Source organism: Rhinopithecus roxellana, chromosome 10 (assembly GCF_007565055.1).
Source record: "Rhinopithecus roxellana isolate Shanxi Qingling chromosome 10, ASM756505v1, whole genome shotgun sequence".
Classification (NCBI taxonomy): domain Eukaryota; kingdom Metazoa; phylum Chordata; class Mammalia; order Primates; family Cercopithecidae; genus Rhinopithecus; species Rhinopithecus roxellana.
This window is the reverse complement of record NC_044558.1, coordinates 138,107,546-138,211,905: the sequence shown is the minus strand read 5'-3', so window position 1 is coordinate 138,211,905 and position 104,360 is coordinate 138,107,546. Positions and strand designations below refer to the sequence as shown.

Here is a 104,360-nt window from a genome sequence, read left to right as displayed (position 1 = left end):
GAGGTCAGGAGTTCAAGACCAGCCTGGCCAACATGGTGAAACCCTGTCTCTACTAGAAATACAAAAATTAGCCAGGCGTGATGGCGGGCTCCTGTAATCCCAGCTACTCGGGAGGTTGAGGCAGGAGAATGTCTTGAGCCTGGGAGGGGGAGGTTGCAGTGAGCCGAGATTATGCCACTGCCCTCCAGCCTGGGTGACTGAGCAAGACTCTGTCTCAAAAAAATATATGTGTCTATTTTTTTAAAGTGAGCATTTTGGTTGCATTTTCAGGACTATATTAAGGGTTGGAGAAGGGCGTTATTACACATCAACTAAAGCAAGTAATCTGCTGAGGCAGAAAATAATTTGCCGGGTCTGACCCACAAACCCTGGCTGAACAACGGATGAAAAAATGTATGCTGACACAGGTATTTTGCCTGACAGCACGAATAGAGGACTTCACTGCTCGGCACCACTGACAAGAGAGTCCAGCGAGAGTGAAGCCCCGATAAGCTGGTGTTGCTTGTATTTATTTAGTACAGATTTAATGACAAAGGCTTTGAGTCAACACACTTTTGGGTAATTAGCATGCCCGCTCCCCTCTCCTGCCCACCAAGAGAGCAGTCCTGTGCGCAAATGATTAAAGGCCAGGTTCCGAGGCCTAAGTAATCTAGACCAATTCCTTTACATGCCCTTGTTATCTAACCTAATTTTTAAGGAGAATTCAGCTGCCTTCAGCCAAATTTTCTTTTGAAGCTTTTGCAAAACCTGGCCTTCCAACAAGGTTTGCTTCTTTCTCTAATTTCCTCTTATAATTTCTCCCACCACCCTGTCTGAACTCCTACAATAATTGTTCTGGTCCTCCTCTCTGAGGTGTTGAGTAATCTCAGGAAAATGGTATAAGAGCATTACGTTTATTACAGTTAATATTTTTGAGCTGGGTGTGGGTTCAGCAGTTACACCCTGAAGCCATGTTTATCCCTCCATGGTGTTAAATACTAGTATAGTGTTCTCAATATACAAGATGTGATTTGATTCAGTACCTCACAGAACTTTTTCAGCTTATGGTAGGAACTTTGTAGGGTAGGGATAATAGTATTCCAGTTAAAAAAAATTAGCTCATGGCTTTTATGTCCACAACACAACTAAAAAGCATATAGAAAAGTGGTAATATGATTGAATGATGGAGGGGGAAACGTGATGTTTAAGAACAGCCGGTGATAAGTTCAGTAGGGCCTTTCTGTAGTGATGATTTTCCTACTGCATTAAGGCCTTCAGCGTAGTCTTTTTCTTATACACACAATGTTTATTTAAAATATTTTGGGCAACTCTTTATATTATTTTTAAGGTAAGTGTCCAACATCAAGAGATTCATCACTTAGGGTATCCCCCTATGATAAGAGTCATATTATAGGAGAGTATTTGAAATGTTACTTGGCTAGGTATAAAGATAATGAACTAGACATATTTTGACTTAATGAATGGACCAGATATTTCACTCTGAAGCAGTATAACTTTTTGAAGCTAGTTCTGGAAGCTATTACTAAAAGACGTCTTTACAGAAAGATGTGCACATACACAGAATTTACATACATTTGTAAGAGAGTAGGAATCCAGAGATACCTAAAGTCCATTTGTGGACCTGGTGGAAAGAACTTCTATTTTGCTGGGAAGATCCTATTGTAAATATGGCTGACATGGAGAGATATTCCATATAATTATTCCATATAAGTATCTGAATATACAAATACTTAGTTGTTTTACTAAAAGCAGAGATGAGGGAGGTAAAATAAGTTTCCTGTTTACTCGATTCTCCTCAGAGTTTTTTCTTTAAAGTTTTTTAGTCTTTTATTAAGTGATGTCTCCTCCCTACATCCAAAGTTGTAAGCCGCTGACTCTTAACCTCCTCGAAAATGATTTGAGTAAATGCAGGCATTTAAAGCAGGATGTTTTTTGAGAGGTTTGCTTACTTGTTTCCTGTACTAGTTATCTGTCAACCATCCCATTTTTCTGTTTACCTTTCTCAATTCCATAATAGCTTTATTTTTACAATCTTATGACATCACATACTGTGTTTTTATACTCTTAATCTTTCCTGTTTGCACAGTTAAATTCTTTAGCTTTAATGATCAGTGTTCCATTGTGAGCCTTATAACTATGATGTTATTTTATGTATTTTAAAGGTGAAACAATTGTTAGCATATACACAGGTATGGTGGCTTATCCCTGTAATCATAGCACTTTGGGAGGCCGAGGTGGGTGGATCACTTGAGTGCAGGAGTTAGACCAACCTGGGCAACATGGTGAAGCCTGGTCTCTACAAAAAGATACAAGAAATAAGCTGGGTGTGGTGTCATGCCCCTGTAGTCCCAGCTACTCAGGAGGCTGAGGTGGGAGAATCACCTGAGCCTGGGCATTGAGGCTGCAGTGAGCTGTAATTGTGCCACTGCACGCCAGCCTGGGCGGCAGAGTGAGACCCTGTCTCAAAGAAAATAAAATGTTTATCTGTATCACTTCTCTGCCAAATACAAATAATTTTGATGAAAAATTTAGCTCTCTAGTTGCTCTATTTGCTACTCTATATCAGGGGTGTTCTTACTGACCACGTTTTGATTAGGCCACAGTAGCTTGTTTCTCATTTTTCAGCTTTTGGGCAAGTGGTGACAGCTTCCAGGTACAGCTCACTTGCTACCAGTGCAAGATACTGAAGGCTAGATTATAAAATATTTGTATTCAATATTAATACTAAGAGGACTTAGCCTAATTGTTTCTCAAGCATTATTCCTTTATTCATTTTATTTCAAAGACCCCAAACTTTGGTAATGATTAGTCTTTCAAATATTTGGGTTATCTGATTTGTATCTGACTCTGGGACTACAAAGATGAATGACATTCAAATATTCAGACACCTCAGGTATGTCCATTTCATCGACAGCAAGTCTCTTCTTTAATTATTCATTTAATTTTCATCACACTTTTCCTGCTGTCTGTCTGAAAGTGTTACTATTCAAAAACTAGATTTTTGGATCACTTCTTTAACTTTCTTTTCTCTTGTTTCTGATTTTTATTGGGAGATTTCCTTGACTTTATCTTCCTACCTTTTTATGAAGTTTTAAATTTTCATTAACATTCAAAATCTCTAGACCTGTTACCCGAATGTTCATTACATAGAGTTGTCCCTCAGCATCTATGGGGGATTGTGTCCAGGACCCCTACAGATACTAAAATCTGCAAATGCTTAAGTCCCTGATACAAAAGGGAGTAGTGTTTGCCAAAAACCTCCACACATCCTCCTGTATACTTTAGATCATCTCTAGATTATTTATAATATCTAATGCTGTGTAAATGCTATGTAAATAGTTGTTATACTGGATTGTTCAGGGAATCATGACAAGAAAAAATGGTTTGTACATGTTCTGTATAGAAGCAAGCATCTTGTTTCTCTGAATATTTTCTATCTGTGGATGTGGGACCTGTGGCTATGGAGGGCTAACTGTGTATGTATTCTGTTCTTGTTTCACGATTGCGTTATTTTCTCATTACTCTAAGGATAGTTTTTTAAAAGATTTTTTTTTGCCCTAAGTAGTCCATTTACTACACTTTTTCTATTCCATTCACTTATCTGCATTGTTCTATTTGCTCAGAATCTTGTAATAATTGGCTGACTGTTTAGGAATGGAGTACCAACCCCACACCTATTGGGGGTCATCCTGGAAGGGTGTCCAAGAAAGTTGGAGACCCCAACTCTGGTGTGGGGTGAAAAGCAGGTCAAATTCAGGTTTCAAGACAGGCCAAGCTCAGTACATTTTCCTGTCCACTGCCTCAGTTTACCTACATTCAGAAGATCGTCCAGGAAGAGTTGAGCAGAGTTGGCTCCAAAACATTAGGGTGCTAAGAGCGAAACAGTTCCAAGCCTTCATCTTGCTGTATGCCAAAATCATTTATGTGTATCTTGAGAGATGGGGATGAGTGGATAGTGGGTGCGTGGTGGAGCTCTGAGGGGCCCTGTCCAGAACCCCATCTTAGCTAACAATTGTTTTACCTTTAAAATACATAAAATAACATCATAGTTATCATCAGGCTCACAATGGAACACTGATCATTAAAGCTAAATAGGAGGACTTCCTGCCTGCCCATGGCCCCCTCTGGCCCTCACTTGGCAAGCACAGGTCACCATCCGTAGCAGTGATGCTTCATTGGTCCCAAGGTCTAGGTGAAGGGGAGAACTGACCATCCTTTCCTAACCTCCTGGGGCCTTCATGCTTATGTTCTTGTTGAAGAAACAACAAAGTTCTTGAGATTCATGTAACTGTATGATGGAGAGAAAAAAGTACCTAATGTTTCCCCCAAAAGACAGTATATTTTGTACTTTTTAAAGTGTTTATTAAAATGAAGGGGAAAAAACAGGAAAAAAAAAAAAAAAAAAAGGGTCACCAAAAAGATGACTGGAAGCTTGAATGTAAAAGGTAAGGCTTACTCATTTGGGGCTTCATGATAGCATTATTTTTTGTCAGGGTAGGGAACACCAATGTAGGGGTATGGAAGAGCATTATAAGTGGGACACACAACGCAGAGGCCATAAGGATAAATTAAACACACAGAATTTATTCCCACAAGACTTTTGATTGGAGGAAAAGATCAACGTCAAAAGACAAAATGGCCACCTGCAGTGGGAGGAAATCAATAAATAAAAAAGGGCAATGGATGTGAAGAGGCAGTTAATACATGAAAACATTTTCAGTAAACATATGTAAGGTTTTAAGGCACATACTTTGGCAAGCATGTGAGGAAATGGGCATTCATGCTGTAGTTTGGAATAAGTATATTTTTGGAGAGTAAATTGGTGATGACTGTTAAGGTAAAACACACACACACACACTTTTGACCCAGAAAACACACACACACACACACACACACACACTTGACCCAGAAATTCCACTGCTAGGAATTTGCCCTACAAAATAGTAGAACAGAATTGATAACATCTCATTTGTCTGAAAAATCTTAAAAGCATATATCTGATTGCTTGAACTTTTTTCTCTTCTGGTAGGAGGTACAAGAAATTTGAAGGTGTTGGCTTTAAGGAAAGGGTTTGGGACTTGTTGCGGGAGGAAGACTTGCTTTTCATTCTGAACTTTACTGTAGAACTTAAAAGGTATATATCACTTTTTTGTTAAAAATTTTAAACTAAGAGATAAAATGATAGATTGCTATGATACCTACTCTTCCTGTCTTTCTTTGGATAGAGTTTGAGGGTTTTTTAAATTATCAAGTCTGGGATAATACTTTAAAAAAAAAAGCCTAAGTATTTAAAAGCCTAAGTATTATCCAGATTACACTAATTTTTGCATTTCACTTAATACTTTACAAAGTACTGCCATATATGTAACTTTTTTGTTGTTTGTTTTTTGAGATAGGGTCTCACTCTGTCCCCCCAGGCTGGAGTGCAGTGGTGTGATCATGGCTCACTGCAGCCTTGACCTCCTGGGCTCAAGTGTAGCTAGGATTACAGGTGACCTCCTGCCCCAGCCTCCCGTGTAGCTAGGATTACAGGTGCACACTACCACACCCAGTTAATTTATGGGAAATTGTTTTTGTTTTCATTTTTTTTGAGACAGAGTCTTGCTCTGTCACCCAGGCTGGAGTGCAGTGGTGTGATCTTGCCTCACTGCAACCTCTGCCTCCTGGGTTTGTGCAATTCTGTCACAGCTTCTCAAGTAGCTGGGATTACAGGCATGCACCACCATGCTCGGCTAAGTTTTTGTATTTTTAGTAGTGACGGGGTTTCGCCATGTTGGCCAGGCTGGTCTTGAACTCCTGACCTCAACTGATCCATCTACCTCAGCCTCCCAAAGAGCTAAGGTTACAGATATGAGCTACCACACCCGGCTGTCTGGGGGGTTTTTTAGAGATGAGGTTTCACTATGTTGCCCAGGCGGGTCTTGAATTCCTGGGCTCAAGCGATCCACCAGCTTCAGCCTTCCAAATTGCTGGGATTATAAGCATGAGCCACCAGGCCTGGCCCATATGTGTAAACTTATTTTTTCCTGACAGTGGCCCTGGTGAGGTGGATATTGTTTTAGGGGATAAGAAAATGGAAACTCTTGGAGATTGACTTTCTAAGGCCATTATCAGAAGTGCTGAGTTAGAGTTAGCTCTCTCAAGTCCAAATACAGTGCAACATTCTCTGCAGTATCTCCTTTAGCTCTCCAGTGCTGCCGCTGTTAACATATTTTCCACTGCTGTCTCACTCATATGCTTTTGGTGCACTATGGCAAAGTAGACACTTTGTGAACTATACGAACCATTCAGTTGAGGTTGTCTTAAGTCATAGTTTCTCAAGAGGTCCTGAAGCTGAGGAAGAGGATGGCCTCTTTTTCAATGTGAAAAGTGGAAAGCCCGAGGAGATGAGGAAACAACATCTTGAAGACAAATTTACTTGAAAGTAATATTTTTTCTTCTGTCCTAGTTAATACTACTATTTGTACCTTGCATCCTTTCCCAACACTGCTATCATTGTAGCCTCTGGAGAAGAAAGTTGCTAGCTTCTGTTTAGAAACTTTGTAACACTGCTGTAACTCCTATTACTTTAGCTTATATATCACTGATTTTTTGTTTTTTAAAAATTCCTCTTAACAATTTCTCTGTATTTTATATTCTCTCTATATTATATATATAAATTCCTCTCTATAAATCAATATATATATATGTGTATGTATACTCTCTCACATTTACAGTTGACTCTCGAACAACATGGATTTGAACTGCGCAGGTCGACTTACATGTAATTTCAACCAAATGCCAATAGAAAATACAATTTTCGCAGGATATGGAATCCAAATATAAAGGAGGCCTGACTTCTTGTATCCTGGGGTTCTGCAGGGCTGACTAGAGGACTTGAGTATACACGGATTTGGGTATACATGGATGTCTTGGAACCAATCCCTTGGGCATACGAGCAGCTGTATTTCACGTGCTTATGATATAGACCTCTGCCAGTATAGACTTCTTTTTTTTTTTTTTTGAGACAGCATCTCACTCTGTCACTCAGGCTGGAGCACAGTGGCATGATCTCAGCTAACTGCAATCTCTGCTTTCTGGGTTCAAGTGGTTCTCCTGCCTCAGCCTCCCAAGTAGTTGGGATTATAGGCATGTGTCCCCCACACCTGGCTAAGTTTTTGAATTTTTAGTAGAGACGGGGTTTCATCATGTTGACTAGGCTGGTCTTGAACCCATGACCTCAAGTGATCCACCTGCCTTGGTCTCCCAAAGTCCTAGAATTCCAGGTGTAAGCCACTCACTCGGCTGCTCAGTATAGACACTTGGAGCAGAGGTTTTTAATGATAAACTTTATAGTATTTAAGAGATGCATTATTAAACTTACAGATAGGATTTTTAAGTGTTGGTTTTTAACTCTCATTTTCTCTTTATGGATTAGATTCAAGCTTGTTAACACACACCAACAGATGAACGGCTGCCAACAGATGGGGAGGACAGCTGTGTGATATTCCATTTAGATGACTAAAATGTTAAATCTCAAAAAAGTCCACAGTATCAGCGCTTGGAGTAAAATTTACTTGCTGTAATTTGAGCTGTAATCATGCCAGTTATTCTGTATGCTTTATTTCTAGAGTAATGCCATCCACTTCTATGATGTCAACTGCCCTATGTGCACATAAGACTTACAGCTCTCTTAACTCCATCCCTTTATTTCTTCCTCTTCCACTGGCCACAGCTTCCTGCCTCCTCACTGAGCTCATTGATGAGTTGTTCACTGGAAATCTCTAGCCATGTAAACTATAAGCACTTCTAGTTCAACACATCCAAAGGCTAACTCATCTTTCCTCCAAAATCTAGTTGTTTTCCCTCGTTAATGACTTCCATAGGTCATAAAAGCTTGAAACTTTAAAATTGTTCTCGACTTACCTTAGTTACTTTGTATACCTAACCCACCACAAATTACTGTTGATTCTTCCTGTGAAATGGCTTATTATCTTTTGGCCTTCATGCCTACTGTGGATATCCTGTTTTGGACCCCTTCTCTCTCACAGGTATTCATGTACTCATTCAGCCAGTACTGATGGATTGTTTATTATGTGTGAGATGATGTCTGATATGGCAATTTTCGATAGGGCCTCTCTTCTATTTAAGATGTATTTAAGATGTATAAATGATGTATTTATTGCACATGTCCCATGGGTTTATCTCATCTAGTCCCCACAACAGTTCTTGGAAGCAGATGAGGAAACAGGCACAGAGAGGAGAGGCATATTTCAAACCATCATAATACAAGACAATATCACTGGTTCAAATTCTACCTGAAACGAGCTGAGGGCATCAATAAGTATAGAAATCCTCTCATTATGCAAAGTGAAAAAAACGATTTAAATTATGAGTCATATGTAAGTTGAACATAAATTATAGTTTAGGGAAAGCCATTTTCAGACAATTGCCAAGAAATCTGAGAGCAAAATCTGAGAGCTCATGGCTTTTTCTGATCTTTCCTATTTTCTTGGCCACCCCTAATTTGATGGCATTGTATTTGAGTAACTTGTCTTCAGTGAGTCTGTCCAAAACATTCAAAGTTTTCATGGGAACATCAGCTCTTTTTAATTACGTACTTTGGGTAAAATTTTTATTTTGATATAATTGTAGATTCACATGAAGTTGTAAGAAATGATACAGATAGATCCTATGTACCATTTTTCCAGTTTCCTTCAACAGTAACATCTTGTAAAACTATAGTACAACATCACAACTGGGATATGGACATTGATACAGTCAAGCTACAGAACATTTCCATCACCAGAATTCCTCATATTGCCCTTTTATAGTCACACCCACTTCCCCCTTGCCACTACCTCCACTTTAACCCTTAGCAACTATAGATCGTTCTATATTTTTTTAGTTTTAAGAAAGTTATATAAATGGTGTTCGACAAGATGCAGCCTTTGGGATTGGCTTCTTTCCCTCAGCATAATTCTCAGAAGATTTGTCAAGGTTGTTGCATGCATCATTCCTTTTTGTTGCTCAGTAGTATCCCATGGTATAGATGTACCATGTTTATATAATCATTCACCCACCGAAGGATATCTGGATTGTTTCCAGATTTGGGTTATGATGAGTAAAGCTGCATATACACTCACAAGGTTTTTTTTTTTTTTTTTTTTTTTTTTGTGAGCACAAGTCTTCATTTGTCTAGGACAAGTGCTCTGGAGTGCAATTGCTCGGTCATATGGTAGTTGCATATTCAGTTTTTTAAAGAAACGGCCCAATTGTTTTCAGAATGGCTGTACCACTGTACATGTTACCACCAACATATAAGTGATCCAGTTTCTGTACATCCTCACCAGCATTCGCTGGTGTCACTGTTTTTGATCTCTCCTTTTATGTTATTGGAATAACTGCTTTAAGTCTCTCCCTTCTCCAAACTATCATCTTTAGTGCTATCTGAGTTCAGTTTTAGACATGTGCCTTAAGTGATTTGGGGGATAGATATTGGTAGAAATGTAATAGGCATTTGGATATATTTAGTTTAAGGGAAGAGATAGATCTGATAACCAGTTTTGTGAGCTGTCTTTGTTTAGTTGATGGTTAAAGTTATATAAGTGGATGAAATGACTGAAGAATGGGTAGACAAGAAAGAGAAGATGGCTGAGGACAGAGTCCTGAGAAGCATCAAAGAGTTGGGCCATTGAGTCAACAAAGGATTAGGAATGTATTCTGTAAGAGAAAACAAGAAAAGAGGTAATTTAAAAATAGTACGAAATATGATACCAGATATTAGAGGCTGCGTGTGGTGGCTCACACCTGTAATCCCAACACTTTGGGAGGCTGAGGCTGCCAGATTGCTTGCGCCTAGCAGTTCAAGACCAGTCTGAGCAATGTGGTAAAACCCTGTCTCTACTAAAAATAAAGCTGGGCGTGGTGGCATGCGCCTGTAGTACCAACTATTCTGGAGGCTGAAGTGGGAGAATTACCTGATCCCAGGAGGTCGAGGCTGCAGTGAGCAGTGATGATGCCCCTGCACTACAGCCTAGGCAATGGAAGTGAGACACCCTCCCCTAATCTCTCAATCTCTCTCAGTCTCTCTCTCTCTCTCTCTCTCTCCACACACACACACACACGCACACACACACACGAGAGAGAGAGAGAGAGAGAGAGAGAGAGAGAGAGAGAGAGAGAATTTAAGATGAGAACTAAAAATGTCTCTTGCATTTGGTATGCCCCTAAAGGGGTCAGTGTTCATCTTTGCTTGGCAGTTTTAGTGGGAAATGATGGGGAGAAAACTGGGGATAGGTGGTTGAAGCATAAATAGGAAGTAAGCTGACACAGTGAATGAAGACCATTCTTTGGAATGAAGAGGAAAAGAATGAGCAATAATCAGCATTACTGAAGATTTTTTTTTTTTTTTTTTTTGCTGGGGGAAATGTTTTTAGGCCAAGGTTGAATCAGTGGAGGGAAAGAGGCTGAAAAGGTAGGAAAAAAATTTACACATTGTCAACAGTGAGCACATTATAATGACTAAAATTTATTTTAGTGAAAAAATGCATTTAAGAGAGGAGAGATTTATGGAACAGGGTCCTGGAGGAGATGGGAGTGAATTGGGTTCAGACTGGAGAGGAGATGAGAGGGGTAAGCAGAGATGAATTTGTTGTTGAGTTGAGCCTGAGGGCTTTGCTCATCTTTGCAGGGTTCGGTGAGATAAAAAAATTTTTAGACAACCATGATGTCCAAGAGAGTGGTTTAGTGAAACGGGGTTTGTTCATAAGACTGTAGTGCTAAGGAGTTTCTATTTTATCTTGAAATTGATGAGAAATCAAGGAAGAGACATAGCAATATTAACCTTTCAGAAACTTTCTTTTGATGACAGTGTGAATAATGGATTAAAGAGGGGCAATACTGGAAGCAATTAGACATGTTAAATTCACTGCGAAGCACTTTTGCATCCAACTGAGGGGGAAGCTTTTCAAGCCACCAAGTTTTCAGCCACATGTTTTCTACTCTGTCGATTGAACTCAGTTAATTGACCCAATCTATCTTAATTACCTGCTCCAGAAAAGATCATGTCCCCTCAGCTGTGTTTCGCCCACATCATCATCTTTACTAAATATAATTAGAACCCTCGCTTCTGGCTTAACCTCAGGAAAAACTAGCTCCTTAATATTTTCATGCCATTGAAATTGTGGCGCCAGATATGGCCACAGTGGATAGAAACAGTATAACTTTTCTCCTTACCTTTCACTACATTTTTGAGAAGGTCTGAAATTTTTTCATAAAACTCTCAGGCATGTAATTTTCAGTTTCCGTGACTTTTATCTTTCTGAAATGGGAGAGGTTCCCTTGTCCCCCTCACAGGGCGTGCATGGGGGGTGTGGCTCGCTTCCTCAGTGCCCCGCTGCTCAGACCTCTAAAGGCACATACAGACGGGAAGGCTGTGGAGCTCCGACCCCTTGGCAGTGTCTAGGGGTGAATGTTTACAGCTCCTGAAGCCCCAGTGGGTGTGTGTTACAGGCCGCTCTTTTAGTTTGTCTAGAGGGAGCTTGTGTTAATCAGCTCTATTAGACCCTCTATCTTGTCGCAAGGACAGCAAGCTTTATGTATCCTGGGTTCTTGCCTTGGTATACCAGAAGAATTGGATCACACGTGGGCCTGGAGAATGAGTGCGAAGTTTTATTGAGTGGAAGTAGCTCTCAGCAGATGAGGGACCCAGAAAGGAAATGGTTTTCCCCGGGCTCTTTTCCGACTGCCGGGGCCAAACTCTGCATCGTTCTGCCGGTGGATGGTCTGCGGATGTGCCAGCGAGCTCCTCTTCTACCCTTATGCTCCTCTGGACGTCTGACTGCCCGTGTGCCTGCCTGCTAGGGTCTGGGGTTTTCATAGGCACAGGATGGGGGAGTGGCAGGCCAGGGTGGTCTTGGGAAATGCAACATTTGGGCAGGAAGGCAGGAGTGCCAGTCCTCACCTAGGTCGGTGGGGGTGGAAACCTAGCCAGGGACCACACTCTCCTCTACCCAGCACTTCACATCCCCATCCCTATTATTTAAAGGGACCACGCTCTTCTCTTCCCAGCACTCCCCTATCATTTCTACACTGTAAATATTTTTTTGTTTATATTTGTCTCATCTATCAGGTTTGTGAGTTCCTTCACATTAACTTGCATGGAATTCATCTTGTTACAATGTGGTACCTAAAAATCCTAGTACTCTGGTTCAAAAATAAATGTTTAACAAATGTTCAGTGAAAGCGAATGAATGAATGATGACTCCCACACACGGAGGAACCCTGCTCACCTGTAAGGTACATGATTTGAAGGTTCCAACAAGTCTGTCTTGAAACAGGCCCAGTTGCGATGCCCATACAGTTTTCGGACTAACAAAAAGTGTCACACCATCCAGATATGCTTAATTTGGAAGCAGCTGTAAGGAGACTCCCGGCCAGCTCAAGTTTCCTCACCTGGGAAGAGGCGGGAGGCTGCTTACCGTACGGAAGGATGGCGGCCGCCTGCCTGAGTTCGGGAGCTTAGGTTCCTCTTCGGGAAAGAAGCCGAGGCCGCTTTCCGTACAGCAGCATGGCGGCCGCCAACGGGAGGCGGTCATAGCATCACGCCAGGGGAAGAGGCCGCCGTAAAGGAAGCTCTGCTTCCTCTTCTTCCTTCTCCCGCCTCCCACCGGCTGTCGTAAAAGGGTGAATGGAGAGCGAGTTGTGGGGGGGAAAAAGGGAGGACAGGGGGCGCGGAGTCAGAGTGGCGCAGCAAGTGGCCGCAGGTGGCGACGGTGGCGGGGGTTGGGGTGTGAGGTAATCCAGGGGTCGCGGAAGAGGAGGCTGAGAGGGTCAAAAGAAAACTAAAGCTGCAGTCCGGCCTACTGGTCCGGGGGCCGCGGAGCCCCCACCCGGGGAGATGGACCTCAACCGGATCATCCAGGCGCTGAAGGGCACCATCGACCCGAAGTTGCGGATTGCAGCCGAGAACGAACTCAACCAGGTGAGGAGAGGGCCTTCGGCGCCCCTCTTCCGCCGAAGCGGCGCCCCTGCCGGCTGGCCGGGCTCCCCCTCCCCGGCGCCCCTCGTCCTCACCCCCACCAGGCTGGGGCTGACGCCTCACGGCGGGTCCCGCCCTCCTCCCCCACTGCCCCCCGGTCCAGTAGAGCAGGGCTCCTAGGATCTTTGCCGAGCAGCTCGCGCACCTGTTGGCCACCTTTGCACCTTTTCGTGTCGTCTTCCTTCTCCAGTGCAGTTTGTTCAGCCCACTTGGTCCGCAAGAAGCAGTTTTTGCAACCTGTGCTAGTGTTTTCAGGATGTGATTTCTTTTCCTTAAGTGCGCTGACTTGGGGAGCAGGTGGGAATTTTACTTAAAATTCAAATCTGAGTTCATCTTTTCTCCAAACCCAGCCCTTTTTAGGTGTTGCTGTGGAGCACTCTGCCCACCGCCGCCTCCTGTCGGGTTGGCAGGACTGTTTTGACACTGATTGGCCGAGTTTTGCGGAGCGCTGGGCAGTGCTGTTGGGAGAGTGCTCTGGGGAGAATAGGCAGTTTTCATGGTGGTACTGCTTTATCTAGGACACATTAAACCAAGATGTGTTTGGAGAAATTTCTTATAAATGCTAAAATGTGTAAGACTTCTTTTTTCCTCCGTCTTCTGTTCTTCCTGATTAGCCTTGACGTTTTTCCAGCGTTACCCCCACACTTCAAAATTTTAATGACCCCAAACTCTAGCTTATCTCTTCTTCCCTACCGGTACTTGAGAATCATAGACCCCTTACTAAAAAGTAGGAATTAAGAGCTACCTCTGGGATGGAGCAACAGCTGTGTTAGGCTGTGATAACTTGTAAAATGTAAATATTTGAAAATCTGCGCTTCTCAAAGAGTTGCCCAGGACCTGGAGCTTCAGCATCACCTGAGAACTCACAAATTATGCAAATTATGGGGCTTCAGTCCAGACTTAAAGAATCAGAAACTGTGGGGGTGGGGCCAGTTGTATTTTAACTAGCTCCCCCAGGTGATTCTGTGCCTCCGGAAGTGTGACTAAAGTGTGACTGTCCTAAGTAAATGTTTCTGTTGGAATTGACTTTAAAAGGCAGCTGCGTGTTGGGAATCTTTGAAAGGGATTATTTTAATAGGTAATCTAGGTGGAGTTTTGAGTAGGTGTGAATGCAGGATTCCCCAGAGATAAAAAGGAGAATGAAAACACTGCCAATGCAGAGGAGGTTGGGTTGAACTAATGCTCAAAAATGATGTATTGGTGCCTCAAAAAGAAATGGACTGTCACTTAGAATAGCGGGAAGTTGAAGTCAGTACCTGTCCCAGACTTTGCAGAGTAAAAGTACTGTATGTTGGCTGGCTGGAAGAATAGTAATCCAGGGGTTAGTTAGGAAGAACAAAACGAGCTGAATTTGCAGTCTACTAGTATGAACAGGGGAGTTGGCCTGTTTATGACCCCCTTCTCACAATGAGGCCAGGTGTTCCTTTGATATCAGGTTACACTTCCCTGTCCTTCACCTAACCTTCATTTCTTTCTGATTCATCAGTATATAAGTACAGTTGATGTTATAGAAGTGGAAAAAGTACATGAGAAAGCCGGCAGAACTAGGAAACATTTAAGACCCAGTCCTGTTTTTTTTCCATGGTATTTCAGACAAAAGCAGGCACATTCAGGGTGGTATGCCCATAGACTCTTGATGGTAGTTCAGTCCAAATCCATTCCATCATCACTCTGCCCTGCCCCATAGTGTCCCCACCTCATCACAGACTGTGATTTCCCCAGCAATTTCTAAAGGTAGCTTATTGCTATACCACTCATTCAGCATTTATATTTTACATAAAGCATAGTGAAATGCTTTAAGGGTTTTTGAATCGGCTGTAAGTAGAACAAAATATAATGTCACCTAACCATGTAGTAAAACATGCGTATAATGATGGGTTTTGCATGCTTGTCCTTTGCCACCACTGTAACATCAGACCTTGTTGGATAAATGGGTGGGTAAATCACCATAAGTGTTTACGGTCCACCTCTTTGACTAGTCTAGATCTCCCCTTAGCAGTATGCTCTGCGTAGGGAATGGGAGCAGCTTCTGCGGTGTACTGATGGATCTGTCAATTGCCGTTTAGAAAAGTAAGCAGCTTCTGCACAACAGCCTATGTTCCAATGGATAAATTCTCATTTGGAGCTGTATATTTTTTTCAGGCCAGCATTTTTCTGTTACTAGTGACTAGTTTTCTGACTGCTATTTGTGATATTGTTTCTATGGGAAAATGTATTTTTAGTTTTATCTCAGGATATTAAGCGTGAACCCTATACGTCTTCCTCATTTTCTATAGACCAGAAGTCCTATTAGTGGCAGCATAGAGGAATAGGAATGGGTAGGTACCTTGCTGAAGTAATTCATCCAGAAAGGTGTCGTCTTTTAATAAATTATCCTTCACGTGGCCTCGGTAGGGAAATAAGTTTTCACTTTCATCGCCAAGCTTTGGAATATCTGCTTTCCATGCATGTGTACATGCCATTTGCATTACCTTTTATTAAGATAATTTGTTTATATAATAGCACAGATATATTTATTGAGTTAATATATTGCAGATATTGGTATAAGAATTTGTTCCCATGGAGCTGGGGATACAGACAAGTAACATATAATTTCAGGTCATAAGTGCTGTAAAGCCCGAGCAAGAGTGTTGGGATGTATAGCCATTCTCTGAAGAATGGCATTGAGTAGAGCATTGGATGTTGTGAAGGAATGGGCCAGGCAAAGAATTGAGAGGAACAACTGTTCAGAAAAGGCCCTCAACTTGATGTGCTGGAGGACTGAGAGGGAATAATGGTTCAGAAAAGGCCCTCAACTTGGCGTGCTGGAGGACTAGAAAGGTTAATACAGCAGAGCAGTGAGTCAGAGGATGGGAGGAGACATCAGTTTTTTGCTTTGAGCTCTCATAAATGCAGCATTTAGTTAAGCAAACTGCTTATTTGCAGAAAACTTCACAGATACAAAATATCCTCAGGAAATCATTGAGAAATTAGTCTTATTTATTTTTTAGAAACTCGAAGCCTGAAGAGGCACAAAGAAATTGGGTAACTATTTCTGAGTAAAGTAGTATGAACATATATCTGATTTTATCCCTGAATGTTTTAGCTGGCCAAGCTAACATAGAATGAATCAATGCTGAAAGAAGACAAGGTTTCTGACATTTTTAAAAATAGCAGACAGTTGCAAAAAGGGGAGTTTCAAAATATGTACAATGGCAACAGTGTTGAAATAAAAGTAGTCTCTGCAATAGGTATATTACTTTCAAATAAGTAGCATTTATTTAGGTGTAAAGGTTAGTTTGTATGTGTGGAATAAGATTTTGAAACAAATAACGGAAGTCAGTTTTTTTTATGCTTAGAATAAACTATATAGGTGTTTTAATCTTCAATTCATGACAAGATCTTTCAGTATTTAGAAAGTTATAAACATGAGTTATAATGCATATGTAGAAGGTGAAGGCTGGGTGAATCTGTATTAATTTTGCCTCCTATCAACTGTTGTTGGAACAAATCTGTTTTCTTAAAGACTGCTTTAAAATTCTGATGGTTTCAATTATGGATAAAAAAGAATTTACATGCCACAGATTTGAGATCTGAAGACTACACAGGATGAAAGGAAGAACAATTATCATTCAAATGTTTTTTGAAGGATATAGAAAGATTTGGAAAGCACAATGTTCTTGGATGAAAAGGATTAATACTTTAAAAATGCCACTTGTCTCCAAATTAATTTTGTAATCAAACATTTACCTTCATAGATGCTATTTTAATTTAAAAAATGAGTAATATGCCCAAACCTAGCTGTGTGTTGAAAGGGATGCCCACATAGATCCAGGCTCTGAGGAGAGGGGTGGGCTAAACAGACTCTCTGGGTCATTGTCTGGTTTGGCCTCACTGGAATTTGAGTCTTTTCAAATGAATGTCAGTGGACAAAGGCATATGTGGACTCTGGAATGTGACAGGACTGTGCTATAGTCCAGGTACTGTAAATCTGGATATAATGTGATCAGAAGGAGTGGATGCTTTGCATTTTTTTTGCTTTGAAGGTCCCAAACTCAGAAGCAGATCAAAGTAGAGCACACCTGTGGGTTGAAGTGACTCAGGCCACAGGGCAGAGCAGGAACTTCATCCCCACAGATTCACTTAAGCATTAAGTTTAAAAGATAGTACAGGAGTAGAGGGCAGTTGGTGATGACGGAGCGCTCAACACCGTCTCGTGAGTCACACTGTTCCAATCTGGACTGGCTTCTCTCCATTGCTCATGCTCAACTATGTAACGTTATCTACTCTGTTTTGCTCTATTAGGTCTCCTATTTCCTGTAGCCTTTGTTTTTTTTTGTTTTCTGTTTGTCAAAAATACCATAAACAAAATTGAAGCACAAATGATCTAGGAAGAAATACTTGCCATGTATAGGTCAAATAAAAGATTGAGATTTTAAATTCATAAATAGCTCTTAGCATTTCTTAAGAATAAAGCAAATACTCCATTTACAAAAGGATAAAGGGTGTAAGGAATTTGTAGAAAAAACAGCCAACAAAGAGGGAAACATCTAACCTCCTTAGTAATAGAGAAAATGCAATTGAGAACATTAATAAAACATTAAAGTTTCAAAAGAATGATGATACCTGTGTTAGATAGATGGACACTATCATCGTAAATTGGTATACTCCTTCTGGAGACCATTCTGACAATATGTTAAAAAAAATCATAAAAATGTTCGTATTCTTTTATTCGTCAGTTTCTACTCAGGAAAATTTTTTGACTTGAAGTATTTTAATAATCTTCATTTTGCCTTGAAGGGTTTGTCTCAGTTTAAAAGTTTTTCTTCTATTTGGACAGTAATGTATTCAGTAACCGGTGCTAACTTATAAGCTACTCACTTATATTGCCCTATTTTATAAAACATTTCTTTGTAATTTCAGTCCTACAAGATTATCAATTTTGCCCCCAGTTTACTTCGGATTATAGTCTCTGACCATGTGGAATTCCCAGTACGACAGGCAGGTGAGTTGGTTTTTTATCCTTTATAAATTTATTTATAGGTGACAGTAGAATGAGAGTTTTATTTTAATTTTAAATATCTGTAATTTATTAAAATATTCGGAAGCACTCATGAAGTATTTCTAGTGACTTAAAAACTTACTTTCTTTTCCCTCAGAAATTTAGAGGTAGATACTGAGCTCTCAAATATCCTCTAGCTCTTTTTTTTCCTCCTCTCCCTTCCACCCACCAATTCCTTGCCCTTATTTTTGTTAGCTTTCTCAATTTTAATAGCTAATCTTCCTAATGTTTTATGATTTCTGGTAGCCTAGCCTCTGGGCCCATAGATTAAGACCATGAATTTATATATGTGAATTCAAGCTCTGTTATGTGGCAAATCATGGAGGTAATGTGTTGCCCAGATGTTCCTAACCCAGGTGACTGCGGAGCAGGACTGTTTTAAACATGAAACTTACTTTTAAGTCTGTGGGATCTTACGGTGTTTCATGATGCTGTATATTGTTCTTTTGTCTTGTTTTTTTATGGACTGGTCATTAGTGCCCGGAAGGTTAAAAATTAGAGCCTTAGAGTGTCATGAATTTTCAGAAGATAATAATCAAAAGCTAAACAAGGTAAACGACAATAGCTAATTAAAAATATTTAAAAAGACTTGTTATGTAAGTGACATATACGCATAAGTAATTTGGACAATTTAGAAGAATACAAAGAAGGAAGTAAAATTACCCAGCATTCGTCACTCAGAAATGGCCATCCCTACTCAAAAATGACCACCATCATTACTCAGAAATGACCATCATTAACGTTAGGTGAACATTAGCCTTTTTCCATGTGTTCAGGTAGAAGGATCAATGAACAGTTCTATAGAAATGGGGTCATAATCTACATGCTGATGAAAGTATTTAATTTTATTTGAACGTAGAATAAAAAGATAAATATTAAGCTTTGGGAAGATCTGTAACACTATATATGATTTCCTAAAAGATCCGTTTGTGGTTAAGATAAAAAAGAAAATCCTATGGAAAAACACTGATGTTGGAATTATTTTTTGCTTTTATAAGGTTTACAAGACTTCTGTGTAAATTTTTGAAACGATAATTTGCACTTGTTTCATCTTTGTTTTATAAAATAGGGCTGTTCTGAAACAACATTTTGTTGAATGGAACCTATTTTAAAAACCTAAGTGTTTATAGGGCCATTGTAAAATTCCTATGAAGCATTTAAGAAATAACATTTTAAAAGATCTTAAAACAAGTTATTACATTAATGCCTTCCTTTAATGACATGGAAACATTAGAAAAACATAGTTTATACCTTACATTGTTCTTCATACACCCAAAGATGACTGCCATCAGCTTTGATGCATGGTTCTCCAATTCTTTTGTTTATATTACACATGCTGTTTTACAGTTTCCTTTTTTTCATTTAACCATGTACCCTTGAAGATTGCTCCAAGTCAGTGCATATACATACTTCATTCTTTATAACAGCTGTGCAGTTTTTCTTTATATAAGAATTACCATGGTTTACTTAAACAATTTGATATTGATGGACATTTTGCTTATTGTCGTTTTTTTTTCATTGTTGATAGAAGCAATGCTAAATGAGTGTCATTGGATGTGTATTTAGGTACTTGTGGGGGTATTTTTATAGAATAAATTATAAAAAGGGGGAAATGCTAGGCTAATGGATATTTATGACATTTAGAATTTAGAATCTTCTCACTAAGTTGCTTTTGCTTACATTTTCTACCAGCAGTGCATTAGAATGCTAGGTTCCCCAAATCCTTACCAACTCTGTACAACTTAATGAAGTTTTGATGTAAAATGTAAACAGCATTGAAAGGCATTTTTTCTTCATAATTTGTTTTTTCGTAATTTAGATTTCAAATCTGTTAACTACCTTATAAAGTTTATCTTGGTGATTATTTCCTAACTTATTAGGGCAACCTTCTTAGGGCAGCCATTTTTGTCATAGAATCTGAAATACATTTAAAAATTCTACATTATAACCTAAATTTAAGTAGTATTTATAAATTTTCTGCTCTGTTTAATCTATGATTAAAATATAAGGATGCTTCAAGACCCCCAGACACATAATTTATCATCTTTAGCATGACACTTAAAAAAGAATGCTATGATTTTTGCTTTAAAGAAAGCCTGTATAAAGCTGTAAAAAAAAATTATGCTAATGTTAAGTGGAAATACATCTGCAAAATACTTTTTCTCTTTTGTTTGTGGCAATGTAAAGTGTTCTTGCTACCATCAAGCGTGCTTACTGGTGAATGTCCTTTCTTGTCTTACTGTGAGTTTTCAAGAAACAGGAAAAAATTCAGTATTTTGATGTTGCCAAGCAAAACCAAAAAATTTGAACGTTTGGTCTGCTGCTTTTCTTTTGAGGTGTTGATAAGAAAATAGCATTATTAATATTATGTTCAGTGAAGGAAGCCTATCTTAAATTTAGGATAGTTATGATCTGGAATGTCAAGTCACTTTTGTTTCTAATTTTTTACTCCTTACCTCTGAAGAGAAGAGACTCTTTAGTAAAATTTCTCTAATATATGTAAATTTAGGCTCAGAAATGTACTTTCTTCAGCGCATTTTGGACTTGCTATGAGAAGCAGAGAGTAGTTTGGATTTAAAAGTGGTGGTTGAGAGGTATTAGACCTGAAGAGGTCATCAGTGGTGACAGATGTGGGACTGTCATTTAAAAAAATAGCATGGTTTTTGATGTCTATGTTTGCCTGCGTCTTGTTCTTTCTGTTTGTGTTTCCAAAGGATGGACAGGGAGAAGATACAGCAATTCATTCTGTGGTTATTTGTTCAGAGGTTATTTGTTAAGATTGACCTCAGCATTATAGAGTGCAGAACGTAGAAATAAACAGAAAGATGCCTCTGATCAGTCCAGAAGCACTTTAAGAAACTTTTATTAACATTCATGCATTTTATTTGTAGAAAGCTTTGTAGTTTGTACTCAGAATCTATTTAATATTATTTTGATATAATTGACACATTTGTTATCTAATCTAGCCTTTCACAGAGTAATAAGGGAGAGAAGGGCTACAAAATTACAAGGAAAAACAGCAAGACTTAGAAACATCAACTTAAAAGCATGGCATTCTGCCCACTGAGATAACAGTACTTTCTTCACTTTGAGGTTATGAGACCCAGTTGACCTCTGTTGTTGTGTTTCTGGGTCCAGAGCTTAAGTGATGATTCACTGTGCTGAAGGAGAAAAGTGTGTTTGTGTTTTAGAAAGTTAATTTCAATTTATGATGCTTAAAATGGTGAGTGGATTTTGTAGGAAAACTATCTTGGAGCAGCCATTTTTTATCATAGAATCTGAAATACATTTGTAAAATTCTATATTACAACTATCCTAAATTTAAGTGCCATTTGTAAATTTTCTTCTCTATTTAATCTATTATTAAAATACAAGGATGCTCCTTGTATTTTAAGTAAGTTTAATACTTCCTTTATGAATTGGATTAAGATGATATTAGTCCTTTGTTTCTTAGTTCTGGCAAATGGTTTGTTGTTACGTACTTGAATTAAATGATTAAAGGGAGGTTTTTAGATTATTGATTGATATGGTAACAGTTATCTTTGATATTTTTCCTTTATCTTTAGTAATCCATAATTATCCATAATAGTAATTTAAATTTTCTTTTTAATATATTTTCAATTTTATTTTACCTAATTGTACATTTATTTAGGCATATACAAATTAGTCAGTGTGCTTTTTTAAAAGCCTGTCTTGTTTGATGCACCATAATTTTTAAATTAAAACTTTTCAGCTATAAAATTAATATTAATAGTATTTAATGACTAAATCATAAATAAGCCCATGATTTTACCATGTCTGTATCTTTACTGTCTAAAGATTGCTTTTTGTTTTCAAGACTAGTTCTGTAGGGATCAAAATGATTTTGTGAATAATATAGTTGATTTTTCTTTTTGCAAAGATTAATCCTGTGAAATCAGGCTGGGTGTTCATGCCTGTAATCCCAGCACTTGGGGAGGCTAAAGTGGGTGGATCACTTGAGCCCAGGAGTTCAAGACCAGCCTGGGCAGTATGACAAAACCCTCTCTCTACAAAAATACAAAAAATTAACTGGCATGGTGGTGCATGCCTGTATTCCCAACTACTTGGGAGACTGAGGTGGGAGGATCACCTAAGCCCTGGAAGTGGAGGCTACAGTGAGCTGTGATTGTGTCTGTGTACTTCAGCCTGGGCGATAGAGTGAGACCCTGTCTCAAAAAAACCCCCAAATCCTGTGAAATCAGTTTGAACTGCTGACAACGTTGGTTCATATCCTTAGATCATTCATTCATTATTTTTTGAATAGTCTATACATTTTTATTGAATAGGTATTATTTGCCAGTCACTATTACATAATATAATGACTGTACCCGATAAAACATGGTACTTAGTCTAGAGCCTGTGTGGTCTGAATTAGAAACAAGTAAGGGAAGAGAGAAAACCCTAACGCACATCCCGCTTTATATAATTTTTGTTTTTACCCAAATAAATTGAAATCATAGATGGAACAGTTTTTCAGAACTTTAGCTACTCAAAACTAACGAAAGAAGAGCTTACAGGATGTCAAGTTCATAATTTCACTAAATTTCTTTTATGTTTTAGTTAATGTAGAACGTATTGGTGTATTCTTCATGGTATATAGTGCTTTTACTACCCAATTTAGCTTTTTTTTTTTTTTCTGATGGAGTCTTGCTCTGTTGCCCTGGCTGCAGTGCTGTGGCATGATCTCGGCTCACTGCAACCTCCGCCTCCTGGGTTCAAGCAGTTTGCCAGAATTACAGGTACCTGCCACCATGCTTGGCTAATTTTTGTATTTTTAGTAGAGACAGGGTTTCACCATGTTGGCCAGAGTGGTCTTGAACTCCTGACCTCAGGTGATCCACCCGCCTCGGCCTCCCAAAGGGCTGGGATTACAGATGTGAGCCACTAAACCGGGTCACCAATATAGTTTTATGTTAAAAGTTGGGTGAGGAAAGAGTTGGGTGGGGAAAGAAGATAAGCTTAAGGGAAGAAAGTTATGCTGCTTTCCAAATCACGTATCTTTATTCTTATACACACACACACACACACACACACACACACACACACACGACATTATAAGTATTTACTTACATTCACTGTTCAACTGGGATGGTTAGAAAGCTTCACATTCTGGCCAGGTGCACTGGCTTCTGAGGTCAGGCTCCTGAGGTCAGGAGTTCGAGACCAGCCTGGCCAATATGGTAAAACCTTGTCTAACTAAAAATACAAAAATTAGCTGGGTGTGGTGGCACACGCCTGTAATCCCAGGTACTTGGGAGGCTGAGGCAGGATAATCATTTGAACCCGGGAGGCAGAGGTTGCAGTGAGCCAAGATCTTGCCACTGCACTACAGCCTAGATCACACAGCAAGACTCCATTTCAAAAAAAAAAAAAAAAAAAGAAAAGAAAGCTTCACATTCCTTCTTAAAATGCTGTAGCAATATGTCAGCCTGTTTCTTTCAGAAGGCTTTTGTTATAAGTTGAAAACAAAAAGAATAGAACAAAATCAGATTATGTATTTTGATACATGAGAACATATAAAAATTTCTTGAGTTTTCCAAAAATTTTTGAAGGCTGATGTTCATTTCCCTATTATATTTACAAGTAGTAAATATTTCAAAAAGGTTGGAGGAAAATTACCAATACTATAAAAAGCAGAGATACTCCAAAATGCTAGTGTTTGATAGTAGCCAGTGGGAAAACAAAAAACCAAAAAAGCCACCTTCATGAAGGAAAGTAGAACTTTACCTGTTGTCACCTCAGAATTAGGCATTGCAAAAAGTATGATTTTATGATCTCAAAGTATGTTTACTATGCATGATTTCTAGATAATTTTCCTGTCCTGTAAGCTCTGGATCTTGACTTAATGAAATATTTTCTGCTTAGACTAGCTGAAGTGAAACCTTTAAATTCTTATCCACTTGCCCTTCCTGATTTCACCAAAAATGGAAGAGTATCCATTTTTGCTGGGTTTCATGTTTAACATTGAAGGGTTTGGACTTTCATGCTCTATAAGGCTGAATTAAAGCCATCCTTTTTGGTACCGCTACATTAGCATTTTTTCTCAAACTCAGCTGCCATTTACCTGAAGAACATGGTGACACAATACTGGCCAGATCGAGAACCTCCACCAGGAGAAGCAATATTTCCATTCAACATTCACGAAAACGATCGCCAGCAAATACGTGATAACATTGTGGAAGGAATAATTCGGTCTCCAGATTTAGTGAGGTATGTGGTGCTATATCTTTAGGATTACTAGAAAGCATGAAATGCTTAGATCTGAGGGTAGGTGCTGTTGGATCTAATCCTCAGACTCATGTTTCTTTTTCTAAAGAGGTAAAGTAATAAAGTGGGACACTCAAAGAATATTATTTTACTTAGTGGTCTTTGCATTTGTAATTCTTTGCCTCAAGATATTTTGGAAAAGATTTTGTTGCCATATGTTGCCACAAAAAGAGGTAAGATTAAAAAAAAAATTATACTTAACCAAAACAATTGTGTAAATCTTGCTACTTAAATGACCTTTATTCTTAGTAATGATCTCTTGACTTTTTTTACTACCTGCTTTTCTTTGATACAGAGAGATTGATTCTGGGAATTTTTACCTACCACCTATCTTAATCTTTCCCTGTATTTTTATTCACATTTATGAACTGAGCATGTTTTCCTTCAGAGAAGACAGGATAGAGTAGGTATTAACTAGAAGAATTGTCTCCAGTTTTTGAAAAATCATAGATAAGATGCCGTAGAGCAATAGTGTCCCTCAGAGCTTTCTGCAGTGACAGTGTTCTGTGTCAGTGCTGTCTAATATTAGCCACATGGCATCAATGACTGTTGAGCACTTGAAATGTTGCTAGTGTAACTGAGGAATGGAATTTTTAATTCCATTTACTTTTGATTCATTTAAAGTGTGCATATGTAACTAGCAGCTGCTCTATTGGACAGAGCAGCTGTATAGTTAAAAATTTTGCGGTCTTAAAATAGGAGAAACAAATTCTTTTCAACATACGAGATAGTAATTAGGTATCTTTTGAAAATGCAGGGACAAGTAGGTGAAAACAGTGGTAGAGGAATGAAACTTTTTAATGTCAAGAGGTTGAATATAACGTTAGCTCTGAGTATCTAACAGCCATCATGACATAAGCAGTGGAAAAGGAAGAAAGTATGACGGGTAACAGGAAGGAGAACAAGCATTGAACCCTTAGAGCAATTAATTTGTTAAGAGGAGAAAATAGGTGTACTGGTTAAAAATAAATCACTATTATTCCCATTGGTTGCCCAAATGCCAGTCATGGGACTGATACCCCTGTAGTACCATCATGTATCCGTTTATTTTCAAAATCTTACATTTTCAGAAGTCCCTTAATCTTCGAGTGGCTCTACACAGTAATGCATGAAGGATGGCCTTTCATAACCATCCTTTGCTTGGAATGAGAAAGGACTGGGAGGATCAACCTGAAAATGAGATTTAAAAAAATGAAAAGCTTCAGTTTTATTGTATACAAATATGACATTTATTGTTTAAAGGAGCAGCTACTACTGGCACTAGAGGAGATTTTTATCTTTATTATGGGACAGTTCTCTGTGACTTTGCCCCTTTTATGTCCTTAAGGCTTAACTATAATCATTGTTGAAAGTTCTTCCGCCTATTCTCAAAGTTTAGGAGTATTACAAAGGGATTTTTCAAATAGATTTGATAATGTGAAGAAAAGGCATCATTTTGTTTAATTTTACCAGTTTAAGTGAATCTGAGTTACTGGTTGTTCAGCTGAAAATGCTTTCTTTTTTTTAGTTGCATTGTGGAATCCTAATTTTGCCAGATTTGTTTCTTAACTATTTGAAAATGTCATGTAAGGCCATATTTGGTGATAACATTGAATTGATAGTTTGTAGAAAAGAAATTTTTGCCCCTGTTTTCTTTTCAGTTTCAGTTAAAGTGGAAATCTCATTGAGGAAATGATTACTGATCTATGTTATCAGATAACCTATTTTAGCATTTAACTTTGTGGTTTTATTAAAGGAATATTTTCTTCCTCTGTTTTATGTATCTTCTGTTGGCTTTTTCATTTATTTCTTTGGAAGTAGTTCTTAGGTCTCCTCTTCAGGAATTGCCTCGCTAATACATGTTTCTTTCTTATACTCGGGATACACAAATTAGTATCTCAGACTGTTTTGGATAGATTCAACATACGGTGTTGGGTTTTAACTGATAAAGGATGAGTTCAAGGTTTTGGCCCATAGAGAAGCTTCCACAATTATGTAGGCCTTCTTTGTACTTACTTGTACCTTCTTTAGACTAAGTTTGTCTGTTTGAAGTGTTATTTTCTTCCCCATTTAGGATATGGTAACCAAAATATGAGATATAATAAGCTGGGAAATTTTACAGAGCGGAGGTAGATTCTTTGGAGTTTTTTGAAAATTTTAAACTATTTAAAATTTTTTTTGAACTGTATTTAGGATAAGATAGTTTGAAAGGTTTCATTCATTTTAGGAACTCACCCATTCTGTTTATTTTCAGCAAGTTGAGCCACTGAAGATTTTTTTTAGATATGTCTTTTCCCCATCCCACGTATATAATTATATAATACAGGTAAATAGGAGATAACAAACTTTTATGTAAAATATTAGAAGGCTTTGAAACATAGTATTTTCTATGTATAATCTAAGTTATAGTATTTTCTTAGTATAATCTAAGTTATAACTACTTGGATTTTGGACTTTTCTTCCCTACCTTGTAGAGTCCAGTTAACAATGTGTCTCCGTGCCATCATAAAACATGATTTTCCTGGTCACTGGCCAGCAGTGGTTGACAAGATAGACTATTACTTGCAATCACAGAGCAGTGGAAGCTGGCTTGGCAGTTTATTATGTCTGTATCAACTGGTGAAGACATATGAGTAAGTTGGTTTCCATTGGCTGAAGAAAGCAGCCTTGTGTAACTTAGAAATAATTAAGTTGCCTAGAGTGGTCTGTTGTGGATGTTCTGCACAGGTTATCAGATTAGTCTGGGAAATGTTGGGTTAAACATGCTTAAATGTGTTTATTTGCTGCAGTTATTGAAAGAAACTTTAATGTGCTGATAGATATTGCTAACCTCTGAGACAGTGATATAATATGAAGCACTTCAAAAACTTGTTAGTTGCACAGGACCATTTATTAACAGCTTCCTTGGAAACTCTGATACAGGGATACCTTAATATTTGTCTTCTAGGGAGTATATTAAGTAAACCAAAACGTGTACTTTTTTGGATGCAAGGTAGAAAATGTTAACGTTTCTTTGCTAAAGACATTCTTTTCCATAAAAGCAGTTTGGGTAGGTGGAGGACTAATATCACACTTAATAGTATTGCTTTCTGGTTTCTAGGAAGATTGCTACATGTGCATATAAAGTCCTGTAGTTCTCCTTTTAAACTGGTTAGTTCCTACTCTACTTACGGAATTTTTAGAAAATATTTCAGATTTCTAGCAATTAAAGTGATCTAAGAGCAACTAAATTTTAAACTCTTTTAACTGCTCAATTTAGGGTAATATAAGAAAAAAAATTTTCCCCCATATTTGTTACGTAGTTTGTCTATTTAAAATAGCATAGCAACTTGTATTTTATAGTATGGATTTTGGCTTGATGAAAATTAATTTAAATACTAGAAACATTCATGTAGGAAAAATGCAAAATAGTCTCGAATTGCTTTAAACTAGTATAAACTGTGCCTAAAACAGGATGTGTTATTTTAAATTTCTTTTCAACTTAATTCTAGCAATTCAAACAGAAACAATGTTAATGATTTTGTTTTGTTAGTTTTATGTATTTAAAAATATTTTCTAATTTATTATTGATAGTTCTTTGGGTGGGAAAAATTACTTTTCTGTTTTTGTCTTTGCTCATGTAGATATAAGAAAGCAGAAGAGAGAGAACCTCTTATAATAGCAATGCAGATATTCCTGCCTCGTATTCAGCAACAAATCATGCAGCTCCTTCCTGATTCCTCCTATTATTCTGTATTACTGCAGAAACAAATTCTGAAAATCTTTTATGCACTTGTTCAGGTAGGTTTCTATTGCAGAAAACAAATATGGAGTCCTGTATTTCTGCCTGACACATGGAAAATGCTCAGTAAGTATCACTTATTATTAAAAATTATTATATATTCTCCCATATATTTCTTTAAAAAATGCTTTTGAGGAACAGGTTCACAGAAATTAATTGCCCAAGATCATCTCAATGGCAGATCTACCCCTGTGTGCATTTCACTCTAGTGTCTGAAATCATGGGTAAAGCACAACCAGGGTAGGTAAACCTACCTGCTCTAAAACCTGATTACTCGACTTATCTGTTCTATAGCATTTCTGCCTGTAGATTAGTTATGAGAGAGGAAGAAGGTAAAGAAGAAGAGAGTCCCTCTTCTATTGGGAAATCATATTGATGGTAGTTTCTTTGCATTTGACTCAAAGCTAACAGAAGATTTAAGGCTCATTTTCCTTGGTTTAAAATACTGCCTAAAAAAATATCTGAATGCTATAAGGGATACCAACATGGGAATCTAGAAAGATGGAATATGTTTGAAATATAAAAATATTTAACATCAAATCCTTGAAAGGCTTGGGTAAATTATTTAGTTCTGATTGGAGGAAGAATAATTGTTTTCAGTCTTAACTGTTTGACGAATGAATTAAACTCTGTTACATGCTTTCTAGTTGAATTTGTCATGAGAAGAGGATGGTTTTGTTGAGCTCAAAAACCAAGATAGTTTGGATCCGTCTTTGGCTTTTTATTGACTTAGATACTTAAACTGTTTCAGAATATTTTACTTTTTATTCATTCATTCATTCATTCATTCATTCATTCATTCATTCATTTGAGACGGAGTCTGGCTCTGTCGCCCAAGCTGGAGTGCAGTGGCGTGATCTCGGCTCACTGCAAGCTCCGCCCCCCGGGTTCACGCCATTCTCCTGCCTCAGCCTCCCGTGTAGCTGGGACTACAGGTGCCTGCCAGCACGCCCGGCTCTTTTTTTGTATTTTTAGTAGACACCGGGTTTCACCATGTTAGCCAGGATGGTCGCCATCTCCTGACCTCGTGATCTGCCCGCCTCGGCCTTCCAAAGTGCTGGGATTACAGGCGTGATCCACTGCGCCCGCCCCAGAATATTTTATTTTAATAAAGATTTATATTTTTATTAAAGCCTCATCTTTTAAACTTTTAATAGGGGTAGTCTGGGGCAGATTTTTTTTTCCCCCAGAGCAGACTTTTTGCAGGGAAAGAGAAGGGGGAAGGAGTCAAATGTGAGAGGAGAAGAAACTAGAATACTGGGAAAATATGTTCTCACTTGTTTTGAAATAATATTCAGAGGCCAGACTTCCCTTTTTTATTGGGAGAAAGAGCTAGAAATTGGGAAGTAAGACAAAGGCTGATGAAGTAATTTTTCTAAAGCCTCTACCTCTGATTGGTTTGCTAAGAGGACAGAATCTACATATTTTTCTCAGTCTATACTTGTTAAAAACCTGAAAAACCTCAATATTTTTAACCATTTTGGTAATCTATTATGTACTAATACATTAATATTCTCTGGGAAATAGAAATTTAGAAGGCATTAGAAGCCACTATTATAATGCTGACATAAGTAAAAAGCGATAATACGAGAAGGGGCAGACAATTTGGTTTTTTTTTTTTTTTTTTTTTTTTTTTTTTTTTTTTTTTTTGAGACGGAGTCTCACTCTGTCACCCAAGCTGGAGTGCTGTGGCCGGATCTCAGCTCACTGCAAGCTCCACCTCCCGGGTTTACGTCAACTCCTGCCTCAGCCTCCCGAGTAGCTGGGACTACAGGTGCCGCCACCTCGCCCGGCTAGTTTTTTGTTTTTTTTTTTGTAGTTTTTAGTAGAGACGAGGTTTCACCATGTTCGCCAGGATGGTCTCGATCTCCTGACCTCGTGATCCGCCCGTCTTGGCCTCCCAAAGTGCTGGGATTACAGGCTTGAGCCACCGCGCCCGGCCGACAATTTTGTTTTTAAAAGTATGAGCAGCCGGGTGTGGTGGCTCAGGTCTGTAATCCCAGCACTTTGGGAGGCTGAGATGGGCGGATCACCTGAGGTCTGGAGTTCAAGACCAGCCTGGCCAACATGGTGAAACCACATCTCTAGAAAAATACAAAAATTGGCCGGGAATGATGGTGGGTGCCTCTAATTCCAGCTATTCCAGAGGCTGAGGTGGGAGAATCGCTCCAACCCAGGAGGCGGAGGTTGCTGTGATCCGAGATTGCACCATTGCACTCCAGCGTGGGTGACAGAGCGAGACTCCGCCTCAAATAAAATTAAATTGTAATACAACAGATGTTGTCTAAGTAGCATTTATAATATTTGTACAGGGCACGTGGATATTCTATACAGAAGCTCATGCTAACCTTCAGCCTACTTCTCCTCTGTTCCCTATATCAAATCCAAATGGCTCCCAAATACACTTAGAATTAAGTGTGAACTTCTTAATATAGCCCATAAAGCCCTTCATCTCCCCCACCTTCTTCTCTTATTCCTACCTTTGTACATGTACAGTCATGTGTTACTTAACTCTGGGGATACATTCTGAGAAATGCCTTGTTAGGTAATTTTTGTCCTTGTGTGAACACTGTAGAGTATACTTACACAAACGTAGATGCTATAGCCTACTACATACCTAGGCTATGTGTTGCTCCTAGGCTGCAAACCTGTACATGTTACTGTACCAAATACTGAAAGCAACTGTAACTCAATGGTAAGTAATAGAAAAGATATGCTAAAAATACAGCATAAGATATTTTTTAAAAGGCACACTTGTATAGGGTACTTACCATGAATGGAACTTGCAGGACTGGAAGTTGCTGTGGGTGAGGTAGTGGTGAGTGAATGTGAAGGCCTAGGATGTTAGTCTGTGCTTACAAATGTTGAACATTTAGGCAACACTAAATTTATAAAATTTATCTGCAATAATAAGTTAACCCTAGCTTACTGTAACTTTTTTACTTCATAAACTTTAGTTTTTTTTTTTTTTTTTTTTTGAGACAGTCTCACACTGTCATCTGGGCTGGAGTACAATGGCATAATCTTGGCTCACTGCCACCTCTGCCTCCTGGGTTCAAGCAATTCTCCTGCCTCAGCCTCCTCAGTAGGTGGGATTACAGGCGCTTGCCACCACACCTGGCTAATTTTTTGTATTTTTAGTAGAGATGGGGTCTGACTATATTGGCCAGGCTGGTCTCAAACTCCTGACCTCGTGTTCCGCCTGCCTCGGCCTCCCAAAGTGCTGGGATTACAGGCATGAGCCACCACGCCCAGTGAAACTTTAAAATTTTCAACTTTTTGACACTGTTGTACTAACAGTTTAAAATATTAACATGTTGTACAACTGTACAAAAATATTTTCTTTATATCCATATTTTAAAAGGTTTTATATTTTAGAATTTTTTTTTTCCCCAAAGTTTTTCATTAAAAACTAAGACACGCACATGTTAGCCTAGGCCTGTGCAGGGTCGGGATCGTCAGTATCACTGTGTTCCACTCCTATATTCGTCCCACTGGAGTGTCTTCATTTCAGGGGCAATATGGAGCTGTCATCTATGATAATAATGCCTTCTGGAATACCTCCTGAAGGACCTACTGGAGGCTGTTTTAGAGAACTTAAAAAGAATAAAAGTAGAAGGAGTACACTCTAAACTAATGATAAAAAGTATTGTATAGTAAATATATAAACTAGTAGCATAGTTGTCATTACCAGTTAGGTACTGTATAAAATTGCTATACTTCATACATTTGGCAAAGCAGTTGGTTTGTTTACACCAGCATCACCACAGATATTTGAGTAATGCATTGTGCTATGACTTTAAGATGGTTACTATGTCACTAGGTGATAGAAATCTTTCAGCTGTGTTCTAATCTTATGGGACCATTGTTGTATATGCAGCCTGTCATTGACCAAAATATTGTTATGTGGTGCATGACTATATATATTTTTTTCCAGTTTGAGTGTAAGCTTTGTGGGGGCAAAGATTGTATATTTTATTGTCTGTAGTATGTTTTGTACTGAATGGATGTGGAGACAATATCCCTCTTCTTCTGCACCTCGGGGTACAGCGGAAGTGAGCCACATATCTGTGTAGTACAAAGTGGACTGTAATTATTATGCTACAGTGTAGAGGAAAGTAATTTAAAAAAGTTTCATATAATGAGATAAAGATTTTCATCAAGGTAGTTAAAATGGAAAGTTTGACCCTCAAAGGGGTAAGTCATAAAAATCACTCACCTAGAGTCTCATGCTGAATAAATGAGACCTCGGTGTATTCATTATTTTTTTCCTTTTAAAAAGTAGACCCAAGAAACAACTCATGGCAGGTAGTCTTCTAAATTTAAAAATTTAAGTTCTATATATACATATGAATCTATTTTAAGTTAGGTTGAACCATATAAGATTGCTGTTTTCATTCTCAAATGTTAGCCCTTTCATATATTTTAGCCTTACGATATACATAAAATTGCTGTTCTTTTTGGATGGGAGGAATTATTGTTCATGTTGTTGTTCTTCTGTTTTCCAGTATGCATTGCCTCTTCAGCTAGTGAATAACCAAACCATGACAACGTGGATGGAGATCTTCCGAACTATTATCGACAGGACCGTTCCTCCTGTAAGAAAAAGCTTTTCCCAAGAAAAATAGGGGTGACGGGTTTGGAATATTTGTGGTAGACTGATTCATTATCCCTGCCTGCTCTTTGAAAAAATTTACTACTATAATAAAATAAATTCTTAAAATAATTCATAATACCATTTTTAGAAAGCTTAGATAAGCAATTTAAATCCTACCAAAAATGAAAACCGTTTTTAAAACTTGATTCCTCTAGTCTTTTTTTTCCCTCTGCATCTATACACAACATATTTAATTTATAAAAGTAGTATATATTGGCTGGGCATGGTGTCTCACACATGTAATCCTAGCACTTTGGGAGGCCAAGCTGGGAGGATCACTTGAGGCCAGGAGTTCAAGACCAGTCTGTGCAACATAGTGGAACCTCGACTCTACAAAATGAAAAAAAAAAAAAAAAAAAAAAAAACTAGGTGTGGTAGCATGTGCCTGTAGTCCTAGCTACTTGGGAAGTTGAGGTGGGAGGATCACTGGTAGTTTGAGGCTGCAGTAAACTGTGCTTTGGGAACAGAGCAAGACCCTATCTCAAAAAGGAAAAAAAAAAAAGTATTTATTGATACTATTTTGAAATTCAGTTTTCACTTAAAACTTATAAATATTTTTATGATTTATCAATGCTTTTATACTTTTCTTTTTTGAGACAGGGTCTTGCCCAGGCTGGAGTGCACTGGGGCAATCTCGGCTCACAGCAAGCTCCGCCTCCCGGGTTCATGCCATCCTCCTGCCTCAGCCTCCCGAGTAGCTGGGACTACAGGTGCCCGCCACCACGCCCAGCTAATTTTTGTTTTTGTGTTTTTTTTTTAGTGGAGATGGGGTTTCATCGTGTTGGCCAGGATGGTCTCGATCTCCTGACCTCATAATCTGCCTGCCTTGGCCTCCCAAAGTGCTGGGATTACAGGCTTGAGCCACCGCGCCCAGCCTATACTGTCATTTTTGTTGAATGTTTTACTTGCTGAATGTTTAGGCATTAATTTTTTAGTGTTTTAAGAATGTACTTAAATTTTTGTGCACATATATGATTATTTTCTTTGGGTAAACTAGAAGCATGTAAGGCTTTTCACTAATCTTGCAGAGTGCTCTTCAAGAAAGTGTGCCCTCAGTTATACTTTAATAAGCGGTGATTGAGAATGCCTGTTATGGGTACACACTTAATTCTATGTTTGTCCATTTGATAGGGAAAAGATGGTGTTTCATTTTGATCTGCAATACTACTATTTTTAATTTATCACATTAGTTCTTGTATCTATTAAAATTTTAGTTTGTCTTAAAATGTGCAGTATTGTTTCTGTTGTCCATATTGTGAGACAAAGTATTTTGATGTTTAACTTACATACATAAATGCACAGAACTTAATGACTAGTTCAGTGAATTTTGACATACACTTGTGTTATTACCCAGATAAAAATGTAGAACCTCTTCATCATCTCAGAGTTTCCTGAAGGAACCATGGTGTTTTGTATTTTGTCCTCTGCTTATTTAGGCCTTTCGAAGATAGGAGGTAAATGTGAACAGTGGCATTGGTTAGTTGAAATTTACTTTGCTTATTTAATTCCTACCTAGCAATCTATAAAGTAAGAATTTTCATTTATATAGCAATCTAACTTCATGTTTAATATGACTTAACCTATATCAAGATTTATCCTGCCTTTTTTATTCACATAAATCCTTTTATTATGCAGAACTTTAATCTGGGTAATTTTGTCCTGTTAGGAGACTCTGCACATTGATGAGGATGATAGACCAGAACTGGTATGGTGGAAGTGTAAGAAGTGGGCACTGCATATCGTAGCTCGGCTCTTTGAGCGGTAATTATCTGTTTATTACATTGATGATCATATAGCCAGTATCTCAGTATCAGATATGATTATTTGTCTTTAGAGCCACCGAGAACCAAGAGTCACTCTGTTTAAAGCAGCTTAATTTGAATCATTGGCTTTGAGATCATAATGAAGTGGGTGGTGTTTTCTGGATCTTTTCTATTCGTCTGTGAAAAACTTGGAAAAATAACATTGTTCAGCCCATTGGTAGTATCTAAGAATTATGCAAGAAGCTGCATGGTCACTCCGTAATAATGTCAAATTTAATTTTAAAAGCATTTATTGAAAAAATGTATGTCAGTTGTAACATTTTAATTTCGAATATTCACCCTTTAGGAGCTCTTGGTTTAGCAAGTGAAAGCTTCTGTCTAAAACTTTACAGTATGGCCCATAGTCTAAGTACAGGTTATCTTGATTTCATTTTGTGGCTTGTGGGAAAAAAAGGCAGTGTTAGTTTTCTGTCCCAGTAGAATCCATCTTTGAATAAGGGCCTATATTTAAACTAGCAAGCATGCTGTTTGTAAAATTCACGGTATTTGTACATTGTCTCTTTGTATTTTAAGATATGGAAGCCCAGGAAATGTCACAAAAGAATACTTCGAATTTTCTGAATTCTTTTTGAAAACCTATGCGGTGGGCATTCAGCAGGTAATAAACTTATGCTTTTAAAATAGAAGAATGGTTACTACTGAGAGTAAAGTCATTTCTATCGGAAGTAGGTTACAAACATACTGATTCATTACATATTTATAGAGGATGAAAGGATGGTTCTGGGAATCTATTATAGTGCAATTAGTTTTAAAACCGAGTTTCCAGTGCAATTAGTTTTAGAACCAAATGTCCCAAGACAGCCACCACCAGAACTGAATCCTAGATTCTGGACTCAAACCTTTTAAGTTGATAGCGGTGTAGCAGTCACCAGTATTAGATTGGGCTCTTCTATTAATTCTCTGACCTCTTTGGAGTTTTTTGATCTTTATTTCTTCACCTCTTTGTTCTAAGTTTTTATTTTAGAAGACATATAATATGAATTGGTATAGGAAGAGTAGTTGAGCTTATTGGATGTCAAGACTCTTAGCTGAAAACTTAAACATTTCTATGGAAGTTTGGGAACCATCCTGTATAGTGAAAATTAGTTCCTGAAACAATCCAAGTTGATACAATGTTTAAAAATTTTAAAAGCTACAAACGACAAGTGGTGGAGGAAGACTGGTTGATCAGTGTTACCATTTAAATCATTTTTGTTTATGTTTCAATAAAATTTATTAATTATTGACCACTGGCTGTGTCAGGACCATATTGAGGAAGCAAAGACTAATTAGACATAGGAAAAAGCTTTAATGACATAGAGGGTGTTTCTAGATTTTTTTTTTTTTTTGAGATGGAGTCTCGCTCTGTCACCCAGGCTGGAGTGCAGTGGCACAATCTCAGCTCAGTGCAACTTCTGCCTCCTGGGTTCAAGCGATTCTCCTGCCTCAGCCTCCCAAGTAGCTGGGATTAAAGGCACACACCACCACACCTGGCTAATTTTTTATATTTTTGGGTAGAGGTGGAGTTTTACCATGTTGGCCAGGCTGATGTTGAACTCCTGATTTCAAGTGATCCACCCAACTTGGATTCCCACAGTGCTGGTATTACATGCGTGAATCACCATGCCCAGCTCTAGAGGCTTTTTTAAAAAAAATAGTTCTTTATTGTCAGCATTATAGTGTTAAGTACTTAGAACCTGTTGTCTTGAGATGGAGTACTCCCTTTTATGGATTATCATTTTGCCTAGTAGAATGCTTTCTAAAAAGTACAGTGCAACAATTCAGGAAGGCTGTAGTTATATAGTTGAATTTCTCACAAGTTATTTTGTTGGCTGGTGAGACAATCTATAGGGAAAAGTAGTGAATAAAACCAGCACAATCAGGAAACTGGTCAGCTGTCTTCTGCCCCTTCCACTGCTGTCCACTACTGTTAAACTCCTTAAAGTATCTTAAAGTTAATTTCCATTTGAAGAGTGGTGAGTCGATTTTTTTTTCAGTGTCATAAACATGTATGTGTGTGTATACATGTATACACACATATAAAAATGCCATTATATCCGTGTTATAAACTCTTGGTACCATGGTTATTTAAGGTCTATATTCCTGATACCTAAAAATAGTTTACTTATCAGGGACTCTTCTCTCCCCCACTGTTGTGTGGGGAGATAATCTCCCATTTCCCATCTCCCATCACCCCTACTTTGTATGAGCCACATCTGTATTGGAAAGAATCATGTTCAGTATCATCCATTTCTAGCTTGCATCACAGAAGGGGTTTCTACATGATGATAGGACTTCTGACAAATTTGGTAAACCTGAGTTTTAGGAAACTTGAATAAAATCCATATTCTGAATTTATAAATTCTGTACCTATTTTGAAAGAATGCTTTTTATTTATTCAGCAGCTCACTTATAAGCTTGATATGGTGAAGAGCTCTGGAGATCAGGAGTTGGAAGGCAACTTTCTGTAGTGAAGAAAGTTGACTAAAGGTCCTTGAGCCAGTCAGAGCTGCTTTGGTGTGGTTCTTTCCTTCTAAATAATTTTTTAAATCAGTTTTTAAAAAATAACTTCTCAGTTGTGTTGTGTTTACAAAGACCTTCTGTGATCTGAGATTATAAAAGAAAATTCTCCCACATTTTCTTTAAGGAATCCTGTGCTATCGTTTTTTGTCATTGTTAAAATATTTCCCCATCTGAGGTTTATTTCGGTATGAAGTTTAGGGAGTTAATTTAAATTTTTTCAGAGGGCTAATCAGTTGTGCCAAAACTATTTTTTGAACAACTTTTCTCTTCCAATTTGAAGGAGTCGTTATCAGATAATGAAACATCTTTGTGCTGTGTCTTGTTATATGGAAGTTTTTAATGTTTATTTAGTCAGATCTGTTATTGTAATTTTTTAAACAGGAGTTTTAACTTATTTTGAAGAGCTAGCAGTGCAATAGAAATTTAGACTTTGCCTGGAACTTACAATGAGACACTGTTTAGTTCAATATAACATAGACCTGTCTAATAATTAAAACTGTTTATCTGAGCTTTCTTACAAAACATTGATTTTTCTCCCAAATCTGTTAATTTTTCTCTCTATGAATTTTGAATTTTAGGCCATGCCAAAAATGCCACATCCCCCTTTTAACCTTAAAATTGTTTATGTTCTTCTATATTTTCTATATTCTTATAGGTGCTACTAAAAATTTTAGATCAATATAGACAGAAAGAATATGTAGCTCCCCGTGTTCTCCAGCAAGCATTCAACTATCTCAACCAAGGGGTGGTTCATTCTATAACCTGGAAGCAGATGAAGCCACACATACAGGTTAGTGTCAGAGAGCAGCTCTCCAAAATTATTCTCTGGTTAAATTAGGTTTTCTAGACAAAGTTAGTATTACTACTCCTATATTTTACATTTTATATATGCATTTTACCATTAATAATTTCTAATGAGTGAAGTCCTATGTCAGATATAACGGGCTTAGAAATTTAAGCATTTGAGAAAAGCGAAGCCTTCAAGTTTTATGAGTTGGGAGACCTGGATTCACTTGATCTTGCTTAATCTCATTAAGCCTCATTTTCTCCTCTGTTAAGGCAGATAGTGTTTTTCTGTCCTTATCTAAAAGTTGCTAGGATCAAATGAGGTATTTTGTGTGAAAGCATTTTGAAAACTTACCAGGGCTCTACTAAGGTAGTGTTATTTTGCAGGAATTGAAGACTGATATGTGACCGTTTTTATTTTGTAGGTATGAGCAAGGTTTTTATTTCTTTTCTTGGATTGTTAAGTTTCAATAGCATCATTGTTTCTATATCAATTGTTTGCCTAAAGGTAGAATTCAGCATTGTTATTTAGCTAAAGAACAAATGAGAATGGAAAATTATAGGCCACTAATAAATAAATACTTATTTCTATACAAATAATTGGATAATTCAAGAATGTTAGGAACTGAATACCTACCTTCTCCCAAACTGTAAATTCTTACATTTTATAAATGATATGTGAAAAGAAAAATCTTTCACTTTGCTGTTTGCTGTCCAGGATAGAATTTTAGTGTTATTACCCATTTTACCAACAGATTATCTTTTCTTTGTTTTATGTAGACATCTTAATAACTATTTGCCTAATCACTTTGATCAAATAGTGATAATTTCTTTGCAATTAATAAAGATACTGATTTCATTTGCTGTGTTCCTGTAAAGTAAGGGTGAGTTGTGATAGCATTTCTTCTCTACTTCATACCTTTGGCTTTATTTTTATGTAGCTGTAAAGTAGGAATAAGAAAATGCTGATCCTTAGGCTGAATTTTTTCTCTTAGAATTGTTTAATTTGGATTAAGTGATAAGAGATGATCCTGTTTTTATATAAATTGTTAGCATAAAAGGGCTTAATAGAGCATTAGTAGCAGTGCACAGAGAGGCTAATAAATGCGACTTTTCTCTAACTAAAACCTACATTTGTAGAGTAGGAAATTAGTTTTTTTGTTGAAATAGAAGTAAAGAAAATTTAATTTTTTTTTTTTTTGAGCTAGAGTCTCACTCTGTTGCACAGGCTGGACTGCAGTGGCATGATCATGGCTCACTGCAGCCTGGAGCTCCTGGGCTCAAGAGACCCTCCAAGATGCACGCCACCATGCTTGGCTACATTTTTATATATATAGTTTTGGAGATGGGGTCTCGCTACAGTACCCAGGCTGTTCTTGAACTCCTGGCCTCAAGCGATCCTTCTGCCCTTGGGCTTCCAAAGAGGTAGGATTACAGACATGAGCCACCATGCCTGGCCCTTTAATTTTGTTAATACATGGACATTTAGGACCAAAATGGAAATGTTAAAAAAAATTTCAAAATAAGAACCATAATAGTAAATAGAACCTTGACTTGACATTTTACACACACAGAGTTTGGAAAACTAACATCATAAAGGCTGTCAACAAATACGTTATTAGTATTCCTCAAACTCAAATAGCCTATACACATTTGTTACTTTTTTTTTTTTTTCTCATTTTAGAATATCTCTGAAGATGTGATTTTTTCTGTGATGTGTTATAAAGATGAGGATGAAGAGCTGTGGCAAGAAGATCCATATGAGTATATAAGGATGAAATTTGGTAATTGAGATGGTTTTATTTCTCATCAGTTCCTGGATATGTAAAGTATTATAACTAAATTTATATTTTTAAGCAAATTTTATTACTTTGTTAAGTCTCCCACGTTCTGCTTTCATGATAAATCTGAAACTTTGAGAGTTTGATGTTATTTTGTTGAACTAGAGAACTTGAGATTGTCAGATGTGGGGGATGAAAAGCCACCTCATTCATCTCTCTTACGGGTGCTGAAGTTCCCATGGAGCCATCTGTTACTCACGCTGTTGTGATGCTGATCTGCAGGGATTATCCCTTTTTGTGCCTTTTGGGAGACTCATTTATAGATTGGGTTGTACTCATGTGGGAAATACTTTGGATTTCTGCATATTTTAGGGGTACCCCAATTTGGTTTGCTTGCTTATCTGAGAGACTAAGTGTTTCACAAGGGAAATAAATTTCGTATGGGGGCCCCACTGTGTATGGCCCAGTTCTTTGGGTGTCCTTTTAACTTGGATCTTCCTGGGAACTGTTGAATTGTGTAGGTGGCCTGATTTATTCCCTTTTATTCCCAGTTTGTATTAATTGCTTCATGGAACACTCAAGCACTTAACATAGCAAAATATTAATTTGCATACCTATCTCCCACAACTTAGAAGCTGAGGACAGGAATTTTATTTTATTTATTTGCTTTATTTTGCATTTTCTATCTCTTCTACACCTCTGCATTCCTCCACTAGTGCTTGGCCTCCAGTATGCCTTCAATAAATTTTGAAACAAATGATTGCTAAATCTAGCACTGCATGCTGAAAGTGCTGTAACAAAGCAGGGCTTTCCCCTTAGTTGAGCCAGGTGTGTCTAGCTACATAAGCTAAACCTACTGGTACAGATGCCAGTTTTTGGGCTGTGTTTTTGCAGAACTTTGTGTTTATATTATTTGATTCAGTAAGTGAGGACCCCGTTTTCTCTTGGAGACAAAGTATAAGAAAAGCAAATGAATGAGAAACATTTATCATCTACTTGATTTCTTTGTTCTTTTTCTTTTGAAAATCATTATTCATATGTGTAACTTATTATTTCCCTATTCTTATGCCTTTGTTTTTCTAGTTAGTTTTGAGTGATTAGCCAACCATTCTTCTCTCTCCCTTTTTTTTTTTGAGACAGGGTCTTGCTCTGTTGATTAGGCTGTAGTGCAGTGGTACAATCGGAGCTCGCTGCAGCCTTGACCTCCCAGGCTCTAGTGATCCTCCCACTTCAGCCTCCAAGTAGTTGGGGCCACAGGTGTGGTGCCACCACACCTGGCTAATTATTTTTTGCAGAGACAGGGTCTCCTTGTATTTCCCAGGCTGGTTTCAAACTCCTGGCTCAAGTGATCCTCCTGCCTTGCAAGGCATTCTTTTAGTGTTTACTTCTTTTATAATACCTATGTGTTTTTGTGATGTACAGAGTATTTGTTTACCTTTCAGAAAGTTACCATGATTTTATGTATTCTTCATATCTGATAAGATAGGTATTAATATCTCAGTTTTTAGAAAATAAGAACTCTATGTCTGTTGATTAACAGTGGGAATTTACATTTTATTGTTTAAAAGCGGATATGGGTAACTCAAGACTGACTAGCTGAAGTGAGTTTTCTTTAATTGTTTCTTTCTGTAGACTGGAATGCAGTGGCTTTTATTTGATATGTGTATTTTACTTTTGGGTAACCATAGGGAAGAACAATTACTGTATTTTCTTTTTATATGTTTGTCACTTGGAATTATTTATGTGAAACAAAGCATTCCTATCTAAATGTATTGACTGGTTAATAATAATGTTTTAGTTTCTTTTTATCTACTCTTTAACCAACATCTCCCCATTTCCCCCAATAATGTTTTTTGATTTGGTAAAAACTAACAAGAGCTCAGGCTTTGATGTTAAGATAGCGTGGGTATAAATGCTGGTTTGGTCACTTACCTGTTGTGTGACTGTGGACAGGTTACTTAACCTCTCTAAAATTCAGTGATTTCAGCTGTCAAACGGGTGATGATAATAGTTCTGGGAGGATTAAATGGGATAATACACATGAACTGACTGCTTAGCATAGAATACTAGATGCTTCTAAAACTGTAGCATATGGCCTGGCACAGAGTAAGGACAGTACTCCAAAAATGTTCTTATTATGTTTGTATTTTATATTTTGAGGTAGACTTAGATTTGATTTTAGCTTTTATATTTAAACAAGGACATATCAGATACCTTTCAAGATTTCAGTTTATTATGTAAAACTGCCTATTCTGAAATTTGTGAAAATGTTCATGGTATTAAGTGATATGTTAAGTTGTAGATAGGTATATATTCAACAAATATCCATTGATGACCCGGTGAACCTACGTATCGACAGAGCCAGGCATGATCCTAGCAGTACCTCAAGGCTTTTATACTTGCTGTTTCCCCTGCTTGGAGTGCTTTATCCATGGATTGCTTTCTCCCTCATTTCATTCAATTTCTGCTTAAACATTACTTTAACAGAGTTGGAGAGGCTTTCCGTAATACCTTATTTAAACTAGCACCCTATACTCTGTCACTCTGTCTTTTTACCCTATTTTACATTTGTTCTTAACCTGACTTATTATGTGTGTATATATGTACACTCTGTTTCTTTGTCTCACAACGTAAGCTCCATGAGAACCTTTTTGTTTGATCTTTGTATCCCAGGGTCTAGAATAGTGCCTGGCACATAGTAAGAACTGAGTATATTTTTGTTGTTTTTTGATAGAGATAAAGCACTTTTTCTGTTCTCAGTGAAACATATGTGCAAATGCATTGTTTTCTTCAATATAATAGTTTGAAAGGACAACCTGTAGAGTTTGAAGAACATTGTTTTGTGCAGGAGACAGCAATGTTGTGGTGCCACTGTATATCCTTAGCTTTTTAGTGCTGTCAACCAGTGTCATATGTGGATGATTTTATATTTTTGGTTTGGAATAGCAGTCAGTCAGGTTTAAAATCTAGAATAAGTAATTATATTTTTGCTAACATAGTTTTAAACTTTTAAAATCTTAGATATTTTTGAAGACTATGCTTCTCCCACCACAGCAGCCCAGACTCTCTTATATACTGCTGCAAAGAAAAGAAAAGAGGTATATCATTTTTCTTTTTAAATCCAAAACAAAAGTGGCCTGTGTTGATTTGATACTCTAGTATATCCCTGGTGTTTGAGAAATTATGTTGTTATTCATTATAACTTGTCGCCTTAAGAATTTTTTTTTTTTTTTTCTGTCCTGGTGAGGGGAAAGGGTATCATGGTTATTTTGTTTTCTTAATAAATTGTACTTTCCTTATTGAGCTTGTGGTTGCTCGATAGAACATAATAAAATGGCTTTATTTTTAAAAGTTTGTGCATCACAGTTAATACTATAGTAAGACAATGAAAGTTCATGTAGACTAAAATGGATTCTTCTATTTCTTTAGGTGTTGCCAAAAATGATGGCATTCTGTTACCAAATCCTAACAGACCCGAACTTTGACCCTAGGAAGAAAGATGGAGCCCTGCATGTGATTGGTTCCCTAGCTGAGATTTTACTGAAGGTTAAGATAATCAAAATTTAATTTACTTAATAACATTGTAAAGCACAGGCAAATGAGAGAATATGAAAGTTATGGTTAATTTAAAGCTGGTGACTACTTCTGGATAATTGAGTTGACAAATACCCTCCTTTCTATCGCCTATTTCTTTAATTAAAAAGAAAATTTGACTGTTTAACATTTTCAGTATGAAACCATTGCTATGTGAAGGGGATACAAAATATCTTATTTCTACAAAATCAATATCAAACTGATCTAAGGTAGTATTTGTCTTTTTTTAAAACATGCAACATATAGGTCAAATAATTTCACAAAATTATAAGTAGAAGTATATTAAATGCAAGTCGTAGTAAACATACTTGATTAGGAAGTGATTCTTACATATGAAAAAGAAACTGATAAGTTGAAATTTGTTTCCTAATAGAAGAGTTTATTCAAGGACCAAATGGAGTTGTTTCTACAAAATCATGTATTTCCATTATTATTGTCTAACCTGGGATATCTTCGAGCTAGAGTAAGTGTTTCATATTTCTGTTAAATAAGTTTCTCATATTTCTGTTATGTATCTTAAATCTTCATAAGATAATTATTCAAATAAATGTTTTTGGATAAATTGACCTTTTACCACATACTGAGATGAAATAGAGTCAATTAGAATGTCTGCCTTTGGTCACATCAGCTGAATAAAGGACGGACAGACTATTAAAGAAAAAGATTTATGGGCCAGACGCAGTGGCTCATGCCTGTAATCCCAGCACTTTGGGAGGCTGAGGTGGGCGGATCACTTGAGATGGGGAGTTTGAGACCAGTCTGGCCAACATGGTGAAACCCCATCTCTACAAAAATACACAAAATTAGCTGGGCTTCGTGGCGGGTACCTGTAATCCCAGCTACTAGGGAGGCTGAGCCAGGAGAATTGCTTGAACCCGGGAGGCGGACGTTATGGTGAGCCGAGATTGTGCCACTGTGCTCTGGCCTGGGCGACAGTGAGATCCTGTCTCAAAAAAAAAAAAAAAAAAAAAAAGGAAAAGATTTATGGATTTTATTTCCTGCTGGTTTTATTTCATTTGTCACCCTAGCCTCACTTGCTGCATATGTAAAACATGCAATGAGAAAGGTGATTTTCTAGCAGTGATACAATTTAAATTCACAAATGGATTTATTTTTTGTATAAAATGACGTGAAATTCTGGATTAGCTAAGAACTCGAATTTGATTTTCAGTATATTAGGTAGATTTGCCTTAGTAAAATGGAGAGATTAATAATGCATGTGAAATTGTGCTCTATGTGTATATTCTTTTAGAATCAATGTATTTTATGGAGAAATAGAAACAGGACTTTTACTCAAGAGCCTAGTATTTCTCTTTATAAATATATCAGCACAAAAAATGTCTTGCTTAAAACAACATATATTAACAATGCCTTGTACGCTAGTAAGCATTTTATAAAATAATAGTTACTAGCGAAATATCTGGACGAATGTGGAGTAGGGACGCTGAGGGCCCATGAGCATTTTTACAGTTGGGCTCCTACCTTTGAGAAGTTGTATGAATTGTGATTCTCTTGCTAAAAGTCTTTAGTAACTAAAATTAATTTCTGTTGTTTGTGTTTGATTTACACAGAGAGTAAAATATAATAATGATTCTGTGGTCTAATAGTTAAAATGTGATACCAGGTTTAAAATTTTTGGTACCTATGTGAGTGAAAAAAAGGAAGTTTGCTAAACCAGTTAGTGTAAGGGAGAATAATGTTTTACCTAAGTGTGACAAATGAATTTCAGATACTGGTTTAGAGTTGCTTTTACATATAACAAATTAATTATGAGTTATATTATTTATTAAAAGCATAAATATATTTTTTTCAAAGACATATTTGGCTTCTTTTTCTCTTTCCCATGAAAAACATTATTGCATATGGGTGATTTAGAAGTAATGAAAATGCCTTACTTGTAAAAAGGGAGATGTAGAATTTAGAAACTAAGGCTACTATATTACCCCAAAAGCAAACATTTCTTCATAGAATTGCTGATATGTTACTAAGAAGTTCTTATATCTGTGACATTATTACAGAATGCTATAATCCTAATAGCTCCCTACTTACCTTTTTTAATAATACAGTCTTGCTGGGTACTTCATGCATTTAGTTCTTTGAAGTTCCATAATGAGCTCAATCTAAGAAATGCAGTTGAATTAGCGAAGAAGAGCCTGATTGAAGATAAAGAGATGCCTGTCAAAGTTGAAGCTGCCCTTGCTCTTCAGTCCTTAATTTCTAACCAGATACAAGGTAAAGCCAAAATACCTTTCAGACGTTTTCTCAAATAATTTCATTTACTTTCTTCCCTAATGAGGATGCATCTCCATGTCTGAGGATTCAGGGTTTGAAATTCTGAGGTTTTGCCCTCTCAGAATTTTGTAGTTTATTCTTGTCCTTTTTAGGTGTTGCTATTGACTGTAGTTTTCAAAATTTTAGATTAGGAAACATGTTAATCATTGTGGGGCCCTAGGATAGGCAGGGTGTAAAGAGACCTGGGCCCAGTTTTGATTTTGCTACTAACTTGCCATGGAAACCTGGGCAAAGTGCGTGATCTGTCAAGGCTCAGGTTTCCACATAGTTAAGTTTGGGGAGTTGGACTGGATGACTTCATGATTCCTTTCACCTCTAGGATTCTGATTCCCCTAGTTTTGAAAGTAGCAAGTAGTATTTCTCATGAGTGATAACAGAGTCTCATTTGTTCAGAGTGTTCTGATGAAAGTTCAAATAAACCTTTGAAAGTAAGTTCAGCTTTACAAAGAACATGAACCTAGTTTGCCTCTATTCAACAGTGTTTCAGTGGGAGGATTGGATATTGTATACATGGCAAGGGAGGGTGGTAGAGATGGCCTGGGGCAGGGAAGGGGCCCCATCAGTGTTCTGAATAGTCTTCAAGTACATGATTTTTTTTATAACTTGTCCTGAGAACTGATTCATGTTTTCCAAGTCATTCTGATGACCAAGTGTATGTATAATTAGAATTTCTCAGTGGGGGCTATTAGTATTTTGGGATAGTTTCTGCACAGGACAGTTCTCTCCTGTGCAGAACTTCTTATCCTTATATTACTCTTGGGGAATTGATAATATTGGTGAACATTATTTTGGTACAGCTTTGTAACTTACCACAGAGCAAGTGTGTATCTAGAACCTAATTTAGGTATTACCCTGGATCACTTGACCTTGTGACCAAATTAATTCCTTTTATCATCTGGGCATGGTAATTTTTATTACTTTTGTTTGTTTTATTGAATTAGCTAAGGAATATATGAAGCCACATGTGAGGCCTATTATGCAGGAACTGTTGCACATTGTTAGAGAGACAGAAAATGATGATGTTACTAATGTCATCCAGAAGATGATATGTGAATACAGTCAAGAGGTAGCCTCAATTGCTGTTGATATGACCCAACACTTGGTAAGACTGGGCAGTTTTATGTTAATTTGGTTTAGAAACCTTGAGTAATCTAAATAAACTCCAAAATATGGAGTTCAGTTCTATTTGTACAGTCATGTGCTGCATAACATTTCAGTCAATGACAGATTGCGTATACGATGGTACACTCATAAGATTATAATACCGTAGTTTTACTGTACCTTTTCTATGTTTAGATACAAATATTCCATTGTGTCATGATTGCCTGAGTATTCACTACAATAACAAACTGTACAGGTTTGTGGCTGTGGAGCAGTAGGCTATGCCATCTAGATTTGCCTAAGTACACTCAATGATGTTCATGCAAGGATGAAATTGCCTAACGACATATTTCTCAAAATATATCCATGTTAAGCGATGCATGACTGTAACTGAAATATTGATAAAAAATTATTCTGATATTTCTAAAGTTAATTAGACTTTAATAATATTTAGGATAATTTCTTTCATTTAGAATATTCTGAAATTTTATGATGTGCCTTCTAAATTTTTAATTTCTGGGCTTTGAATCAGGAAGTTCATTTCCTTCAGTTTGGGGCAATTTGTTGTTATACTTTTTTGATAAATTTCTCCTTACTATTTTTTTTTCTGTTCTGTATTTCCTGATGTGGAGAATTACATCTGGACTGTGTCTCTAATTCTTTTTAAAACTTTTCCTCCTGTTTTCCATGTCTGTTTTTTTTGTTTCATTTTCTAAGTGATTCCTTGACTTCTCAATCTTCTGTTGCATTTTTCTTTTTAGTATTACTTGATTTCACTTGTCCTTGATTGTGATTTTACTTGCTTAGTGACAACCAGAAGTTAAATATTAGCTCTCTGGGTATAATAGCTAATGTAAATAGCTATACTTAAAACATGACAGATTCTGTTATTTTAAGAAGACAGATGATTCAGTCAGCAAAGTGCAGACTTCAAAGTTTGAGCAATGTAGACTTTAGATGTGTGACACTGCCATTTTGCTAACTTTTATAAAGGGGGAACATAACAGTACTAACGGAATACTTTAATGTTATTTTCATAGGCTGAGATATTTGGCAAAGTTCTTCAAAGTGATGAATATGAAGAAGTTGAAGACAAAACAGGTAATGGCTATGGGAATTTTACATACCATTGATACTATCTTAACAGTTGTAGAAGATCATAAAGAGGTGAGATTTATTTGTGGTTTATGATACAATAGTAGCATTTAACTGAAATTTATGTGATCAGTGAGCATGAAATTTGAAGTCTCCACTTTTAAACTTTACTTAGTTATCTTGCTAGGCTTTAAAAATTGCCCTCAGGTTTTAAAGAAACATATTTAAATGACTAACATTATAATATTATATTGTAATATTTGTAATATTATAATGTAAATATTATGAAGTATATAGTGTATCCCTTTTTATTAATTTGAGTTCAGTTAAGCATATCTGCTATGTACCAGGCTAGGTTCTTGGGGAATACCAAATTGAATAAGAAATGAGCCCAGCTTTCTGGGAACCAACAATCTAGAATTCTTGGTAGAGAGTGACAGACAGCAGGCCAATCACAGTGGCAAGGGTTAGGTGATGGAACAGAATTCTGATATAACAAGTACTGTAAAAATGGAAAGGAATAAGTGAAAGAGCTGAAAAGCATACTCAACTGAATTCCAGAATGTTATTGGGATAAGGCTTTATACAGCTATTTATCTAGTACTTTCACATCCATCAGCTAGTATGATCTTAGTAATGCCACCATGACATAGATAGCACAGGTAATGGTAGTCTGTTTTGCAGAAGCAGAAACAAAGTTCAGGTGGATTTAAGAAACTTGCTCATGGTCCCAGAGCTAGTAAGTTGTACATTTGGGTTTGTAGTCAGATCATTTTGATAATGTATCAGTTTATCCCCATTTAAAACCTACAGCTTCTTCCCAAGTATCCCATGGCCTCTCCTTAACTCAAATTAGATTTTTGTTCATTGCTTCTGTGAGTGCAAGTTGACTTGTTTGGCACTGATGGCAATTATTGTTTTACAAGGTGAACACTTAGGAAGCAAGTGCTAGTACTACTTTATTTATTTATTTATTTATTTATTTGAGACAGTCTCACTCTGTCACCCAGGCTGGCGTGCAGTGACATGATCTTGGCTCACTGCAACTTCCACCTTCCAGGTTCAAGCAATTCTCCTGCCTCAGCCTCCCGAATAGCTGGGACTACAGGTGTGCACCATCACACCCAGGTACTTTTTATATTTTCAGTAGAGATGTGGTTTCACCATGTTGGCCAGGCTGGTCTTGAACTCCTGACCTCAGGTGATCCACCTGCTTCAGCCTCCCAAAGTGCTGGGATTATAGACGTGAGCTGCCATGCCTGACTGCTACCACTACTTTAAATAGCATTGTTAAACCATGTAGCTGTTGGTTTATCCTGTGTTTATCACATGCCAATGGAAGATGATTTGGTTTTTATTTGTTTATTTGTTTGAGACAAGTCTTGCTCTGTTGCCCAGGCCGGAGTGCAGTGGCATGATCTCAGCTCACTTCAGCCTCGGCCTCCCGGTTCAAGTGATTCTCCTGCCTCAGCCTCCCGAGTAGCTGCCTGCCACCACCCCAGGCTAATTTTTGTATTGTTAGTAGAGAAGGGGTTTCACCATGTTGGCCTGGCAGGCCTGGAACTGCTGACCTCAAGTGATATGCCCGCCTTGGCTTCTCAAGGTGCTGGGATTATAGGCATGAGCCACTGTGCCTGGCTGACTTGGTTCTTAAAAATGGCTTGATGCTCTTCTAGACTAGTCTTCATATGCCTAAAGGGCTTAATTTTTATTTTCATTTTCATTATTTTATTTTTGCGTCCTTCTGTATTGAAACTAGGTGGTCCTCTTGGTAACAGTGAGATGTTCCAAATTAAATTACAAAATTACAAGTACATTTAAGGGATCGTTCTTTTGTCTTATACTTAGAACTTGTATTTTAAATTTGAAGAAACCTTAGAAATAACCTCGTCCAGTTTTCACAAGTGTGTGTGGGGCATGGAAGAATGAGCTGCAGGGATAGTTTTAAAACAAAACAGCATCATTTTGTTTTTATTTTTTCTCTTGATATTAAATTTATTTTGAATTCCAAATAATATTAAAGGGACATGTGAACTTACTGTAATTATCAAGAGAGGCACGGGTGAAAATTGAGACACACTAATACAGCATCCTTACCTAAAGACAAAAAAAAAAAAAAACCTAAAGCCTTCAGCTAAATGGCTTTACCAAGGCCATGAATAATTACAGGCAAAACCAACTGGAATCTTGGTCTCTTGACCAAGATTTTGAGCTTTAACTTATTAAAAGCAAACTTTGAAAAAGATATATCCTTAAAAGGAAAAAGCACATTTATGAAACACTGACAAATAGTGTATGAAACACAAAATTGTGAATCTAAAATAGGTGCTTAAGCATATGCATTTTTGTTTAATGGTTTTAACCTTACTGACAGTTTTTTAAACTGGGAAGTTTTGGATCATTTGAACCTTAAGACAGTGGTTTAAGTTGAATATTAGAATATACTTGACAGTTGAAATAGGACGTTTACATGAAAAACGTAACCCATCATGGATTTTAACTTATTTTAAAATATTTGATACAAACATATGTTGAAAAATTAAAAAGATGTGAAAAGAAAATTCATTGAAATTTTACCTTCTCACTCAACTCCCCAGCTATCTAATTCTCCTCTCTGAAGTAGCTATGTTTTTCCTTTTTTTTTAAACCAGGTTTTTGTGCCCTTCTAGAGATTTTTCTGTTAACATATAAGCAAAAAGTGAATGTGTATATTTTTATTTTATGAAAACGATAGCATGCTATACACAGTTTTTATCTGCCATTTTTTACTTAATATATCTTGGTGATCCTTCCATGTCAATAAAGTTATATATTTTTAATGGTTGCTTAATATTCCCTTGTATGATGTGTCAAATTTATTTCACCAGTCCTTGTTTAGTGGATATAATTTAACTGTCTCTTGTTTAAATGGACATTTGATTGCTAGTAATCACAAACATTGCTGAAATGAATGAATGGCATTTTACGTGTTGTTTTGCACACATAATATGTGTAAAGGGTAAATCCCTTGAAATGGAATTACTGGGTTGCATCGTGATTTGTATGGATAAGTTTGAAGGATGTTGCCAACTTGTCCTTCATTGTATGTACCATTTACACTCCACAAATCAATACACAAACAGGGTCTTTCTTCCCAGCCCCATAATTGTGATCATTGCCAGTTTTAAAAGGTCAAAATTGTTAATGTTGCACTTGGAATTTGTACTCTTACCATGTATTATAATGAACATCTTTTTATAAACACAGGCAAAGATTATTTAAAAAAATACACATTTGTTTTCTATTGTATTTCAATTTTAAAAATTAATTTTATATAAGGGGAATTTGATCTTTGTGATACCATTTGAAAATATTTCACTCATTTTTTGACTTCCCAATGCCCCATGCAAAATTTTTTAATTTTTTAGTTAGATGATTTCTTTTTTTTTTTTTTTTTTTATTATTTCTGGGCTTTGAGTCACTTTCCCTTTTCAGGGTTATACAAGAATTGTTATTATTATTTTTTTATGGTTTATTTCTTCACACTGAAATATTTTATCCATTAGGAATTTACTTTGGTATCAAATACATGGTAAGGAGCTAAATCGTTAAGTTTATTATGGATTTAACCCCCATTTCTGTCATTAGTCTGTTTTTCAAAATTTTCTGAGTATTCTTGCATGTTTACTTTTTCACATGAAGTTTAGAATTAACTTGTCAGGTTACCGTCTGAAAAATGTCCTGTTGATATTTTTATTGGCACAATATTAAATTTATATATTGTGATAATTTTAAGCTTAATATTTAAAATTTATCTTTAGATTACACATCAGTTAGAGAATATCTGTCTACGGATCATTGATCTTGTTCTGCAGAAACATGTAATTGGTAAGTTCAAAGGTTAAATAAAAAGATAAATTGAAAAAATTTTAAAAATTTGAACTCAAAGTATAATTTTAGCCCTTCAGATTTAACAGGATTGACAATTTGAGAAAGAGAAGCATAATCACTTTAATTTTTGGATGTCCTTTCTGGTGTTAAATATCTGTATTTTCATTTAGAGATAAAAAAATTATGCATCCAACGAAGAATTTTTGGTTTTGGAACTTTAAAGGACAGTAATTTTAAATTGTACATTGCTAGAAATGAACTGTGTTGAGGTTTAGGTGAGGTTACTTTAATCTGGGATCAAAAAATGTTTGATAGGCATTTTTAAAAATCAGAAATGTGAAATGGCTGGGCACTGTGGCTCACACCTGTAATCTTAGTAGTTTGGGAGGCTGAGGTGGGTGAACTGCTTGAGCCTAGAAGTTCAAGACCAGCCAGTGCAACATGGTGAAACACTGTCTCTACAAAAAATACAAAAAATTAGCTGAGTGTGGTGGCATGTGTTTGTGGTGCCAGCTACTCAGTAGGCTGAGGTGGGAGGATCACATGAGCCTGGCAGGTAGAGGCTGCCATGAATTGTGATTGTGCCCCTGCACTCCCCTTAGACAACAGAGTGGGATCCTGTCTCAAATAAAGTATGAGTTAATTGTCCTGTTGTCTGTTATGGTATCTGACTTCTGAGTAGAATCAGTAACCAATGTTAGATGTTACAAGCTGATGGGAATTTTGTAGAGGAGGTGAGTCTTCCATCGTATTCAAGCATTTTGAAGATGCTAGCCCCACGTCATGTGGGTGTGAGAGAGATGCAAGCTGTGTAGTACTCAGATAGAAGGATGCAGGAAAACCATGTCTCTGATTAAGGCCTTTTATTGTTCACTCTGTTAGTGAAAAGTTGAGCGTGCACTGTTAATATATGTGAATAATATTTTAAGAGTACCTGAATACAACATGGTAGATATAAACAGTGGAATACTATTCAGCCTTAAAAAGGAAATCCTGTCATTTGTGACAATGTGGGTGAACCTAGAGGACGTTATGCTAAGTGAAATAAGCCAGGCACAGAAAGATACCACAAGATCCCAAACTCATAGAAAGAACAGAATTTAGTTAGCAGGAAGTGGAGGGAGGGGAGATGTTGGTCAAAATGGTGACCATAGTTAATAACAATGTATTATATACTTGAAAATTGCTAAGAGTAGATTTTAAGTGGTGTCACCACGAAAAGCTATGTGAAGTAATGGATGCCAGATTTAGTCATTCCACAAAATATACGTATTTCAAAACGGTGTATACTTCATATATACAATTTTTATTTGTCAATTCAAGATATTTTTAAAAAGTACATCTTTCAATAAAAAGACCAGTGGTTGCCAGGGCTTGGGGGTGGGAGACAGGGCAGGATGAATAGGTAGAGCACAGAAGTTTTAGGCAGTGAAACTACTCTGTATGATACAATAATGATGAACAAATGTCTCTATACATTTGTCAAAACCCTTAGAATGAACAATGCAAAGAGTGAACCTTAATGTAAACTATGGCCTTTAATTAATAATAAAAGAATTTCTGAAAGTTCTGTTTTGGCTTATTTCGCTTAGCATAGTGTATCCATCTCTGTTGTTGCAAATAACAGGATTTTCTTTTTTTAAGGTGAACTAGTACTCTATCATGTATAAATACCACATTTTCTTTATCTGTTCATCTGTCAGTGGACACTTAAGTATTTTCATATCTTAGTTATTGTGAAACATGCTTCAGTGAACATAGGAGGGCACATTATCTCTTCAAGATCCTGATTTTAATTCCTTTGGATATATACCCAGTACTAGGATGACTTGATCATATGGTAGTTCTATTTTTAATTTTTTGAGGAACCTCCATACTGCTGTCCGCAGTGGCTGTTTTTACTCTCTCACCAAGAGTATACAACAGTTTCCTTTTTCTCTACATCCCCTTCAGCATTTAACATTCGTCTTTTTGATAATAGACATCCTCGTAGATATGAGGTGGTATCTCGTTGTGGTTTTAATTTGCATTTCCCCGATGATTAGTGATTTAAAATATTTTTTTATATACGTTGGCTGTTTTTATATAATCTTTTGAGAAATATCCATTCAGTTCCTTTACCCATTTTAAGCTGGGTTATTTTCTTTCTACTGAATGATTTGAGTTCCTTATATGTTTTGGATACTAAATCTTCGTTTGATATAGGTTTTAAATATTTTCTCTCATTTTGGAGGTTGTCTCTTCATTCTGTGAATTGTTTTCTTTGCTATACAAAAGTCTTTTAGTTTGATGTAATCCTATTTGTCTGTTTTTGCTTTTGTTGTGTGTGCTTTGGAATCATATCCTCGTATCAAAAAAAAAAAAAAAAAAATCATTCCCCACACCAGTGTTCCAAGTTTCCATGAAGCTTTTCCCCTATGTTTTTATCTAGTAGTTTTATCATGTCAGGTCTTAAAGCTTAAGTATTTAATTAATTTCAAGTAGATTTTTGTATATGGTATAAGATGAGGGTCTAATTTGATTTTTTGCAAATGGATATTTAATTTTCCCAGCGCCATTTATTGAAGAGACTGTTCTGTCGCCATTGTGTGTTTTTGGCATCTTTGTTGAAAATTAATTGACCCTAAATGGGTAGATTTACTTTTGGGCTTTGTAATCGGTTCCATTGGTCTGTGTGTATGTTTTTATACCAGTGCCATGCTAGAACTTTTAGAAATTCTATATTTAGATAATTTATTTTTCAAATGATTTCCTTACGTAAATTATTTCTCGATATTTGTAATTTCCATTTTATTTTGCTAGCTTTTGAAAATATCAAGTTTTAAGTAATATTAGAGAAACTTTAATCAAGTTTCCAGGGTGAATGCTGGTTTTTATAAGAGAAAAACCTTTCAAGTTAGACTTCATTGCTCAGTGATGTGGTAGGAACTATTTGAAATTTTTGTTGAGGTTTGTGTTTCCTGGTTGTACGTGTAGATATAATTTACTTTTGACTGAAAATAATGATATTTGTGAGTATAAGAACATTTCCTTTGAAATCTTCTACTTTATAGTGGGTCTTATTTTCTTGATTAACTTGAAGAATACTGTATGTTTTACAAGTTTTGTAAATTGACAGAATACTGCCTGGTATATAGTTGTTAGTAAAAGTATAAATTTGAGATAGGTAGATACTTTAGTCTGATATAATTAAGCTCTCCAAAGAATATTATTAATCAGTTGTACATTTTAAATCCTTGACATGAAAGAGGAATGATAATCTATTCCTTCTTGTATCTTATTTCTAATACAATTTTGTAAATATATATAATAAAACAGAAACAACTTTATTTTTTCAATAGTATAAGAAAGTTTAGTGAAAACAAATTTTTGCCTTGCCTTATTGAACAGAGGGGCAGATCTTGGTAAGAAATGGAAGGTGGCAGATACATAGCCGAAGATACAAATACTGAGAAAGGGAAGTTTATGAGTACATTGGATAGAGGAGGACTATGTGTGCGTAGGTAGTCTAAACCCTCCTCTGTGTGGTCTTTGTTTTAACTTTTGCTATTTCCTAGCATTCTAACTAGAGATTTTCTTCCAGAATTCTATGAAGAAATTCTTTCCCTGGCATACAGTTTAACCTGCCACAATATTTCCCCTCAAATGTGGCAGCTTCTAGGTATACTATATGAAGTGTTTCAGCAGGATTGCTTTGAATACTTTACAGGTATGACTTTGACCATATAAAATTTTTGCTTTTCTGTGTCTAGATATTACTTCCTGTCGACACCTGAAATAAAAACACATATGATTCCAATATTGATCAGAAAATGTGTTTATTTCCCGGTCACATGAAAGCTGGGGCTATTGTAGCAGTGTTTTTCAGCCCTAGGTATATAGGCAGAGGAGGTAGGCTGTATTTCTTATGGAGTCTTAAGTTAGTTTATGACCAGAACATATATCCATATGTTAATTTAATAAGTATCTTATGGACACCAACTATATTCCAAGCCCTATTTTAAGCTCAGCAATCCAGCAGTGAGCAAAATAAACAGCCTTTTCCCTTTTGAAGCTTACATTCATCGCTTCTCGGCCTTTTGGCTAAGATCAAGTGATGCTTACATTCTAATGGGGATGTTGGGAGGGTAGGGAATCACTCAGACAAATGAGCAAGAAAATATAAAATATGTCAGATAGGGATGAGTGTGCAGTGGAGAAAGGAAAAAAATTCAGCACAATTGCTTCATAATGATGAGCATCTTAGTCTTTCTGCTTCACATTTTCCCCATCTATAAATATACAGCAGACTTATTACTTTCATTTCTAGCCTTTTGTGGTTGCATGGGAAGATACTAATGTGTGGGTGCTACAGAAATATGGTTTCAGTGGGAATAATTTATTTCTATTCCTGTCACTCAAGTCTCATTTGAATTTTTGATTTTTTTTCAGACATGATGCCTCTCCTCCATAATTATGTGACAATAGATACAGATACCTTATTATCAAATCCAAAACATTTAGAAATTCTTTTTACAATGTGTAGGAAGGTAAGGATGTCCTTGTCTATTGTTGCAGTGGGTCTTACTAATGTCTGCCTGTTTTGCTTCAGGATACTTTTTCAGTTTGTTTCTTATGCATTTAGTTCTGCCTTATCTTCATCAACATATATTCTTTCATTTGTATTTTCAAAAGGATCTTTGGGATTTAAAAGTTTGATATTGTGTGTCGTGCTTATGAATGTTTGCCACTTTTATATCTGTACTTTTTACTTTGTGTTTTTTTTCTTTTGGAAATGAATTTTCTACTTGATTAAAGAAAAGTACTAGGAAAATTAACCACACATTTTGTTAATCAGTGACAAATGGAATGGTCTTTTTTATTTTTTAATTTAATGTATATATTGGAAGCCACTAGATGTAGGTAACTTGAGCATAAACAACGTAAGATAAAAATTATAATAGTTGGAAAAGCATCATTTAACAAGATAATCTATACTGTACAATCTACATAATGGCTACTGTTATCCTTATACGCAAACATGATTGTCTACCATGTTGTCTTTGCCACAAGATAGATTTGGCCCACTATTGGTTATATTTTGGGATCTTTGGCTAAATAGTGTTTTTCTTCTTCTTTAGGTAAATAAATAAATAAATAAATAAATGTCTATATACACACACACACATAAATATGAAACTGAAATTATATTGCATAAAGCTGGCAGGCAGATTTTATAAAGCTCAGATAACCAGACACCAAGAAGTTTGGCCATAGAGTTGGGAGTAAAATAGCTAGTGTACAACACCCACAACACACTTTTTTTTCTCACTAGAAGGGGTGTACCCAAAATCTGGTAAGAGCTCTGCACTGATAATCAGTAGATCTGGTTTAGGTCTAGGTCTTAGTTTAGTTCTAAAGAGTCAGGGAAATTTTGGGAAGTCAGTAAGCTTCTTCAGGTATAAAGTGAAGGGGCTGAACTGTGAGTTGTAATGATTCATTTACCTCTGCGAATAACCCATGTTGTTAAATCATAATCACGTGGCAATCTTCAGTTTTCCCTGTTAGAGAGGTAGCTGATAGAGAAAGTGGGAAAGAAAACAAGTATAACAGTTCGGTGTATTCCATTAGTAATTCACAGCTTCCCTGTATGTTTGCAGATATAGTAAAATTGATACAATGATTTCCTTATACTTATCAAGTAGTTAAAATATATTTAATATTTTATGAATATGAAATACTAGTTTTAATACTGCCGAATATTTGAATTCTTATTATATATACCAGACATTTTCTAAGTACTTTCTACAATATTAACTTAACCTTTTGACAGCATGAGGAAGGTATCACATTTGTATCAAAAGGAAACTATGACATAATTTCTTGCACTGTGCCTGAGGTTAGGAAATAGTTGTAATCACATAGCTACTACTATGTATTGGAGGCAGATTTGAACCTAGTCTGACTCCAGAGCCCATTTTAAAAATTACAAGATACATTTTTGTTTTCTTTCCTTTTGGCAAACCAAAACAAAAGGCCCCCAAGTAAATGCAATTTTGGGAAAAGGGAGTAATTATTTTTCTTTCTGTATCATACAACCCCGTGAAGTAGGTTCTTTTATTCCCATTTTATAGATGGGACAGTCAAACAAAGAGGTTAAGTAACTTCTAAAAACACAGCTAATAAGTGGAAGAGCTGCGGTTTGAACCTAAGCAGCCTGGTTCCAGAGTCCATGCACATTTGGAAGCTAGACTGTGATATACTGTCGTAGAGATAGCATTTTAAATTTATGTAAATATAGTTGATTCTTGGCTTTGCCTGATATCTGCTTATGATTCAGCTATTTTCCAGCTTCCAAAATGTTTATTGCTGTAATCTCTACTTTTTTTCTGTCTTTGCATATGTACATCTTTAAAATCTCTTTACTGTCATTTTGATAGCATTTTGGGAGAGAGCGAAATTAAATGGGAATGTTAAATCTGTCAGAATTATCTGGAATTTCTTAATTCATTTTTCTTAAATTTTATTTTTCTAGAAAAGTATCGAATCTAAGCTTTTAAATGTAAAGAATACAGTGTTCTTTATAGTATTATTTCTAATCCTTCTTTTGTGTGTATTTGTGTCTCCTAATATTTTTAATATTTTGCTTTTTTTCCTTAAAAATAACGTACACAAAAGTTGCATACTTCAGTAAGTCTTTTTTCAATGAATATGCGTTTGGTTTCTCTGTTACCTCTTTTTGTCTATATTTTAAATTTCTGACCCACCCGTATTTCTTTAAGTCTATTCTTTTTCATCTTAAACAATTTTTAATATAAGCATGCTGTACTCTAGGAACTTTTTTGAGAATCTTATTATAAGGCAGTCATATTCCACATTTTATGTATGAACATGCACATTGTGGAATTGCTTATAGTAGTGAAAATACAGAATTAATAATAGGGAAACTGTCTGGTAACCTTGTTATATTAGCCTACTGTCATATTGGATAATTATAAATGGTTATAATGTCCATGAAAAATATTCCTAATTATGAAGTTCATGTTGGAGAATTGAAAGGTATGTAATATGAAATTATGGTGGTTATGAAAAAAATGGGTTCATATGGACCAGGATTCAAAAGGAACAGAAAAATAGTTTCATTGTTTAATAAGATTATTTTGTTTTTGTTTTGATTTCATTTTATAATTTTGATGTCTTTAAAGGGAAGCTTCATTTATCTGGAAAATTAGCTTATGTAGTCTACTTTATTAATCTAAGGTCAAATAGTGAATTATTGCTCCTTATAAGAAATGAGATGATAGATGGAATTTATTTTGGCCATTCTTCTTTGGGTTGGTGAGGTAAACTTGCACAGCAAGCAAAGCTATGGTTCATATGGCTGAATTTATGTGGGACATTTGTGCATGTGGACTTGATTAACTTCTACGCAGTGCCATTTACTGCTGAGCTAAATTGTAATTACTGCAGGTACTGTGTGGAGATGCAGGAGAAGATGCAGAGTGTCATGCAGCTAAACTTCTGGAAGTCATCATTCTTCAGTGCAAAGGAAGGGGAATTGATCAGGTAATGTATGTCTGGAAAGCGTCTTACTTGATGGTTACATTTGAAGTTTACATGCCTGCTTGACTTTTCGTTTATGATGAAAAATGGAAAGGACAGCCTATAGATTGTGCTTTCTGGTACAAATCCTGTTTAAATGACAGAAAGAGCCAGGTAGTTTGGAAACTGTACCTTGCCTTGTAGCTGAGAAAGGCATGCACAGAAAAATATGTAATAATGTAAGGGGCTATCAAAAAAAATGAAGAAAGTGTGTAAATGCTACTCAGTTGGAGTCTCAGAGATTTTCATGTTCCCTTTGTTTTTGTGTATTCTATTTAAATACTCCTAGGTACCTTTTCTAACCAGAAATTAAGGTACTATAGAAAAAAGTATTTTTTGACCATTTTAAAAGGCTAAATTTTGTACTTTATATTTTTCATAAGGTATAAATTTTTAATCTTGTTTTCAACAAGATTAATTCAATTTTTGATACTATTGTGATAAGTTGTTCAATAACTAAGAAAAATGTTGAAATACTCAAGTAAAATTGTGAATTTTTCTTTTCTGTAAGTTTTGCTTTATGTATTTCTTATAATAGTTTTGATATATAATTCACATTCCATACAGTTCACCCATTTAAAGTGTATACATATGTGGTTTTTAGTGTATTCACAGAATTGTGCAACTGTTATCACAATTTTAGAATACTTCATCACCCCTCTCCCAAAAAACTCATTAACAGTCACTTGCCCCAAGCTCTGGGCGACCACTATGGCTTTGTCTCCATAGATTTGCTTATTCTGGGCATTTGATGTAAATGGAATCATCTTATATGTGGCCCTTTGTGACTGGCTTCTTTCATTTGGCATAGGTACTCAAGGTTCATCTGTGTGGTAGTGTGGATTGGTACTTTATTTCTTTTAATGCCAAATAATATTTCATTGTTTGGTTAAATCGCATTTTATCCATTCATCAGTTGTTGGCCATTTGGGTTATTTTTACTTTTTGGCTATTATGAATAATGCTGTTAGGAACTTTTGTGTACAAGTTTTTGTGTGAATATGTTTTCATTTCCTAGGAGTGGAATATGGTCATTCTGTGTTTAAAATCATTTGAGGGACTGTCAAACTGTTTTTAAAGCAGCTGCACCATTTTCCATTCCTACAGCAATGATAGAGGGTTCCAATTTCTTTGTGTTTTTGCCAGCACTTATTTCATTTGTGAAGTAGTGTCTCATTGTGGTTTTTATTTGCATTTTTATGATGGCTAATGATCTTGAGCATGTTTCATGTACTGACTGGCCTTTTGTATATCTTTTTTTGGAGAAATGTCTAATCAGATCATTTTCTCATTTGTAATTACTTGTCTATTTAGTTGTTGGACTTCATTATATATTCTACATTGAAGCCTGTTATCTGGTATCATTTGCAAAATTTTCTCCCAATTTGTCTTGATGGTGTCCTTTGAAGCACAAATGTTTTTAATTTTGATGATGTCCTTTTTTTTTTTTTTTTTTTTATTGCTTGTGGTTGGTGTCTTTTTTTTTTTTTTTTTTTGGAGACAGGGTCTCATTCTATCACCTGGGCTGGAGTGAAGTGGCACAATCTTGGCTCACTGCAGCCTTGACATCCAAATCCACCCACCTCAGCCTCCTGAGTAGCTGGGACTGCAGGCACGTGCTACTACACCTGGCTAATTTTTGTAGAAAAATGCTGGGTCTACAGGCATGAGCCACTGTGCCCGGCTGTTGTCGTATTTAAGAAACATTGCTAGCTCCAGTGTCATGAAGATTTATCCTGTTTTGTTCTAAGAGTTTTATCGTTTTTTTCTTACATTTAGGTCTTGATCTATTTTGAGTTAGTTTTGTACATAGTGTGAAGAGGGGTCTGCATTTTAATTCTTTTGCATGTAGTTATGAAGTTGTTTCAGCACCATTTGTGGAAAAGACTATTTTTCCCCCATTGAATTGTCTTGGCATTCTTGTCAAATCAGTTGACCATAATGTGAGGGTTTTTTCTGTACTCAGTCTATTTGATTTATGTACTTATCTGTTCTTATTTCAGTACAGCATTGTCTTTATTACTTTAGTTTTGTAGTAAGTTTTGAAGTCAGGAGGTTTGAGTCCTGTAACTGCATTCTTTTGTGAGATTATTTCGGCTAAGTCAGGGTTCGTTAAATTTTCATACGAGTTTTAGGATCTGTTTGTCAGTTTCAGTAAATTAGCCAGCTGGGATTGTGACAGGCATTGTGCTGAATCTATAGATTAGTTTGAGAAGTATTTCTGTTTTAAAAATAGTCTTTCAATCCCTGAGCATGGGGTGACTTTCTTTTATTTAGGTTTTCTTTAATTTCTTTCAACAATGTTTGGTTGTTATCAGAGTATAAGTTTTTCAGTTCTATTCCTAAACTATTTTTATATATTTTCTTTTTGATGCTATTGTAAATAGAGTTGTTTTATTTTCAGGTTTGTTGCGAGTGTATGGAAATATAATTGTTTTTGCATGTTTATCTTGTATCCTGAAACCTTGCTGAACTATTTTAATAGTGTTTTAGTGGATTCTTTAGGATTTTCTATAAACAGGATCATATTATCTACAAATAGAGTTTTACCTTTCTAGTTTGGGTGCCTCTTATTTTCCTTGACTAATTGCCCTGGCTAGAATCTGGAGTGCAATGTTGAATAGCTATGATGAAAAGAGACATCTCATCTTGTTCCTGGTCTTAGGAGGGAACACATTTAGTCTTTCACCATTAAGTCTGATGTTACCTATGGGCTTTTCATATATGCACTTTGTCAGGTTCAGTTCTTGACTGTTGCTAACTTGTTGCTTTTATCATGAAAGGGTGTTGAATTTTGCAGAATGCTTTTTTCTGCATCTACTGAGATGATCATGTGGTTTTTGTCCTTTTAGAATAGAGATGTATTGCGTTGATTTTCAGATTTTAAATCAAACTTGCATTCCTGGTATAAAGCATACTTATCAAATATGATCTCTGTATATATTTCTAGATTAAATTTCCTGGTAGTTTTTACAAAGTATTTATGTGCATAAATACTATTGATACATAAGATATTGATCTCTAACTTTCTTTTCTTATGATGTTAGTTGTCTAGCTTTGGTATCAGAGTATTGTTGGACTCATTGAGTTGGGAAGTGTTCATCCTTTCTCTTTGTTCAAAGAGTTGTGAAGGATTGCTCTTCTGTTTTAAATGTTTGGTAGAATTTAGCAGCGAAATTATCTGGGCCTGTTTTTGTCTGTGTTTTGTTTTGTTTTGTTTTGTTTTTGGTTGGTAGTTTTAAATGGCCAGTTCAGTCTCTTTATTTGTTATAGATCTATTTGTAGTTTACATTTCTTTTTAAATTCATTTCAATAGTTTGCATCTTGGAATTTTTCAACGTAATTTATCTAATTTGTTGCATGTGGTTCATAGTATTTCCTTACGTCTTTTTGTTTCTGTAGGGTCCATAGTAATGACCCTGTTTTGTTCCTGGGTTTAGTTATTATTAGAGTCTTCTCTCTTTTTTTCTTAGTTGAGTTAAAAGTTTATCAATTTCGATTTTTTCAAAGAGCTAACTTTTGGTTTTAACTTTCTCTATTTTTCTGTTTTCCATTTCATTAGTTTCCACTTTAATCCTTATTTTTTCCTATCTGCTTGCTTTTCATTTAGTTGTTCTTTTTCCAGTGTTTTAAAGTAACAGGTTAGATTATTGATTTGAGATGTTTGCATACTTCTTAAGTCCAGAATTTCTATTTGGTTCTCTCTCTCTCTCTCTTTTTTTTTTTTGAGATGAAGTCTTGCTCTGTCACCCAGGCTAGGGTGCAGTGGCACATCTTGGCTCACTGCAACCTCCGCCTCCCGGGTTTAAGTGATTCTTGAGCTTCAACTTCCCAAGTAGCTGGGATTACAGGCGTGCACCACCACACTCAGCTAATTTTTGTTTTTTCTTAGTAGAGACGGTGTTTCGCCGTGTTGGCCAGGCTGATCTTGAACTCCTGACCTCAGGTAATCCACCCCCCTAGGTCTCCCAAAGTGCTGGGATTACAGGAGTGAGCCACTGCACCTGACCTGGTTCTCTTTTACAATGCCTGTATCTTTATTGAAATTTTATCTTTGAGATATTGTTTCATAGCTTTCTTTAACAGTAGTTTCTTTTATTCTTTAAGCATTATGATGGCTGATTTGCTGTTTTCAAAGTTCATCTTTGTGGCGGGGTGCTGTGGCTCATGCCTTTATTCCCAGCACTTTGGGAGGCTGAGGTTGGTGGATCGCCAGAGGTTAGGAGTTTGAAACCAGCCTGGCCAACATAGTGAAACCCTGTCTCCACTAAAAATACAAAAATTACCTGGGCGTGGTGGCATGCGCCTGTAATGCCAGCTATTTGGGAGGCTGAGGCAGGAGAATCACTTGAACCCAGAGGCGGAGTTTGCAGTGAGCCGAGATCGTGCCATTGTACTCCAGCCTGGGTGACAAGAGCAAAATTTCTCCATCTCCAAAAAAAAAAAAAACCACCAAAAAGCAAAGTTCATCTTTGAGGTTTGTTTGGACCCAAGGGGGCTTGCTTTGACTGTCTCTTTTCTTGGCCATCTCTGGTGAACTGCTGGCCCATCTTTTTGCTCTCAATAGAGCTTCCTCTTATTTACTTACCACCAAAATCTTCGTTATTTTTGAGGATGACTTCTCCCTACCTCCAAGCTTTATTGGGGTATTAGTGACAAAAAAATGACCTTTCTAAAAAATCATAAAGTGTTACTGATATTTATTTAAAATTTTTTTTTATGGAGATTGGATCTCACTCTGTTGCCTAGGCTGGAGTGCAATGGTGCAATCATATCTCACTGTAACCTCAAATTCCTGGGCCCAAGCTACTCCCATCTTACCTCCTGAGTAACTAGGACTGACTGCAGGCATATGCCACCAAGCCCAGCTCATTTTCAAATTTTTTGTAGAGATAGGGTCTCACTGTGTGGTTTAGGCCGCTCTCTAACTCCTGGCTTCAAGTGATCCTGCCTCAGCTTCCCAACGTTCTGGGATTACAGGTGTGAACTATCACCTGTCCCTGACAGGTGAAGGCTCTTTTCCCCCTTTGTTATTATGTACTTTTTAGGTGTTATAGTGGAGGTGAAAAGAAATTATGATGTTAACAAAATAAGAAGGTAGTAAAGCACAAGACATGAGCGGGGCTAAAGAAGGATTTAGTTCTGTTTACTGGATTTTGGAGGGTTCTGAGCAATAGGATTTAATAATGGAAATATAGGTTGGGGAGAGGTTCAGAAGGCTATAGAATAAATCCACCCCAAAGACTTTAGAATCCTTTAGAATCCATTCTGTATGCCAGAAGCTGGCAAGATATGGCCTGTGCTGTATCACAATGTGGTGGAAGGTCAAAGGGGAAGTGGATACATGCGAAGGGGCAAAACCCAGGGGTGACCTTGCTTTATAACAACCTACTGTCATGGGAACTAGTTCTTTCCCACAAAAAGTAATTCAGTTGTGCCAGAATGATAGTGAGAACTCGCTCATTACATCAGAACAGGAGAATGGCCCCAAGGCATTCATGAGGGGTCCGACCACTACCATGACTCAAACACTTCCCACTAGACCCCACTTCCCAAAACCTGCCACATTGGGGATCAAATTTCAACATGAGTTTCGGGAGGACAAACTATATTGAGACCATAGCAGTATTCAAGAATTTGTGTATCCGAAAGTTAAGGTGATTGCTACGTTAGTGAGGTTACCATTACAGTGCACTCAAGTACAGCTGAAGGACTGTGTTGATTGGCATTCCATTCCTCTAAATTTCCTGTAAATTGGTGATTACATTTAGTGTTAATGGCGCAGTCTCAGCTCATGTGCTTCATGGGTGATGGTGTGTAATTTTACTCGGAGGCACAGTATGTCTGGTGGTCTGTCTCTCATGAAGTTAGTTTTGCTGATGGTGATCTTCTAATTCTGTCATTTCTTCTTTATTAGCTGAAATATTCCTATAAAGAGAAATGTTTTCTCATAAATTATCAGGTTACTCTGAGAAACAGCTTGAGTATTTCCCTTTATTTACCATTATTCAAGATAAGTTTCTTACCTAGCATTCTCCAAAGATGATCAGTAAAATGTTCTATTATGTTGTTTGGTTTTTAAAAATATTTAGTATCCTTATGAATGTATAGATCCAAATTTACTCTTTATGTTTCAGTGTATTTTAAGTATACATAGTTTCATTTTTGTCCAGTGGGAGCCTCTTAAATTTGTCTTAAGAGCCCTTTTAACCTGATTTTAATAGTCTTTGGTAGTTTCCTTGCTGTCTTGGTATGACTAGATATTCCAGGCTTATCTTATAGATGTCTTGTCCTAGCCTGGGAAATGGTATTCAAGACTACAAGCTGGGCACAGGGATATTCATTGCTATACATACATATCTAAAATATACATATGTATAATATATGTGTGTGTATATATAATATGCATATAATAGATACTATTTATGTCATATTAATAAGTTGATAATTAGCTACATATATACTAATGCATATTAATGTATATAACTAATATATCACTATATATATATATATATATATTCATTGATATTGGATTGGTCCGTGTTTCTACAAAATAGAGCCAAGAAGTATGTTGTTTGGCTTTTTTAGTGAATAAAGTATTAATGTACACAGATAAATCTTTCTTTTTTTTAAATTTTAGATGTGGGGGGTACATGTGCAGGTTTGTTATCTGGATATATTGTGTGATGCTGAAGTTTGGATTTCTGTTGAACCTGTTGCCCAGATAGTGAACACAGTACCCAACAGGTCATTTTTTAACCCTCTCCCACTCTCTCCTTTACCTCTTTGGAGTCCCCGTGTCTATTGTTTCCATCTTTATGTCTCTAATACTCTAATACACACAGGTTTTTTTGTTTTTTTTTTTTTGAGATGAAGTCTCGCTCTTGTACTCCAGGCTGGAGTGGAGTGCAAATGGTGTGATCTCGGCGCGCTGCAACCTCTGCCTCCTGGGTTCAAGTGATTCTCCTGCCTCAGCCTCCCGAGTAGCTGGGATTACAGGCACCTGCCACCACACCCGGCTAAGTTTTATATTTTTAGTAGAGATGGGGTTTCACCATGTTGGCCAGGCAGGTCTCAAACTCCTGACCTTGGGTGATCCTCCCGCCTCAGCCTCCCAAAACGCTGGGATTACAGTCGTGAACCACCGTGCCCGGCCACACACAAATGTTTCTAATTCAAATTCATGACTACATTCTTTATCCTTAACCTACTTGATACTGTTCTATATCTCCCACACCAAAAATTCTGGTTCTCGTCTTAATTAATTGCTTGCTTTATCCCACGAATGGATACATTTACTCTCAGACTAATTATACCTTACCAAGAAAGGGTTACTATTGTTTGTTTTTTTGGTAGTTCTTTTTATCTCTAAGCTATGTTCATACACTAGCAACATACAGTGAAAATACAGTCAAATAATTAAAATTTAAAGTTATTAAAATAATCCTCATTTGGTTGATTCACTTATTTCATTTTAGTTTAATTTTTAGAAATAGCTTAATTTGCACTCTAGCCTTGCACTCTAGCAAGACTTTGTCTCCAAAACAAACAGAAAAAGAAATAGCTTAATTTTTTGGTAACAGATATGTAAAGCATAGACACAGTTCTAAGGTCTAATTTATAAGACAAGGTATATTCAGAGAAATCCAGCTTCCACCCTGTTCCTCTACCCTTCTTCTCCTCTGTTTCTTCCCCTAGTTTTAGTTCATCCTTTCATTAAAAAACAAAACAAAAACGAAAAATAGATATTCTCACCTTGCCTTCTTAGGTAAACGGTAGCATACTATACATTTTCTGTGTTGCCTTCTACACTAAGTAACATATCCTGCAGATCACTTCATAGTAGCATATAGAGATATTCTGCATTCCTTCTGCAGCTGCACAGTGCTCTAATTGTGCATTTACGTAGTTGTCCAACCAGCCTCCATAATCGATTTTGTTTTAATATAATGGAATTCTTTTACTAGTTCTAAAACTTCACAATTCCTTTATGTTCTTATGGCTTTGTGTATAATAGTAAATATTTGTTAAAATGAAACTTTATTTTCTATTTATTTAAACTGATACAATTGTATGTTTATAGAATACATAGTGATGTTTTGATACAATGTGCAGTGATCTGATCAGGGTAATTAGCATATCCATTGTCTCAAACATTTATCATTTCTTTGTGTTGGGAACATTCAATGTCCTCCTCCTAGCTATTTGAAACTATGCATTACTGTTAACTATAGTCATCTCATAGTGCTATAGAACACCAGAACTTATTTTTCCCATCCAGCTGTAATTTTGAAGCTTTAGTTTTAAAACATCTTGAAAAGAGCTTTTCAAACTTAATTTATATTTTCTTGTGGCTGCATTTATCCACAACTAATTATTTGACCATGGTAATAATTTTTAATATAGCTTGTATGTGTTATCTCAAATTAGAACACAGAATATGTTGTATCAGCATAAGTAGACATAGAGTTAAACTAGTTATCTCATCTTTGTAAAGAGCTTTATAGTCTTAAAAGTATGTGTAGTCATGTATTTTGATTCAATATGTTATCCTAAACCAGACTAATAGTCTGCTGACCCAGATATATATGCAGTTTGGCCTACTAAAAAGAAAATAATATAACTCTTAAATTTCTACACAAAACCTTGATTTTTTTTAAAGTTTATTTTAAAAAGGGGCTTATAGTAAGACCTCAGATTTTATTTTATACAAATCATTTCAGCTCATCCCCTTTAACTGAAAGTAACTATTGGGAAATAGTTCTAGTAAAATTAGTTCATCAATATTGCACCTTAGAATTGGAGTCAGGTATTATTTTAATGTTCAGGCTCCACCATTTTTTCTTCAGCCTTTTTCATCTTATACCAACAGGAATTTTCTTTCTCAAAAACAATCTGATTACATCATAATTATTTTCAGCCCCATTTATTTCTTTCCAATTTAATTTGTCAAAGAAAATGGCATGCAGTGATTTCACCTTAGATGTGCAAGTGGCTGTGTCCACATAGGGATTATTGACACCATTTGAGCGTGGACTCTTACAGGACAATCTTCAGCTGACTTTAATTTACTTAAGAAGGAAGGAGATTTTCTGGCACTGCTATAGGACGGGTTTTTGTCTAGTTAGTCTCTCTAGGTTTTTATAAATATTTTAAATAACTCTAAAATGATTTAGTCAAAAGTCTCATTGCCATTAAGACTGTCTTATTTATTGAGAACACTCTGCCAATATACAGCTTTCTATAAAAGTTACTTGGGCTATCTGTGTGGTTGACTCTCTTTTTCTTTTTGTCTTCTAGTGCATTCCACTCTTCGTTCAACTTGTTTTGGAGAGATTAACTCGAGGGGTCAAAACTAGTGAGCTTCGTACCATGTGTCTTCAGGTTGCAATTGCTGCCTTGTACTACAACCCTGATTTGCTGCTACATACTTTAGAACGAATTCAGTTGCCTCACAACCCTGGACCTATCACTGTACAGTTTATAAATCAGTGGATGAATGATACAGATTGTTTTCTTGGGTATGTGTCTTTTGGGTTTTACACTTCTTTTCTGTTTCTGGAAAGTTTGCTTTTTAATATTTGCATATAGTAGCATGTACAAAGATAATTTTCATGTCTTAGGAATTATTTTTAGTGTATTGTCAATATTTAATTTTTAGAGGATTAAGAATGCATTTCAGCAGGGTAATCTAGTGGAAAGAATGCAGGCTCTGAAAATTAGATGTAGCCCTTTCCTGCCCTTTTTTTTTTTTTTTTTTTTTTTAACACGAGTGTATCATTGTATCTCTAGGCAACAAGAATTAATTGTCTGTCTGGGTTCCATCATTAAGTGTCAGTGGGTAAAAACATTCTAAATGGAGTCGGATTTCTAAGGAAGGTACCTCTCTGGCAAAGATATAATGTAATGTCACAGAATGTTTAACTCTTTGCAGATCTCAAGGATGCCTGTTCTCAAAAGTGGGGTCAGAAGGCTTGTTATTTGTATCTCAGGTGCTGCGCCAGTAGGAGAATTTGGTTTTATGTGAAGCACTCTCGTAATTGTCAAAAATAGGAAGAGTGAGTCCGGGCACAGTGGCTCACGCCTGTAATCCCAGCACTTTGGGAGGCTGAAGTGGGTGGATCATGAGGTCAGGAGATTGAGACCATCCTGGCTAACACGGTGAAACCCCGTCTCTACTAAAAAAATACAAAAAAAAAAAAAAAAAAATTAGCCGGGCATGGTGGCGGGTGCGTGCCTATAGTCCCAGTTACTCGGGAGGCTGAGGCAGGAGAATGGCATGAACCCGGGAAGCAGAGCTTGCAGTGAGCCAAGATCATGCCGCTGCACTCCAGCCTGGGTGACAGAGCAAGACTCCGTCTCAAAAAAATAGGAAGAATGAGATTCCAACTAGTGTTATGTGGCCACCTCAGGTCACCCAACATAGATTAGTGATTGTGTTATGCTAGAAATTGAGCTAGCTGTCTAATTTGTTTTAAAACACTATCCAATATTTAACTGGAAATGAATAGTGTTGTTTTGTGAGAGATCATTTAGAAAAATTTCCTGAGAGGAACAGACTCCCCAAAGTAGTTAAGACATTGCTGCCACAGGCAGGAGAAGATGGAGGCCTGGATTGGGATGGGGCGATAGCAGTGGGGGAACATATTTACAAGCTGCTATGCGTGTTCTAATTTTTCTACTTGCAGGACACTGGAATTTATCCCTGATTGAGATTTGTTATTAAAACCTTGAAGGGAAGAACATAGTTTCTTTTTTTTTTTTTTCTTTTCTTTTCTTTTTTTTATTATACTTTAAGTTCTAGGGTACATGTGCATAACATGTGGGTTTGTTACATATGTATACTTGTGCCATGTTGGTGTGCTGCACCCATCAACTCATCAGCACCCATCAATTCATCATTTATATCAGGTATAACTCCCAATGCAATCCCTCCCCCCTCCCCCCTCCCCATGATAGGCCCCAGTGTGTGATGTTCCCCTTCCCGAGTCCAAGTGATCTCATTGTTCAGTTCCCACCTATGAGTGAGAACATGCGGTGTTTGGTTTTCTGTTCTTGTGATAGTTCGCTAAGAATGATGGTTTCCAGCTGCATCCATGTCCCTACAAAGGACGCAAACTCATCCTTTTTTATGGCTGCATAATATTCCATGGTGTATATGTGCCACATTTTCTTAATCCAGTCTGTCACAGATGGACATTTGGGTTGATTCCAAGTCTTTGCTATTGTGAATAGTGCCGCAATAAACATACGTGTGCATGTGTCTTTATAGCAGCATGATTTATAATCCTTCGGGTATATACCCAGTAGTGGGATGGCTGGGTCGTATGGTACATCTAGATCTAGATCCTTGAGGAATCGCCATACTGTTTTCCATAATGGTTGAACTAGTTTACAATCCCACCAACAGTGTAAAAGTGTTCCTATTTCTCCACATCCTCTCCAGCACCTGTTGTTTCCTGACTTTTTAATGATTGCCATTCTAACTGGTGTGAGATGGTATCTCATTGTGGTTTTGATTTGCATTTCTCTGATGGCGAGTGATGATGAGCATTTTTTCATGTGTCTGTTGGCTGTATGAATGTCTTCTTTTGAGAAATGTCTGTTCATATCCTTTGCCCACTTTTTGATGGGGTTGTTTGATTTTTTCTTGTATGTTTGTTAAAGTTATCTCTGAGAAAGATTTAGGGAGTAGAGATTTGGTCATTTAAAGTTAAGCAGTTGGTCCTCTTATGTCTTTATTAGCACTGGAAGCAATTTCCCTGCTATTGTGTAGACTGGGAGTCCTTGGGTTGTGCTTCCTCGGATTCTTTAGAGCCCTGCTTGATAATCATCTTTTCTGCTGTGATCCATGTGGTCCGTATTTAGGGGCTGCATGGATGAGAAGGTCTTCAGGTCAAGCACAGTTCTGTTATAGCATAGTACTTGGGCATTAGTGACTTGAATCAATCAAGAAATGCAAATAATGAAGAATAACAGAAGCCTGTAGAATATTCATTATTGGATTTGTTATGTTATTCTCACTTTAAACAAATTGAATCACTGCAAGTGAATTTTTTATTCACACAATTTTAAGAATGTTTTGCCAATGTTATCTTTTAATTCTTAATTTTTTAGTTTTAAACAACTTAGAGGAAACATTTAGTAGAAAATTTTTAATGTTTACTGTTCAAACTTTTTTCTTTTTGAATTTTCCTTATCCTTATTTTTTTCTTATGCTATTTTATAGCATAGGACTTTAGTAGACTGCTTACATTAAGTTCAGCTTACTATCTTACTAGATGCTGAGTTTTTGAACCATCTTTCACCTCTTAGGGTTTGGGTAGATTATGTGTGCTGAGAAACTTTGTAGATCAATCTACAAAGTTGAAAGAGTCTAAGAAACTCTTTATTCCCCCCGCCCCCATTGTATAGGACTTTTATGCTGTCAAATATAGGTATTTCTGCTTTATTAAAACTCCTTATGCCGAGGCCCATATATAACATTTATATTAATTATAAATTGATATTGTGGCAAGATTCACCATGTTAATTGCAGACTCCCAATAGGTCTTTGAAAATAATTGGTTTACAAAATTTGATTTACATAGGGTTTCATACAGTACAAAATGGGGAATGTTTCTGTATAATACCAACAGATGAACCTTAGAGTATGCCTTGGACATTTCTTTTTGTAGTTTCTCCAGAATTTGTTCTTTATTCCGCTTCTCATGTCTACATTTTTTTTTTCTTCAAAATTTGCAGGCATCATGACCGGAAGATGTGTATAATAGGACTGAGTATCCTTCTGGAATTGCAAAATCGACCTCCTGCAGTAGATGCTGTGGTGGGACAGATTGTTCCCTCAATTCTTTTCCTTTTCCTTGGCCTAAAGCAGGTCTGTGCTACTAGACAACTGGTAAACCGGGAAGATCGTTCAAAAGCAGAGAAAGCTGATATGGAAGAAAATGGTAAAGTCTTCTAATTGAAATGAATGTTGCAATTGATTTTGATTTGTGTATGCACTTTATTTGAATACTATTCTATATGGAGACATTAAACAGATTTACATTCTTCGGTCTGCTGCACATATAACAAATATTTTGGGCTTGGTTGACTTGCTATTAATTGTATCATGTGATATAAATTTAGATTTGTGCACCTTCTGACACCTAATGTACTCAGTGATTTTTTTTTATGGAGCCTAATAGATATTGTTACACTTTAGGAAACACATTTATAACAATCAAATGGTCTTGACTAAAAGTTAGCAATCTAGTATCTAATGTTCTTGTTTGTGCTAACAGCCTCATCAAGACAGCAGCCATGAGTTAAATGAATCATTAGATTAAGAGCTGAAGTGTTAATACCACAGATTAGTAGAGAGTGCCTTTTTTTTTCTTTTTTGTAACGGTTCTTAGGTGACTCATTATCAACATTATATTTGAGAGATATATTGTGATTTAAATATAAATTAAGGGAAAGTACCTGAATGAAGTGGATTTACTTAATTGAGAATCAGAGTAAGATTGTTAGAGTTGAATATTAGACCTTTGTTTTGTTTAATGATGAGATTGCAGAGCTACTTGCTAGAGAGTAGGAAGTAGCATTCTCCAATTCCAGGTGGAGTTTTTCCTCTCCTGGTTAAAAACAGAGACCTCATTAGCTGAGAAAGTTCAGAACTCTTCCTGGTACACATACAGCTCTATTTTTGATGCTAAATTCTGTGATTTTAGGATGTATAGATTTAAAACACTTTTAACTGGCATCATTCCAGTTTGTTCATATACCAGGGATTATAAACTACCCTTTCTCCACTCCCCCGCACAAAATACACCTTCTAATTTGTTTTTCTAAAATCTATGTAGGTCTTTTGAAGAAATGCTTCTTTATTAGAAGTGTTGCATGTGTGAGTTTTGTTTTGTTTTTAGCTAACTATGTGTCAGCAGTTGTAGAATTCTTTTATTTTTTCAGGTGTGTTATCTCTAATTTCTTGTTTTGGTAACTCTTTATTGGCTTATACTATATGGCTTGAGGGAAAATTTTCTAGTAATATCCCAGACTTTCTTGTATTTCCTACTAAAGTATGGAATGATTAACTCATGGAGGTATTTCTCAGTCTTTTTTATTAATAGTTATAATTTGCCATGCATTTTTTTGTGTATTTGGTCCAAACTATGGTTAAGTGCCTTATTCCTAAATCTACCTGCTTCAGTATGATGTGTATAATAGAACTAGTTTTAGGTTAATATTACCTGGTTTGGGTTTACTCCAGGATTTCTCTCTTATCTTGATTTTTGTGCTGCCTTCCTGTTCCAGTATTTCAGTTACAATCTAACTGCTAGGAACAGATTGATACTGAAAATAGATGCAGAATCCATGGTGATACATAATATAGTTCAAGTTTTTAACTTTTCAAGCCACATGTAGCTAACTATTTTTCTTTACATTTTTGCTATTTCTTTTTATTATAAATTATCAAATTATATATTTGTGGAGCACGAAGTGATGTTATGATTTGTGAATATAATGTGGAATGATTAAATCAAACTAATATATCCATCACCTTAAATACCCTTTTTAATGGTGGGAACATTTGAAATTTACAATCTTGCCAATTTTGAAATGTACGATATACTATTAACTCTATTCACCATGCTGTACAATAGATACCAAAAACAAAACAAAACAAAACAAAAACCTAATTCTTCCTGTCTGAGACTTTGTACCCTTTTACTAACATTCCCTCATTCCCACCACCTCCAGCCTCTGGTAGCCACCATTCTACTTTCTACTTCTCTGAGTTTGATTGTTTTAGATTCTATGTATAAGTGAGAACAGGCAGTATGTGTCTTTCTGTGCCTGGCTTATTTTGCTTATTATAATGTCCAGGTTCATCCATGTTGTTGGAAATGACAGAATTACCTTTTTTTTTTTTTTTTTTTTTGAGACGGAGTCTTGCTCTGTCACCCAGGCTGGAGTGCAGTGGCTGGATCTCAGCTCACTGCAAGCTCCGCCCCCCGGGTTTACGCCATTCTCCTGCCTCAGCCTCCCAAGTAGCTGGGACTACAGGCGCCCGCCACCTCTCCCGGATAGTTTTTTTTTTTTGTATTTTTTTAATAGAGACGGGGTTTCACCATATTAGCGAGGATGGTCTCGATCTCCTGACCTTGTGATCCACCCGTCTCGGCCTCCCAAAGTGCTGGGATTACAGGCTTGAGCCACCGCGCCCAGCCCAGAATTACCTTTTTAAAAGCTGAATAGTGTTTCATTTTAAAGAATCCACATTTTCTTTATTCATCTGTTGTTGACTTAGGTTGATTCTGTAACTTGGCTATTGTGAATAATGCTGATAATGCTGCAGTGAACACAGGGCTGCTGACATCTGTTCTACATACTGATTTCAAATATTTTAAATATATACCCTGAAGTGGGATGGCTGGATCTGTATTTTTACTGTTTCTACTAGCAGAAATGATCTCATTTGGGCATTTCTAAGCAGTTTATAATCAACTCAGTTAATTAAGGGGACTGAATTCTCAATAGGAAGCCATTGTTTAAAACACATGCACAGATTGTACAGTCACTTTTGTTTTAAACAGAGGTAATTTTGAAATCTGCAATTGAATAATATTCTTGTATTAGTGAACGTGCATAGCCTAATAGTAGTAATGTTCATCTGGATAACAGGTTTAGGGAACTTGTTTTCAGTGAGGAGGATAAGGACATTCTCAACTTAGCAAACTCTACAGTAAAGATAAAGTTTATTTATTTTATTTTTTATTTTTATTTTTTTATTCTCCTCTTTACACCAGAGATAAGATTTATTTTTATTAAAATTTTGTGGAAGATTTTTTTCCTTTCCAGAGTGTAGTTTTATAGTCTTTGGTTTTTGTCGTGAAATTTTATATTTTGTCCATATGTGTTTTGATTCTTTTAAAATAATTAATGGGTTCACAGAGGAGATTTCAAGTGATGAAGAGGAGACGAATGTAACTGCTCAAGCGATGCAATCAAATAATGGAAGAGGCGAAGATGAGGAGGAGGAAGACGATGATTGGGATGAAGAAGTATTGGAAGAAACCGCGCTTGAGGGGTTCAGTACTCCACTTGACCTTGACAATAGTGTGGATGAATATCAGTTTTTTACACAAGCTCTGATAAGTATGTCTTTATTCGCCACATCTTCTGATTTTTTTTTTTCTAAACTTTCTTTGTTTCTTCCTGTTTTGATATCTGCCCAAGATTGGTCTAGATTCTTTGAAAAAATTTTGTGTTTATTCCTTATGATAGAAATCCCCAAACAAACATATATGAAATGATAGAAACTAAAATAATGAACACCTATCCCCCAATCCTAGCAACTTTCATCATTGAGAAGTAGCAGGGTAAGCCTGTAGGTTATCCTTGCAAAAATAATATATGGAGTATCTGTGTATATTGTTCATCCTTTAGGCATAAATGGGCAAACATTTTTATAGCAAAGAATGAAGTGCTTCAGGCATGTGTTGCTTAAAAATTGTAGCTAACAACCTATTAGTTATTCACAATCTGTAGAATGCAATTGCTAGCATAAGTCACTTTTTACTATGTAAGTAATTTGCCAATTTTTTACAACAAAGGACAGTTTAATTACAGTTACAGGACTCATAAATGATTGGGGGGAGAAAATATTTGCCACATATGCATAATAGGCATAATGTACACAGTGTACAGAGACCATCCTCAAATGCGTAAGACCGGTAACCTAGTAGAAAAATGGAAATGGAAAATTTACAGAATAAAAACAAGCCAATGAGGCTATTTAGAAAATTATTAATCAAATAAATTATTTTAAATCTCATTAATATAGATTATTTGTTTTATGGTTACATAGTATTTCCGTAGTTATATTGTAATTTAGTTCCACTGTGGGACATTTAAGATTGTTTCCAATGTTTTTACCATTATGAAGGTTATTAAAATGAACATCCTTATGTGTAAATGTTGTTACTAATAAGGCAATATTAGTAACAATTTTGTAGTGTTGCTACAAATAACATTAATGAAGAAAAAACTGCCTAGATGTGTTTATTGAAATTCACAGGAATTGGAGGCAGAGAGCACAGGAAACTATATTCCAAAGCATGGCAAATATAACAGCATAAACGTGGAGATGGAAATATGGAAGGTGTGCCCTAGTGTAGTTCCAGACATGGGTGTGTCATAATCACCAAGAAAGCTTTTAGGTCTTGAGTAGGATCTCAGGAGATGTATTTTTAAAGATGCTTCTCAAGTGACAAGCAGCTTTAAACCAGCATGTAGCGGCCACTGCTTAAATACTGAAGGAATAAAGTTGGACTGGGTTATAGTGGCCTTGAATTCTGGACTGAGGTGGTCCATCCCGTTGCCCATTGGAGTAGTGTTGAAAGTTGTGTTCTGAGGCGGTGACCTTGTAGATGTGGTAATTCACTTCAGGGGAGTTATCCAGTGATGGATTATATGCAGAAAAAACTGGAAAGGACTAGATGTGGGAGCCAAATGTTAGGAGATCACTTTATTAATTTAGATGTATAGAGACCTGGAATGGGGAGGGTGACATTTGATGGAAAGCAGCATATAGATGAAAGACAGTAAGAAAGAAGCAGAGCTTTGGGTGTGGAGAGGGCATGCTCAGAGATGTTAAAGATGGACAGTAGTTGACTGGGAGACTAATAGAACTGGTGAGATAAATGGAGAGAGAGAAGGTTTGGGAGGAAATTGTTACATTTGGTTTTAGTTGTGTTGAGTTTGAGATGAGCTATTCAAATGGAACAGTCCAGGAGGCTTAGGGGAAGGTTTTTGCTAGAGGTACAGATTTGAGTCCTTGGGGTGGTAGCAATGTTGAAGCAGGTAATATGAAAATTCCAGAGGAAAATGGTAATGAGTGAGTATAGGTGTTCTGGATTTTAGAGAACATCCATAGAAGACAGCAAAGGAGACAGAGAACTAGGCAGACTAGAGATTTGCAATATTGTTACCTTCCTTTGATATCCCACATAGCTGGGTCCGAAGTGGGTACTCAGAAATAATCCTTTGTTGGCATAAGTTTCATTACCTTGTGTGTGTTGTAGTACTGTACTCTTTGTTACTGTCTGGGATAATTTCTTTGTAATTTGATCATGTTACTACTACTTGTTCTCTAAATTAATAGTCACTGTACCCTCCTGTCTTTTCCTTCCCAATTGCAACAGCTGTGCAGAGTCGAGATGCTGCCTGGTACCAGCTTCTGATGGCACCACTCAGCGAGGATCAGAGGACGGCACTGCAGGAGGTGTACACACTGGCAGAGCACCGACGGACGGTGGCAGGTCAGCCAGAGTAACCTCCAGAGTGGAGTGCATGTGTCACAGTGCCAACAGTCAGCCTTATTTGATGAGCCAGGTGGCACCTAAACACTGTTTTTAAAATTGTTAGAGACTCACCCTTGAAGATAAGAAGGAATTGTCATTATTGTATGATTGTTTTAATCACTCATGATGTTTTAACTTTGCAAAAACCTGCACGTTAATATGTATCTCCTAGTGGTGTTCTCATTCACATTCATATCGTATGTTGGAAGTAAAGGTACAAAGTAAGGGTTGGGATAAGTCTTGCTGAGGGAAACTTAATCAGCTGAATCACTCCCCTAAACATTTCAGCCGTGGGCCAAAGGCACTTGATGAATTCTTCCTAGGAGCTTGTATTCCTGCAAATGGAATGCCCTCCATTTCTCATTGTTGGGCTTTATTTGACATTGTTTCTTGTTGTTAATTTTCAGTTTTTAAGCTGGAGGAATTATTTTGTGTTGATTATTATAGTTACTTGTAGATTGTCGTTGGAAACGATTTTGTAGTTACAAAAAAATTTTAGTAGGAAACATTGCAAACTAGACATCTAGAGTTTAGAATGCTGGTTCTTCTGCATGGACTTAGATCTTCAGTTCTGTGCAGATTCTCAATCAGCCCTCCTGATATGAGAAATCTGGGCCCCCTTTCAGCAGTAGAGACAGTGAAGTAGAATCCAACGCTGAGATAGATGTGTTTTGTTTTTACTCGTTTTTTTGCAGATATTCCAATAATAGTGAACATACCACCTTATTGACATGGGTGTGTTATTCTTAGTTCTTCTTTGGCAGAATAACTAACACTACGAGTCACATTCTTTCACAGTTCTAAGCATATAAACAATCTGGCTCCTTTGAGTCATCTCCAACTTTGTCACCTTAAGCATTCTTTTTTTTTTTTTTCTTCTCCCCTTTTCTTTTGAAAAATGCTAGAAGCAAAGAAGAAGATTGAACAACAGGGAGGCTTCACCTTTGAAAACAAAGGAGTCCTCTCCGCATTTAACTTTGGGACTGTGCCCAGCAACAACTGAAGGAAAGAACATCAGCTGACCGATTGTCATCACTGCATTTTATTTCACAAAAGGAGTGTGAGGGTCAAGGGGATGAAATGAGGGGGCTGCTTTCAGGGCCTTCCTGCTGTACCCGCTACCATCTGGCATTAGGCAGCACTTTTATCTACTCTTTCCCCTTTGACCTTTGTCACCCTGAAATATATATTTTAAACAGCTACTGTAAGTATGAAATGAAAGAAAAACAATCATTGAACTGAAAAGGACAAACCATGTGTTCCAAAGGCTGAATGCCCAAGGTCGTTTTAGAGGATTGGATCGACTTGCACGTCTCAGGTTTTTGCCATGCAGAATCAATGGATTTATGCGGATAACAGTGCCTTCTGTTGTACATGAATTATCAGAAAAAAATTTTTGGAGTGCATTGCAATTTTTTTTAAAGCATAAAACATTTCTAGATACAACATAAACCTTGGTTATATGTCGACTATTCTGCGTTTTACTCTGTGAATTTATTGTTAGGCAGTTACTGCAAGTCACTCTGGTTTCAAAATCTTCACTGCTCCCTCTGCTCACCCTGCTGCTGGGGGCCTTTTTTCAGGGGTTGTATTATAAAATATGCACTGGCTCTGGTTTTTCATAAGATGTTTTGTGGCTTTTTAAAGAAGTGTCTTACTCCCTCTTCTCTCATTTTTTTCTGCCTTGAAAAGGGGTGGTATTTCTTTTGGGGTCAACAAATACGCATAACAATTTCACTCCTAACCTTCTAAGTTCAGGACTCAATCTCTTGGCAGCAAGTGGCAGGGGCTCTTTAGTCACTGGAGTTAGCAGTAAGTCGGAGTATATTCTGAATAATGTAATTATGCAATTAATTGATAATCATACCTAAAGCACATTGAACTTCTAAGAGAAAGGTGCTACATAAGCACACTGTCTTTCTGGATGGGGACTTGTATTTTAAATAACTTATCATTCCAGCTGTGTTGGACCAGGGTCCAAAGCATTTTATAATGATACATTTTTTTTTTTAATCTTGGAAAAAGACCCAAACAAATCTAACTTCTTGCTTTCTCACATCTTTGAATTTTCTCCTACCTGATTTGTTTGTGTCTTTATTATAGCTCAGTTTGACTTCTCAAAATTTTCAACGGTTGGGGTGGCTGCACTCTTAGGTGGCCTATAGGAAATATTACAGATGGAGATTACAGTGTTTTTCTGACCTGGTTCAAGACCAGAACATGGATCATAGGGTTTTTCATTCAACAAAATGAAAATGTTACCTTCAGAACTTAACATATTACTAGATGTGATACAGATTTTCCTTTCTGTGAAATTGAAAATTCACAAAAATTCACAGCTTAAATTTCCCATCAGTGACTGGAGGAATTTTTTTTCAGGTGCTTCCTGTATTACCATCCCTCATGCATATTAACTCTTTAGAATTTTAGGTTAAGTAATCTCTATAGAAGTAGCCTGGAAAACCATGAGTTTTGGAGTTCTGTGACCCCCTGCTTTCCTCTGCCCCTCCCTTCCCAAGGCATTGAAGCTGAATGTGCCAACTGGCATTAGAAGCGAAAGATGGCATTGGGAGAAATTTTAGAGAGCTTTCAAACTCTTTATTCTCATGTTCCACATGGTCTAATTTTAACATAAATAGTATGCCTTCACACTGGATTGTAAAAGGCATGTGATTTTTGAGATTTTATTTTGTGATGTATTGTCTTCTGCAGTATTAAAGGGAAAGAGGTATTAATGTGCATCACCCTATCTTGTTTTTGAAGCCAGGGTAGTTGTATGATTTTGTTACCAGCAGTGCTAACCTGAATGTGACCTGGTTACCTTGGAAATGCAGGAACTTATATGAATGTACTATAAAATAAAATGCAGACTGATTCCCAGGATTCTGAACTCTTCTGTGTGAAATGTTTTCTGAAATGTGGAGGTGCTTTAAGCAGTTGATAATAACCCATCAATATGTTTTCCTGACATCTGGGGACCTGAAGCACAGTGGACTGTAGGTCTGGGAGGGTAACCAGGGCTTATCAGGAACAGCTAATACATGGAGAGAAGTAGGGAGTGAGAGCCCATCTCATGAACTAGGAGGTCTGCACAAGGGTGTCAGAGCTCTGGAAAGGGACAGAGCGTTCAACCACAGCAGGACCTGGAAGGAAAGGAAGGTATCACTAAAATGGTGCAATTTTCTGATGGGTCTACTACCAAATTATTACTGGTCAAAACTGGACTGGTAATACGGTCATGTGTCAATAATGGATATGTTCTTATAAATGCTTCATGGGCGTTTTGTTATTGTGTGAACATCCTAGAGTCTACTTACACAAACCTAGATGGTGTAGCTTACTACACACCTAGGCTATATGGGATAGCCTATTGTTCCTTGACTACAAACCTGTACAGCATGTACTGTACTATACTGAATACTATAGGCAATTGTAACACAATGGTAAGTAATTATGTATCTAAACACAAAAGGTACACTAGAAATGTGATATAAAAGATAAAAATGTATGAATGGAGTTTGCAGGACTGAAAGCTGCTTTGAGTGGTGAGTGAACATGAATGTTTAGGACATTGTTGCACACTACTGTAGACTTTATAAAACTGTACACTTAGGCTACACTAAATTTATAAAACAATTTTCTTCAGTAATCTTAGCTTACTGTAACTTTTTGTGAACTTTTAACTTTTTAGCTCTTGTAATAACAATTAGCTTAAATCACATTGTACAGCTGTACAAAAACATTTTCCTTTTTAATATCCTTGTTCTATGAGCTTTTGTCTATTTTTAAAATGTGTTTACTTTTTTAACTTCGTTAGCGACTAAGACACAGACACATTAGTGTAGGCCTACACAGAGTCAGGATCACCGATATCCCTGTCTTCCACTTCCACATCTTGTCCCACTGGAAGGACTTCAGGGGCAATAACATGTATGGAGTGGTCATCTCCTATGTAGCAATGCCTCCTTCTGGAACACCTACTGAAGGACCTGCCAGAGGCTGTTTCACAGTTAACTTTTTTAATAAGTAGGAGTATGCACTGAAATAACAAGTATAGTAAGTACTAGGTGATAGGAATTCTCCAGCTCCATTCACTTATGGGTCCACTGTCATTTATTGTAGTCCATTATTGACTGAAGGGTCATGGAGTACATACTTGCATGATGATAAGACCCATTACATTGTTAATCAGTGAAAATTCCTAAGAAAAGTTATTTTAAATTGTCATTAAGTAATATAATGAATTATAGTACAGTTTGCTGTTTAGCAAGGGAGACTGAATAATCCAGGCATAAAAGGGAAACTTGGCCATGTCTTAGGACCATGTATGTGCATGTGTGTGTATGCATGAATGTTTCATGCATTAAAAATTATTCCAATTGAGCCTTAAATAGCAATCTTTTCTGTCCCACCTTACTCTCTCCATTGAAACTGCCGTACAAATGCTGCCTGGGTGGGTTGGGAACTTTCTAGGCAGTCTGCTAGCAAGAAAGGCTGCAAAATCAATAAGTAAAGAGATGGCTTATACTCTGTAGTTAGACTATGTTTGAGGAAGAAGCACAAAGGACAACTATGGCTGATCCTGTAGCCAAGAGAGGTGTGTAGGTGACAGAAGGCATGTGTCTGGGTAGTCTGAGAGTCCAGGCCGGACAGCAGTGCAGCTGGAGGAAGGAAAGGGCTGTCTTGTGAAGAAGAGGGAGTGCAAACCCAAACATCAAGGAGGAAGAGAAGGGGATGCATATGCTCCCTGCCGGACACATGGGAAGAAGCTCATCTTGGAGGTCATCCAACTTGAAAAATTTTCACAAGTAGATGGATGCCCCTCAAGAGCTGGAAATTGGAGACTTTCTTTAGGCTATGGAATATGCAGGGGCTGAGAGCCACTCGAGCAGAAGTGACCTTATGGAGACTTTCCCCACTGGACCTCCCTACTTATGAAGGGAAAACCTGGGGAGAAACAAACTACACAGTAGGGCCTCACAGGTACCTGTCCACTGTGGCCCAGTGTCCCAAAACATCACTCTTAAGTTTAGAGTGACCCACCATTCCTACTGCCTAGTGAGTGTGGGCAGTACCCTCAGTTTCTCTTCCTTGCCAGTCATTTCTCTCCTGAGAACTGCCAGCAGCTGGACCCTCATCCCTCCTGATTTCCATACAGTTTATTTCCATACAGTTTGACATACAGCATGCCAATGAACTATAATTCCTTCACATGTGGGTAATCCCTGCCATCGGAATGAGCTCTTTCCTCTTTTTCCACACCACTGGTATATGTTTTGTTTGGCCTTGAATTGCTCACACCATTGATTATAGACTTGAGGGCAGAGATTGTGCTTTATGTGGTATTAATATTTTGTAGACATGTTTTGTTGTCTTTCTAATGCCCTGCATCTGGTGACTAAGCGTGGTCAATAGAATGAACACATGAACAAATGGATAATTGACATTCTGCCAATGAGTTTGGATCTTAGAGGCATCTCGGAGGCCACAAATAAGATCTTGGAGATAGGTTCCTGTGGAGAAAACAAGTGTGCAACAGCAGCTGGATGGTGAAGTAGATGTATGCTGCTGTAAGGGAGCTGTTGTCTGTGGGTCACTGTGCCCCTGCTTTCTGTTCCTAAATCCAGTGCATAGTTTCTATGTGCAGCAGGATTCCAGGTAGGTTATTTTTTTCAGACCTCTCTTTCTGTAGTCTGCATGGCAAAGCACCTTCTTCTAACTCCAGCTGTTCTTTTCCTTTCCTTTCCCCTTATGGCCTCATTCTTCTTTATTTAATTTTTAATCTTGTTCATCTTCACCCCACTTCCTCACTCCCCAGACCCAAACACTTAAATCTTCAAATATTAGCTCTTACATCTGCTCTTCTGTCCCACAGCACCATTCTTAACCTATTCACACAATAGAATGATTTATTCAAAATGCAAAATATTGATTGTATCAAAAACCTGATTAAGATCCCTTAATGGCTTTAGGATAAAGAGAAAATCCTTAACATGGGTCATAATGCACTAAGTTTATTTTACTTTATTTTTAGAGACAGGGTCTCACTTTGTTGCCCAGGCTGGAATACAGTGGTGTGATCACAGTTCACTGCAGCTTGATCTCATGGGGTCAAGTGATTCTACATTAGCTTCCTAAGTAGCTGGGAGTACAGGCAAGCACCACCATGCCTGGCTATTTTTTAAATTTTTTGTAGACACAGGGACTCAATATGTTCCCCAGGCTTGTCTCAAACTTCTGGCCTTGAACTGTCTTTCCACCTTGGCCTCCCAAAGAGCTGGGATTGGAAGTGTGAGCCAGGGCACCCGGCCACCCTAAGTAATTTGGCCCTTCCTCAGCTATCTCATTGTGTGCAACTTCTTGGAAAGTACGCTCCAGTTGCCTTTTTTCACTGCCTCTATTTCACTGGTTTCTTCTTCCATTTGGTTCCTGGGCTTTTCTTTGATTGAAGGTTTTAAGTTACTGATTCAGTCTCCTTATTTGTTATTGATCTGTTCAGGCTTTCTATTTCTTCTTGATTCAATCTTGGTAGCTTGTATGTTTCTAGGAATTTATTCATTTCTTCTAGGTTGTCCAGTGTGTTGACATATAATTGTTCATTTTAGTTCCTTTTAAAAATTTATATGGCATTGGTTATATCTCCTACTTCTGATTTTATTTTATTTTTTCCCAGTTAAGGGTTTGTTGATTTTGATTATCTTTTCAAAAAAACAAACTTCAGTTTGTCGATTTTTCTTTTGCTTTCTGGTTCTTCATTTATTTCTGCTCTAATCTTTATCATTTCCTTCTTTCTGCTAGTTTTGGGCTCTTTTTCTAGTTCCTTGAAGTATAATGTTAAGTTGTTGGAGATCTTTTTTAATGTAGACATTTATCACTATAAACTTCCATTTTAGCACTGCTTTTGCCGCCTCCCATAAGTTTTGGCATGCATTGTGTTTTTGTTTGTCTCACGATAGCTTCTAATTTTTAAAATTTCCTCTTTGACCCAATGGTTGAATATATTGTTTAATTTCCATGTATTTGTGAATTTTTCCATTTTTCTTTTATTGATTTCCAGCTTCATTTCTTTGTAGTCAAAAAAGATAATTGAAATTATTTCAGTCGTCTTAAATTTGTTAGAACTTGTTTCGTGACCTTGCATGTAATCTATCTTGGAGAATGTTTCATGTGCAGTTAAGAGGAATGTATATTCTGCTGCTATTAGGTAGAAGGTTCTGTACATGTCTGTTAGGTCCATTTGGCCTATGGTGTTATTCAAAATAATTGTTATGTCTTCCTGTTGAATTGACCCTTTTATCATTATGTAATGACCTTCTTTGTCTCTTGTGACAGTTTTTGACTTAAAGTCTTTTTGTCTAATATAAGAAAAGCTGCTTATGCTCTGTTTTGGTGACCATTTGCATGACATATCTTGTTTCATCCCTTCACTTTCAGCCTCTGTATGTCCTTAAATCTAAAGTGAGTATTTTGTAGACATCCTGTAATTAGATCTTGCTTTTTAATCCATTCAGCTACTCTATATCTTTGATTGGTGAATTACATTTAAAGAAATGATTGATTGGTAAAAACTTACTACTGCCATTTTTGTTCATTGGTTTCTGTTTTGTGGTTCTTTTGTTCCTCTCTTCTCCTCTTGCTGTCTTTGTGATTTGATTATTTTTTATGGTCATATATTCTGATTCTGTTCTCTTTTTTGTATCTGCTGAAGATTTTTCTTTGTATTTACTGTGAAGCTTGCATAACCCTCCTTAGAATTGTACCAGTCTATTTTGAGCTGATAACTTCAATCACATACAAAAACTACACTTTTACTCTCCCATTCCCCACTTTGTTATTGATGTCAGAATTCACTTTTTATATTGTGTATCCATTAACCAATATTTTGTGGTTATATTCTTAATACTTTTGTCTTTTATGCTAGGGTTAAAAGTGATTTATGCACCACCATTACAATATTACATTATTCTGTATTTGTCTATGTATTTACCCTTAGCAGTGAGATTTATATTTTCACATGCTTTTGTGTTGCTATTTAGCAAGAAGCTAATTTTTTTTTTTACTAATACAAATTATGTACTTTTTTCAAAATAAGGAATTTGTTGTGTGTATGTATTACACACAGTTTTTCAAACCAGATAACCCAATGTTGGCCAATCCCAGTAATCAAAACTATAAATTTACTTTCATAATTTTTAGCTCCCCGCAGCTGCTGCTGTCAGACAACCCTCAGCTGGGTGGTTTCAGGGTTGGTAGCATTTTCAAATAAAACGAGGTATTTAATATCAATAGGTACCAGCAAGAAGTGTTTATTTCTTCATGAGGGTGTTGTCTATTTTGGGGGAACAAGACCAATTTTCATTTTGCTAGTTAAATGGGTTGCATTTAAAACCTTTGCTGTGGTTTCATATTTCCAATGAGTGAGGTTTTAGCCTCTTTACATTTGGTACTCCAAGTACCATTAATGGGGTCGTGGCTGGGCAGTATAGTCAAGTGATTCTCTGAAGGCAGAAATAAATAAGCAGATTGTTTACTTTTTCAGTATAACTCCACTTGGTAGGCTTTTAGCCTCTTCCTTCAACATAGGTTTAATAAATAGGGAATCATCTTAACTAGCCACCACTGTCAGGTGGTGCTACTTCCCTTACTGCTGTATCATGATCCCACCACATTGTGTTAATCCTTACCAGTGGTTGTCCTGTGATTGGCTGCTGTGTTATAGGCTGTGTAAGCAGAATAGTGACTCCCGTCCCACGACCACCAAACACGCAAAGATGTCTATGTCCTAATCCTTGGAAACTGTAAAAATGTAACTTTACATGGAAAAGGGGAATTAAGATTCCAGATAGAATTCAGTTTGCTGATCAGCTGATCTTAAAACAGGGACAGTATCCTGGGTTATCCACGTGCACTCAGTGTAATCATGGGGTTTCTTAAAAGTGGAAGAGGGAGGCAGAAGAGAAGGCTGGAGTGAGGACTGAGTCCATTATTGCTGACTTTGAAGATGGAGGAAGGGCACTGTGAGCCAACTAATGCAGGCGGCCTTTAGACGCTGGAAAAGGCAAGGAACCAGTCTCCTAGAGTCTCCAGGAAGAAATGTCGTCCTACCAACACCTTCATTTTAGCCCGATGAGACCCATCTGGGACTGCTGACCTCTAGAACTGTAAGATGATACATTTGTGGGTTGTAAGCCATTACGTTAGTGGTAATTTGTTATAGCAACAATAGAAAATAAATGCACGGACTGGTGGAGGACAGATGCAGGATAATTCTCATTTTTGAAGACTGAAGTATTGATTAATATTTTGGGCTGGACATTTAAATTTCTAAATCAAGATTATGTTTTACAATATTAAGTGATTTTGAGGCTTATTTCTTAAGCATGATCAGAAAATCCTCAGGTCTGCTAGGGATTGTTATCTAAAAGCAGAGAAAAACTTTTTCCAGTGGATAAAATGTAAAGAGAGAATGGAAAACAAAAATAAATTTGCATTTTGATTACATCCCACGGGCTGTGATTGTTTAATGTACTTCTTATAATAACATAGTATCTAAACAAATGCAAAATATTATAAATGTAATCTTTTCATTTATCAAATATAACTTTAATCAGTCGTCTAATATCCTGACTATTTCTGAGCCTTGTTTGTAAGATTTCCTTTTAGTTCTGTGAGAACCTAAGATCCTTTCATTGAGTTCCTTTTCTACTTAAATTAGCTAGAGCAGCTGCTGTTGCTTACAACGTAGAACGCTAACTGATGTAGGAGACACACTAGCTCTTTGCATCTAGAGAGATGTGTGACTGCGGATGGATTATTATTCGCTTGTGATATCCAGCCTCCCAGATGGCCCCCAGTGATTCTTGCTATCCCTCTAATTCCCTTTCACATTGTTCTATGGTTGGACTGTGAGTTTAGAAGCATGCAGGAGAAGTTATGGGATGTCACTTCCAAGAATAGGTTATGAAAAACTGATTTCCATCTTGGGTGCTTTATCTGATATTATTTGCTCTAATGTCATGGCTCATAAGCCATGTCATGAACAGCTTTACAGAGAGGCCTACATCGTTTGGAACTGAAGCCTCCTTCCAGTAGACATATGAGTCAACATGGAAGTAGATGCTTCAACCCTTGACAAGTCTTCATAAACTTAGCCCTGGCTTGACTACCACCGCATGAAGGCTCTGAGTCATAATTGCCCAACTAAGTCACTGCTGGATTCCTGACTCTCAGAAACTGTGAGATAAACAATTACTGTTTTGAGCTGCTAAGTTTGGGGACCATTTGTTATGCTAATAAGAATAACTAATACACTGTTCATAAACTCACTTTGAGATGAGAAAAGGCAGGGTAAAGGATGGAGCATTTTTTTCTTTTTTATGTTTCTAAAGAGCAATTTTTTATGTACTTAACAAAAGATCTTACCACCAGCCACATCTTTGATTTAGCCTTCGTCATCTCTTATTTTGATGATATTTTGCCGATTGGAGATATTAGAAATACTAAACAGTTTTCTTTGCTGATCTAGAACACCGTAGCTCTTCTATATTTTCTCTAAATTTGACTTGCAAACTGAACAATTCTTTTGTTTATCTTTTTCTTTCCATGCTGCATCATACACAGCTAAAAAAAAAAAAAAAAAAAAAAAAGCCAACTGATTCTCCCAAATTTTGCTTTTAAATCCCCTTTGCCAGACTCACAAATTTATTACGTGGATTTCTTAACCTTCTGAGTTATGATGGGTAACAGTTTTACCGATTTTTCCTCTCCTACAGAACATGGGTCATCCTCTCTCCAGTTTCTAATAGTTACCTGATACCACATGTTTAGTTTCTTGTTTGGTATAATAGCACCCCACCCCTATCTCAGCCTTCGTTGCATAACCACTCCAAAATTTAAGGCTTAAAACAGCAATGATTTATTATTTCTTAGGGTTTTGTGTGTTGGTTGGATACTGCTGCTGGGCTTGCCTATGGTCATTCATGTGGCTGCAGTCAACTGGCAGGTTGATGGAGGACTGGGCTTAGCTTGCATGCTGGGCCTCTCTATTTGAATATTCATCTTCAAGGAAGCTAGGCTGGACTCCTTCACCCGGCAATGAGTGTGTTCCAAGAAAGCAGACATGGATGCTTGTAGGGGGCTTCTCCATAGCCCAGCTTCAAGTCACACAATGCCACTTATGCATCCTGTTGGCCAAGATGAGTCACAAGGCCATCCCAAATTCAAAAGGAGGGGATACAGACCACCTCTCGATGAGAGATAGCATCTTCCTTTTTTTTTTCTTTTTGGCAGAGTCTCGCTCTGTCGCCCAGGCTGGAGTACAGTGGTGCAATCTTAGCTTACTGAAACCTCCACCACCTGGGTTCAAGCTATTCTCCTGCCTTAGACTCCTGAGTAACTGGGATTACAGGCTCACACCACCATGCCCGGCTAATTTTTGCATTTTTAGTAGAGATAGGGTTTTTGCCATGTTGGCTGGCTGGTCTCGAACGCCTGAGCTTAAGTGATCTTTCTGCCTCGGCGTCCCAAAGTGCTGGGATTACAGGTGTGAGCCACCATGCTGGGCCTCAGATAGCATCTTCCTGAGGAGCCTGGGAAGATAGAGTTTACAGTCTGCTAAAATCATACATCTTGTGGGTATAGAAATCATCTCGGGGTCAGATGGTTCAATCAGCTCATGAAAAACAGCTTTCTAATTTCAGGGAAGACCCTTTTAACTTCCCCTCTTCTTTTCTTTTCTTTTCTTTTCTCTTCTTTTCTTTTCTTTTCTTTTCTTTTCTTTCTTTTCTGTTCTTTTTTTTTTTTTTTTTTTTTTTTTTTTTTTTTTTTTTAAGACAGAGTCTCACTCTGTATCCCAAGCTGGAGTGCAGTGGCATGATCTCGGCTCACTGCAGCCTTTGCCTCTGCGGCTCAAGTGATTCTCCTGCCTCAGCCTCCCAAGTAGCTGAGACTAGAGGCGTACACCACCACACTCGTTTTTTTTTTTTTTTTTTTTTTTTGTATTTTTAGTAGAGATGGGGTTTCACCATGTTGCCCTGGGTGGTCTCAAACTCCTGAGTTCAGGCTATCCACCTGCCTTGGCCTCCCAAAGTGCTGGGATTACAGGCGTGAGCCACCACACCCAGCCTGCTTCCCCTCTCTTTTCTAAGGGAGAAGTCTGCCGGCAAATAAAAGTTGACATGCCTCTAACATCATTTCTATCTCTTGTTGCTGTTTATTTGTCTTTGAAAGTGGCTGGCTTAAAGATACATATTCCATTTTAAAAAGCTATGATTTGGGGTAAAATAGCACACAAAGCTCAGAAAGCTCCAATATTTAGTAACTTGTGAAAATGTAGAAACTGTCAGAAATATCGAGTAGAGACGTAGTGAAGAAGAGAGCAAGGGAAAGATCATTAAAAATAGAAATTGAACAGGAAACAAAGGATAAATATGATTTCCAGCATGAGTGTGAAAACACTGGTTTCTCATCTTGACAAGTGAGGCAGAAGCCTTTACTTCTGTTTATTTGGGGGCTACACAATGCAGTGTTTGTGTTATCTGAAATAGTGTCTTTCTTCTAACCTAGGTTCCCATATGCTCTCCTATGCTTTGCAATATAAATAAAGGCAATGCATAGTGAGCTACTAGGAGAACAATAAGGCATTGTCCATACAAGAACACTGGAGAGGCAATGCAGACCTCTCAGGTGAAGCAGAACTAGGCAATCTCCAAGACCCCTCCTCAACCCCAAAATTCAATGATAGGGTAAAATTCAAAAGTGAATATAACTGAAATTTCCTAAAATGGTCTTGGTTGTCCACTTTCAAACTAAGCTACATTTAAAAGCAGATATGACAATCTGTAGCTCAGATTCAGTCTGCATCTGTTTACAGATGTTATGCCTTTGTTCTCAGGGACTATCATTTTTATTTTTAGCCAGCTTTATTTTTTTAATATGTAAAACTTTCTACAAATGAAAAGGCATGATCTGATTTATAGGTTATATTTATATGGTCATAAAATCCCATTTGCAGCTGTGGCTGAATGAATTTCTCACATATTCAGGCATTATCTTGAGTTATACTTGTTAATACGCTCATTTGCAGTAACGGATGTGTCTGTTACTCAGTGGGTCAGCTCTACTAAGTCACACAACTGAGACAGTTCAGTAGGTCAGTTTAAAGTGCACGATAAACTGGCACTGCTGCAAAGCTTTCTCGGAATCATTTGGGAGTATTCGTAAGCCTGGCATGCCTTCTGCCCTTGGGTTCGATTTTTGCCATCTCATGTTTATATTCAACTTAGAAATCTGCTTTTCAGAGACATCTGGGTTTAGAATTCACTGTGGGCTTTAAAGACAAGAAGAGAATTGCTCATATAATAACACAGGCTTTTGGCTCCTCAGATCTTCTGTTGAGCTGTGGCTTGGTGATGGTGATACCGTTAATTTTATTTTATGCAGAGAACCAGTAAATTAGAGTAATGGGTTGTGCTGTCAATCAGGTTTAACAGAACCTCTACGAGGTTTTGCAAGGGAATGAAATCAACATGGTCCAGTTGTACTATACCATGATTAACAGTATACCTTAATTAAGGAAACATGTTTTTTTAAATGCTGTAAAGTACATTTCTTTATGGTGAATGTATTTTCCACTGCATGCTTTATATACAATTATAAATATGGTCCTTCGGGTATTAATTTATGGCCCTTTTAAAGCAAAGTTTAAGTATAGAGTTTAAAAACATATATATATGAGAGAAAGAGAATGTCTTAAAAATGGAGTGAATTGCCTTTGCATAATTTCCTCTTTTGAGAGCTGTAGAAATGTGCAGAAGTCACCAGAAATCGAGAAGAAAGAACGTCTAGAAGTCACCACAGAAGAATATGACTGTGAGCAGGGCCGTGGCCAGCTTCTGCCTTGGCCGTGCACACTGGGCAACAGGGGAGGGGGGTTGGGCTGTTTGTCTTCATCCGGGGGCCACCTTCATTCTCTGTTATTAATTCTGGACAGACCAATTCTTGTCTCCAGTATTTCAAAAAGTATTTTTGCCCATACACATTTCTTGATACTCTGTAAAACATTGTGGAATTTTAAACCGTTGTTATATTGTTTCTTGCCTTTAAAAAGAGCATTTATGAACCAACATGCCTTTTGATGGTCCTTGATACCATTTTTAACAAGTTTTGTGCTTTATCATTCTCATTTATCTTCCATTTTCTAATTTTTCTTTCAATACCTCTTTATTTCCTTTTACTACTATCTGAAAATTTAGTTTATATTAGAAACATACTAGCTACACATGCTAAGCTCATTAAATATCTACTAGAGTTTTAGAGATGGAATAATTCTTAGTGTGGTTCACCCTGAGTATTTTGACTATGATATAAAAGAAGGAAAAGATAGAAGGAGAAGAGTAGATGTGGAAACAGAGTGGATAATGGCATAAGTCACGCTGTCATCACTGGGAAGGCTGGGAACAAAGTCAAATCCTTCCCATGAAAAACTCTCCTAACCTACACACTCCCAAAGGCTTTGTGTGTATGTGCATATTGGGAGGTAGGAGTGATGGTCACTGTGGTGGGACTGATGCCAGAGATGCCATATTTTTCCTTTGCACTTCTTCCCACCCGACTCTTGCCCCAATGCTCTGCTTTGTGCTGAACACACAGTAGGTGGGACTTGTGAGCACTTGTAGTCAGTACTTGTTATTTTCTGACTTGATTATCCATCACTTTTCTCAGTAACTACAGAACATAGCCAATAGGAGATCATCTTTACAGCCCTGAAGGGCAGAAAATGAAGTTAACTTAATCATCCACTTGTTAGCGCACCCTACTCTATGAACTCGAAATGCAGTGGAGAGAAAAGGGATGGAAGAAATCTGTTCATAATGAGCAAGCTAGGAGGACTGCTGCAAGGTGACTTGAATTTTTTAATTTAAATATTTTAGACATAAAAAATATTAGAGGGGTTGATAGCTTTGGAAGCTAAAGGCTGCTATCAGCCTGAGAGAGCAGTTCAAAAACACAGCTTGAGAACACCAATCATTCACTTATCTTTATTTTAGTTTCCAAAATTTCAGATGGACTTTGTGAATTGAGACTCTTAGAAAACTGCCAGTTTGTATGTTTTGATTTTCATGAAAATCAGAACCAAAGAGGAAAACATAAGTGATGATATTTCTGGTTTAAGAAATTAAACCAAAGTGTCACGGTAGCACCGTGTACAGTTTCACATTCTTTTTTCAGATCATTAGCCAATAACAAAATGACTCTGTTTTATAGAATATTATTTTCAGTATTAGATATTACTAATTAAATATTGGACAACGCTGTTTAGTGGAAAAAATGTGATTTTTCAGACAGCAGAAGTTGAGGAAATCTGAGTTTCTGCGTTTTGACACTGACTGGGTAGGAGTTTCTTTGTCTGCAGAACGGGGATTTGTAGAGGAAGACCTGGTTGCCTTGGTGAGTTACACCCTCTAATCGTGAGCGTGACGTTATATAAAAGGAAAATTATCTTTATTTTCGGTTTTCTTTTCTCTTTTACCTTGTAATTTAGCATTAAAAACAGGGAGAGAGCACGCCAGTCAGAATGCCTATTATTAAAATGTCAAAAAGCAACAGATGCTGGTGAGGTTGCAGAGAAAAAGGAACACTTTTACACTGGTGGTGGGAGCATAAATTAGTTCAGCCATTGTGGAAGATAGTGTGGCAATTCCTCAAAGATCTAAAGACAGAAATACCAATGGGATCAACCCAGCAATACCATTACTGAGTATATACCCCAAGGAATATAAATCATCCTATTATAAAGATACATGCATGCATATGCTCATTGCAGCACTATTCACAATAGCAAAGACATGGAATCAACCCAAATACCCATCAATGATAGACTGGATAAAGAAGATGTGGTACATATACACCATGGAATACTATGCAGCCATAAAAAGGAAGGAGATCACATCCTTTGCAGGGACATGGATGGAGTTGGAAGACGTTATCCTCAGCAAACTAATGCAGGAACAGAAAACTAACACTACGTGTTATCACTTATAAGTGCGAGTTGAATGATGAGGGGAGCAACAACACACACTGGGGCCTGTTGGAGGGAGGGGTGGGGGAAGGAAAGCATCAAAAAGAATGGCTAATGGATGCTGAGCTTAATACCTAGGTGATGGGATGATCTGTGCAGCAAACCACCACGGCACTGGCTTACCTGTGTAACAAACCTGCACACCTGGCACATGTACTCCGGAACTTAAAAGTTGAAAAAACAAAACAAACAAACAAACATTTTATATTTATAAAAATGCTCTATTCTTCAAAGGGAGCTCTGTTCTTGAAAAATAGTGCAGCTGTGCCAGGCTACGCTATAACATTTTCAGAAAACCACAATCAAGAAGGTGTTGAAAAACAGGGCACTTAGATGTCTCCTCAGTTGGTAAAGGAAAGTCAAAAACTTTGAAACTAGTTGCCTGGGAAATTGCTGATTGGGGTGGGGATGGCCATTAATGGGATTTTGAACTAGGTTTCATTTTAGTCCCTGAGCCTCTATCACTTCCTACTGTGAATATAATTTTTTCCCCTTCTGCTAGGCTATGAAGGAAAGCAATTTAGAAGGGCAAAGTGGGTCTTGTCCCTGGGAGGTGGGAAGCTACAAGTAGCCCGCACTTCTGATAGTTCAGGGTGGTGCAGGATGGGATGGAAGCTGGCGGTGGGGATTCGGGAGCTCTGTCAACTGCCAAACGCTTGTCGGCATCCTCTGTCACTATTTCCAAGATGTATTTAGGGAAAACTCTGCATATATCTCCTCCTTAACAAGACCCCTTGCCCTTTTTTGAGATGGGGTCTCATTCTGTCATCCAGGCTGGAGTGCAGTGGCACAATAATGGCTCACTGGAACCTCGAATTCCTGGGCTCAAGTAATCCTTCCTCCTCAGCCTCCCGAGTAGCTGGGATTACAAGTGTGCAAGACTATGTCAGGCTCATTTTAACAAGCCCTTTTGTACTGTTTGTTTCTCTTGGTTACTAGTCACACGGTTCTTATCTTTTCATGCTAGTCATTTTTCATTCAATACTGGAAATTGCACACACACACACAAAAGTAATAGAGGCTCTTGTTGATGATGCCATTCAACAGAGGAAGTTCAAGTTTGTCTTTGCTAAGAAATTAGAGTAGAAGAAAGGGAAAACTCATTTTAATCCAGTCAGGGACTGAGCTGAGTTGAGGTTAAATGGCAGTTTTGGAAAGATTTCATGGCTCATCCCGTGTGTGCTCCAATACTTAGTGTGTGTCCGTGTACCTTCAGAGTTTTTAGTTCAGAGATAGGTGGGTCTTTGTTGTCTCAGCACCAATGGACTGTGGGAATTTCTGTCCTGTCTTTCAGAGGTTTTCAGCTTAGCACATTTTTTTTTTTTTTTTTTTTTTTTGAGACGGAGTCTCGCTCTGTCGCCCGGGCTGGAGTGCAGTGGCCGGATCTCAGCTCACTGCAAGCTCCGCCTCCCGGGTTCACGCCATTCTCCTGCCTCAGCCTCCCGAGTAGCTGGGACTACAGGCGCCGCCACCTCGCCCGGCTAGTTTTTTGTATTTTCAGTAGAGACGGGGTTTCACCGTGTTAGCCAGGATGGTCTCGATCTCCTGACCTCGTGATCCGCCCGTCTCGGCCTCCCAAAGTGTCAGCTTAGCACTTTAAGCTCCCACTGTGTACATCTTTGGAATTAGCTGAATGCCTTGAGAAGGGAGACCGGCTCTCAGGTTTCCAATTTTGTCAAACCAGGTTTTAAATGACCACCCAAAGCTGTGTTAGTTTTTCTGTCTCTCCAGCAGAGACCCTCTGTCCGGACCAAGACCAGATCCTCTGACTCTAGCCAGTGCCCAGAATTGGCAAATATCTCCCGGAGAAGGCAGCTGCAGATTCTCAACTCATTTATAAAATATTTGCTCTCTTCTTAGTCCCTGGAATTTCAGTCCCTCTAGTACCATTTTCTTTTGCAGCTCTCTGATACATTAGAAGATACGATTTAAAAATTTATCAGGGTTTTGTAATTGTTCTCAGTATGAGCAGTTTGCTGCTATGAATTCCATCATGTCCAGAAGCAGAAATATACCTAATTTATTATATTGCTTGTCTTTTTATGTGTGTTCTTATTTTTGCCCATTTGGTCTGAGTTGGACTTGGAGAAGTGAAATAAAGTCTCCTACTGCTGTTTCCATCTCTTTCTCCTTGTGCCTCCTGTGATTTCTGTTTCATTAACATTGCTGCCACATTATTTAGTATAGAGATATTTATCACTGTTATATCTTTGTTTTGGTTTGTATTCATTAGCATTATAAAGTGCCTTTATATATTTATTATATCTTTTTAGCTTGAATTCTGCCTTCTCTCATACTGTATTACAAATACCATTTTCTTTTTGTTTTGTACTTTTCTCATAGGTTTTGGTTCATCTTTTTATTTTTAACTTTTTTGAATAATTTTGCTTTCAAGGTGTGACTCTAAAAAACAGCTTTATTGTGATACAAATGATGTACAAAAAATTGTACATCTTTAAATACAATTTGATGAGTTTGGACATATGCATACACCCATGAAACCACCACCACAATCAAGGTAATAGACATTTCTATCACCTCAAAGTTCCCTTGTGCGTATCTCTTTTTTCTTAGTGGACTTTGTATGAATGTTTAATATGAAATCTACCTTCAGCAAATTTTTAAGTGCACAATACATCAAAGTGAATCGTGAATAGCATAGGAATTGGGTTTGCGACAGAGATTTGTGACTCAATCTGAAAATATGTTTTCTTTTACTAGGTAAAAAACTTACCTACATTCATTGGTATGGTCAATTATAGTTCTATAGTATTACATGTGTAACATTAAAAAAGTCTCTCCTCTGTGGCATCTCTCTCTCTCTTTTTTGTTCTAGTGGCTGCATATTACACTTCGTCCTACTCCTCCTCTGCCTGCTCCTCTTGCTCCTCCTCCTACTCATCCTCCTCCTCGTCTTTCTTCCTCTTCTTTCTTCCTCTTCTTCTGTGAATCTGTCTGTTTCTGGACATTTTTGGTTGGTAGGCTATTAATTACTGCCTCAATTTCAGAAGTTGTTATTGGTCTATTGAAGGATTCGACTTCTTCCTGGTTTAGACTTGGGAGGGTATATGTGTCCAAAAATTCATCCATTTCTTCTAGGTTTCCTACTTTATTTGAGTAGAGGTGTTTATAGTATTCTCTCACGGTAGTTTGTATTTCTGTGGGATCAGTGGTGATATCCCCTACATCATTTTTCATTGCATCTCTTTGATTCTTTTCTCTTTTCTTCTTTATTAGTCTGGCCAGTGGTCTATCAATTTTGTTGATCTTTTCAAAAAACCAGCTCCTGGATTCATTGATTTTTTTGGAGGGTTTTTCATGTCTCTCTCTCCTTCAGTTCTGCTCCGACCTTAGTTATTTCTTGTCTTCTGCTAGCTTTTGAATTTGTTTGTGTTACTTCTCTAGTTCTTTTAATTGTGATGTTAGGGTGTCAATTTTAGATCTTTCCTGCTTTCTCTTGTGGGCTTTTAGTGCTTAAATTTTCCTCTACACATTGTTTTAAATGTGTCCCAGAGATTATGGTACGTTGTATCTTTGTTCTCATTGGTTTCAAATAATATCTTTATTTCTGCCTTCATTTCATTATTTACCTGTAGTCATTCAGGAGCAGGTTGTTCAGTTTCCATATAGTTTTGCAGTTTTGAGCGAGTTTCTTAATCCTGAGTTCTAATTTGATTGCCCTATGGTCTGAGAGACTGTTTGTTATGATTTCCGTTCTTTTGCATTTGCTGAGGAGTGTTTTAATTCCAATTATGTGGTCAATTTTAGAATAAGTACAATGAGGTGCTGAGAAGAATGTATATTCTGTTGATTTGGGGTGGAGAATTCTGTAGATGTCTATTAGGTCCACTTGGTGCAGAGCTAAGTTCAAGTCCTGGATATCCTTGTTAACCTTCTGTCTCATTGATCTGTCTAATATGGACAGTGGGGTGTTAAAGTCTCCCATTATTATTGTGTGGTAGTCTAAGTCTCTCTGTAGGTCTCTAAGGACTTGCTTTATGAATCTGGGTGCTCCTGTATTGGGTGCATATATATTTAGGATAGTTAGCTCTTTTTGTTGAATTGATCACTTTACCATTATTTAATGGCCTTCTTTGTCTCTTTTGATCTTTGTTGTTATAAAGTCTGTTTTATCAGAGACTAGGATTGCAACCCCTGCTTTTTTTGCTTTCCATTTGCTTGGTAGATCTTCCTCTATCCCTTTATTTTGAGCCTATGTGTGTCTCTGCACATGAGATGGGTCTCCTGAATACAGCACACTGATGGGTCTTGACCCTTTATCCAATTTGCCAGTCTGTGTCTTTTAATTGGAACATTTAGCCCATTTACATTTAAGGTTAATATTGTTATGTGTGAATTTGATCCCGTCATTATGATGTTAGCTGGTTATTTTGCCCATTAATTGATGCAGTTTCTTCATAGCATCAATGGTCTTTACAATTTGGCATGTTTTTGCAGTGGCTGGTACTGGTTGTTCCCTTCCATATTTAGTGCTTCCTTCAGGAGCTCTTGCAAGGCAGGCCTGGTGGTGACACAATCTCTCAGCATTTGCTTGTCTGTAAAGGATTTTATTTCTCTTTCACTTATGAAGCTTAGTTTGACTGGATATGAAATTCTGGGTTGAAAATTCCTTTCTTTAAGAATGTTGAATATTGGCCCCTACGCTCTTCTGGCTTGTAGGGTTTCTGCTGAGAGATGTGCTTTTAGTCTGATGGGCTTCCCTTTGTGGGTAACTCGACCTTTCCCTCTGGCTGCCCTTGACGTTTTTTCCTTCATTTCAACCTTGGTGAATCTGACGATTATGTGTCTTGGGGTTGTTCTTCTCAAGGAGTATCTTTGTGGTATTCTCTGTCTTTCCTGAATTTGAATGTTGGCCTGCCTTGCTGGGTTGGGGAAGTTCTCCTGGATAGTATCCTGAAGAGTGCTTTCCAGCTTGGTTCCATTCTCCCTGTCACTTTCAGGTATACCAATCAAACGTAGATTTGGTCTTTTCACCTAGTCCCATATTTCTTGGAGGCTTTATTCATTTCTTTTTACTCTTTTTTTCTCTAATCTTGTGTTCTCACTTTGTTTCATTAATTTGATCTTCGATCACTATTATCCTTTCTTCCACTTGATCAAATCAGCTATTGAAGCTTGTGCATGTGCCATGAAGTTCTCATGCCATGGTTTTCAGCTCCATCAGATCATTTAAGGACTTCTCTACGCTGTTTATTCTAGTTAGTCATTCGTCTAACCTTTTTTCAAGGTTTTTAGCTTCCTTGCGATGGGTTAGAACATGCTCCTTTAGCTTAGAGAAGTTTGTTATTACCGACCTCCTGAAGCCTACTTCTGTCAACTCGTCAAAGTCATTCTCCGTACAGCTTTGTTCTGTTGCTGGAGAGGAGTTGAGATCCTTTGGAAGGGAAAAGGTGTTCTGGTTTTTAAAATTTTCCGTTTTTGTGCTCTGGTTTCTCCCCATCTTTGTAGTTTTATCTACCTTTGGTCTTTGATGTTGGTGACCTACAGATAGGGTTTTGGTGTGGATGTCTTTTGTGTTGATGTTGATGCTATTCCTTTCTGTTTGTTAGTTTTCCTTCTAACAGTCAGGTCCCTCAGCTGCAGGTCTGTTGGAGTTTGCTGGAGGTTCACTCCAGACCCTGTTTGCCTGGCTATCACCAGTGGAAGCTGCAGAACAGCAAATATTGCAGAACAGTAAATATAGATGCCTGATCCTTCCTCTGGAAGCTTTGTCCCAGAGGGGCACCTGCCTATATGAGGTGTCAGTTGGCCCCTACTGGGAGGTTTCTCCCAGTTAGGCTACACAGTCTGCTGAAGCTGCACCCAAAGCTTCCCCTTCCCCCAGGTGCTCTGTCCCAGGGAGATGGGGGTTTTATCTATAAGTCCCTGACTGGGGCTGCTGCCTTTATTTCAGAGATGCCCTGCCCAGAGAGGAGAAATCTGGCAGTCTGGCCACAGTAGCCTTGCTGAGCTGCAGTGGGCTCCACCCAGTTGGAACTTCCTGGCTGCTTCTTTTACACTGTGAGCATAAAACTGCCTACTCAAGCCTCAGCAATGGTGGATGCCCCTCCCCCCACCAAGCTCAAGCATCTCAGGTCAATCTCAGACTGCTGCTGTAATGGCAGTGAGAATTTCAAGCCAGTGGATCTTAGTTTGGTGGGCTCCATGGGGCCTGCTGATCCAGACCACTTGGCTCCCTGGGGCTTCAGCACCCCTTTCCAGGGGAGTGAACGGCTCTGTCTCGCTGGCATTCCAGGCACCACTGGGGTATGGAAAAAAAAACCTCCTGCAGCTAGTTCTGTGTCGGCCCAAGTGGCCATCCAGTTTTGTGCTTGAAACACAGGACCCTGGTGGGGTAGGCACCAGAGGGAATCTCCTGGCCTGCAGGTTGTGAAGACCATGGGACAAGCGCAATATCTGGGCTGTAGTATGCATTGTTCCTTGGGTTCAGTCCCTTAAGGCTTCCCTTGGGTAGGGGAGAAAATCCCCCAACCCCTTGCACTTCCCAGATGAGGCACTGCCCCACCCTTCTTCAACTTGCTCTCTGTGGGCTGCACCCATTGTCCAACCAGTCCCAATGAGATGAACCAGGTACCTCAATTGGAAATGCAGAAATCACCTGCCTTCTGCATCAGTCTCGCTGGGAGCTGCAGACTGGAGCTGTTCCTATTTGGCCATCTTGCCAGCAGTTGACTGATAGTTTCTTTTACTGTGCAGAAGCTCTTTAGTTTTGTTAGGTCCTGGTTTTTAATATTTTGGTTGCAGTTGCTGTTGTGGTCTTAGCTGTAATTTCTTTCCCAAACCTGATATTTCCTAGGTTTTCTTCTAGGATTTTTATATATAGTCTGAGGTCTTACATTTAAATCTCTAATTAATCCTGAGTTAACTTTTGTATATGGTGACAGGTAGGGGTTCTGATTTATTCTCCTGCATGTGGCTAGCCAACTATCCTGCACAATTTATTGAATAGGGAGTCTTTTCTCTTTTGCTTGTTTTTGGCAACTTTGTTGAAGAGCAGATGGCTGTAGGTGTGTGGCTTTATTTCTGCATCTTCATTCTGTTCCACTGGTCTAGGTAACTGTTTTTGTACCAATACCATGCTGTTTTGGTTACTGTAGCCTTACAGTATAGTTTGAAATCAGGTAATGTGATGCCTCTGGCTTTGTTCCTTCTGCTTAGGATTGCTTTGGCAATTTAAAGAATGCTAAAAATAGGCCCCCAATCTCTCCTGACTCGTAAGGTTTCTGCTAAGATGTCTGCTGTTAGCCTAATGGGGTTCCCTTTGTATGTGATCTGACCTTTTTTTGCTACCTGCCTTTAAATTTTTTTCTTTAGGGTTCACTTTGGACAGTCTGGTGACTATATGCCTTGGTGATGTTGTTTTGTATAGTATCTTGCAGGTGTTCTCTGGATTTCTTGTATCTTGATGTCTATCTTTCTAGCAAGATTAGGAAACTTTTCTTGAGTTATTCCCTCAAAAATATATTTTCCAGATTGTTTACTTTTTCTTCCTCTCAAGAATGTTAATAATTTGTAGATTTTTTCACTTTATGTAATTACATATTTCTTGAAGACTATTCATTTTTTTACATTCATTTTTCCTTTATTTTTGTTTGGCTGGGTTAGTTTGAAAGACTGGTCTCCAAGCTCTGTAATTCTTTCTTCTGCTTGGCCCAATGTATTGATGAAGCTTTTAATTGTATTTTGAAACTCCTTAGGTGAGTTTTTCAATTCCAGAAGGTCTGACTGATTTCTTTCTTTCTCTCTTTCTTTCTCTCTCCCTCTTTCTTTCTTTCTTTCTTTCTTTCTTTCTTTCTTTCTTTCTTTCTTTCTTTCGTTCGTTCGTTCGTTCGTTCGTTCGTTCTTTCTTTCTTTCTTTCTTTTCTTTTCCTTCCTTCCTTCCTTCCTTCCTTCCTTCCTTCCTCCTCCTTCCTTCCTTCCTTTCTCCTTCCGTCCTTCCTTCCTTCTTTCCTTCCTTCCTTCTTGCTTCTTGCCTGCCTTCCTCTCTTCCTTCCTTCCTTCCTTCCTTCCTTCCTTCCTTCCTCCTTCCTCCCTCCCTCCTCCCCCCTCCCTCCCTCCCTCCCTCCCTCCTTTCTTTCTTTCTTTCTTTCTTTCCTTCTTTCTTTCTTTCTTTCTTTCTTTCTTTCTTTCTTTCTTTCTTTCTTTCTTTCTTCTTTCTTTCTTTCTTTCTTTCTTTCTTTCTTTCTTTCTTTCTTTCCTTCCTTCCTTCCTTCCTTCCTTCCTTCTTCCTTCCTTCCTTCCTTCCTTCCTTCCTCCTTCCTTCCTTCTTCCTCCTTCCTTCCTTCCTTCCTTCTTTCCTTCCTTCTTTGCTTTCTTGCCTGCCTGCCTGCCTGCCTGCCTGCCTTCCCTCCCTCCCTCCCTCCCTCCCTCCCTCCCTCCCTCCCTCCCTCCCTCCCTCCTTTCTTTCTTTCTTTCTTTCTTTCTTTCTTTCTTTCTTTCTTTCTTTCTTCTTTCTTTCTTTCTTTCTTTCTTTCTTTCTTTCTTTCTTTCTTTCTTTCTTTCTTTCTCTTTCTTTCTTTCTTTCTTTCTTTCTTTCTTTCTTTCTTTCTTCTTTCTTTCTTTCTCTCTTCTTTCTTTCCTTCTTTCTTTCTCTCTCTCTCTCTCTCTCTCTCTCTCTCTCTTTCTTTCTTTCTTTCTTTCTTTCTTTTCTTCCTTTGACTCTGTCGCCCAGGCTGGAGTACAGTGGCATGATCTTGACTCACTGCAACCTCTGCCTCCTGGGTTCAAGCTATTCTCCTGCCTCAGCCTCCTGAGTAGCTGGGATTACAGACATGTGCCACCACACCCAGCTAATTTTCGTGTTTTTAGTAGAGATGCGGTTTCACCATGTTAGCCAGGCTGGCCTCGAACTTCCAACCTCAACTGATCTGCCCACCTTGGCCTCCCCAAGTGCTGGGATTATAGGCGTGAGCCACCACACCCAGCCCTGATTAATTTCTTTTTAGGATGTTTATCTCTTCATTCATTTCCTGGACATTGCTTTAGAAGTTTCTTTGTGTTGATTTTTAACCTTGTCTTGGATATCATTTAGTTTTTTTTTTTTCCTAGTCCATGAATACTTTATCTATCATTTCTTAGTTTCAATTTTGGTTAGAGACCATTGCTGGAGAACTAGTGCAATCCTTTGATGGCATCACTGCATTCATATTTTTTATGGTACCAGAATTCTTGCCCTGGTTCCTTCTTATCTGAGATGCTGGCACTTACAATTTTTGTAGTTATTTTCTAGCAGGTAGAACTTTTCTTTTCATTTCTTTTCCTATATTATTATTATTATTATTGTCATCATTTTCTCTTTCCTTTTTTTCCATCTCTCCAGCAGGTATAGCTGTAGAGAATGTTGAGTAGGGTTGTTTGGCTTTGCTTCTATGGCTGTGTGCACTTCTGATGGCAAATTTTATATTGGGCTGTGCAGTTCAAACTCTAAGCCTGTAGATGGCACTTATAGGTATGAGTTGGCTGCAACCAATTTGGGGATATACTTGATCCTTGTTTACTGGGAGAAGTTCCCTGTTTCTTCAGGCAAATAGGCTGATCCATGGAGTGCCGTGTGGTCTGACCTTCCTGTTCAGCCCCTGGTGAGTGGGGGACAAGATGGATGGAGCTGGACCAGGCGAGTCTGCCTACAGGCTCCAGGAACAAGCACAAGTGCTGAGGGAGAATTCAGTGGGCAGCCATCAAGTACCTAGAGGTGCACCTAAGGCATGGAGCTGGGAAACCTCTTCAGCTCCAAGTTCACTGCACAGGGATGGGGGATGGCCTAAACTCCTTATCCAGGAGAGAGGGCACTCCAGGTGCCTGGAGATCTGCCTGGGTGTGGAGTGAGGAGGTCCCTGCTTCACCAGGATCTCAATATAGGAAGGGTGGCATGGGTCAGAATGCCAATCCAGGTGAGTGGGTACTTTGAATACCTGGAGATCTGCCTATTGTGGAGCAGAGAGAACCCTGTTCCACCACAATCTATGCCCAGGAAGGGTGAGGTGGCTCAAGCTGCTGAACTAGGCAAATGGGTCCTCCAAATGCCTGGATATGCCTGGGCATGGAGCAGAAAGGGCCCCATTGTATCTTGATCTATGTCTATGAAGCGTGGGGGAGCTCAGGTTGCTGGTCCAGGCAAACAGGTACTCCAAATGCCTGGATTTCTGCCTGTGGGTTGAGTGGATAGGGTCCCACTGCACCATGATCTCAGGGGAGCAGGATGGGGCACCCAGATATGGCATGCACAGACTGTTTCCAAGTCACTAAACTGACCCTGGCTGCAAGTCTTGCTGCTCAGGACAAACTGCAGTGGTAACAACTCCCATTCCACCCTAGTCCTGCAATGGGGAAGAACGCAATTCCAGTGCCTACTGCTGATGTACTTTTCATAGTTCTAGCTCTGGAGACCCCTACCCCACTCTAGAGCAGGCACTCCAGTCTCTGACCTGAGACTAAAATGCCTGCATGGCTACATTGCCAGGTTGCTAAAGAATGGCTGACTTTATGTTCCTGGGTTAAAAACACATTCTGCTCTTGGTCGCAGGTCTGGGAAAATGCCTGCAGTGTTCTCCAGTGTCTTTTTCTCATAGAATCTCCAAGCTCCTCCCCAGGTTGGCAGCAGACTTAGGATAAACAAGGTGTCCTCCCTTGGCCTGGGTTGCTCGGATCCCCAGTGGAAAGGTGAGTAACAGAAGGAGGCTCTCTGACTCTCTCACATACTGGGGTTTCACTCACTTTTAT

General features: G+C 37.5%; 1 protein-coding gene across 1 annotated transcript; it reads left to right on the top strand.

Annotated features, from left to right (window-relative positions):
* Positions 1-12,540: 12,540 nt before the first annotated feature.
* Positions 12,541-80,432, top strand: IPO8 (importin 8). Its single transcript, XM_010358640.2, is given in 26 exon segments — positions 12,541-12,964; positions 17,924-18,005; positions 24,137-24,293; positions 26,804-26,962; positions 27,953-28,109; positions 32,619-32,708; positions 34,434-34,528; positions 35,104-35,188; positions 37,748-37,882; positions 39,563-39,662; positions 42,681-42,757; positions 43,089-43,205; positions 43,627-43,716; positions 45,320-45,485; positions 46,487-46,647; positions 47,687-47,746; positions 47,748-47,813; positions 51,542-51,608; positions 55,195-55,320; positions 56,043-56,140; positions 59,061-59,156; positions 68,493-68,713; positions 71,937-72,142; positions 75,132-75,335; positions 77,384-77,500; positions 78,448-80,432. Coding segments are annotated over 26 exon segments (3,114 nt in total). The 5' UTR covers positions 12,541-12,880; the 3' UTR covers positions 78,546-80,432.
* The last annotated feature ends 23,928 nt before the right edge of the window (positions 80,433-104,360 follow it).